The 143,020-nt window shown below is 37.4% G+C and overlaps 2 long non-coding RNA genes across 2 annotated transcripts; one reads left to right on the top strand and one right to left on the bottom strand.

The window, feature by feature from the left end:
* Window positions 1-21,837: 21,837 nt before the first annotated feature.
* Window positions 21,838-101,055, bottom strand: LOC148131388 (uncharacterized). The gene is made up of 6 exons (XR_015748769.1): window positions 100,782-101,055; window positions 55,335-55,397; window positions 27,319-27,519; window positions 26,217-26,273; window positions 23,923-24,026; window positions 21,838-21,905 (listed from the first exon to the last, which is right to left on the bottom strand). It is a non-coding gene; the product is annotated as an uncharacterized LOC148131388 (long non-coding RNA).
* Window positions 93,807-132,628, top strand: LOC148131387 (uncharacterized). Its single transcript, XR_015748770.1, has 4 exons — window positions 93,807-93,996; window positions 122,755-122,883; window positions 125,155-125,290; window positions 132,564-132,628. It is a non-coding gene; the product is annotated as an uncharacterized LOC148131387 (long non-coding RNA).
* Window positions 132,629-143,020: the final 10,392 nt, after the last annotated feature.

Raw genomic sequence — 143,020 nt, 5'->3', positions numbered from 1 at the left:
CTCCTCCCCTCTGGTTTATTATGTTCTTGTGTATGCTGAGTCACCATTTCTAATTTCTGTAGTACATAATTACACATTTCAAGTTTGATTTTTATCATGTCCCTTGTATCTTGCATATCCGATCTTATATTTTGTGAGTCCAGTCTTATATCAACAAGTAGCTCCTCCATTATATCTTCATTTTTCTTTTTCTTTCCTCTTCCTTAATAGCTGAAATCCTCTTCTTTAGTAGATATATTCAATCTCAGAGTCCAGTATATTATTTCAGCCAATATCTTTTGAGTTTATTTTCAACAATTCATACTCTTGAGTCTTTATTCTGAATCCTCTAATTGGCCTCTCAAGTGTTTCCCAAGTTACTGGCAATAGTAAAGTTCCTTTTATTTTCTTTCAAGTTCCAAAATCCAAAGTCTCAAAAAGAGCAGACGCTCATTTTAAAACATACTAAAGTTTTCCTGTACCATCAGGAGGCGCTCTTGAGTCTTTTTCTTTTTAACTTTCTTTGTTGAATATAATATTTTTATTAAGTTCGCTAATTTCAATCATTAGCTATTCTTTTCAACACATTCAATTCCAGCATTTAGTTATGCCCTTTGAATGCCCACAGTTCAATATCTGTCCAGTTTAATTTTTAAACCTTTGTTGTGTTTATGTATTTTCCTTTAATTTCTCCTCCAGATTAGTCCAACAGAATAATCAAATCCAAATTTAAAAACCCATTTTTTTCTCACTTTCTCTGGTAGCTGCTTCCACACACTTTCCTCCAAAATAGCCCTTTAATACTGGGGTACCTCAAAAGCCATGTCCTTTGCCTGGTTTACACTCTGCTTGCTACTTCTCTCTCCAGCACAAAACTTAGTTTCCCGGAGTGTTCTTCATCTTTGTGGTGGCCATTTTAAGACCACCGCTGCAGCTTGCCTTTGGGAGTGGCTCCCCTCGACCCTCCAGGTGATTTCCCCCTTCTTCAACACCCACCAGGATGGCTCCGGTCCCAATCGGAACCCTCCAGCAAGTGAACTCGGGTGAAACCGTACATGATCGCGGATTCCACACTGACTCCGATGAGGAACAAGCCAGAAGCCCCCAAGATAAAATGTCTTAAATATTCTCCCATAGCCTGGTACAAATTTTTCTTTTCTGTATTGCATCTGAATTCATATTTTTATCCAGCAAAAGTTATAAATTTGCCTTGAGTACACAGCAGAAAACTCTTAGAATGTGATTTCATCAATGGTATCAAAGAATGAATGTCATTGCTGGTTATTATAAAAAACAATATTTGGAGCATGTGTATAAGGAGGGATTCATGTGAAATAATTGTAATATTGTTGGAGATGAAGATGCCGCCCCCAAAATCTAGTCTGTTTCTAAGGCAACTCCCAACAATGATGTTTTAAAATAACCAATTCATTAATGTAATAGAAAATAATTCTGAGTCAACTGTTAGTGAGATGAGTGGCGAACAAGTCTAATAAATAAAATAAAATATTCTCCCTCAAAGGCACCTATCACACTAGCCAAGTAGCAACATATAATAAACTCTGGCATTTCAAATACCCTGTTTTAGACCATGGGGATTTCTATGACTTAGGTACTTAGGAACTAAGAATTTGGCAGCATAAGAAACAACAACTTAATAGCCAACCATCAACACCCCAATAAAAAGCCACACTGAACTAGGCACCACATATATACTATGCGTAGAATATCCCACAGCACACTTTCCTGTAGAGAGAAGTTTCCTGAAGATGGGCTCCAACATGAGTTTGAAAGCTTGGAAGACTAAACTTCTGGTCCTGGCGATCAACCCAGTTTGGTTCCTGCAAACTGGAAGTTGATAATTTAATTTTTTTTATGTGTTTAGTTTTTTGTTAAGAACCCAAAATAAGCATATAGATATTTTTGTGGAAGACATTACACACTTTTGGTACTGCAACTCAGAACAGAGGTCTCCAACCTTGGGAACTTTAAGACTTGTGGACTTCAACTCCCAGAATTCTCCAGCCAGCTGGCTGGAGAATTCTGGGAGTTGAAGTCCACAAATCTTAAAGTTCCCAAGTTGGAGACCTCTGACCCAGAAGACCAAGCAAAGGGTATGGTCCAAGTTAATACGAAGCAACCGGTTTCTGAAGTAAAAAACACAACATTAGTGAACCTGAGGGAATCCTATAAATGCCAGTTGGTGCTGCATTATGGAACAAAATGGAAATACAAAAGGGAATATTGACTATTACTGCTACTACTACTACTACTATTACTACTACTACTACTACTATTACTACTACTACTATAATAAACTGTGTAATATACTTGAGCATTCTATTTCAGGTAGTAGAAAGAAATGTAGTAGGAAGAGTCATTGAAAAGAAGTGGCAAGTGGGTTTGCATGGGATTAGATAGTGCTTAAGATACAGTATCCTAGTCATCAGTGTTCTGAATGGGACCTGGCATAAGTTTACAGCTTGGACTTTTCTCCTGCCCATATTTGTTGAATGTTAGAGAGATATGAAGGGCAATTATGCTGGCTTATGGATCTCTATTTCAATGTTAGACTAACTTTTAGGAAATTATGTGGTGTATTTGCCCATGAAATACTTGATACTTACAGGTAATTTTAGATATGAATGTATAAACTAGCCTAATGCAATCGCATTGATTAGGAGCCCATGTCAGGCCAGGTATCGGCATCAGTCTCCCAAATTTGCCCTATACACCCTTTAAAAAAAAACCAAACCTTGGCTTAGATTTTTGTGTTAAAACCCTAAACCTCAAAACACAATTGGCACAACTAGGACATTCAACTCCTCAGTGGTATAAATAATCAAAAGAGTATATCTAAAAATGTTTAGTGGAAAAAAAAAACAAATGAATGTCTTTAGTGTTCTGAAGTTTGGATGCCACAATTAAGAAAGATACGTCTGAACACAGTTTCAAAGATGAGTAAAATCAGAGAAAGTCCTTGAAGCAACATAAGGATTCAAGTTTTCTGAAACATTCCCATGAAAAAATTTACAATGTTGGAGATGCTATAAATAACAACAATTAGACTGATACTTTCATTGTCAGGTTAGTCACAAGGTCAACACTTGAAAACCTGCAAGGCATTGCCTGCATTTTGTATGTTAGACATACCACATTGATTCCTTCCTCTTGCATAATTAATCCACCAGCAACATAAAAAAAACCTACAGGGGCAGGTTTAAAGAAAAATCTCATAATTTTTTTTTTAGCACTTTTCCATTTCTTTGAGGAACCTTTGATTTTGATTAGTGGGTAGGTAGAAGAAAATATCTTGAACTGGCCTAAATGACATTCTAAATGAAAACTTTCTATATAAGTTGAACTACTGAGGGATCTCTGTGTTAGAGAAGTTTTACATGCATTCAGAGCATATTTGCATTTCATTATTAGAAAGTTCCCTGGTTGAAGAAAATTCATAAACATTTAATATCTATATATGCTAGATATAACTGCTAATGCAACGCTAAATGGTTGAAATGTCCTTTACTATAAAAAATGTTTATGATTTGATCATGAAGTAACTTGGCTGCATCATTGCCCTGTAAGAACTGAAGGTTAATCCTGGCTTGGTCAATCCGAGACATTTTGCTCAACAAATTGTTCTGCTACCACTACTCTCCCCAACAAGGAGAACAGCATTCAAGTCTATATTATTTTCAAATTCCAAAGAATAATGATAATGATTAATAATATCCTTGGCAATTTGTTATGCTTTCATTATACCTTTAATCTGTTGTTTGAGCTACTGTATCATTCTACTTAAATTTCATCCTTATGTTGCTCCAAAGAGCAAGACAGAAATCAATAGATTCAGTCCAAAAGTAAAAAAAAAAATGATTTAGATATAGACTAGAATCAACTTGGTGAAATAAGGAACATGGGGCATTAAAACAGACTGTCCTCCAAAGTGACAGTCTCTCTTGCACTGGATTTTTTATAAAGCAAAGACAGGCAGGAAGTTGGTTTAGTTTATTTCTAATTCTGTGAAGTCCCTGGTTATGGAAAAACCAGAATAGCATAATGGTTGAAGACCTGATTTTTGGAGTAAAAGCAAGGATACTCATTTTTAAATACTTCCCCAGCCCTGAAAAACCACCAAATTCTTCCTAACTAATTCACAGGGTTGCTGAAGACAGAACTATGTCTTGAGGGGGAATAAAAATATAAGTAAGGATACAAGAGAGCAGCTTTCTCTTTTCCATAATTAGGATGATTTTGGAGATCTGCAATAAGTTTTGAAATAAAGTTAGGCTGCTAGTAAACTGATGAACAAAGAGATATCAATACAATTGGACACAAATATATTTTAATATTATCGGGTATATGAATGAAACACTCATTATAAAGCAAAGAAGGCTAACATTAAAATCATAAGCTGAAAAAGGCAAATGTTATTCTGTGTGAAAAACTCAGCAAAGCCAAGAGATTATTTAATGTGGAAAAACCATTATTATTATATCACAGGAAGAAAAGAAAGTAGAGAGAGAAAGAGAGAGAGAGGAGAACAAGGAGATTTTTTTAAAAAGAGCATTCATCATCCACATAACCTCCAGCTTTTTGCCTCACCTGAAAGGCTTTCCTTACCCACAATGCCCGGAGTGGATGATTAAAAAGAAATGGGGGGCTTAAGTGTGGGGTAAGTGCAGGATCTCTGGGGCTTTGCAAAGCACTGAACCGTGTGGCTACAGCTGTCTTCCAAACAAGCCCAACATTCTTTATTTATTTGTTATGAAATATTTATGGATGTTATGAAAGGTTTAAAATAATGTGTCCATCTCCCTCCTGCCTATTTCTTTCCTCTTCCCCTCCCCTGTTCTCTTTTGCCCTGGCACACTCTTTTCTAATGCATCAGTAATTCTGGCCTGTGGACAGTAGGACAGCACATTAGGTGGGATGTTTTTGCTGTATCACATTCTTTCTGCCTGAGAGAAAATATCATTCCTAGTAATTTTCTACACTTATACAATCTGCGTTGACAGTAAATAATTGATGTATGAATTTAGGACTAAACTCCAACACAATATGACTTTATGTCAAAGGGTTACTCCCAGCAGATTTTGAGCTAAATCATCTTGCAAAATGGGTTCTTTCAGTGGGAAAAAAAAGGCTTTTTAAATTATTTTAATGGAAATATGGGACCTCTGTGTAGCTTTCCTTTTGATGAGGTCTTGTTTTGCATGACTGGTAATAAAACCAAGCAATCTACCCATTATGAGATTGGAAATGTTTCATTTGTGATCACAAATGGATTTTTTTTAGACTGACACATGCTGTTTTTGTTCCTTTCATTCTATTTTCCCCTCCCTCTCTTTTCTTTTCTTTTTTATTGTAGTAGGAGAGACTACTGTGATAGGGTGCCCTCTGCTTTTCATCCCTGTATCTTCTGAACAAAGTACAATTATATTTTAAATTACAAGCTAGATATATTTGCAATTTATAAAGATACATAACAGGGAAGAAAGGCTTCAAATAAAAAGAATACAAATTTCCTCCGATTGCCTCAATTAAAATCTCTTTCATCCCTAAGGGAAAGTGGTAACCATCCAGCAGAGGCTAGAAAGAACAGAGGACACGATATCGTTGGAAGTAAAGAATATTATATCTATTATAGACAAGTCAGGAAGATCAAAGCAAAGAAATTACTTGAATGCCTCATAGTCAAATCACCTCTCTTCGGTGTTTTTGTTTTAATGGACAATAGATAGAAGTAAGGAATGTTCTGGTTTCCTTTTTAACATTCTACTTTTGCATCACTGCTGATGTGGCAGGAATGTATAAAGAGCAGAGTTTCTTTTTGCATTAAAATATAATTACAGTTCTGTGAATAAATGTCAGGATTATTATCTTGATTGTGATTTCTTTGCTGCTTAAAAATTGTAATGATCCTTGTTCACTTAAGTTAAGCTTCCACTTACAGGAAAATAATTGAATTTGTTGTGGTGAGTCACCTGAATGCCGGCAAAAGTGCTTCTTGTGAAACTGGACAAAATTGCCTCTTGGGACAATAAAAGAAACCATGCTTTCCTTTATTGGCATAGAATTGCTATTGAGCAGAGAACATGTGCTGTAGGTGGCAGTCCTGTCTCTGAGGGGAAAAAGCAAAACAAAACCACAGTTTCAGTTTTCATCAGGGATAAACAGAGAGGGGGAGAGAGAGAGAGAGAAACAGAGAGAGACAGAGAGCACCAGAAAGAAAGGCACAATCGTACACTGTTTTCCTGCATTCCAACTTTCACATTACAGTGATTCTGTTTTGTAGCTATCATTTCATAGCTTGTTCTTCTGCACAGAGAATTTTTTTACCAGTGTGACTAGGGATGTATTTACTTTCTCCCATTTCCAAATGCTTTAAATTCTTTACTTCGAAGAAAGGGAAGGAGGGAGGGAGGGAGGAAAGAAGGAAGGAGGAAAGAATAATAATTTCCATTTGCAGGAAGCAAAATTCATTGTGCATATTCCTGACATGTATCAGTAAATCTGAGGAATTTCTTCAAAAAGACGGGAAGGGTTTCGCAGCCCTAAGTCAGCACATAAATGAATGAGCACAACTTCAAAATTACATGTTTAAGACAGATGGATAACTTGTACAGTTTTGCTTTCCCCAACTTTCTAAAAATTTCAAGTTCTTGAAAAAAGTATAAATGTTGCCTATTTCTATGTAACATTTATCATTTACCAAGGGTAAAAACTGAAATAATCTACGTGCCAAAAGACTCTGTGTGCTATAACTGTTACATAAAAATGTTTCAAACTGCTCTTAGGTGCATTACATCTTTATTTAATCACTATTAAAATGTATATTCTACCTTTCAATCTAACATATTCAGCTGAATGTTGTGTATTATGCATGAATGTTTGACATTCTTTCAGTTAGTTTAGTTTATTCAGTAGTAATAAGAAGTGTATCACAGTGGTTTTGTGTCTGAAAATTAAAAAAGAGATTTACTTTCCTCCTATCTGATCCTATAACATTTCATAATAGCAGCTGTCTTAAACCAAAACAAAATAAATGCTTGTGACTGAGCAATGAAAATTTTTACCATTGGATGAAATGGATTTGGACAATTATCTGACTCAGAATCATAAAAGAGGAAGTGCATTTTAAGAGAGGGAGAGAAAAATGAATGAAGTTAAAGAAGCTGTATGGTATTTTACAGGAACAGAAATAAAAATCCAATGTAGAATTCAGAAACAAAAATATAATGCAAGTAGATATAGATAGAGTATTATGGTGGGGAAGAAAGGTGGCCTCTGGTTGCTAACTGATAATGGACAATGTTAAAACACCTATGCTTCCTTTCTATGATCTTTGACTTTGGACTTAAACTAAACAGTCCATTACAGAGAAACGGTCCACTATAAATAGCACAGAATGACAATCTTAACATGGATTTCTTTTGTATTTTTAAAAAGCTGTTCTGTGTCTTTTCAAAACAAAAAGCATGAGACAATCTACAGCTCATTGATGGAACCCTTTAATAGATTTATAGTTCTCCCATTCCCAACATAGTAACCAGCAAAAACCATGTTGTCTCAGTTAAATTGAAAATGGTCAATTCCTTATCCGGAAATCCTATCATAAAGATGACAGAACAATTTCAACAGCAGCCAAGTAGAAAACTGTCTTTTGCAAACCTAACTCCTCTAACTGAAATATTTTAAAGTGATGTCTTGATAATACAAATGTATATAAACTGAAATTTCAATCATGTAGAAAAGTATTCACCTCTTCATTTGCCCTTGCAAAAATAGGTGATGGAAACATGACAGGTTAAAAGTCTTGCTATCTGCCTGAAGGCTTAACTAGTCTGGCCTTTTGCTTCTCCAAGAGTGTCAAACCAGAATGTCCTAGAACTTATATGAAGGATATTCAGGCAGCAGTTTTTCCTGTTTTCTGTATTCCCAACATTCAGCATTCATAGGTAAAGTCTCTTTCAAATCAAACTCTAAACATCCGAGTGTAGCCAATGACCCTGGTATTCCCCAGAAGAATCTCATCCAGATACTAATCAGGCTTGATTCAACTTAGCTTTAAGGCCCAAGCAACATTGGCCCACCAGGCATTATGTTTGGAGACATTCAGTGATATTTGGAAATTCTATCTTGAAATCATGGCTGTCCACTGCAGAAAGAGCCTGTTGGTAATAAATCACTATGTTTGTTAAAAAGTTAATGATAATCAATAATATCTATAGTTTCTTATTATGTAGGTATATACTACATTTATGGAAAATGAAATGAACTCCAAAGTAGAAACATTTTAGTCCCATGGCAGAAACCACTGTGTATTCTGACAGACACTTAATTCCACATTATAAAATTACCCATGTTTATAACAGAGTACACGGATTTGGTCCAAAACAGTTGTTGTTTTTCTGGGGGAAGAGATTCTTTCCAATAGAAGTGGCATCAATATCTGCCTTTTTTTCTCCAAATTTTGCTATTTTGTTTTGTTCTTACTGCAGTTGTTTTAAATACTATACAACACTTTGACCTAAGCTGTCATCCAAATATTCTGAAAATATCCAGAAGAATACACACATACACTCACACACACACACACAATTTCAGATTTTTTTTCTCAGACTCTCTTATCTCATTACTCGTGAACTGACGACCCTCTTTAATTTTCCCATCCAGAGAGAAATTTTAATTGACAGGTGGGCATTTGGTTTACTGAATCTCAAGTTGCACTCTGTAAAAAAAACAAAACTCAATGCATGATAAATAAAGTTTTGCATTAGTTAATTTCTTATAAGATCAGAAGAGGGGGCTGGAGACAGAGAATTCAAAGCTTGGTGGAATGAGACTAGAATATAACAACTCACTTAAGAGCTTGCATGATTGGTTATGTTTTTTCCCCCTTAAAACAGGGATGGTTACCCAAGGGACCAACTAGAGCAAGTACTCTCTGGGAAAATGGCACACCAAGGAAAGGCTGCAGCTGTTTAAAAAAAAAACCCCAACAACAACTCAGCCCTAGAGAGTTTTAGGCTTAGATAGTAGTTGAGCTAGGAATAGCCTGCAGTGTGCAACTAAGATCGGAATGTGTTAATGTGGTGCCAAACCCTGCCTTGTGATTTTTCAGATTTTTTTTCCTCTATGAAACAAACTTTGTTTACCTTATTTTCAGGTTGCTGGGAAATTTCTTCAGAATTGTTCTTTTGGGTGTTTTTGAGCTTGCTTTATTGTTAGAGGCAGTGAAAGATCTTAACTGCTGTTATTGTTTCCTAGTCATCTTTTCATTACTATGGAATGTATCTGAATGCTCACTGTTTCTTATCTCTAACTATCCAATCCAAAGAATTCCTTCCTAGTTTTATTCCCTTGGGATTTAACTGAAACATGGGAAGACAGGAAGTGTGCAGGCAATTGCTGAGAGGACTAAATGATTACACACAGTCTTTGATCATTTCATAACTAAGTGCAAGAATAAAACATCCTGTTCAGGAGTTTGCCACAATTCTCTTCTCCTTTGCAAAAATATAGAAAACAAATTATGCTTCATTGAACTAAATGAAAATCAGTTTTAAAAAAAACCAGAGCAGGTAGAAGGAAGAGATTTTTACTTTATTTTTGTGCAGAACTGGATTCTATTGACAACAGTTGTTTTCTGTAGAGTCTCTGGCCTGTGAACAGCTTGACTTCCTCCCCAAAGGATATCTATTTCTATCATAAAATCAAGAGCTGGTGGCATGTATTTCAAGACTGCAGAAGATGAGATTAAGCAGCATCAGGCTGTTTTAGTCGCATGCTGCCAAAAAAAAAAAAAAAAAGCTGAACTGGGTAATATAGGCCTGCACAACTGATTATGCTCCCCCTTTTAAGCTGTGCTCACACAGCCCTTCAGCTATGCATGGGAACCTGATTGCAGAACTTCACAAACCACATGTGGTATTGGCATTGCTTTGAGCCATTTGCTTTTTGCAAATTGTGGTGTATATTGACCAGATGCAGGGCTCTGGATAAGTGTGCCTAGTAAGCCTTTGAATACCAGGCCTCCCTTCAACTTTAAAAGGCAGCCCTTGGCTTCCAAGGCAGAGCAAATACATTTTTAAGGCTAAATGCAATTCAGAAACACGTATATTTAGATAAGGCATATGCTTTGTGTGCTCTTTGCAGGAAAATGTGTACAGAAACATTTATTAATTTATTAAGTTTTTAAGGCCCCTAGATTAAAAAAAAATGACACTGGGTGTTTATCTACAAGATTGCTGTGACTATGACTTGGGACCTATAACCCTCTTGATCTCTGCAGAAAGACAGAAGTAACATTGACTTCAGTAAGATCTAAGAATCCCCCGGCAAATAACAACAATAACAAAATTACATCAATGTTTCTTTTCTCATTGAGCAGCCACTAAAGAGGGCAGTGATGAGCAACCTCTTGTTGGGAAAGTCATGGTTAACATTTTCAGGTGTGAATTGGAACATGTGGGGCATATGCAAAATGGGCAGGGCTATTTTCCCTAGATGGGAATTCTGAGTCCTTTCCTGGGTTTTGAAGGAGAAACATTTTTTTCCCCCTCTACCTCTTTAAAAATAGTGTTAAATTTTTGTTTCTATACATTTTCTTCCTCTAAATAACAAGAAAGCTTACAGATGATATTGAGGATATAGAGGCCACAAAAATCAGTTGGTGAACCCAAATGCAGTTGGGAGTAAACAAAAATGCTACCCAATGGCATTCTTTATTGTTCTGCTATGTTCTCAGCCCAATGGAAACAATCAGATGCATTTGATGTTTAGTTGCTTGATCAGCACGTGAATTCTGCCATTCAAATCAACAGGCAGCCATCAAAGAAAATGAACGTTAAAAGTACGATTAATTGTACTACTATGACAGTTGAAAAAATACTAGTGAAAAAAGTATATCTATTGGGCAGGTTGACAGGGGGCGGGGTAGAATGTGTTGATTACAGATAATATCTGTGATGGAAATGGACAGTGTTATGTAAACCAGTCAGCTGGTATTCTCTCCCCCCCTCCGAACCTATCAAAGGAGCTTCAGTGCATTCCTTAGCAAGCAGAAATGGGTGGGTGTTAGCATCCCTCACTAAGGTGTTGGATCAATGACCCTTTTCAGCATCCCTTTCTCTGTGTGTCAGATTTCCCTTTGAATGCTGGAGCATCTTCAAACCTTTCTGAAAATGCTAGAGGGCAAACACACATCTTCCCTTCGCTGTGGAATGTTGCTGATACACCAAGTTCTTTCCAATCTCCAGTAACAGGCCCCCTACAATATAACTGGCAGAGTCTGACTGCCAATCTATAATGTTCCTGGCCATGATTAATCTGATAAATAATAAATATATCAATCTAGTCTTTTAGACAAGGACAAATTCTTACCAGCGGGGAGGCGCAAAACCTCTTTTACAGCTGCCTGTAGTGCTGGAATTAATTATTTAATGCTTAATTCTTTGGGAAATGAGAAAGTTTTGATTAATGTTGTCCAGTGTCATTTCTTGCTTGTTTGATATGTGTCAGATAATTTTTTCCTTGGCAGTTGCTCTGAAGAACCCAGAGGCAACTGTCACTGGGATCAGACACTGAATTTCAAGAAATTAATTGAAGTGAAAATTTGAAAGTTGAATGTTCCATTAAGTGTTGGCCTAAACTAACCTTTCCAAAGGCTAAGTTTAGCCTTTTTCAGGGTTTATGTGTTAACATTAGCCTCCCATTGCCCTCAGTGTAAAACATTTGTATTCAGTGCTTCTAGAAATTGTATTTTTCTTATGTTTCGGAAATGGATTTGTGTCAGCATGATTAATATATTCAGGCTAGATTGTAAGCTTTTTATTCCAAGAACTCAGATCCATTGACTAGGATCAGCAGTCAACCCATAGCAAGGAAAGCCTAAGCAGAATCAAATGAATCATAGAAAAAATCTTTTGCATACCTATTAGAATCTGCTGATCAGAAGGGATGCTTTCCAGAATTTTGAAACAGACAGCATATAAATACCATAGAGAATCTAAATGACATAGTTGCTAATCCATATCTTACAGTCACTTAAATATAAGCGGAACCTTCACACCTTAACAATTCTACTCGTATTCAAGCCTTCCTTCATACTTTGCTACTCATCTTAGCGAAGTCTGGCTTTGTGAGCATCAGATCCATCAACATGCTGGGATCAGACCCAGGAAGCACATGGCCCTATGTTTTTGATACATGACTAAACATGTTTTAGAACTAAATAATCCCTATCTTTAAATTAAAAAAAAGTATCAGTAAAATGCCAAGTGCTGTGAAGGCTCTTGACCATTCTCAGTCACGAAAGCCACCATCCCACTGCCTGGGAAAGGAATCAAGACTAGTCTCTTCAGCCAAGCCTTTTTGGTATCCTAAGTAAACTTAAGGCAGAAAAGTAGGGTATAAAATGTCAACAGAGACAAACAAATGCCTGATTAATGTTTTACTATATAAGTGAGTTGAAGATCAGTAAATAATGCAAGATCTCCTCATCCTCTTGATGCAGGTATATATATTTCAGAATGGCTTTTTTGTAGGTAGCCAAAAGACAGAAAATGGAAAGAATGGAATTTCAGGGCAATCTTCTCAATCTTCCTGGAATTTATTTTAGAAATTATTGTTACTCAGTAGAATTCAGGAATAGGTAGTGAACACAGAGCTTAGCAACTCTATGGAAGAATTGCAATTATTAGTTATGGCAAAGATGGAAATCTCTTCTTTTTAATGCATTAATAAGCAACCTGTTACTCATGATTATTTGTCCTATGCCAAGAGGTAGAAATGAAAGCTTCATTATGAAACAATGAAATATATCTTTTCAATGTTGCTACAACCTGTCTCCTGAATGTGAGGGATGTATTTTGAATAAACCTCTTACCTGCTTATTTTCTTCCATTTATACAGCTGTGAAAATATCTTGCTTTCCCCTGCTCCTTAATCAATGAAATTTTAAACACATCCAGTCAGACTGGACTGTGGGGCCTTGCTCTGTTCATAGCAGAAATCTGAAATAATCATGGTATTTTCCAACAGAAATTACTTGGTAATTGAGGCGGTAGTGAAAAATGAATATGAAAATTCCTTTACACTTAAAAGAGATCTGTATCTGTATGTTCTACTAGATTTGTAATTGAGTTCTCAAACTTTTACACAAGCAGCTTTAACAAATGGCCATAATCATGTTCCAGAGGAATCTTGTTCAAGTCAATAGGAATTATGTTTAATAGGAAACATAAAAGTGACTGCCTTACCCTGGAAATAGATAACAGATAACAGATAATCAGAGTTGGAAGGGACCTTGTAGGTCATCTAGTCCACCCCCCCGCCCAAGCGGAGACCCTAAACCATTTCTGACAAATGGCAGTCCAATCTCTTCTTGAAAGTCTCAAGTGATGGTACTCCCACAACTTCTGAGGGTAAGCTGTTCCATTGGTTGATTGTTCTCACTGTCAGAAAGTTTCTCCTTGTTTCCGGGTTAAACCTCTCCTTGTTCAGTTTCCATCCATTATTCCTTGTCTGGCCTTCGGGCACTTTAGAAAATAGCTTGACTCCTTCTTCCCTGTGGCAGCCCCTCAAATATTGGAAGACCGCTATCATGTCTCCCCTGGTCCTTCTCTTTACTAGACTAGCCAAGCCCAGTTCCTGCAACCGTTCGTTGTATATTTTAGTCTCCAGTCCCCTAATCATCCTAGTTGCTCTTATCTGTACTTTTTCTAGAGTCTCAACATCTTATTTATAACGTGGTGAACAAAACTGGATGCAGTACTCTAGATGTGGTCTTACTAAGGCTTTATAGAGTGGTATTAGTACCTCCCTTGATCTTGATTGTATTCCTCTGTTAATACAATTTAGGATAGCATTAGTTTTTTTGGCTGCTGCTGCACACTGCTGGCTCATATTTAGCTGGTTATTCACTAAGACTCCAAGATCCCTCTCACAGCTACTGCTATTGAGCCTGGTTTCACCCAGTCTATATGTGTACTTTTGGTTTTTCTTGCCTAAGTGTTGGACTTTACTTTTCTCTACATTGAATTTCATTTTGTTAGATACGGCCCATTGTTCTAGTCTGTCAAGATCCATCTGGATCTTGAGCCTATCTTCTTGGGTGTTAGCTATTCCTGCCAGCTTAGTATCATCTGCAAATTTGGTAAGTTCCCTCATCTAAGTCGTTAATGAAGATATTGAAGAGTACTGGGCCTAAGACGGAACCTTGTGGCACCCCACTGCTTACTTCCCTCCATGTAGACTTAGAGCCATTTAGGACTACTCGTTGAGTACAGTTTGTCAGCCAGTTGCGAGTCCCTAGTGGTGGTGCTATCTATTCCACTTTTTTCTAGCTTACTATGAAGTAGGTTGTGGTCTACTTTGTCGAATGCCTTGCTGAAATCTAAATATATTATGTCCACAGTATTTTGCTGGTCTATTAACTTAGTCACTTCGCTGAAGAATGAAATAAGATTGGTTTGGCATGATCTGTTCTTAACAATCCATGCTGACTACTAGTTATTATTTTACTTGTTTCTAGATGTTGGTAGATCTGTTTTTTTATTATCTTTTCCAGTATCTTCCTGGGTATTGATGTTAGGCTGATTCGTCTATAGTTTCCTGGGTCTATTTTTTTTTTCCTTTTTTGAAGATGGGAATCACATCTGCTCTTTTCCAGTCCTCTGATAGTTCCCCGGTGCTCCAGGATTTTTGAAAGATATGGTGCAGTGGTTCTGAGATGGCCTCTGCCAGCTCCTTGAAAACTCTGGGGTGTAATCCATCAGGCCCCGGTGATTTGTGTTCATCAAGATTAGACAGGTGTTCTCTTACTATTTTTTTTTACTTATTTTAACTTTTATTTCTGGTCTGTCTTTTACAGTTATGTTTTTGGTGGGTTGAACTATAGTTTCTTTTTGTGTGAAGACCGATGCAAAGAATGAGTTAAGCAGTTCTGCTTTCTCTCTGTTGCCTGTTACTTCCTTGCCATCTTCTCTCTTTAGTGGACCGACTGTTTCCTTGATATTTTTTTTCTTGTTATTTATATGTTGAAAGAAACTTTTTTTAAATTATCTTTGACTTTTGTTGCAAGTCTTTGTTCATTCTGAGACTTCGCTATCCTGACTTCATCTTTGCAGATTCTGGCTATCTGCTGATATTCTGTCTTAGTCAGGTAATAGCCTTCCATGTAAAAATCCTGAAATATCTTTCTTTTTGCTGTTAAGGTCTTCATGAAAAATGGGAGGAAGATACCTTTTCTAGAATGAGGACCTGGGAAATGGCAGACTTGTCAGTTTGATATCCATCTAGGTAAAATCCTTAATCAGGTTATTAAATAGCATATTCAAAGGAATACTATGGACATAGTGGACCTTGATCTCAGCAAATTATATGGTAAATATCTCAAATATCTGTCATGATATCCTCATTAATAAAATGGAAATGTGGACTAGATTACCTGTTAGTGAGAATCATTACAGGTAGTCTTCAATTTACAACAGTTTATTTAGTGACTGTTTGAAGTTACAATGGTATTGAAAAAAATGACTTATGACTGTTTTTCATACTTATGACATTATAGGATCCCCATAGTGATGTGATCAAAATTTGGATGCTTGGCAACTGACTCATATTTATGATGGTTGCAGTGTCCCAGGGTCATGTGATTCCGTTTTGTGACTTTCTCACAAGCAAAGTCAATGGGGAAGCCAGATTCACTTAACAACCGTGTTACTAAGTTAACAACTGCAGTGATTCACTTAAACAACTGTGGCAAGAAAGGTCATAAAATGGGACAAAACTCACTTAACAAATGCCTCATTTAGCAACAGAAATTTTGGACTCAATTGTGGCCATAAGTCAGGGGTGGGATTCTACCGGTTCGGACTGGTTTGATAGAACTGGCTATTACAATTCTGCGCAGTTCAGAGAACCAGCAAATAGTGTCCCTGGCTGGTCCCTCCCCTCCCTGCCCAGTCAGTCCTTATCATGCGCATGTGCAACATTGCTGACTGCATTCTCCCCCACCTGCCCCTACCCACTCACTCCTTACAGTATTTCTTTTTTCCCTCCCGATGATAAGCTGTGCCAGGATCCCCCTTGCTGTCTTACTGCTTCATCCAGGAGGCTTCCTGAAGCCCAAGAGGCAAAAAGGGGCACATGGGGGTTGCTGCGTGGGCCCCCCGCATTCTGTTTTTTTTTTTTTTTGCCTTCTGGGCCTCAGGGAAGCATCCTGGGAACAAAAATGACCTCCCAGGAGGATTCCCTGAGGCCCAGGAGGCAAAACAATAGAGTGCAGGGGTGCTGCTGCAAAAAAAGAAGCCACACTCACCTAGCCACTCCCACCTAGCCATACTCACAGAACCGGTAGTAAAAATATTTGCATCCCATCCCTATCGTAAGTCGAGGGCTAGCTTTATTGGAACTTGCTCATAGTCCCCAGATAGTATGACTATGACCCGAAGTTAAAATCCAAGCAGTAAAATGCAAGCCTACACTTTATTTGAGCTTGAAATATTTGGATCCCTGAAACCTTGACCAATTGTTTTGGGAAGATCCTTCTAACACTGAAAACAAAACAGAGGGAGGATTGGGTCGCAAAACATAAATCTATGTTCCCTCCTTAGCCAAGATCAAACAAAACTCTTGCTCCACTTTCTAGATCTTTTCACCTCAATTGCCATTTTCCAATCAACTAATTATTTTCCTCTTCCACACACCTGCACACAACACCCGCATACGCTCCCAAGCCAGAGAAATGCAACATAGTCCCATTTTCTTTCCCTTTCTTTTGCCAAATCATCTTTTAGCCCCCTCTTATTTCTCTACTGTTCCCCACAAACTTTCCCTGCTACCTTTCCCCACTACCCAGGTTTCTCCTCTTAGGTGATTAGGTTGTGTCCAGTCTAATGTCTCTGAATTCAAGTGACCATCAACTCTTCCCCAGGTCATCTCTGGTCCTTCTGAAATTGACCAGATGGAACACTTCAAAGTAGTCCCCTGGATTAAGCTCTTTACAATCTTTACTTCCTAAGAACTGGTCTATATGGAACCTCATTTTTTTATGGAATATACGGTATGTGATTCCTGAGTACAATTTAGCTGTTAAGCACTCCCTACCGCTTCCCAATGTTAAAAGATAAAGAAACATGCAGAATATAGCTTTCAGTATTCTTTCCAATCTTTAATAATAGCTCTGTTATGGATCATGTGATCAGGGAAAAAGTGGGAAGAGACAAAAATTGGAGGAGCTGGCCACATTCCAAGCTGCTGAACAACTGCTCTCCATAGGAATGCGCTGGGGGATTATTTTTCTACAATGTTTTTCACTGAAACCACTATTCAAATCCGGCCCATTTTCAAACTTGATCTCCCCCCCCCCCCAGCTTCTCCTGTCCTAACACACTTTAGAACTCTCTCAAGGCATATTTTGTTTTGTAGTTTAGACAAAATTAGGCAGAATAAGAAATACCCTAATATTAGCCCAAATGCTAAATATCAAGTTGAGAAAGATCTACACATACAATGTTGAGGGTATAATTTTGATGCTGAAAATATTTCTGCAGATATTTATATTGAAGCAAGGGTAAAATTAACAATTGTATACAGTGATGCACACTGGAAAGGAGTCTTTGGAAACAAAGCATAACTCTAAAACATTCTAAAATAAACTCAAGGCTCAGGATTTAAAAAAAAGAAAGAAGGAAAAAGATGTGTGATGTGTGAATGAGATTTCAGAAGTCAGATCTGTTTGGGGAATTTATATTTTCTGCTCCTATTTGCATTTTAAATAATTAAAACATTAAAACTGAAAAATTTATAAATGAGGGCTGCTAAGAGGATCCTTCCTGGCAGACAATAGAAAATAAATTATTATCCTGCTAGGTTTGCTTTAATGTCATATCTGTCATTCTCCCCAAGGTGGGTTTATTACCATACCAAGAACCCCCTGCCAATCTAGCCTCCTCCCTTTCTGCTACTGAAGTAATCCAGGTCTCGGGGGCTTTGATCTCATTGTGCAGACTAACCCAAACAAAACCTCCACTGTTCTCAATAATTTTTTTCTGTTAAAAAAATTGGGTGTGTTTACAGGGGTGTGAATTCATGTGAAGAGTGACAGCACCCTTTGTCCAGCACAGCTTTGCCTGGTTGTAACAAGCGTCAAGACATTAGACACAACAAAAGCAGGATTGACAGTATCATCAATCACAGGCCTGACAGTCGACTTCAGTTTGTTTGTTCCACTCTGCATAATAAGTGATTGGATCAGGTTTAATTAGAAATTGGGTAATCAATCATTGCCAACAAGGCAACTCAGCTTGGGATCTAGATACTGCAATGGGGGGAGGAAGGCAAGTCTCCATCGAAAGGTAGCAAATGCAGAAAACCGGGAAGCATCTTCCAATGATGCCTTAGATGGAAGTACGTCTGCTCAGTGACACCTCACAGTATCTTTCACATCTGTGCTTTTTATAATGGACATCTGCTTTGGACATTATTTTTTCAATTCATACATACTTTTCAGAAGACTATAATCTGTGAACCGATGGGAAAAAAACCAAAACAATTCAGGAATGTGTTAAAGATGCTTTCAGCTGCTTGGGAAAATGTCATTATTCTGAGGAACATTTATTATTAAATTACTGAAATTAAATTAAATTACTATGATGTGTGGTTTCTACAAATGAATACTCAGAGTGTTTCACATTACACCAAGTCCTGTAAGATGCTTGATGTTACCTCCATCTTGAAGAAAGGTGGAAAGAAGTAGAATTATTCTAAAGCTACCAGATAAACCTAGGGCAGCAAATGTGAATGACAGTTTAATATAATCAGAATTACAGAATAACAGATGTGTGGTAACAAAGACCATTTATTTTGGGCTTGGCTGTGGTACATAGGAATTGTACCAAAGGAAAAGAGGCCACTGGACTTTTTATTTATTTATTTATTTATTTATTTATTTATTTATTTTGTCAAGCGCTTACAAAATAACAGGTATAAGTATAAACATAGTTATGAATTCATGAGATGGATACATATAAGAAAAATAAAAAGAAACAATAGGACAGGGACGGTAGGCACAATTGGTGCGCCTATGCATGCACCCTACAGGCCTCTTAGGTAAGGGGTGAGATCAATAGTCTAAGTTTTTGGGGTTTGGGGAAGAAACCACAGAGTCAGGTAGAGTATTCCAGACATTGACCACTCTGTTGCTGAAGCTGTATTTTCTGCAATCAAGTTTGGTGCGGTTAACCTTGAGTTTGTATCTATTGTGTGCTCTTGTATTGTTATGGTTGAAGCTGAAGTATTCATTGACAGGTAGGACATTGCAATGTATGATTTTATATACTATATTTAGATCGGACTGAAGTTGGTGTAATTCTAGGTTTTCTAGATCTAGAGTTTCAAGTCTGGTGGCATAAGGTATTCTGCAATGAGTAGAGGAGTGGAGAGCTCTTCTTGTGAAATATTTCTGGACTTTCTCAACTGTGTCAATATCAGATACATGATATGGGTTCCAGACTGATGAGCTGTATTCAAGTAGAGGTCTAGCAAAAGTTTTGTATGCTCTAGTTAGTAGAGTGATATTACCAGAGAAAAAGCTACGTAGGATTAGGTTAACAACTCTTAATACCTTTTCGCTATGTAGTTACAGTGGGTGCTAGTACTTAGACCATTAGAGATGAGTACTCCAAGGTCCTTGACAGAGTTTGGATCCTCAACAAGGTCTTGACTATTTAGCTTGTATTTTATTTTCCGATTTTTTTTGCCAATATGTAAGACAGAGCATTTATTTGTTGAGATTTGAAGTTGCCATTTGATTGACCATTCTGATACATAGTCGAGGTCTTTATGGAGGGTATGATTATATTAATGACAGTTTAATATAATCAGAATTACAGAATAACAGATGTTTGGTAACCAAGACCATTTATTTCGGGCTTGGCTGTGGCACATTGGAATTGTACCGAAGGAAAAGAGGCCACTGGACTTTTTCTCATGACTTATCCTACTTATCCTCTATCAAATCATTGCTTCCCTCTGTGTAGAAGGTCAATTGCCATGTTTCAGAACTCGTTTAAATATCTACCATTATTGGATATAGGAGGGCAAGGCACTGATTGAATTGTTAAGTTATTTATTTATCATCCATCTCCCTTATACAAAATATTTATATCTGATAAATGTGATACATTTTTCTAATTATGATAAATTAAGAACAACCAGGCAGTTACTAAACAAGGGCTACCTGTATGTGCTAAAGTATTTTTTATTGTGTATATATGTTTAAAATATTATGATGATGATGTGCCATCATTTTTGACTCCTAGTGACCACATAATAGATTGTCTATAAGACAACCTATCTCTGTTATTTCAAACCTCCTAATAGTGCACATATTGCCACCATGACTATCTATTTTGCTGCTGGTCATCCTCTTCTTTTCTTCCCTTCCACCTTTCTAAGCTTTAAAACCTGAAAAGAGAAACGAGAGCTCAGTCTTTGCATAATGTGTCCAAAGTAGGATCATTTGATCCTGGTCATTTGTGCCTTGAATGAGAACTCTGGGTTGATTTCTTCTGATGATCCATCAGCTTGCTTTCTTGGCTGTCCACTATATTTCCAGGAGTCCTCTCCAATAGCATAGTTCAAAAGTATCAACATTCTCCTTATCCTGCTTCTTTTAAGTCCAACTTTTGTTCCCTAGGGTATCACAGGGAGTACTGTTGCTTGCATGATCCTGGTCTTTCTAGGTATAGACATTACAATATTTGAATACCTTTCCCAAGGCCTTCAAGGTTGCTCTACCAAGTGCTAATCTATAGTGTATTTCTTGTTCCTTTTCTGTTGACACTTGATCCTAAGATAGAAGATCCATTACTTTGATATCTTCAGGCTAGTTGTCTACCTGTGGACATTAATTCGATCTTCTTTATATTTAATTTTAATCCCAATTTTTTTCACACTTCTCTTTGACTTTTAGTACTAAGGCTTAAATATCCTTTGCATTTTCCACTATCAAAATAAACCCAGGTTATTGATGTTTCTTCTTCCAGTTTTAAACCACAGCCATCTTCTTTCAACCAGCTTTCCTTAATACAGTATATATTCCACATGTCGGCTGAATAAATAAGGAGACAAAATGCAGCCTTACTGCACTTCATTACCAATCTGGAGCCAGTCTATTTTGTCATGTTTTGTCCATACTATAGCATCCTGACCTGTATATACTGCATGAAGACAATGAAATTTTCAGGGATTCCGATTTTTCTGAGTACATTCTACAGCTTGATAAAATAAGTTCAGGCCTGGTCCTACCACCAGGGAAAATGACACAGCTGGTTGTCAAACTGGACTCCAGTGTCTTACAAGAAGAGCAATTTGTTAGCTACGTTTTTATTATTAGACTTTTAGTATTAAGATGAAAGAAGCCTTTGGGAGCATTTTCTTATCCGTCTTGGATAATAGGCATTTAATGTCTAAGACATAAGCAGGCATGATGGCTCAGTGGTTAAATGTAATGTTGAACTAGGTTTGAGACCTGAGCACTGCATGATGGTGTGAGCTCTTGTTCCTTGCCCTAGCTCCTGCCCACCTAGCAGTTCAAAAGCATGCAAATATGAGTAGATAAATAGATACCACTTCAGTGGGAAGGTAACAACATTCCATGCCCCTCAGCATATAGTCATGCTGGCCACATGATCATGAAAGAGTCTTCAGACAATGCTGATTCCCTTGGTTAACAGAGATGAGTACAGCCCTTAGAGCTGGACATGACTAGACAGGGGAAATCTTTATCTGTAATGTCTAAGGCACTAAAATATTTTGTATCAACCTTGGCTATATTTGTCTTACTTTTAGGTGGGTGATCAAAGCTGAGGAATGAATGACCGGAATGGAGCTAGATAAAGCTTCCTCATTTCCTAAATTGAGAAAAATATTGCTGTATAATTGGCAGAAAACAACATTGAATAAGGAGACAAAATTTCCAGGTTCAGAAGGTTAACTGGAGAAAAACCTGAGCTAGAAGCAACAGTGGTAGATGAATTTAAGAAGCTGAAAAGGAACATGAGGCAAAGGAGTAAGCCTAACAAAGGATTACTGTTGATAACTGATTACTTACAAATAGAATTTGCTTAATTTCCCCAATAAGTGTATTTTAATATGGCAATATACAACTGAAAATTATAGACTATCAAATACTAATTACCATCTCATCATGTATTACATGTGATCAGCAAGTTGTCTAGGTATTATGGGATATGAAGTACAGTATATCTGGAGTACAGTATGCTGGAAAGAATATAGTTTAATGTTAAACATAGTGAGGTGACAACTTTGAAGCTTCAGATATGAAATACTTTTATATTATGTAATTTACTCAATATCATCAAATGCTACTTATATTTGTACTACTTGTTAAATATGTATTTGTTTTATTTTTTATCCTTTAATCCAATGTTCACACAATTACATACATTAAAACAGCACAATAAGATTTAACAGTGTAAAAATGTTTAGTAACAAACAAAGAATATTGCTAAAACTTAAAATTTTCATAAAGTGTAAACTATAAGAATGTCTGCTTCATGCAAGATTGATGTAAGTGGATTCATGCTGTCTGAAGAAGACTCTGCCTGAAATAAGGGCATTCCAACTAGGAACTTTACTGTTGGTAATTAAGATGAAATATGTGGGAAAAATTATTGATTTCTATCTCCAGCCATGAAAGAGATTACAGGGTTAAACTCAGCACAGTAAATGATGCTTGAAAATAAATTGGGAATTAATAAGATATGATGTAGTCATAATGGCCAGTTTCAATCAGCTAACTAATCACCATTTCTGTAGTATTAATTTCCAAACTGCCTTCAAAGATGGCTACAGGTAAAAGCAGTACAGAAGACAAGATTATGAGATTATGAGCTACGAAACATAGCTACATGTCAGTTTGTGTCAAATACTAAAATCCCATTGTATGAATGAATGAATGAATTAATGCTGGCAAAGATTGAAATGAAATATGTTTGGATGTCAGAGATATCTGATATCTGACTAGTATTTTAAAGCATATTAAAAGAATGACAACTATATTGTTTGGCCCATTTTTGGATAGTCTGCTTGTTTCAATTGTAGTTTCTTTATCAATGTGTTGATAAAGATTAATGTGTTTCCGAGCATTGGACTCCTTTGCAGATGGGTAAGTCATGGTATTTTAGGATAATGTAACATTTCAAAAAATTCTGTGCAGGTTTAAGTAATGGTTATAAAAATAAATTCATGGATATTTTTGCCCCCGAATAGGAAACATTTTGTCAGTTTGACGACATTTGCTATTTCTTAGCTGAAGGAGTCTATTTATTTCCTGTAGGCCTGGATGGTAAAAGGTTTTTCTAGCTGTCCTCAAGGCTCATTTTCTTTAATCCTGGATTAGCCTTGTTGCCCTCTGCTACCTTTTCAAGTACTGTAACGTCTTCCCCACCCCACTTCAATGCAATTGGAGAAAAATAGCCTGTTCCCATTTTGACCAAAGCAATTCATAATCATACTATAACCTTCACGAACATTTCACAGGCTTGTGTAAGCACAATATTTCTCTGTGTTATCTTAGCATGAGTACAAAGTGGTGGACTTTTTTATTGCTCTCTGACATCTTGCCATCATTTCTATCAACTTGTTTTCCATATATATAGCATTGCTGTTTATTAAATTTACTAGAGAGAGAAGGGAAGGGTCAGTTGACAGAAGAGGAGATAGGAGTATCCTCGGTTTTCCTGTAAAACAATGAGACTCAGAAATTCAAATCAATTCTCTAAATCATGGTCTATTACAATTTTCTTTATGGCTTTGTTGTGCTCCCTAAAATCAAAGACACCCTACCCACCCCTTTTCACTGCCCAAGCCGAGTCACTTATTCTCCCACCCACTATGAGCCCTCACCTTTTTACTAGCCTAGATCACACATCATTTGTGGGATGACTTTTGTCCAACAATCATATAAATACACTGTCTCTTACCACCAGACCTTCATATCTTGGAGAAAGCTGTAGGAAAAAGACAAATTTATGTTATGAATACATATTTAAAAATGCACAAAAACTCCAACAAATCAGAAAGCTGCACTACTTACATAATGAGTATGGGGAAGGATTTTCCCATCCACAAATTCTTACTGAGTAACAGTTTTGAAAGCTATTTTGGGACAGGTGTTAATATTGGCGGTAGGGTTGATAAAAGGCAAAGTAAAAATGCTAAAAGTAATTAATGAATAAATAAAACTTTTTCAAAATCAGTCAGTAATAAAAAAAAAACTAGAAAGAAGTTACCATACTTTAACAAGAAGACTTTTTAAACAGATGTTCTGATGCAATTTACATAGCTACCATTGCAAGCATTTGTGCTTATATCGCTGTTTAGAGGAGCAAAACAGTAGTCCAAAATATTCTATTCACTAAATGTTTGGATCAAAAATCTTCCTGTGGGCGCATGTTCTGAGTGCAGGTCTGATCTCTAAAGGATGGAAAAGAAAGAAAAACAGCACCAGACCAGCATGACCTGAGTAAAGGGTCTCACCTGGCTCCCCCCATTGGAATTGCTTACTTTTATTCCAAAACTGTGTCTGACTGTTGCTGTCATATCAGGTCAGATTTAAGAGGTGACATCTTTGAATGGCAATGGATCCAAAGCTACTGCTATCTGTCTCCCAATGGTGTTCTCGTTGCCACTGTAACCGAGTCCATCCATCTGGTTAGAATGCAGTACTGCAGGAGTAACTCACTGCTCACTCCGGGAGTCTGATTCTGAGTGGCTCAAGGTTGACTCAGCCTTCCATCCTTCCGAGGTAGGTAAAAGGAGGACCCAGACTGTTGGGGGCAATAAGCTGACTCTGTAAACTGCTTAGAGAGGACTGTGAAGCACTGTGAAGCGGTATATAAGTCTAAGTGCAATTGCTATCTTTCCCAGCATTAGAGTCTTTGCCTAATGTGTTCAAAGTAGGTTCATCTGAAATGGTCATTTGTGCCTTGTGTGAGAACTTTGGGTTGATATCTTCGATGATCCATAATTTGTTTCCCTGGCTGTCCATGGTATTCTCAGGCATCTTCTCCAACATCAGAGGTCAATAGTATCAATGCTTTTCTTATCCTGCTTTTTAAGAGTCCAACTTTTATTTTCATAGTGTCACAGGGAGTACCATGGCATGCACAATTCTCCTTTGTGATCATGGCATCTGAATATCTTTTCTGAAGCCTTCGTGGCTCTTATACTGTGTACTATACTGTGGCATTGTTTTAAAAAAATTGCTCATTTCATTACTGTTGATCCAGGATTGTAAGAAACGTTAAATGAAAACCCATTGAACACCATAAGGAAGGCTATTGCATCAGAAATCTGTGGATAATAATGGATGTGGATTGAGGAAGATACTGCTACATCCATATCCCCAATGCTTTATCAATATTAACCGTCCAACTTCCTATCATACAAAAAGCAAAGAATGAATAAGCTCCTACCCTAAATATATTAGATATGACTCATGTAATAGGATAGCATGATTTAGTCTCTATGGGATTTTCAGCTAACTAAAATGAAGAGATTGATGCATTAAATATTTTTTCTCACAGCAAGGGGGATGTAGGGGGATGCAACCTGGGGAGAAAATTTAGCTCATAATAGCAAGATAGATGCCAATTGTTGTTTTTTTAAAGCAATCCTTGAAAGGAAATAGTTGTTAATATTTTGTTAAAAGAGTTAAAACTGCTGATGGCTTCCTTTAAGATGGCAAGAGAATCTTTAAATAACACAGGATGAAGAGGGGGAATCCTAGTCTGCAACATTAAATATGGTCCAGTCTCTCCTTTACCCTTTGCAAACTGATTGCAAATTAGAAAGACTTATCTATGTTATTTTTTCACTTGTAACTATGTGATTCAATTTGTGCAGCAGCTCTGTGGTTCTGTGCCTTACATCAAAGGGAATGAATGTAAATGTTCGCTTGTGGGAAAGAAAACATATCAATAGTCAGATTTAAGCCTCCTCATCTCTCTGAACAGTTGAACAGACAAAACATGTTCATTAATTAACAGATCAGAGCTAAAAAATTTGGAAACAGACATGCAGAAAACCTTAAAATATTTGCTGCCATCTAATACTTGTCTGAATGTTTGCAGCCTGAATATGGCAGCCCTAATTTAATAGTATAACTGAATAATTAGAAGCAAATGCACACAACTTACTTTTGATGAATCTTGATGATGTGCTTTCCTTCGAGTAACCTTCCTGTATACTGTTAACTAATATTCAAGGTGGGAATCCAGATGATGAGAGAATGGGTTAGGATGAGATTCACACTACAAATAAAGCAGAGTTCTTGCACTCTTGCCACCAAACCAGCAGCTGGCGATGATGAGATGGTGTTACACATTTTCCAACAGCTGCCAACTAATGTTTGATCAGGGATAAAATATGCCAAGGTGACAAGATCTTGCTGCCCTGCATTTCAGGGACCATTATTAAAAATGCAGCAAGCCTCATTCAAGCCCAGAAGGTCCCATGTTCTTTCAAGATACAAGGGAGAAAGACAAGTTCACAATATGTCAAAACCAATATCCATTTGTGTTTACTATGCAAACCCACTGAGTAACCTTTTGATGTGTGTTTGTACTGGGGGGGGGACCACTGAGACTCTTTAAAGGGCTATTTAGGATATGTATGTAAGGGCAAGGCTGAAAGATTGGCAATGAGTCAGAAGGGTCAGCCCTGGAAGTATGAAAGGAATCTAGAAATGTGTAAACTGGATGAAAGGTTCTACACTCTTTAGGAAATAATGCCAGAAGAAGAAGAAGAAGCAAACTCACTGAATGTGAATGCCAACTACAAAGACTGTGATAACATTACAGGTCTGTGTCTTTCTCCCCCTCCCCCTTTAATAATATATTGATGTGAGCAGCTTGGGCATGCCAAGCAAATTCTCGGCATAAAAAGTCAACTGTCGGAATGAAGCTCATCACTCTGGCAAAGTGCATTCAGGTAGAAGCCCTCTGGGGGCACAATCCCTGGCAGCCATAATATAAGGGAAAGGGATTGCTCCTTCTAATGAGCTCATAAATGTTTATTAAGGGAGGTTTCTGCCAGGTTGGAAGAAAAAGCAGCTGGGTTGCTACTTGGTTGGTAATTGGCTTCAAAGTGATATTGTGATAAGGTTTCCATAGGGTAATTGAACTTATCCTTGCTACTAATCTAACTCAGAAACACTTGGCAAGGAAGATATCACTGAATTCAGAGTGACAATTTGCAAAAATATCAGATAGCCTCAAGAGGGAGATTTTTGTCACTAACCTCTTCCTTGATTTGTATTTCTTCTTTCTTTTAGGTTGTTTTATGGTTCATGGAATGTAGATTATGCAGAACTGCTTGCTGTGTTACTGGTTCGTCCACTGAGGAACTCCATATTTTGATTGTCCAGAAATTTGATGGCAAGTCTTGATTTTTATTTAGTTGCTATCTGGAAAAATAATTCCTTGACGCTTGTATCTCCCACTGAAATAATGAAAGAGGTAGAAGTATCAGAAACCATGGATGCAAGTTGAACTCACAATCTGTGTTCCCTGAGGAAGACTGGGAATTTTGTGCTGATATCTGTTTCTTCCATTTTTCCAAAGTTTTCTTCCTTTATGCAAGAATTGCTTATTTTCTGCCTCATTCTCAGGTGCTTTAAAATTCCTTTAGGAACTGTTTTCATGCTATCTTGACACAAAAGTGTAGTGTGCAGTTGTCTTTTTCTTTTTCATGCTCATCTCTTTATTGCTCTGGAGAACATTCTTTGTGGTAATATGTCAAGATCTGACAAAAATGCATAGGAGGAGTTCCCACACAATGTCTTCCTCTGAGTTTGACTTGAACTACATGAATCCTGGAATGCTACACTCTTCACAGTAAAGGACAGAAAAATCATATATACTATATCCCTTATCCATTTGTAGTTAAGCTTAGTGCAAGAATATTGAACTCTACTTGTTTAAAATAGTTTCTTCTTTGGAAGAATATTTGAAAATCAATTTCCTTTTATCAGTCTGAACAAGAATGTTGGGAAATGTTCAAAATAATCTTTGAATCTTTGACATGCCTGGGGAAAAAATCCTACTTTTAGCAATGATCTGCTTGAGATTATTCAGATGTTTCAGATGATTACAGTAATCTAAGTTTTTGGGATGAAAGAACTTTTCCCAAACATTTGCCCTGTTAGGATGCTGGAAATGTTAACCAGGATCCTTTTAGTGGGATGGGAGCTAGATAGATTGTACATAGAAGAAAAAGTCAGTTTAGAACTACGTTTATGCCTAAAACGAAGAAAAGCTGAGCTCTGAACAAAATAGCTCCACTCAGAATGCTCCTTTTGAATGTTTTAAGCGGATTATACTCTGAAGGAACAAAATTTGAAATGTTTTGAATATTCTGCCATAGAAAACATTTAAAAAAGAAAAAAAAAAGATGGGGAAAAGGAAGCTTCTTGGTCCCTTGTTTTTCATCCAAGAGCCCACTAATTTAAATGGTAAAATATTCCCTATTGAGTTACCTTGCAATTAACCCTAAAAGGAAAATTTGTTCAAGGGAGTGATTTTTTAAAATGAAAAATCTCAGGGTAAACAATTGAGGGAATAATTAAGCACATTTTGCAGCCTTTATCTGTATAAATAGTCAGCCATGGAAGTGAGATCAGCAATGAAGCAATGATAATGAATTCACTTCAGCACAGCCTGTTACTAACTTAGTACCAAAAGCATGCTTCCCTGATGTGAGGATTTTTTTTAAAAATGTAAATATTTGTGCAACATACTTTTTCATTTTGCAATCTTTCATAACGTTTCAGAAAACAATTTTATATTTGGCAGGTTGGGAACTCAGCATCAAATCAACCTTAAATATCTTTTAATGTACAGGTAATTTTTGATTTATGACTACAGTTGAGCCTGGAATTTTGATCATAAGTCATTGCGGTTGTTAAACAAGGTGCCCACATGACTGTCTCACACAATGGCCCTAATCTGAGCTTTCCCTGTTCTAACCATTAAATGATTCCTCAGAATGTGGGTGAACCCCTAGAGAGACTGGTGCTCCTCTGCATGCAGTAACTGTTGTGGACTAGGAGCTGGTTGGGCCCAAATGGGGTGGACCCTCTTCCCACTCCATCATGCTTGCCTTTCCATCATTTTGCTCCATCTAATAGAAAACTGAAACTAACTCAGAAACTGACGAATTCCAGGCCCTGCTTGCTCACTTGGTACAATAAACCTGCCCAATCACTCCAACTGTTTCCATGTTAAATGTTAATACTAAGAGAAGATTGTTTCTTCTTGCTTTGCAGCTTTTAAAGGTTTCCTCAGTATCCTTTCTCAAAAACATGTGAAGAGGAAGCTTAAGTAAAGTGATTCTTTCACTGGAACCTGGGCAGAAACATGCTTTTCCTCCCTAAATTTCTTTCTGTTGACATTTTCTTTTTATGAAGAGCAACCTCAAATGTGTATCAGCTGAGGAAAAAATTAAAACTAAATTCTACCCACTAAGGAGACCAGAGGTGCTATTCAGCCGGTTCGCACCTACTCGGGTGAACCGGTAGCAAGAATTTGGCGTGGGTCGCCGAACCGGTAGCAACATCTAGCTGGCCACGCCCCCAACCCGGTTGCCCAGTTTCCGCTCACTCATTTGCCCACCCACCCAATGCTCACTGCCCCAGTTACAAGGAGGACTGCTCCCCTGCCCTAGCCATGCATTTTCAAGCAGCCACTTGAAAACACATGGCTGTGAGCGGAGCAGTGGTCCGTTAACCTGAAAAACTGTTCCAAGGCTGGATTCTTCATGGACACTAGAAGTATCACTTCCCCTTGTGAGTAAAGTGCCTGGAGTGAGAGGGAAAGAACACTGGGGGAGCAGGGTGGAAATCCAGCCATGGGGAAGTTTGCAGGAGCTTCAAATGCAAGTCCGTTTACCTGCAGAATTTATCTAATGCTGGATTCACTTCCCCTTGTGAGTAAAGTGCCTGGAGTGAGAGGGAATGAAGGCTGACAGGTGTGTGTGTGTGTGTGTGTGTGTGTGTGTGTGTGTGTGAGAGAGAGAGAGAGAGAGAGAGAGAGAGAGAGAGAGAGAGAAGAAAGAAAGAAAGAAAGAAAGAAAGAAAGAAAGAAAGAAAGAAAGAAAGAAAGAAAGAAAGAAAGAAAGAAAGAAAGAAAGAAAGAGGAAGGGAGAGAAAGAAAGAGGAAGAAAGAAAAAGAAAGAAAGAAAAAGAAATAGGGAGAGAGAGAGAGTGGTGTGTGTGAGAGAGAGAAAAAAAAAGAAAGGAAGGGAGAGAAAGACAGAAAGAGACAAAGAAAGAGAAAGAAAGAAAAAGAAATAGGAAGGGAGAGAGAGAGAGAGAGAGAAAACTCTGTGCTATTATTTTTAATTGTTCCATTATTTATCATGTGTTAATATTTTACACTGTCCCTACACCTAGAGTGATTCTACTGCCTTTCTTTTGCCCAGGGCTACCACATATTTTTCAGGGTTTACATGCATTCAATGTCTATAGTCCAGAGCATAAATACATGTGTATTTAACAGAATTGAAAGGAAGTTTGGAGGTCTTCTAGTCCAAGCCCCTGCTCAGGCAGGAAAACTGAGGATGCCAAACTCTGAGTAGAGGTTCTGGGAAAGGTGTCAGAGTAACAGAATAACACTTAGAAGGGACTTTGGGGGGGAACCCTATACCATTTCAGAGAAATGGCTGTCCAGTCTTTTTAAAATTTCCAGTGATTGATCACCCAGAACTTCTGGGGACAAGCAGGTCCACTGGTTAATTGTTCTCACTGTCAGAAAGTTTCTCCTTAGTTTTAGGTTGCTTCTCTCTTTGTTCAGTTTCCATCCATTGCTTCTTGTTTGCCTCCTGGTGCTTTGGAAAATAGATTCCCCCCCTTTCTTTGTGGCAGCCCCTTAAAAGCCTGTTGCCTATATCACACTCTTGAGTAAAGCATGTGAGCCATTTCCTCCTTTCAGTGGTCTATGAAAGTACATCTATAGTATGCAGTCAAAAAAGGTGAACAACATTTTTACAGAACTATAGATAAGTTGAGGCTGGGTGACAAGGAATGGCTGGGAGAGGAGGGGCCAGGTGAGGCACCCCTTGATGTGAGTGACATTGAGTTGGCCACGCCCACCCAGTCACATGACCACCAAGCCATGCCCACCCAGTCACATGACCACCAAGCACGTCCACCTAGTCACATGACTAAGCCACACCTACCCAGTCACATGACCACCAAGCCATGCCCACCAAATAAGCCACGCCCACAGAACCGGTAGTAAAAAAATTTGAATTCCACCACTGAAGGAGACCACAATTCAACCTTGAACTTCAATTCTTCTCTTTTGTTGATTTTGGGTAAGTTTCATACTTTACTCACCCATACAAAGAATCAGCCTGATGTAAAGGCTATTTTGCAGACAGCACTGGGCAATTATGGGGAGAAGACTACAATAAACACTTTCCAAATCAGAGACCTTCAAGATATTTTTAAGCAGAATTGACATTATTTGTGTCTAAAATCATGCAAACTGCGACTGATGGGAGTTGTGGTTTAAAACACCAGATAGAAGAAGGCTAGATTTAAAAATAGCTTATTGCACCATTATCCCTTCTAGTTTCTTCCATATTCCAGTGCATAAGACTGTAGTAATATGAGCAGCATCTGAATGACATGCCATGATAACCTACTTCAGTGATACATGTTAATTTTACTTTGACCAGTTCCCCGTGGCACATCAATTCCCTCCATTAAATTTGAGAACAATATCCTTCCTTCAGCCTTGGTTTAATTAATAGGTTTCCCGGGAACTTGCCCTTTTTGCAATTGGCAGCTGATTTTTTAATTTCTAAGAACCTGAGGTGTGCAGCCACAACCCTGCATTCTAAATCCTCGTCCAGAGATGAACTGCTGTAATTATATGTTAAATATGCTTCAAATCTGTAGGGAGCAGTAACTCAATAAAACCATGAGCAAAATTTAATGGGAAGCTTAATTATAATAATAATATCATAAAATCCTAATGAGAAGAAAAATCAGCTTCGTTTTATTTTAGCTTGGCCACCTAGTATAAAAAAAATGGAAGGGGGTAATACAATAGTAATATTGTCCTGAAATTTGGGATAAATTAGTTTTTTCTCCTCTTGGTAATATCTCTGGATTTCAATTATTTCCTTATGAATCCAATAAAATATCTGGCAAACTTTTCAAGTGCATCTAGAGCTTTGCCACACTGACTCCAATTTCACATTAAAAGCCTCCCCAAGGCAACAAAAGTGTGCAAGCCACTTTCCCTCACTATTCCGAAATATGAGACACATTCCTGATTGAGTTGAGTTCATGTTGTGTCCCAGCCTTCCTTGCCTGAACAGCATGGAATCCATCCTGCCTCTCAGCACTGTCCGGCTCTGCATCTCTCTGTGCCATCCTCTCCCCTCCTTCCCTCCAACCCTTGAATGGAAAAAAAAAAGGCTTTTAACTATCTTCTACAATGACAAGCAACCTTATGAAATAGCCCAGGACATCCAGAAAGTGGATAACTTTGCATTTGGCATTACAGTTTGAAGACATCAGGGTGGGGGAAGAGAGGTCATGGCAAGCATTGCAAGGCATTTCTGTAACACAAAGTGATTTGGGTTTGCTTTGGGAGGGTAACAGGGAGAGTGTTAAGTTTGAGGCATGGGTTTAATGAACGGAGACCAGACTGTAAACCGTGAACTTCAGCTCTTTATTCACAAGCATAACAGAGACAAAAAACCCCCGGCTAGCAGTCACTCTTTTATAGAGTAAGCTGCTATCCGGATAGCGTTATAGCGTTTGAATCTTGGCGCGGCCCGCCAACAGCCAATCAGATTGCTCGGAATGAACCAATCATGACTTGCCATTATATGGGCCAATAGGAAGTGCAGGATTACGATCCTGTATGCAAATGAATCTTTATTAACTACATTTCTTTAGTTCACAACAGAGAGCATCCATGGTTTAGGATTTTTTAAAATGTCTGTCTGTCTCTCTCTCTCTCTCTCTCTCTCTCTCTCATCATCTCTAAATATGATAGCCTAGAAATATTCATGCACGGGAAATACTTTGATTTGGAAATAATATCTACTCCCCTCCCAGGGGTGGGCTTCAAAATTTTTAGCAACAGGTTTTCTGCCTGGTTGCTGGGTGGGCATGGCCTAGTCGGCCTCCTGCACTATGGTGTGGGGAGGGGGGAGTTTTTGCCCTCCCAGGGCTCCGGAGGCTTTCTTCGAGCCTCCAGGAGGGTGAAAACAGCTTCCCGGGGCTCCAGAGGCTCTCTGGAAGCCAGAAACGGGCCTGTTTCCAGCATTTCCGAACTTCTGGGAGGCCTGTTTTTCATCCTGCACAAGCCTCTTCGTGCGCCCTGCACTTACCTGCATCCAAAATGGGCACGTGGGGACTCCTGGGAGGGGTGGGGTGGGCGGGAACGACGCCAGCCAAGAGTGGGATTTGGGAGTTCTCTGAACTGTGCAGAATCTTAGCTAGAGGATCACCCAGGGGTGGGATTCAAATTTTTTAACAACCGGTTCTGTGGGCGTGGCTTAGTTAGTGGGCATGGCTTGGTGGTCATGTTATTGGCTGAGCATGGCCAACTCAATATCACTCACATTGAGGCATGCATCTCCTTGCCTGACCTCTCATGACTGTGGGGATGCTGCAACAGTCGTAAGTGTGAAAAATGGTCATGTCGCTTTTTTCAGTGCCATTTTAACTTTGAATGGTCACTCCACACAAGCAAAGTATCAGCAAAGGAGGGGGAAAAATCTCCAGAGACGTTCCTGAGACAGGAAGTCTAATCCTGCCAAGAATGTAATAAGGGTTCACGGAGAGGCAGTTTCTGTAAGCAACACCAGAATGTTTCCTTCCTGCCTTCCTTACAGGATTAGGCCAGTAATTTCTTCTAACAACCGGTTCTCTGAACTGCTTAGAATGTTAACAACCGGTTCTAGCAAATAGGTGCGAACTGGTAGAATCCCACCCCTGGGATCACCCGAACCCCTGTGAACCCCCAGCAGCCCATCCCTATCCCCTCCCACATGTCTTATGGGTAATTGCAATTAACCAATGTCTGCAATGGGTCACTCAATCCCTTCCTTTATTAAATCCCTACTTGTGGTAGATAACAGACTCTCTCAAGCGTTGTGATTGGGAAAACCCGGATAAACCATTTGCTGGGATTAGAAAGCAGATGTGTTTGATTTTAACCTTTTCTCTTCTCCTTTCCCTATCCTGTTTGGCAGAAGAATATAAAATCTAGCCATGTTTGGTTGTTGTTTTTTAAACTTATTCAGTATTTATCTCTCCCAAGCATTTGGAAGTATAAGTGTCTATGGAGGCTCTCAGTCATCCAGGTTCTGGTTCTCTGAAAGGTGCTTTAAAAAGGCAACTGGGCTTTCTTGATAAGACAAAAGAAAACCAAGCTGCCTTTTTTGAAGCCTCTTTGGGACTTCGTAAGCAAAAAATAATCTGTGAAGCCTCCACACCTAAAGTGCCTCCTTCCACTTATTCTATGAAATGGATGTGCAGCCCTTAATTTGTACATTTAGGAACCATAGTATTTTCCTTAAAATAGAGTGCTCTAACATCAAGAAAGCAAAACTAGCATGGAAATAGAATAGTGGGTTGTGGTAATTCTGTGGTTACTTCATATGAATGAATTGGCCCATTTGTGAGGGAGAAGTAATTTCCAGTAACAGGTAAGCATTTATATTGATTAAATATAAATATACTGTAATCTGTATAGTGTAGTAGGTCAGACATTAGATTAGGAATAGCTAAACCCAAGTACAAATTCCTACTTAGCTATTTTGTTGCATATACTGTATGGCTGATGAAAGAGTAACTAGCAAAAAGGAAAGCCTTAATCCACCCTTCTTTGCTGTTCTTTATCTCTCTTTTACCACCTCTCTGGCCTCTTTTAAATGCAAAGAAAAAGAGAAATCTGAAAATAGAAACATAGTATTGAAAGTCACATCTGGATTGGCTCCAAATCAAACTGTTATCTTACAAAGATACTGGTTACAAGTGATCCTTGACTTATGACCATTTGTTTAGTGACTGTTTGAAATTACGACGGTGTGAAAAGAAATGCTTACAACTTCCTCTTGTATTTATGACCATTGTAGTATCCCCATAGTCACATGATCAAAATTTGGGCACTTTGCAAAAGTTGCAGCATCTCACGGCACATGATCATCATTTGCAACTTTCCCAGGGAGTTTCCAACGAGCAAAGTCAATGGGGGAAGCCAGATTCATGTAACAATTGTATGATTTGTTTAATGACCATGGTGATTCACTTAATGTCCCTGGCAAAAATGTTCTAAATTCTAGTGCAATTCACTTAATGACTGTTTTGCTTAATGATGCAAGTTCTGGTCCCGATTTTAGTTTATAGTCAAGAACTACCTGTATAATTATTGAAGACATTTGCAACTCAAAACAATAGGAATGCAGTCCTAGACTAGCCATTTTCTATAATATCTGGAAATGTTCTGGAAGGGAAGCCATTTTCAGCAAAACAATGAAGGGGTAAAGAAACTTACAATCTAACAGACTGATGACTCCTACATATTACTCTCTCTCTCTCTCTCTCTCTCTCTCTCTCTCTCTCTCTCTCTCTCCCTCTCCCTCTCCCTCCCTCTCCCTCTCCCTCTCCCTCTCGCCCCCTCTCTCTTTTTTTCTCTTTCTCATACACAAACAATTTTCCTCTTCCTAAGTTACTGAGAAAAAGTGAAAACTGAAAGTTGATCCCACATTTATGAAATGGAAGAAATATTTATGTGAAATCTGCCCCAATGTGTTTCTGTTTTGCAGATTATTTAGTACATTTACTTATTTTTTTTCTCTCTTTTGTAATTGCACAAGGGAAATATGCCAATGTATAAGGGATAGGGAAAATGATGTTGATCAGGAAGAATTTGCATAAAAAAATTAATTAAAATAATTGAAGGGATGGAAATATTGCTGCATTGATTCCAGAACTGAAGTCAGGGGTCACCTGAAGACTGAAGAGACTGAAGAGAGGACGGAGTTTCTTTGGAAGAAGGGGGAATGGACAATCTTATCTGATAAGCAAGTACAGAATAGTGGAGTATCCTGGTTAAGTTGGACATTGTGAGTTAGTGTGGGTTTGTGTAGATGGGAAAAAGGAATAGAGGAGATGTAATACATTGGCTTTGGAAATCCTAAGCAGACACAGCAGCAAGACAGAGGGACAGGGAATAGTACCTGAGCCCTGGGGTTTTCACAGTTGGGCATATTGGATGCTCTTGGGTGACACTGAGCCAAGTTGACTGTGCAGTGTCTGGGGTAGTGAAAATGGTCAATAGCAGATAGGAGGGTGGCATCCATGGCTGGATATATCTGCCAGAGCAGATTTTTTCCCCCAGTTGTTCTGAAAGGCTTGTGTTGGAACACTCCATTTTCCTGCTGCCTTGGATACTAATCTGTGCTTGTAAAATGCTCAACTGCAAGTTTCTGCAAGCATTTCATTGTGATGCCTGCCTTATTAAAGAACTTGGAGGTTCTAGGAAAACAAAGGTGTTCAAGATTGATTGGAACTTGGTAGGTCCATTTGCTTCAGGTTTGGTGGGTCCAGCTGTGATAGCTAAAGTCCTATCCTGTGTTATTTTCTGGGATGATAAGTCTCTAATCAAGGGGACCATATTGTCAGGGTTCATGTAAGCATGCCTTTTCAGTCTCCCCCTCTTTCCTCTGGAACAGTCCTCATCAGAGTAGCCCATAAGCATTGTAAATAAAAAACAAATAAGGAGAATTTATTCAAATTAGAAATCTACAAGATCTTGCTTTTAATCTCACATTCCTGTTTCCTGACCCTTAAATGACTTAGAATGTCTAAGCTGCATCATAAAGCAACTTTTTATTTATTGGTTTGTATATAAGTTCCCACAACTTTCTTAATTTATTTAATCATTACAGGATGAAAAATTATTATATCTAACTATCCTATTTTGATGATTGGGTGATACAGTTTGAAGTGATCATCCTCATTCCAATCCAATTCTATATTTTCATTTATATATACGCATACAGAGGCATATCATGTAAATAAGCAGTAATGCACAGAAGACTACCCACAAAAATTAGCAGGAAAAAATGCTGGAAAAATGGCCAGCCCCAATTAACAAGGACAATTATAGCATATAGAACACTTTCTAAAGTCCATCTTTATTATGTGACTACCAAAACAGAGGCATACCACTTTGTCTCACTTCTGACAGTAACATGGTGGAAGTAGAGATGCTTTCCTTTCATCTCTTAAATGACAGTTTTATGAAACTACAGCACATTTGAGTATCCATAATTACTTAAATAGAATGACAAATAGCAAAAAAAAAAAAACATTCTTGCAATAAGCGATTACTTATTTATTATCAGTTTTATCTCTCTTCCCATTGAAATCTTCAAGACCATTATAGCAATTATTTGTAAATAAGCATAATAGTCCTTAGCATTCAATTGCACTGGTGAAAAAAATATTGTTTAAGTGTGGAGTACATTAGCAAGGCATTGAGATTGTCAATAATGCATGCTCAACATAATTTAATTATTTGGAAAACATCTGTTGAAGAGAAATATGCTCCAGAGAGGAAAAACAAAGATAACTGCTTTAGTGACTATGCTAACCATTTCATACTTTGAAAAGATAGAAAGGAGGTGGAGAGAAACTCTTTAAGAAACCAACATAATCAAGAAAAATACAAATGTATTTTTTTCTCCTGCATATCTGGACAAACAGAGATTACCTATTTATTAATATAGTTACAGTATTTCTCTTAGAAAGGCTAGAATATTTTACATGAAGATTTCAGGGAGTGAACTGCTTCAGATCTCTTTATCTTCATGCATTCTAGATCGACTTCTCAACCATTTGACTTCCAGATTTTTTGGGACTGTAATTCATTTTATGGAAATGAAGATACCAAATTGAGAGACTATTATACAATATCTGTCATTCCACTAAGGTATCCATTCACTTATCAAATACAGGACAATTAGATGGTTTACAAGCAGGGAAGTGCTTTTGCTACCATTTTGCAATTAAATTGGTCCCAGTTGTTCACCAAAATCTGAGCCCAAAGACCTTGAGAAATAATATAAGATAGACTTTGGGTAAAATACTGTGATATTTGAGAGGATAGATCTGAAAAGTAGATCTAAAAAGTGCACCTAAAAACTAAATAATAAAAAATATAGTGAAACTGATCTTTTCTTTGGTTCTCCAGAGGTTGCAAGACTTTAATATATAAACAAACACAGATAGCAATTAGCTGTATTGTCAGACTTTTCTGTGTTGGAGTAAATCAGTTTTTCATATTCAAGTAGTTAAACACCAATGATCTATGCAGCTAGGGTTCATTTTAATTATAAATTAAAATTTAACCAAATCTGATAATATGAGGGATGCTGGGAATTGTAGTTTGCATCCAGTATAGATGTCTACATATTGAAATGTTGCCTCTACATGGCAATTATAAAGTAAAAAAAATATTTTCTACCTTTGTTTTGTCCCCAAACCTGACAGGACTGGTTTATATTCCCTAATGGTTAACTCCTTTGTAATGGTTGTTGGGGAAGTTAATTCAAACCAATTGCTGGAATAGGATTGGTGTGATTTTGTAAAACAGGCTAAGCATTAGATTTTCAGATACCCACTTATCATATCACTACCATGCAAAAACCAAAACCAAAACAAAACAAAATCCTACAGCGCTGAACTATACAATTGAATTAGTCATGTCTTGATTATATTTCAGATTATATTTTGAAACTTGTGTTACTGAATATATCTATATTTTTAATCTTTCATGGGAAATTAGATGTCAGGAAAAAAAGACGAGAATGATTTCCTTTGATCCATTTACTCTATTTGGGTGGAGATTATCTTTAGATGTATTTTATTGTATTGAGGAACACACCAGCATAGGAATTTACACCTGCAATATAGAGTGGCATATCCCAGAGCCTGCTTTATTACCTTAGTTAACATTTACTCTTGCTTACTTTCATCATGTAAGGAGCCTTTAGATTACATTGTGGTTAATTTTCATCTATTTTATTTACTGTAGAAAAACTACAATAATTAACATTCCTATTTTATCCAAAAGTTCATCCAAAGTCCTGGCCCAATTTCTTGGGAAGGTAGTTTTCAAGCCTTGTAAGAGACCAAGATGATCAGGGCCCACCAGAACCTGAAGATTAAATTGTTCCAAAGGGGTAAGAACCACATCAAAGAAATCACCCTACCAGGGTTGTATGAAATGACATTCTTTCATAGAAAAAAACCTCAAGCACAACAACCCTGTCAAATCTCTTGGGATGGACAGAAATAATTGGAGACAGGTAGTTTTGCAAATAGCCCCATCTTATGCCTTGATAGGTTGTTCTGTGGTACATTCTTATCTATCCATGCTGCTGCATAACCCATATAAGTAAAGTACACTGTAGTACATATCAGGTTGATCCACTCAGTTACTATTGAATCACGGATTAAGGGAGTCCTTATTATAAGCTGACCTGGCATGTGGGGACAGAAGCCCAAAGCCAAGGACACTGAAAGTCTGAAGACCAGGAACTGGGGCTGAGAATAAAGCGCTGGAATGCAGAATCTATAAATTGAGACTGGATTCCCTGTAAGTAGGCTGTCCTCTCTTTTTTCATGTGTATCCTTACCCTTTATCCTTACCTTGTTATTATCTGAGCCCAATGCCCAACATACCTGCCCCTGACTCTTACAGGTCAAAGAGCCCCATCTCATCTACCCAATGCTACAACCATCCAACTAGTGGCTAACCAGTTCTTCAGGATGCTTTTGTCTCAGCACCTGGCATCTCTAATTGTAGACTGTCACTGTACACCCCCTTAATACTCAAAAGATCTTCTATGCTCATCTGACGCTCCTTGAATTCTAATCACACCCATAATCCACATGCAGGAGATAACAGGCATCTACACCCAAGGCAGGTACAGGACCAATCCCTCAACAGAATCCACTAAGGACCTCTTTTCTCAGGGTTCACAAATCTTATTCAATTTATGCACCAACATTTCAGGAGAACGACATGGTCAATCCTAGAGCAGCTGCTAAAGAAATAAGAGGCACACACTAGAATCCTTAGATGCCACCACACCATACCCCCCAAAAAAAGGCTAACGTCAATGTGGCAGGCCTTGTGACAGCCAGATATTGCAGTTTAGTTCATCCGTTGATCCACTCATCATTGTTGCCTATAACCCATGCTCTCTGAAATACAAGGGGTAGCATTGCTGATCCATTGAACAGCCCACATTTAGATGGAGAAGACACATTATGAATCCATTTTTGGGGGACAAAAATCAGCTGCTGATGCTTTATGTTCACTGTCACATGTTCACTAGCTGAATAGTGGTGCTAAGCACTATGCACTGCTCTGGTTGGTCACAGGCAGTTCAGCTATATCATTCTGCCATGACATTACTGAAAAATCCAGATGGCCATACAACCCAGTCTCACCCTAAATCAGAGACTGACCTTCTTCATTGGTCATCCAAAAGCTGCTCAGGAAGCTCTGCTCTCCATCAACTTTCACAGCACCATGATTTCTGCTGAGTCATTTATTGTTATTTATTCAAATTTATATAATTTTTATTACTTAATAAGTAACACAAGATGGCAAACATATATCAGCATCATCCTTTGTCGTCCTATTTTTCCCACAACAATTGGGTTGAGCTGAGAGAGAGAGAAACTGACTGGCCCAAAGTCACCTGGCCAGCAGCAATAAGAAAGAGTTATATGGTTCTGATACCTGTGAATGCAATTTAAATGAGATAACTTGTAGATCACCTCTCAATGAAGGTGATAGTATGAGATCACTATGGGACAGAGGGCAGTGGTTCATTTGGAATATTTGAAGTTGAACTTTCATTAAGTTCACGAAAATCAAAGCTGTTCTTGAACAAAACAACAACACTGAATTAGAATTGGCCATTGGAAATATTTGCTCATAAGAATTCTTTTGATGAGGTTCCATCCTAATATTTACTCATAATTTGCTTTTCATGAGCATATTTGGGAAATGTGTTTAATGCAATTAACCAAAGCAAAGGGATTTCACTTCCCTAGGTGGGGGAAGATTTTGATTTCTTTGTATGTGGAATATTGCTTTATTGGCACCCAGATTTTTTTTTTTTTTTTTTGTAAATATAGTCAAAGAGGATCATACCACTTAATTCTTGCAGTTGAGAATCATGGACCCGCACATGTATACACAAAGAACCCTATTTAACTATATTGTGAGAATTTGTCTTCTCACTCCAGTTAGCATAACATTCTCTTGTCTTGTTGATAATTCAAATTCTGACATGGAGTTTGATATATTAATTATGCATGGCAGTTATATTCTCAATCTGATGAATCAGTCATATAAAAGGGAACTCCAGGATTCCTCAAAAGAGCACACATCTTCTGTACTGAGATTCTTGGAGGGGGTTTTCCCTTGTCTTCTGTCTGGAAGGCATGATATTCAATAATTCAAGAGGAGCAAGAATCAACATATCTTACAGCATATTTGATGTGCCAACAAACAGACTCAAGACTGTTTCATTTCAATTAGTCCCTTTGTTGCCAACAAAAGACTGACAAACACATTGAGAGAGAGGCCAGGTGTTGCATATTCTTGCTTTTGACTGTTGCTGTTTGTTTTGTGATAGTTTGCCTAACATTCCTGCTATTCCCCCTTTGCCATATTTTAGCAACTATTGTTCCCCTCGTATCCTCTTACCGAGGATCAAGCGATTCTATACTGCACAAAATAAAGATTGCAAGTCATTTTCAAGACCCTTCTGAACTCCTTGGCTAATTGGCTCAGGTGTAAGCCAAGCCAGCAGGCCTGCGACTTTGATGTGACATTTTAGAGCTGAGCACCTGGTAACATCCTTGTTTGTGTGTCAAATACCAGCCGGCCTTGCCTGCTGCTCAAGACTGGCTAATAAAAATGCTAGTAATCACGTTGTATTACAAGGCTCAAATTCATGCTGTTACTTTATTGCAAGGCTGTCATTAATTTTGCAGGGTGAACCTGGAATCGGATCTGACCTGTTTTTAATAAGTGTGGGTTTGTGCATGAAGTGTGTTTGCAAGTGACAGAAAGGTGACTACCAGCTGTTCCTTCTTTACATGTAGTTCTACCTTTGCCTTTGATCAATAATGCTGTTTTGCTTAAAAGAAACTTTTTCCCCCTCCTTCAGTAAGGAGGTAGAAAAAGGCCCTCCTTGTTCCTGTGGTTTATTTATAAAGAATATACAATTATGCAAAGGTCAGTCAGTGGAAAATAATTTCTCTGGTGGCTTTGCTTGACATGACTCTGGTAGTCTGCTTTGCAAACAGCTGGGCCACTCATTTCTCAGAAACCTCCCTGCCCATCCCCAGTGGTGCTATTGGGAAGGCATAGAAGACCATTAAAAAAGGCATTATGAATGCATAAGCCATTCTACAAACTGAAAACTTCTGAAATGTACTACCTAGGGGACAGTGGGACTGCAAACAAACAAACACACGTAAGTTCCACAAAAGGCCCAGATTCCATTAGAAAAATAGGTAATGGAAACCTTTCAGGGCCAGGGGGAGCCAGCAACCTGTACTTTCTTTTGACAAGGTCATTCACCCACCCACCCCCGAGCTGGGGAGTGGGGACCCTCTAGTCTCCAGACTCCATACAGTCTTCCTGATTTCCTTTCTGGTTTCTTGGAATGCCAGGGTTGACTGATGAATTTCAGAGGCATAATAGCTACAGTTTTCAAAAATAAGGGTGTGGGGTGTGTGTGGGGTGTGTGTGTGTGTGTGATGGAAATGGAAAGCTTCTGGGAGGCAAAATATTCTCCCTCCCTTCCCACCCACCTGCCAAATATCCATCCAATTGGGCCCCAGGTTAAAAAAAAGGCAATTAAAATAAACTCATGTAAGCTTATACCAATTACATCAAAGATATATCATGTTCAAGTGAAACCAAAGTAAACATGTCTACAAACAGATGGGAAGGGAAATAAGAGACACAGAAGGAAGATCAGCCATCTTGATCCCATAGCCCCCTCCTGCTTTCAAGAGTGACTTTTCTTCCTTTGTTGCCTGCATGATTGAGACAGATCTATACTTTAGAATAGAGACCTGTTTTCATCATTTTATTATTCATTCATTGCTTGTATTATTAAGATCTCCAGGGAAGTTTGTAAGAAGTTGATAAAAATACAAAAATAAAAATAAATAATATACAACATATTTAAAACTTCATTGATTGATTGACTGATTTTCTACCAGCCACATTTGTATACCACATCAACCCAATAATACACAAAATAAAATTGTAAATGTAGTCCCATCATAAATTTTGCTTTGCTTTGGAAAAATAATTAAGTTGAACAGCAGGTAAATAGTCAAATGAAAGAATGTTGTGAATTGTATGACACCATCAAGAAAACCAATATTTTAAGAATGGATAGTCTTCCAGTTCCCTAGGTTTCTGACAATATAAAATTTTAACCATAAGCATCTTTTAAAGCTGTTAGTTATACATTAAAAAAAAAACCCCTGAAATACAATAAATTAAACTGAAACAGTCTTGACGTGGGATTATCTAACTTTTCTTCAAAGAAACAGCAACACTGGAAGATAATTTTAATCTGTAGTAATTAACAAAAGACATGCATAGGCAATACCACAAGTCAAAACAATGTCCATAACCCAGATATAGATAGTGAAGAATACAGTCTGTCATCATTCCAAGGTTGTCTGTAATAAGATCAACATGAAATATTGCTGGATTAAACCACCCTCCTCAGCCAACTATCTTTTAGAAAATTCTGAAATGACAACTTCAATCCATCTAGGAACATCAGAGAGAAATAGAGAAATAGAATTAGATGTTGCAAACGAGGAAAGAGATATGTGATATTATTTGCTGTTGGATGTGTACCCATACTGTTTGTAAAGTTTAATCCAGTCTTGGCTCATTATTTTTAATTTAACTGTCAAGAATTACCACACAAATCCATGATATCATGATCAGGCTGCCCTGTTGAAGCCCGTGTCTTGCAAAGACAAGTTACTCCATCTTGACAGAGATTCTTGGTATAGTTGATCTGCCTCCATCACCACTGACAAACAAGCTGCTGTGTAAAAGCCCCTTTTTCTGAGCTAAGCAAGGCATCCATTCCACTAATTAGAAGTAAAGTGCCGCTTCATATTGCCACTACAAGTTTTGCTCAGATTTCTAACCAAATGAAGCACCTCATTCAAGATGTACTCAGCCCTATTAATTTGGCTATGTAAAATACTTACAAACGGTATTCTTAAAATACAACAATGTTTGAACTGTTTCCAATGGATTACTTTTTCTCAGCCCCTAAATATTTTCTTTTAATGGTGTTATTAATTTTATTGGTAAAGAAACATGCCAAATGTTCTAATCACTAATATGATACAAATTTAGAAAGTCACTGGAGCATCTTTCTGGGACCAAAATATTGAACCTAATTGCTCAGGTGTTCCATCTACATTTAAAGATTCCTGCTTTTGAAGGACTTCTGTTCTAGCTCCTCTTTCACTGAAGCCCCCACAATGTAAGGAAGTGAAGGAGGAGGGGGAAAACCCATAATGATAACAAATTCAATTGGACAGAGTGGAAGGGGAACTGATTGGCAGGTTGCTGAAGACACAGAGATTTCTAATGATGGTTAAGAAAACAAAAGTAATTGGATTATACAAAGAAAATAAGATAAACATTCATTAAAATTGCAGTAATAGACTATAACTAATGAACCCATATGAATGCAAACAACACATGTTCTTTAAATCCTGCAGGTCTACTTGCAGAAGTGTCAGTAGTAATTCCTAATTCTTCAGTAATTGCTATGTGTACTCCAGTTTAAAAGATGTGGACTGGTTTTCCATGCACTGATTTTTTCAGTCGTTGCTGTGGATGAATCAAATATATCATAATTGCTAATGGAATGTTGTCTATGTTCTTGCTGGATATTTTAAAATTGTAGTTTCAGATGTTAAGTGGATTTAGACGTAATAAAACAAATAGCCTGTTGATCAGTTCAGCCATGTATTTCTCACATTCACATTCAGCTTTATTATGGGAAGCTTAAGAGTGTATACAAACACAATCTTCTCCTGTATTCATAACTAAGCCAGTTACAAAAATGTGTACAGTCTTGCAGCACTGAATTATTAAATAAAACAAAAATGGCTACAAGAATTTATAGAGATGAGGGTGCTGTGAGCCACTACAACAGAATGAATAAACTACTGGAAATGAATTAGTAAGATTTATATTCAATCTTCACCTCAATCAAAAAAGTTCTTTGAATATTGCAATAAGATGAAACAACGAATAATTCAGCAAGACAGCTGCTCCACTTAGTCATCTACTGATGGCACTCAATGTTTATTATCTCACTCTGCTTAATGATATGTCAAGTCCTGTTGCATAAGTAGGAGCCCTGGATGCTATAGCCATCTAAAAATTAAAAAGGGCTTTAAAGGGTCATGAACTAAGTGGCTGAAATGCAATCCCGGCATGCCATCTCTGTTTATTGGTTGTGCAGAGACCTAAGCAAGAGGATTTTGGATGCAAGGTCAAGCCACACCAACTTCAAGTTGCCCATCATACTTAGCTTTGTATAGACTTATAGATCCATGATTAACAGTCATTCTTTCATTGAGCTCTGAAGTGATTGTCTGAAACATCCATGAATGGGAAAATATTGTTTTTTAAATGCAGACAAAAACATGCTTTTCATAAAGCAAGAGAAAATGTTTTTTTGCATAAAAAGATGCCTACTTTTGATAAACATTTATCTTCTTACAATTTTTTTTGTTTCAGTCCGTTTGTGGCTAATGTTAATTACTATTCCTTGAAGCTATACTTCACATATGCACCCCTTTCAGGTGCTGATCCTGGCAAAGGCAAAAATTATTTGTTGGAATATTTGTCAAGGGAAGATACTTTAATTGTTGTTCTTAACTGTAAAACAAATCTAGGAATTTCCCTTTGCTAATCTTTAAAGTTACATCTAATACCCTGTAGCAGAAGAGCCACTCCCTCTGCTGGGGATAGTTCTATATACAGCATTTTTTATCCTCTTCACAATGAAAAGGTAAGAAATTAAACATACTTAATGTATTTAAATGTAAACATTAAAATAAATTTAAAATTTATTCAATATTTAAATATCACCATATATGTAAAGAGTCACTTTGTGATTGAGATGAGCAGTTTCTAAATTTTATAAGTAAAATAACATTAAATGGTAGTGGAGGATACAAAATAACTATGATCTTCTGTAATAAGTTTTGCAAACAAGAGTGATTAATTGAACAGGAAGCTACTCTCAATAACCTTTACGTAATTTTAATCAAGACTATGGCAAGTTGATAACTCAGAGTGTTATTTGGAAGCAAAAGACCAACCATTTTCATATTTGCAAAGATTCAGAGACCATCATGTCCTATATCTCTTTGGGGATCTTATTCTGCCATGGTCCATGAGTACTCATTAATGGCAAAGTAATTCTTCCTAAATGACTTTCATTTTAATACCATAATAACCACATTTTGAGAAGATTGGAGTATGCCTTATTCTTCCAGCTTATACCACTCTGGCTTATAAGAAGAATAGCCTTTGATATTACAGAAATTGGCTAGGCTTGCTTTATGCTAGCGTTGGACATATTTCATTTCTTGAAGCTGCCTCAATTAGATGGAGATAGTCATGGTTTGGTAGCAGTCATTGCACCTGAGAAATACATCCCAGGAAATTCCAGGTTGGTAATTCACAAGACTTAACATTCACAAGACTGACTATTTTGCATTGTGAGAGAAGTACAGTATCATTGAAAAATTGTATGAGAAAAAATATATTACATATTTGGGGAAGTTTCAGTTTTCTGCATTAGGACAAGGAGAAAGAACCACCAAAATCCTGCTTTCTTCCTGGAATTTGTATTAGAAACTGATTCCTTTACTCAGATTCTGGTGTCAGCTGAGATTTAGAAATGAAATGAAGTGAATGGATGAAATATAGCTAGATCTAACTGGAATCAGTGTCATCTTTTATACACCTCTACACCTTTGTACCTTGCAAACTAATCTTGCTTTTTCCACATCCACACATTGCTTTATATATTACCTTTTGACTTTTCTCAACTGTTTTTTGAAAGATTTCATCAACCCCATTTAACTATGTCTTGGTTGTCCTTTCCTTCCTTGGACATATATCTTACACCCCCCACCCCTAAAAGAAAGTGGTCTTGATGCCTCTACATGAAGCTCAGATAAATTAACACCTGGTTTTAAAGTAGAAACAAATAAGAAATGTGTTTATAGCATCTATTTATATCCTTATCATTACAAAATTAGACTATTGTAATGCAGTCTAAATGGGATGATCTTTAAAGGCATTAAGTAGCTGCAGTTTCTCCTAAATTCAGTGGTTAGTTTATTGACTCGTATCATCATCACTATGATCATGGGTTTTAGGTTAAGTTCAAATGGTTAATTTTGACTTAGATAGCCCCTATGGCAGTGATAGCTAACCTTATCGGCACTGAGTGCCCAAAGCGCACGCATCACCAAAATGCAATGCATGGGCGTCCACGGCGCATCCCCATGCATGCACCCATACCCTCACATGTATGTGCATCCTGTGCATGTGCAATGCCTTCCTGCATGTGTAATGCCCCCCATGCATGCGTGGCAGAGACCCAAAGATCAGCTGGCTGGCAGGAGGCATGTGGGTATGCACAGCGGAGATGAGCCAGGGAGACAGTTCGCATTCCCAGAGAGAGTGTGCCATAGGTTCGCCATCATCGCTCTATGGCTTGGCACTTAAATATTTACAGGACCTTCAACTTGCACTAGATTTGAACTATCCAAAGATGCTACTCACATGACCCACTTTAGCAAGATGAGGGATGGTCAGAAAGCATTGCTTCTCAGTTTTGGCAGTTTTATCACAAAACATCCTCCCTCTAGGAGTGTGCTAACCTTTAAACACCACAGTCTTGTTCAAGACCTTTACAGATTGGTTATAATTTTTATCTGAATTTTACATACTGTAGTTATTATTAGCAACTATTTTATGTTTTCCTGTGCTGAACTGTTTTGTATCGTTCTTACTTCCTGTATAAAATGTTATTGTATTTTAGTGTATTATAAATCTAGAAGATTAAATAGTATCAAAAATAGATAGATGAAAAGTATTTTGTGATTTGATTCTTATTAATTCTGCCTAAACAACTTCAGCAGCCATTCATTTTTGAAGCCCTCTCTTTGTTTTACCACATATATATTTCAAATACCTCATTCCCACTGTACTTAGCTTGCTTTTATGTTTTCCCAATATGTCAAACTCTCATTTTCATATAATGAAGTGAACAGAACCATATTCTTATGCACAGCTGTATGATCTCTGATCTATGACTGTAATAAACTGAAATAAAAAAATAAAATTATATATATATATATATATATATATATATATATATATATATACACACACACACACACACACACACACATATACATACATACATACATACATACATACATACATACATACATACATACATACACATATACATATACATATACACATCTGTCTTCATTTCATCCATTCTTCATGGTGGACCACACACTACTCATTATCTTTCTGTTAGTATTTCCTTGTTTTAAAATTTCTCTATTGTTTTTCTCCTTTGTAGTCAACATTCTACCAAGCTACAAAAAATGTCTTGCCATTTTGCAATGTATGTCAAATTAGGGTTAGGGAGAGGGTTAGAAGGGTTGGAATTTGAAGCCAATCCTATTTTGACTGCTTTTGAAATAAAGTTCTAATACAGCCTTATATTTGTTGAGGTTTTTTTTTAATCTGCACATTAAAGTCTCTCTGAACTCTATATTAATCTGTATTACCAACTTTTCCCCCTCATTCAATTGTGTCTGATTCTCAAGGACTGCCTGAACAAGTTCCTTTCTTGACAAGATTTTGGAGAAGTGCTTTTTCATTTCCTCCTTCCTAGGGCTGAGGGGAAAGTGACTGGTCCAAGATTATTCAGCTGGTTTTGGCCTAAAGAGGGATTAGAACTCAAAATATCCTGGTTTCTAGCCTGAACCACTTCACCAATTCGGCGCTCATATTACCAATAGCAATACATTTTTAATCTAACTTGTGAACATTTCCCCACAGTCTTTCAATATGTTGGAGTAAAAATAATATTTAACACATGCCTGATCATGTAACGAGTTATGAAGATATGCATTCCTTACATTAAGGTAGTAGAAAACATAATAAAAAACACTCCAGGAAACAGGGAAAGCATTTTCTTTTAGGGTTAAGAGGCTTGCACCTTTCATAAATGCACAAAGATCAATTTCCATAGAATTATGGTAGCATTTGGTCTAGATCAGCAATGGCCATCCGGTTTCATAGATGTTTCAAAGATTTTAAACAAAACTGCTAGAAACCAATCATCTGTGATAGATGTACCATCTGAATATGCCAGGGCCATTCCTTGATCTGACAAATTGGGGAGAGATGTAGCTGCCACCTTTCAGAATATCTTCCAGACAAAACACTTTACAAATTGCAAACAGATGCATGTAAGGAATTATTAAATAACCCTCTCAAGACATTTTTAGAATGTTACCATATTTATCACTTTGTCACTCATAGTGAAACTGAGGCTGTTGTCCTAAAGAGGCTCAACTGAAAATTAAACTCTGGAGATATTTTACAGCTAGAAATATCTACTAATATGGGGGCTTTTGTCAATGTTCCTTCAGTGCTATAATAGCACTTATCACCATATTTTCCAAGCCATAACCAGTAGTAGAAACTATCACTCAAGTTTTTCATTTATTTCTCTATAAAGTTCAGAATTGTGGTGATTTCATAGGAAAATTTTCTTTGAATGTCTTCTCGTTGCCTTTACCAGAACTTTATTAGTATTATATAATATAGCCTTCTACTATTTTAGCCCAACTTTTACTAATTTTTTAAAAACCCCTCCATTTCTGATGGCACAGTGGTTAGAATGTAATATTGCAGGTGGACTCTGCCCACTGCCAGGAGTTCGATCCTGACAGGCTCAGCATTGACTCAGCCTTCCATCTTTCCAAGGTCAGTAAAATGAGGACCCAGATTGTTAGGGGCAATACACTAACATTGTAATCCACTCAGAGAGCGCCATAAAAGTGGAGCAGTATATAAGTCTAAGTTCTGTTGCTATTGCTATTTCTGGGCACCCTCTCTCACATCTTGATCAAACCAATATTCAGTGATTGAACTACTGCTTTTTACTGTTCCTTTTTATAATGCAAATAAGCCAATTGGATAAGAGGGGGCCTTTTCTTAGCTTGTGTTCTTCTGGGGTAATGTTTGCTAAATCTACCCAAAATGACTTTGGCAGTTGTAAATAGCATCTTGGAAAATGTTGTATCTAAACGTCTTTTCTACTGATGAATGATCACCTACTTCTCTAAGTTGCTATTTGTTGAAAACAACTCATCATCTTCAAAACATGAATGTTGCCAACAATTCTCAAGCTATTTGACATGTTGAGACATTATAGACATTAGAGATCAGATTGTGCATCACAATGTTCCAACATATATTTGATAAAAAAAATGATTTTCCAGAATTGGACAGCCCATTTATAATGCAAGAGAAAGGATGTACAAACTCCACAATTGTTCACATCATGTTTAATAACTTTAACATAGGCTGACTATGTTGAGCCTTTTTGTTGTATGACACTTTTAGAGAGTTTCAAAATATCTATGTTTCTACTGCCCACTGTTTCTAACACCACCATTATCTCTTTCTCACCCTTCTTCTCAAACAAGCAGTAAGCAGGAGAGTTTTAGACTCTGGAAGTTGATTTTGTCACAATTAACAATGTTCAATACGAGACCTAAATCTTCAGCATTGCCTTCTTGTTTGACAAAAAAATATCTTTTCATTGTGGGGTCTTCTAAGCACAAATTTGATAATTGTGAAAGATAAAGATAATCTTCAAGTTACAGCTATAATTTGGACCAAATTTTCATTGTGAGATTATAAAGTGTGATCTTATGTATATATTTTGGAAAACTTTTTAAAGGGTTCCTTTATGCTTCCTGTAAGGTACTGTTTGTATACATTTCTTGTTCCAGGCTGTGATGTAAAAAAACCCTTTATGCTCTGCATTTAAGGTACTGATTTTAAAATCTCAACAAAAATAAAACCTTGTTATTAGGGCTTTCTTTCTTTCCAAAGGAGTCAAAATAGGGTTTGGTTAAAAATATAGTTTTTCAATACAGTCATGGCCTAAGGTTACCAAAGTTCAGTGCAATCAAGTGGAGGGTGATCTTAAAGTTAGGGCCTTTATTGATGGGATTTGATATGTCATATTTGGTAAAGTTTGATAACTGGATCTGATAGTTCACTTTGATGACATCACTGATTAACACTACTGATAAGTTCCCAATATAAATTAGAGAGCATAGAACTATTGACTGAAAACCAGAAAAAGAAAAAAGGCTTGCAATTCTCCTACCTCTTACTTGGAGCAAGTAATGCCATGGATCAACCAAAGCAATTTCTGTCTCCCCCCCAACCACTCCCCAAAAAGGTATGAGATCTATTGAAATGGTCAGAGCAAATTAGTTTCATGCAATTTTAACAGAAGCTGACCAACAGCCATTTGCTCAAGCAATCTATTTTCATCAGCTAGATTTGGAAGAGTTTTCTTTGGGAGTGACCTTCTTTTAATATTCTGATATTGGTCTCTGGCTGGTAAAATAACATCTACCACCTATGCATAGGGTAGACTAAAAGGTACATTGGCGTAGGTCATATTGACTCATAGTGCCCTTCCCGTTGAGGCAAAGATTTCCATTTTTATACAGAAGGATATAGAAGGAGCTAAAGTGTTGGCAATTCCTAAGTTTTGGTGCCCTGGGTCAATGGTTATGCAACCAGAGCCTAAATTCAGACTTGCCTATGCATTTTTGAGCCCCTTTACATCAAACCAAACACATTTTTAGCTGTATGTGGCAACAATAAGCAAAGATCCATTAAAACTAAGAGCAACATGTTGCATTCTAGATATCGCCCGGTTGAGAAATATATTTTATAGCACCAATATTTTGGTTTCTTTTTTAATTTTACTCTAGAGGATCTTTGAGGCTATGATTTTTTTCTTTGCATTTTTTTTTGTTACAGGGGAATAAGATATAATAGGAATTTTCTGCTCCTATAGAACTATTGGTGACTTGAGGAAAAGTGCTGTCTTTTTCCAGATGCTACAGAGGCTGCAACACCTGGAAAAGCCACGGGGAAGAAACCAGGGTGACCTCTGCATTTACTCTAGTAGCAGCTGTACATTCAGCAGGCAGGAAACATTGCTCTAAACTACAGTTATCTATCAATCCAATGGTCTTTTAATTTATGACACTTGCTGGGAAAATGAGCTGCTGGCAAATATATGTAACTATCTCTTGTGGCACTCTATCCTGAAGCTAAACATTCCAAAAGCATAGTCTGAATATAACACATAATAAATCTATGTGGATAGACTCTGGGAATCAGTGAGCCCCCATAGATGATTCTTCCTCATACTTGGATGCACATGGCCAAATCTCAAATATTTGATTGTTTGCTAATCCAATAACCAAATTTTAAATACCTCAGTCTGGTGTCTGGTTTGTAGGCAACAAAAGTATGGGAGAATGTAGGCAAGGAATGATGGCGAGAAAGCTTCTTGGGTCCATCAAGGCAAAGAGTAACAATCTAACAAAGAATCCAGTAGGTTTGAGGAACACTACCAACTCCATAAATGTCTGTGGGTGCAGTGCTATAAAGCACATCTTCTAAACAATAACATTCTACCTCTTTTGTTATTCTAAATATGAGTGGAAAAAGAACAGAAACTTTGGTTGAAGATGTTCAAGAAAGTTCATCTATAATATTTGGTGGAAGGTCATTGCTTCGTGATACAACATATTATTTGCATTAAAAAGGGTCAGATAAGAAGTGTTGGAAAACAGAAAGCCAAGAAACAGCACTAAGATAGGATGCTTCAAGTCATACTTTCATGGGGCCACACAAAGAAAAGTTTTAAATATTTAAGAAAAAAAAAGAAAGAAATAGCCAGGCCAGGTTTCAGGTACAATACCCAGGTGTCTGTTGCTATGTGAACAATGAGAACATAGACAAATAATGTAAATAAAATCTAAGTTAACATCTAATCACCTCAGTGTCCCAAATGAACCTTCATTTTGAAGCCAGCCATTATATTTCAGTGACAACATCATTTAAAAACTTTTTGTCCCTAAAGAGGGCACCCGGTGTCAAATTAGCATGTGCGTTATCATTTGCCCATTTTCCTTTCCAAACAATTGTGAAGAGAGGCTCTCTTTCCCCATCACTGCTGATAGGGTGAATGACTATGTATATGTGTGGAACATTAAAATCAGACCTCAGAGTATGATATCTGGATGAAGAATCCTTTTTATTAAGCACCAAGACCTTGAGCAACACCGAGAGACCTCTGCAATGACAGGTGACACATTATGTTTCTTCAAATGTTAGCATAACTTAGGTTCAGTTGACATAGCCTTGCCAGCCAGTAACTATGTATTCAGGGCTATTTGAGGCACTGTAGCAGCAGCTGTCGGAACTAACAGCAACAGGCATGTACAACAGGTCACCCAACAGTAACCTGCTCAACAATGCCACTGCTACTTCATCACTCAGACTCTAGAGACACTAGACTTTATTTACAGGGCACTTAAGACATTCATCATTATTGGGTGACTTTAACTAGAGAAGTGGGAACCCTAAGGACTAATTTATACAGTATGCCATGAACCACTTGCTGAGAGGCTGCTAGTTGATTGTATGAGCTGCTGCCTTATAAGCACGGAAGGAGAATCCTTTTCCCTACTATCCCCTCATCCTTAATTATCAGCATTTGCTGCCTTCTTGGCACTTGAGCACAAAGCCAAACATGTTGCAGAGAAGGCAAGTCCCAATGACTTCCTCCTTTTCTTCTTAAGGAGAAGCCAGAGACTGAAGATAGTGAGTGAAGAAGTAGTAGACATGGTGGATAGAAACACTGTATCAATTGGAGACTTCAAAGGGGGAATCCACTGGGCAGTCTGTGATTATTAACTGTGGACAACTGCTGTCATGGTCATCCAATGATAGCCAGCTCATAAGTTGCTGGGTTGATTTAGGCTGGGTTGAAATTTGGATCTCAATGTCAGACAAGCTCCAACTGGGGTAACTTCCCTATTAACCCTTGCATTTTTTCCCCTTGCAGAAATGTCTTCTGCCAATATGTACTTGTTATACAACAGATGGCACAATTTCTATAATATATTCATTCTATAAATGCTGGCAGTCTTTCAGAAAAGCCTATTAAAAACAGAGCCTCTTTTCACTGTTTTGTTTTTATTTGGAACAGTAATAAAGTCAGTTGTTAGCTTCAAGCGGTACTAAGATTTAAAATAGGAACTGCTTTGAAGCACCATGAAACTGCACCCAGCCTCTAGGTTATTAAGCGTGTTCTTTCTGTACAGCTTCCTACACATAGCTTATTGTTTAGGAGAGTTACAACTGGATGTTTCCATAATAGACATTTCAATTTGTCTTACTTTAGAACTATGTAATTATATACACAAAACACTATGACATACAGAGGAGGTTACAAGGAGAGGCAGATTAGAGACTGTACAATAAGAGCCACAGCAGGTTTTCAGGAACAACATGTGAAGAATGCCTTCAAGGAGAAAAAGTAATGCAGCGCTGGCTAGATTGACTCCAAGTCACTAGATGGAATTTGGGGGGCTCCAAACTTCAAGGAGATTAAGGAGAGCCAGCTGGCACCCTTTATCACACAGGCAGCCCGTGGAGCAATTTTAGCTGACCCTTGGCAGTTTTACTCTTGTTGTTGTTTTTTGAAAAGTAAAATTTAAACATTCACAGCTTCTCCTACAAGGATGTGGATTTTGTTTCTGGCAGTGATGAGAGAAAGAATTATATTTATTATGTTTGGTGTCTACTGACTTTCCATCCGAGTGGTTTCACATTCTGCAGATCTTTAGACTTCTCCTAAGCATTGTAAAGGAATTCCCTTTTAGTTCTACCACTGGTAAAAGCTTGGGACAGAATTAGATGGAAGTATCAGGAGGAAATTCAGCCTTCAGAACAATTGTATTCATTACCCACAGAAATTCCTGAGATTTTGCTTGCAGGAAAATTTCAGGGCCAATTATGTTTACATGGTCCATCCTATGAAAGATATTAATCAGAGATGATGTACAGATCAGTATAAATCACTTCATTTTAATCACCCTTGTTTTGTGGCTCCTAGATTGTTGCTTAGAAAATTTATTTTGCTTGCCTTTTAAGAAATACAAGTAGTCCTTGACTTAAGACCACAATTAAACCCTAAATTTATGTTGCTAAGTGAAACATTTGTTAAGTGAGTTTTGCCTCATTTTACGACCTTTCTTGCCACAGTTATTAAGTGAATCACTGCAGTTGTTATGTTAATAACATGATTGTTAAGTGAATCTGGCTTCTCCATTGACTCAGAAGATTGCAAAAGCTGATCACATGACTCCAGGATGCTGCATAAATATGAAGCAGTTGCAAAGCATCTGAATTTTGATCAGGTGACCAAGGGGTAGTGCAATGGTTCTAAGTGTGAAAAATGGTCATCAGTCACTTTTTTCTGTGCCATTGTAACATTGAATGGTCACTAAACAAACTGTTATAAGATGAGGACTACTTGAAAAGTTACATATTTCAAATAACGGTGATAATGGGAAGGAGGACCAAGTGATTAGGTTAAGGTATTTTAGCAAACAGTTCATTTTAAGAATTCAAATCTATAGCTCTGTCCTTCTATAATAGAATGTACAAAGGCTTTTAATGCCACAGGCTAGACCTGTTTTCTTTTTTTGGCCACAGATTGACAATTAATGGAGGCTGGGAAGTTTATGGTTTTTATACATCGTTGTTTTATGTAGAAGTTTTACTGTTTTAGCAAAAAATATTTTTGAAGACCAGGAATTATGCTGGAATCTGGCAACCTCTCAGAATGATTGTTTTATTAATAACAGTAGCAGGACTTGTGTAAACTTTTGCCTAGAAGTCTGTCAGAATATGTGTGTGAAATAGTTCAATGAGCTGACTATGTAACCCATCTCAGCAGTTGATTCCATCTGACTTAGAGCATGAGTCATATTTAGGACACTTTTATGTATTTGCCAAAATGATATTTTCTTTTTCTTGCAGGAAGCAATTTTTTCCCACCACATTGGACAACCGTGGTTAAAAAAGAAATTGGGTAAAGTTTCAATAAAGCATTATTTTTTCTATCATATCCACATTGAGTTGACTTTTCATTAACCGTCCAAACTTACAGATACAGAAATAGGTTAATAGCTGTTTTAGCATTTCGTGCCTTTATGTAGGCCTAAGTTGTGGTGGTGGGGGAATACAAAATATTTAATTTTTTTTTTACTTCAATTCGGGAATTGATGGGTGCTGTTTGGGATGATGGCTTATGTTTCCTTCTCCTGCCCCCTCGCACTTGTAGAGAATAAGGAATATAGCCTTGATGGAAATGTGTAAGAAATGTTACTTGAGCAAAAGGAACCAAACATTTTTAAAGTCCAGAATAATGAGATAACATTCAAAAGCAGCTCAGGCAGCCCCTCCCCTGATTCACTGGATTACAGTAAGGGGGAGGAGGTTTAGCACAACCAGACCTGCAAGTTTCTGTTATAGTAGCCATTCTTAATAAAAGTAGTTTTGTCCCTCCTACAGTGTTGGTTTCCTGATCCGACAACCATTTTGTAAATATTTCAAGAGAGAATGAAGGTTTTTCCTTTGTTTTAGTCATAATTAGTTTCCTGGTGTGGTCTACCTAGTGGGACTGACATACCAGATAATAAAATTAAGGTCATAATTATTCTTATAGTAGTTACAAGTATACTTATAATGCTGTTTGATCATCTGTCTTCTCCTTGCTCAGCTTCACTTTTGAATTTAAGCAACAATAATATCTCCAATATTTTGAAAAGAAATGGCATGTTACCACAGGATTAAAACAACGTCAGTCTACCTTTAGAAATCATGTGATATTTTTGCTGGCAAAACTACAAAACTGCACCTGCACCCAGAAGATTATCTCCCCTTTGCTTTGTGGATTGGCAAATATCCATTGTGGAAGAAAGTGGTCATGGTGCTTCTATAAATATGGATATTTTTTTTTCTCATACAGTACCACTTGTTTACACTTTTGCTCTAGTACATTACAATGAAAACCATTTTAATACTCAAAATGACAACACTCCATTTTAACATCATAGGCATAAAATAGCTGAGTGTAAGTTAAATGTCAAGATAAGTTATATCAGGAACTTGTCTTTTGGTAGCATCTTACTAACAATCAAGGTGAATGACTGTTGTCCACAGCTAATAAGAATGACACATAGCAAGAAATCAAGTAACTCTATGTGGGGAAGAAAGGGGAAAGGGGGGAAAGAGAATGGAGAATTTAAGACTAAAAAAAACAGCCAAAGAAGGGAAAAATAATTTGAAAAGTGGATATAATGTTGGAAAGCAACAGAAAAGGGGAATACAGAAGAGGGAAATGGAGGTGGAGAGACAGGGGAGTAAAAAGGAGAGAGAGAAGAAGAGAGGGAAGAAGGAAAGGAAAAGAAGTTACAAAGGTTTGGAGCAAGATGTAAAGAAACAGGACCTATTTAGAGATAATGGGTGAAAATCTGTGAAGGTACATAAGATTGTATTGTTATATTTGTAATAGAAATAATTTTAGAAAATTGGAAACAACATGATTAAAAAGAGGGATAAAGTAGTTGGTGTGGTTTGGTGAAATGTTTGTGAATAAAATAAATGAAATGAAATAAATGAGAAAATTGAATTAGGAAGGAACGGGAACATTTTAATTAGTCAATGTTTTATAAAATACAAGTGAAGGGGGGGGATTAACTATGGAAAGTTTATAATTGTTCCCATAGAAGTATGATATTTATTTGAAAAGTAATGTGCAAAATGTTAAGATTTAAATGAATATTAATATTAATGATAGAATTGAATTGGAATGGATTGTTGTTTTAATTATATTATATATTTATGTTTTTTTCTTTCTTCAAGAATACAGTGTGTAGTTTTAGAATGTAGCAAGCAGAATCCGAATGGAAGTTATGTATTATATTAAGTGTTATAATTTTAGGGGAAAGATATAAGGCGTCATACTCCAATCAGTGATTACAGGAGAAATTTTGTTTAATGAGAAAAGATAGCAGACAGTTGAAACAGGACAGACAAAGAATATAAGTACAATTATTTGAATTGAGATGAAACAAATAAAATAAAATTAAGAAAGTTAAAAGAGGGGAGAAGCTATGTAGAAAATGTAATAAGATATGGAATGGAATATAAAAATGAGCATGAACCTGAATTTGTGTCTGTACTAAGAGATGTAACCCGGGATTATGCTGCTTTCAAAAAAGATGTTTTACTTGTATTTCTTTTCTTTTTGTGAAAACTCAAATAAAACTTACAAAAAAAAAGAATGACACATAGCAAGAAATCTAGCTAGCTAGGAACTTGATGAACTAAGGCAGGGGTCCCCAAACTTGGCAACTTTAAGACTTGTGGACTTCAACTCCCAGAATTCTCCAGCCAGCATAGCTTAAAGTCTTAAAATCTTAAAGTTGCCAAGTTTGGAGACCTCTGAACTAAGGAGTGGCTGCAGGGAAATAATTAGAGCTCAGCCCAATTTTCTCAAATAACACTTTTCAGACAAAGTGTCTGCAGCTTAGTTTTATTACACAAAAAAACTGTTCAATATTTTCAGAGAAATTGGGATTGTGTTAGGTAAAATTCCTCATCTCCAATACTCAAAGAAAATCTTGAGTACCTTTATACTCAAACCAAACTAAGAATCTAAGAAAAATATTGCTAGTGAGGAATGAATTGTAGGTCTAATTATGTTGACAAGGGCAGGAAAAATCTGCGTATTGTACGTATTGTGCTACAATATTCCCATGCTGTTCATTTGCTTCAAATTAATAATGTGTGTGTATATGTATTCACACACACTTACACACACATATACACACTGTATATATGGGTGTAAGTCCCCCCCCCCAGAGTGTGTAAGTGTATGTACATACACAGAATATACAAGAGAATATACTACGTGTTAAGAATAAAGTGGTTGGGACCAATTTCTCCTCTCCCTCTCCAATGAATAGAGGTGAGATCCAATGTCATTAAGAATAGAAAATGGCTCAGTTATGATTTTCATGCAATTCTAAATTCCTTGGGTTGAATTCCTGACTAGTGCTACTAGCACCACACAAACATTCATAGTACTGCAGGGAATGAGAAATCTGTCATATCTATCAAATCTATCTATTTGTCCTATCTATCAAAATCAGACTGACAGCTGGCCCAGCCAACCTTCCAGGATTTTAAGCAGACCTCCTTCTTCCCAACTCCCTGCTTATCCTTTTCATTTCAACCAACCCTCCTACTTTTATCTTCAAGAAGAAATGAGGGCTATCTTTCTCTTTTAGGAGGAAGGACAAGCAAAATGGAAGTCACTCCATGTACTCTCCTGTCAGGGAAGACTTATAATTCTCTGGTCTATTTATATGTTTTGCATCTTTCTTAATGTGGTAATGCACGAAGTGAATGAAGCACTGCATGCTTAGTTGCATGCAATGGCACATACGGGGCATTGGAACTGCATCTTCTCTTGAAGGAAGCAATGGACAGATAGTGACGAGGGATGAGGATTTCCATCCAGCTTTCCACAAGGGCGAGATTACATTGGATATGATCTTTGGATCAAGTCCAAATTCTGAAATGTCACAAGATTTAATGATTCCTCTAATGGTTTGACCATTTAGAGGAAGAAGTTGTCACCATGGTAGAAGATCTCATTATAGTGTCTAAACAGTTTGATCATCCTTGTGTGTAAGGGAATCTCTTAATATCTTTTGCAAGATAGAATTATATTCTGTTTTTGCTTTAACCCCTTCTTTGGAATAGCACTTAATGCCGTGATGGTGAACCTATGGTACATTGCCACAGGTGGCACGCAGAGCCATTTGTGTGGGCACGCGAGCCTCAGCCAAACTTACCTGCACATACGTGCACCTCCCAGCTGATATTTGGCCCATTTGAGGCCTTTTTCACCCTCCCGGAAGCTCAAGGGAAGCCTCTGCAGCCTCCGGAAGCCAAAATACAGGCCTTCCAGAAATACTGGAAGTGCCAAAACAGGGCCGTTTTTTTGGCCTCCAAAGGCTACAGAGGCTTCCCTCGACCCCCCAGGAGGGCAAAAACGGCCTCCCCCGGGCTCAAAAGGCCCTCCCAAGGATGAAAACGGACACTTCTGGTATTTCCAGAAGACCCATTTTTCGGCCTCCTGTGACTGCAGAGGTTTTCCTCAAGCCTCCGGGAGGGCGAAAAAGGCCTCAAATGGGCCTCAAATCATCTGGGAGGTGTGCACATACACAGTGCAGGTAAGGGGATGGGGTTGTTACGCAGGGGGGGTTCATTGCATTGTGGGTGCCGGCATGCATGTGCTTTCGGCACACCACAACAAAAAGGTTTGCTATCACGGACTTAAAGGATTTAGTGCATATTTATTAAACAGGAATATAAGCATAGCTTCAGAAAGTACAGAAGATTCTGACCCAGACTTCATGTTTTTAAGAAGATAAATATCTTGTCTGAAACTAAGGCAGGAGACATAGCATGTATGACACAATTCCTCTTACAAGAAAAACTGGTATAGTTTTTTTTCTTTGCTTAAAATATACGTATCTGCTTATGACTGGATTGTGAGTTGCCATGAGCAGGTCCGTGTTTCTTTACAGTAGAGGGCAGTGATATCCACACTCTAATTATTTCTCTGATTTTCTGAAACAAAATATATGAATTCTCTGCATTACTTCAGAACTCTTGAGGACTTCAGAATATTCACCCATGCTGCAACAATACATTACTTTAATAAAGAACAATAAGAGTGGATTCAATTGAATTAGTGTGCTATGTGCAATCCATAAGCAGCAGACTGAAAGGCAGACTAGAATAATTCAAGTCAAAATAAAAGAACAACGGTCCTTGTATTTTTTTGTGTTCATATGTTTGTGTGTGTGTGTGTGTGCTTGTGTGCGTTTAGCAAAATAGAAAGCTGATTTCCAATATGTTGGACTGGTCCATTTAAGTATCCCAGATTCTTTCACTGATATATAGGCAGACGTATAAAACAATCTTATGGTTTTACCTGTTAAAAAGTATATTGATTATGTGTTGTATTCATATTACATTATCTGAAAAAAGAGCATCTACTACATCTTTTAAGATAATATTTTTTATCAAATACCGGTATTGATTTGCTAGCAATTCAAAAATTATCACTATTTATATGCTGCCTAATCTTATCAAAATCATGATGGCTTATAACACAGAATAATTTAAATACAACCCACAGCCCAAATAATATTATAACATACTACAGGACCATAAAGAACCTAGCCCCAAAATAAAAATTACAATATAGTTACTAATGTGGAACAATATTCCAGTCAGGACTTCTTGAAAAGTTCAACTTCAAGAAAGCTGTCACTGAAGAAGCCAGGCTATTTTTAGGGGTGGGATGGAAAATTATTCCACAATATTCATGCCATGATGGAAAAGCAATACTTTCTGGCTTCAACCTCACTTACCCCATGAAATGGGGGCGCTACCAGTAAGAGGACCTTCATGGATGGGTCAGGTGTCACTGATGTCAGCATTTAACAGTTTAAGTGGATTTTGAAACTTTCTTACTGTATCATTGGAGAGAATAAAAAAAATAAAGATTAAAAAAATAATGTTAGAAAACTGATAAATCTGTTTGCACCGGATTGGCATTTTCATGGTTTAGCACAAAGGTCTTCAAACTTGGCAAGTGTAAGACTTGTGGACTTCAACTCCCAGAATTCCTGAGCTAACATGACTGGAGGAGGAATTCTGGGAGTTGAAGTCCACAAATCTTAAAGCTGTCAAGTTTGAAGACCCCTGGTTTAGCATAACATAGGCATTTAGCCATTGCCTTATCACAGTTGTAAACAGATATCTACATTAAGCAATAAAATAACTATTCTGATGTCGACTTTTAATTCTTTCTATTTGTTCAATCAAAAGCTTAAATATTGTTGCCATAAGACTTAGGGATCCTATATTTTGTCATGGGCTTTTCTGGTGTAAGGATGTCTTTTAATTATATATAGAAATATATAGTTTGTAAATATACACTGAACAGAATATATCTGGATACCCATTTGAAAATCTCCCTCTAAGAGCAGAATGAAGCTTTGTCTATACTGAGTAAAGGTTGTTGCACTACAAATGGCCACCAAGTACCTCTAATGGCATTTCCTTCAATTTGTTCTAGCTAGGTTGAATATAATGAGAGATGAATTCTATCCCCAAGAATCTTCCATGTGGCTATCCATTAGGGGCAGAATTTATGAAAGCAAAGGCTCTCTGAAAGATGAAGATCCTAAGGAAGCTGACTCCAAAGGAAAGAAAGGTGGCATAAAACCAGTGAAGAAGAGAGACTAAGACTAATGTTCTCCCATCACTCAGATACAGCTTGAGCCTAAAGCCCTATTTCAATATCCATTCTCATAGGCATCTGCCTGCTGAGCCAACATGAGTCCCCTGTTTCATTTCTCCCTTCCTTTGTTTTAGAGGCATCGGACAAATTCATTTGAAATGAAGACCTCAGGGTCTAGCTGATAATTACTAAATAGAAATGGGTGATGGAGAGAAATGCAATTTCTTTGATATCATATTTGATTTTTCAAGTATTTCCTCCTCAGCTTCATTAATGGTCTTCTAAAAATAAACAAACACACCAACCAAAGGGAGAAGAATTGCTTTTTTTGAGACAAAGCTTTAGTGGCTCCCTGACAATGATTAGTCAAGCTCAGAAAATTTTAATTGACTACTTGTAGAGCTGAGATAGCAATGGGCCTCCAAAGCCAAATTACAATGGTCCCAGCATGCATTGCTTGCTGTTTATTGGGTCACACCAAAAAAACTTCATTAGTGGTAGAACATGTCAAAATTAGTCACTTAAGAATGTAAACAGCTCCAAGAACAGGAAAGAACAGGCCTCCAGCCATCTGCTTGGTGTGTTTGTCCCACTTCTTCACACTACTGGTGCTGATTTTCATTCACTCATCCAGATGATGGTTGTCTTTGATACAGCAGAGTGTCTTGGAGTAGTAAAGAGCTGAAGATGTCAACAGATTGCTGTGCCTTCCGGCAGAGACACCAAGGCTCAGGACTCAGCGGGGACTAGCAACAGCAGCAGCTGCTGCTTCCCAGGACTTCTCTTCCATCTTCTCTTCTCATTTTCCCCCTTTTTTGTTATTGCTACAGATGCAAAAAGCAAATGATCTTGACATGATTAGCATTGGCACCCTGGTGAAACTCTTTGCATTTCTTTTTGCTCAACATGATTTTGGATTCCACACTAGAAATGGCTTGTTTTCCCAAGTCATTATTTTAATTCCCTCCCCCGAATTTCAGCTGTCAATCAACAGAAACTTGACAGTTCTTTCTCATTAAAGAAGTTCGAAGTTTGAGCCTCTGTATCTGTATTCAAAGGTTGGGATTGGTGGAATTTACTCCTTAGTAAACTTGCACAAGATTGCTGGCTTGGTATAGGATCCACTCAGTGTAATTGGTTTGTTGCTCTTTCCAACAAATGGGAGCAAAGTAAAAATAAAGAATAGAATATAAAGTAAAGTAAAGAATATATATATAATCATTTTCAGTAATTTGATGGGTCTACACATATAATTTAGGCTAGCATTTAAGAGCCAAGTGTTAGGAATGCCCCCGTTCAAATCTGCTATTTGAAATCCTGCTGTTAGCCTTAAAGAAGCCTCTCTCTGCTTTTCCTATCTATAACATGTGAATGGTAAGCAGTTATGCATCTGGTTTATAATGAATGAAACACTAACAAGAATGACATCTGTTAGCTCAGTTTTCCTACATTATGAAAGAAATGTCAAGAGTCACGAGTGGTTAATTTTCATTCACCCATCTTTATCATTGGCCATTCATTTGAGTGTGAGAAGACCTTGCTGGTTATATATAAATAAATAGTGGTTGCTGGTTGTGGTTATTAAACTGACTTGGTGTGTGTGTGTGTGTGTGTGTGTGTGTGTGTGTTAAAAATGCTCAAAATGACATCCACAATGAAATGATAGAGGTCCCACTATCTTTCCATAGGCCTTTTGTAGTCAGGGTTTCAATTTCATGGCCATATTGACTTTTATTTTTTGAGCCCATCCCCATAAATACTTCAGAGGGTTGGTATATGTTTTATTTTCTTGTAACTGGGGCTCTGGAATGAAGCATGTCTTAAACATTTGAGAAAAACAGAAGAGGGATGATCAAGCTTTATTTGTTTATAAAATTTATATGCCCAATAAGGTGACTCTCTAATTTTTATTCCTATTACTATATGTGATAGTACAAACTAGGGGTGGGATTCAAAAATTCTTATTACCTGTTCTGTGGGCGTGGCTTGGTGGGCATGGCAGGGGAAGGTTACTGCAAAATCCCATTCCCTCCCCACTCCACTAACCTGCTTTCCAGCTCCATTCTCCTGTGCAGGGCAACAAAAGAAGACCTGGCCGATCAGCTGGGACTCGGGAGGCAGAGAATAGATGAGGTGGGGCCAGACAGAGGTGGTATTCCAAACTACACAAAATTTCTGCTGCCAGTTCTCCGAACTACTCAAAATTTCCTCTACCGGTTCTCCAGAACTGGTCAGAACCTGCTGAATACCACCTCTGGTACAAAGAAAAAAGAAAAAAAATGAACAAAACAATTGAATGACCCAATAAAGTAAATGTCAGTCATGAAAATTATTGCTTGCAATAAATGACTAGCCATTCCCTACTTTTTGGATTCCATTTTGAGTTTATTTCTTGTGCTTTATCAATGCAAACAAATAAAAAAGATAGAAATGTAAAATATGTGTTTTCAGGGATACAGTTATTAGCAAACCAGATAGGAATTTTGGCTGATGGGGTTCAGAAGAAGAGCCTTTTCTACTGTGGCTCCCGCCCTTTGGCACATCTTGTCCTCCGAGGTCAGATCTGCTCCCACTCTTTTGGCCTTCTGAAAGGACTTGAAGACATGGCTGTGGCAGCTAGCTTGGGGCCTAATAGGAGTGTAGCATGTTGGAGGTGGCTAATAGAGTAGAAAACACCCCACCTCCTCTCCATGCCCACTTTGCTCCTCCCCTTTCCCTCCTTTTTATTTTATTTTATTTTTTAAAAATTAAGATCTTTATTTATTGCTTTATTCTGTATTTTTTTCAAGTCCATAAACTGCCTAGAATTGCCTTTGGCGAGGTGGACAGTATGCATGTTTGATAAACAAACAAATAAATAAAAATATAGAGTGAATAACACAGAATCATCAACATACCTGATATAAATGGAATGATTAGAAATATAAATCAATATGAGGTTATATGAAATTGGAAAAACAAAAGTTTGGCACTAAGAGGCAAAATTGTTCCAAAAAAAAAAGGAAACAGGTTGCTGGGGTGGGGTGGAGTGCTTTTGTCAATAGGCAGTACTAATAAATTATAAAGTCTTACCTATTTTGGGACATAAATATCTGCACAATTGTTTGCTCCGAGGGGAACAATATTACAATTACTGCCTCCCATTAGTGGAATTGGCTCCTGCAAAAATAAGACTAGCTTCCTTTTTGTAATCTTTGTTTGTTAAGACATCTCCTTATTTATCTGCTGGATAAATTTTGGGTAAAGAATTTGAAGTAGATTTCTATCATGCTGTTTGAATCAAAGCAGAGTAACATCTTATAAGTGTAGATGGGAGGCGTCCTACAATTTTGACTAAACTCAGGTCTTTATTCCTATTGTTTGACAATCCAACTCCCAGTGTTTTTCAAAATTCCATTGTAAGTTTATGATGGGAACATACTTTTTTTGAACATCATAGTGAAGGCCTTAACCCAGTACATGGAGGCTGTCAGACTCTTAGACTGTCTAGGTGGTGGATTATGCAGACAAATGAATCCAGAGACAGTCAATGTTTGACTTTGGATGTTTTGCAATCTCCTTGATAGCGGTCTTTATGGGCTCATAGCGCCAAGAGATACAAATGGAAGCTGTGGAGAAAATGTTGCATAATTGCATCTTGTACATTAGTTGCAGCCATTTTTGGAAGAGGACACAATCACTCATGTACATGACAATTTGTGGCTGGACTACTGCAATTTGTTCTTCTAGGCTTCTCTTGAAGATGGCTTGGAAGCTTCAGTTGTGCAGCGTGAAATTATGCGTACATTAAGATTTTTCCTGGTAATACTGCTTCTATGGAAGCTGCCTTGGCTGCAGTGAGCTTCTGTTTGCATTTTCAAAGTTACACATGTAGCAGGGCCTAGTTATCACTGAGGGTATTTTCTGATTAAATCTACCTGCCTGGTAAGATCCAGAATAAAAAACTTGCTGCAAGTCCCACATACTGAGAAAATACCATTCCCCAGGATTTTACAGTCAAGCCTTCTTGGTGACACCCTACCCCTGCCAATAGCCTCACTCTGTTTATCCTGAGCATCCCCTCCTTCTTATGTTTCTGCAAAGCAGTTACAACATCAGCAGGAGGAGTTTGAATACATATGATCATATTACCCCTGAAATGTGGCACCTCAGACTGTTGTAATTTGTTATGGGTGGACTTCATTGTAAATTTTAATCCTACTTGTCAGCGTACCATAAGCCACTCAGAGTTTTCAGAAATGGAGCAGCATATAAGCTGAAATGAATAGCAAATAAATAAATCACTGAGCCACTTTGAGGGGAATGTGTCCAATAACAGCTCCTCTCAAGCCTTCGTTCCCATCATTTCCATAATCCCAGCCATTAGACAGATGAACTCACCATAAAGCAGATGACAGAAAAACTCATCAGCACTTAATTCATTATAGAAAAAAGGAAATGTGACATGACAGTTTACAGAGCCCCACTCAATAAAGCACATTAAAATACTATACGATTTAAATGACAATATTTATGGCAACTAGTAGCTTATTATCTACTATAACATTTTTGCAAAATGAAGCTTGTATTCTTTCACCTTTGTGAAAAATACAAGCAAGCTGCTAGACGGGTTGAAAATGTAGAACCAATTGTAAAGTTTGCACAATCTCTCTCAGGGGGGTGTATTTTTTTTCAAACTGTTGAAATAATGTTAAAACTATGCTTCTTTTCTCCACTAGGATCAAGCAATGGGTGTAACATTGGTGGCGTGTGCACACCCAACACCCACAACAGAAGGATTTTTTATTTTTTTATTTTGGGATGATGTGAATCAGAACAGTTAATTATAGATTTTGGTACAAATCATAAGTTATTTAATCTAACATTCTTATGAAACACATCAAAGTTGCATTAGAAGATTGTGGTTTTCTCATTGTAAAATGTTGTATATCAGTTAGATCTTAAGTTACTGCAGTTACTAATATAAATATCTAGCTAGGTGGCAGCCTCTAACCAATCCTCGCTGATCATAAAAGGCAAAACAGGGTTGAACCTGGTTAGTTCTTGAATGAGAAACTACCACAAAATATCAAGCTACAGGTGAAGAATACAAATATCAGGCTATTGAAGAATACAAATATTCCAGAAGAAGTCAGAGATAACTCATTATAGATCATTATCAAGAAAAATACATGGAAGAATTATTGAGGACAATTCATTTATTAGGAACTTGAAGTAATATTAAAATAACATTAGGAAGAAGGGGTGGAGGATTTACCAGAAATGTTGAACCTCTCCCCTCCAAATCCATTTTTTGTTTGGGTACAGGTCCCTTTGGAATTTAGACTTGGTTTGAAACTCTTTTATCCTTTTTCTAAATTTATTGAGATAGGGTAAGGAGTAGTGTACAAACAAGCAGTAGAAGAGACTATGAATAGGTGAATGATTTAGCTTAATTGCAATCTGTAGAATAAATATCAACACACACACAACCACACATGCCCACGCATACATACATGCAATATTTGTTGAGTATATATGTCTAAGAATAGTGCATTTAATAGGCATTTAATCTGTACCTCCATAACTAAGTACTCCATGCTTCCAGTAGTCTAGTTAGTCCTGTCACCCAGAACTATACATGTCTTAGTCGGTCTCAAAGGTCCAATCCATAACCATCTGATTCTCCAAAGCTCAGCCTCAGGCCCTCAATTTGACCAAATTAAGCATTCTGAGTCTAAACTATGACATTGAACAACAGCTCTTCCATTGGTACAAAGTAATTTCTCTCTCTCTTTTTGTACCCTCCATATCTATTATAAAGAAAATCCTTGGAAAATCTAGAGATGAATGAAAAATTTAAAGTAGGATAAAATGTTATAGTTTTGAAGAAAATAAGATTGAGTTTGAAATAGAATTGTGTGCTAATGATGACCATGTTAATGCTAAAATGTATAAATCTTTGCTGAGTTTTAAAATTTCTTTTATTTATCAAATTTATCAAATCACACATCGCACTTTCAGAGAGACTCTGGATGGGGTACAAATAAAGAGGGATTCTTGGAAGAGTACAAATAAATATAAGATATCAGAGAGAAGAAGCATAAATGAAAAAAATGTATGATAAAATGGGCTAAAATGTTTGGGTGTAACATACAGATAGATCAATGAGAAAATACATGATTAAAAGGAATGAAATTATATTTTAGCTTTAAAAAGCTTTAAAAAGAATGTTTATAAGATGATGTATTGCTGGTACTTGTCACTAGACAAATTATCTATAATATATCCTGAATATTTGTTGGAAATGTGAACAACATGAAGGGACATTTTACTCATTGTAAGTTTATGATGGACTTGTGGACTTGGTGAACATGTAAAAAAGCAAAAAAAAAAAAAAAGATACAAAGAGATATACTAATAGACAAAATTCTAAAAGTTAAATTACAACTGAAACTTGATTTCAAATCTTGTAACTATACCTGGTTCTAACACGACACAAATCAAAATAAGAGCCTCTTATGTAACTGAAACTCCCTTACAAATTTTACCAAAGATTTTTCCATCTGAGCAATGTTCTTTTTCCAGCTCCACTTTCTGGAAAATTCTTTTTTTGGCTATTTTCATAGTAAAGCAGATGTGACTTACTTTCACATTTCACTTTTATTTAATGTCTTGAATCTGTATTTTGCTATTTGATTTCCCATAGATTTCAGGGTAGCTTTTTGATTATAAAATATTCAATTCCCAAAGCTGGTGTTTTTCTTAACATAATAAAGAAACTATAATGAAAATATATGAAATAAATAGATTGCTCAGGGTTGAGAAGAAAGACCAAACAGACATTCTGTTACAAATGGATTCCTTAGCAACATTTCTTGGAAAGACAAGATGTCAAGGGTTGATGAATAAGCAGCTTGAAAAATCCATGGAATTTCATTTTTATATATGACAACTGCAGGATGATTATTACATACACAAAGCAGAAATGATGGAAGAATGAATGGTGAAGATGATGGAGCTTGTTGAGATGGCCATATCAACTGCTTTAATTAGAACAATATCTACATTTGGAAAACCCTTATCTACATCTCAGAAACAGAAAAAAAGAAATTATCATATATGGTTTTGCTGACTAGAAAAAAAATGCATTACAGAAGAAATGTAAACAATGCTGTGACCAAACAGTATAAGGTTAATTTACATTTATACTTATACCTGCTGTAAAAGAAAATCAGAAGTAACTTCTTCATATTCTTTTTTCTTTTCTTTGATTTCTGTACTTTCCCCTTTCTTTTCTTTGTTCATCTTTTGCATATTAGTTTTTGTTAGTTTTTATTGTTTTACAAATTATATATATATATATATATATATATATATATATATATATATATATATATATATATATATATATATATATATATATATATATATGGTGTTCGGCTTGGTTCGGGTATTTTCCCACGTCATTGTAGTTGTTCTTTTAAAGTTGTAGCAACGTTTCAGCAGAATCTCATCTGCCATCATCAGGCTTCTGTATTGTGTCCGTCTGTGAGTCAGACTTTTACAGTAGTTTCAGATTTGAATTTGGGGCAGCCTATTGCTGTGCCAGAATGGTTTTTTTCTTCATCCTGATTGGTTGGGAGTCTTGGTCTGTGTTTATTGGTCTCGGAGTTTGCTGTGTTCTGCTTGATTGGTGTCTCTAATATCTTCTGTCTGTTTTTTGGCTCTTTTTGTATCTTGATTGGCTGGCAGCATTGTGTTGCTTTAATGGAGGCCTTTAGTGCAGCTTGGCTTCGGGTAAATGGACGCGCTATCATTAGTTAGGAAGCTGGGTTTCATCTGGGTGCCTGGTTGGGATGTGTTTGAGCTGGAGGTATCAGGGGGATCTGTTTGTGCCCAGGTGTTTGCCTGGCTTGTGGTGTGGAGATATTAGAGACACCAATCAAGCAGAACACAGCAAACTCCGAGACCAATAAACACAGACCAAGACTCCCAACCAATCAGGATGAAGAAAAACCATTCTGGCACAGCAATAGGCTGCCCCAAATTCAAATCTGAAACTACTGTAAAAGTCTGACTCACAGACGGACACAATACAGAAGCCTGATGATGGCAGATGAGATTCTGCTGAAACGTTGCTACAACTTTAAAAGAACAACTACAATGACGTGGGAAAATACCCAACCAAGCCGAACACCATACATGTAAGTACCGCGAAACTTAAGAAAACATATATATATATATATATATATATATATATATATATATATATATATATATATATATATATATATATACCTAATCCAAAAAGAAACCCCAACCAAAATCCAAGACAAAGAACAAGAGAACGGCAAAGCCCTCCTCCCATATATAAAAGGCACTACAGACAAAATCAGCAAGATCTTCCAAAAACACAACATTAAAACAGCATTCTGCACAAACAGAAAAATATCCACCATCCTAAGAAACCCTAAAGACAAAATCGAGTTAGAAAGCCAAGGAGTATACGAAATCCCTTGCACCGCCTGCCCCACCACATACATTGGACAAACTAACAGAAGAATAAGTGCACGCGTTGAAGAACATAAGAACTCAATCAAAAAGAAGAACCGACCTCTTCCCTGGTCCAACACCTCAAAGCCACAGGACATGAGATTGACTTTAAAAATACCAGAACTATCGCCAAAACTGAACACTTCAACAACAGAATAATTAGAGAAGCCATAGAGATAGAAAAACGCCCACACAGCATGAATAAAAGAGATGACACCTCCCGCTTACCAGCCATTTGGAAACCCGCCCTCATGAACAGACGAGTGCCTAACATGATGAATGACACCAGACCCACACCCACGAGGGCCACACAAGATGCCACCACCACACTTCCACGTAAAAAGCAGACTCACACCCACACAGAAGATGAGACACGACCACAGACCAGAAGCCGCACTGCAGCTGCATCACTACCCACTTCAAACCCCTCTGAGCCATACATAAAGCGAACTGACCCCTACCATGAAGATGCAGCACGACCACGAACTCGAAGCCAAACAGCAAGATCATAGCTCACCAGCTCAAATCCCCCAGTAACTAAGACCAACCTGAGCACAACCAAGCCCCCACCTGAACAGAACACACCTCCAGCTAATCAGAACATGGCCAACACCCTACCAATCAGAACACAGCCAAACCCCCAATCAATGAGAACACACCCCCCACCCAATCAGAACACAGCCAAGCCCCCAACCAATCAAGTCACACACCCACTAGCAGTTAAAAGGAAGAAGCAGCTGCAAGCTCACATCACTCTGAGAAGCACAGAGCTGAAGACAGAAGCCTGAAGATGATGAATGAGACTTCATCGAAACATTGCTTAGATACTTCCAATCTTACGCGGGAGAAAACCCGAATAACCAAAGATCCATATATATATATATATATATATATATATATATATATATATATATATATATATATATATATATATATATACACACACACACACACACACACACACACACACACACACACACACACATATATATATATGTGGCATTCAGCTTTGTTCGGGTATTTTCCCACGTCATGGTAGTTGTGCTTTTAAAGTTGTAGCAATGTTTCGGCAGAATCTCATCTGCCATCATCAGGCTTCTGTATTGTGTTCGTCTGTGAGTCAGACTTTCACAGTGGTTTCAGATTTAAATTTGGGGCAGCCCATTGCTGTGCCAGAATGGTTTTTTCTTCATCCTGATTGGTTGGGAGTCTTGGTCTGTGTTTATTGGTCTTGGAGTTTGCTGTGTTCTGCTTGATTGGTGTTTCTAATATTTTCTGTCTGTTTTGTGGCTCTTTTTGTATCTTGATTGGCTGGCAACATTGTGTTACTTTATTGGAGGCCTTTAGTGCAGCTTGGCTCCGGGTAAATGGATGGCTATCATTAGTTAGGAAGCTAGGTTTCATCTGGGTGCCTGGTCGGGGCATATATATATCTTTGGTTATTCGGGTTTTCTCCCGCGTAAGATTGGAAGTATCTAGGCAACGTTTCGATGAAGTCTCATTCATCATCTTCAGGCTTGTGTCTTCAGCTCTGTGCTTCTCAGAGTGATGTGAGCTTGCAGCTGCTTCTTCCTTTTAACTGCTAGTGGGGGTGTGACTTGATTGGGTGGGGCTTGGCTGTGTTCTGATTGGGTGGGGGTGTGTTCTCATTGGTTGGGGGCCTGGCTGTGATCTGATTAGTTGGGGGTTGGCTTACCCCCAACCAATCAGAACACAGCCAAACCCCAACCAATGAGAATACACCCCACCCAATCAGAACACAGCCAAGCCCCCACCCAATCAAGTCACACCCCACTAGCAGTTAAAAGGAAGAAGCAGCTGCAAGCTCACATTACTCCAAGAAGCACAAAGCCGAAGACACAAGCCTGAAGATGACGAATGAGATTTCGAAAATGTCGCCAAGATACTTCCAAATTTACACGGAGAAAACCTGAATAACAAAGATCCATATATATATATATATATATATATATATATATATATATATATATATATATATATATATATATATATATATATATATATATATACATACACACATACATACATACATATAGAAAAATATATCTCTAAAATCTTCCCCCTGGAAGGGCAGCATAGCAAGATGCATGATTTCTAGATAGGTACCTGAAAAAAAACCTGATGGTTCCTAGGGAGCATCATCTCTCATCATGATTCCTTTTTAGACCGAGAAAAGAACAGCTCTTTGTTATAAATCCAGAGCCGAGTCTTAAATCAGGCGCTCACCCAATATAACAAAAAAGCATAATATAAAGTTATCCTTTTCAAAGCCACCAATAAATATTATGTGACTTATTTTGGAACAGGTATTTATAGGATGGTGATTGTAGTTAGGACCACCAGATTCAGGATACAAAGCTCCAAACAATCATTCGCTGGCAACAAAATTCTTTTTTTTTTCTTTTTTGCACTTATCTTTTGTCTTTCTTGATCATCTGGGGTGCAAAACCAAATTTTGCCAAATCTAGTCACACTATTTTTTGCATATTTTTCTCCACAGTTATATTATTCATTCTTCCTTGCCTGTGAGTGAAATGCTGAATGCTGATAGCCATTTGTAATCTCCTAGGGGCAGGAGTTGTTTTATTTTTTTATTCTTTTCTTCCCTTTAAATTAAAAAAAAAAAAACGATAGAGAAAGATGACAGAATTATGGCCACCATTCCCCCAGATCTTTGTAGAGTATCTTGTATGTCAGCATTGCCAATTGAGCATCCAAAAAGGAAGAATTCAACTCTGGCCAGATGCTTTCAGCTACTGTAAAGGTTCTTTGATTAATTGAGGTGAACCACCTTGTATAAAAGGGTCAGCACACACAAGCTTTCATTATTTTCTTCATTTACATCAATTAGAATTATAGAGAGCCTGGGGCTACCCTTGATTTCTTAAAAAAACCCCACAGTCTATTCCTGGATGGTGGTTGAGTAGAGTATGGCAAAGGCTACATCATATTTTATTAACAAATAAAACTTTTATTCCTCCTATCAACAATACTAAGATTTATATACAGTGCATTACTAAAGAAAAGTATTAACATCTATCATGCAAGGTGGCTGGAGTCAGAGAGCTGGCACTGGGGGCTTTCCACCACCATCAATCTAGATTGGAAGAGAATTTCATTTTAGACAGACAACAGTGAAGAACAGAACTGCAGATATTGTTTGAGTTTATGAGGTGCCTGATAAGATTGCTATAAAAATTATACTATTCTCTTTGTATGTCAATACAAATGGGAAATAGACAAAAAGAAAGGTAATGCTATATTCTATTCTATTTTGTTCTGTTCCGTTCCGTTCCATTCCATTCCATTCCATTCCATTCCACTTCATTCCACTCCACTCCACTCCACTTTTGGTGGATCAAAACTTGACACTTTGGATTTAACAGTTGAAAAGCTGTGGATCTAAGAAATTCCATCTTAACTGATTTCAGAAAAACTACACAACATGCATTTCTGATTACGAATGGAATTTAATAACTCTTGTGCTCTCAAATTAATACTGACAATTCTGAAATAATAAATAATTGAAGTGTGTGTGTGTTTGTGTGTATTACTATTTGTAAGATACAGTGATCAGCATTAACAACAGTGTTGAAGCATATCTTCAAACATTCATGCCATTTGAAATTGGCAGCATTTTAATGAGAAAAAAAAAATCTTAGCATATTTGAGATCTCCTTTCTGTCTTCTAGACACACATAGCCACCATTCATAATCAGAAATGCATGTTGTATAGTGTTTCTGCAGTCAGTTAAGAAAGAATTCCTTAGATCTGATAGGTACCTCACCTCACAGGCTGTTCTGGGGAAAATAGAAGGAGGGAGGTATATTAGGAATGTTTGCTTGAGTTATTTATAAAAAAAATGCAGGATAAGAAAATCTGAAAAAGAGAATAATCTAATTATGCTGACAGTAAATACAGTAAGCACATCAGAGATATTCAGAAACAACTCTATCCAAGCTTTATGTAGCTTTTCAACTATTAAATCCAAAGTGTCAAGTTTTGATTCAGCAGGGCAATGAATAGCAACTTGTTTTGCATAAAAAAGACATACTTGTTTCAAAATTGCATTTTATGCCTTCTTTCCACAGAAAGTGGTTGGTATGAATTAAGATTTTTCCACTCATAAATAAATATAGTTGTGGGTGCTCCAAAACTGAAGGTTTTGAAGAAGAGATTGGACAACCATTTGGCTGAAATGGTATAGGATTTCCTGCTTGAGCAGGCAGTTGGACTAGATCAGTGGTCTCCAACCTTGGCAACTTTAAGACTTGTGGACTTCAATTCCCAGAATTCCTCAGCCAGCTTTGTTGGCTGGAGAATTCTGGGAGTTGAAGTCCACAAGTCTTAAAGTTGCCAAGATTGGAGACCACTGGACTAGAACACCTCCAAGGTCTCTTCAAACACTATTATTATGTTAAACTCTGATGGATTAATTCCAGATAAAGACACCACAGACTTCAGAGCAGTCAAGAATCAAAGTCATAGCATCCTTGTGCGCTTACATTGAGAAAAAAAAATTGGGGCTGATGAACAAGAGAGAGGGAGAGAAAGACTAATTTTGGAAGAGAAATCTGTAAGATTCACCTGAAGGGACTTTCTGCCAAGGTGAAGTATCCATTAAAATAAATATACACAGGATAGGAAAAACTACAAACAAGTATTAATATACTTGTAAGGAACCATGTGTAGGAATCTTGCCTTGGTTCCACATTATTCTAATAATTTCTTTAAACAAAAATTTTAGATTACATTTGGAATAGGAATTTAGGAGGCTTTTATTGGGGGGGATAAATAATAGCAATAGCTTTATTACTGATAATCAAGATATCAAATCTGGGCCACCCACCACAATAACTCTAACCAGTTCAGATGTGATGCAACTACACTAACAGGATTAGCTGTGTAAAGTGATTGTGATGTATGTACTTTATTGCTCTGATCCCCCCACCCAAAAAAAATCTAATGTCTGCACTTATAACAGACAAAGAGGCTTATATGCAAGTCTGAACTCTGATGATATAATGGGACTAAACTTCAAGACTCGAATATTTTCTTGAGCTACAGTATTTTTAATAACAATAACAATAAAACAACAACAACAACAATAATACCAAGACTCCATCATCTGACGATATCAGTATGCATTAGTAACAGATAGCTGAAGAAATACCGGTATCAGAAATTGTATTTTACAATTGTTTGTAACCAAAATTTCTACCTATTGATCTTGCAGTGTATGAAATAATTATAGACTCACATTTGTATCTGTATTTTGTAGCTTTAATCTCCCATTCATTTAATGTGAACACATTTATTTTTGGAGAGAAGGTTACCTTGGATTGATATTGTAATGATGCTTGTAATTTTCCACTTTTCACTATCTGATCAGATACATTAGATGTTGACTGTAACTTTGAACATGTTTTTCCCCCCTGTAGATTTTGACAGAGTACTGTTATTTCCTGTACAATAACAGTTTCAATTTCCTGTTCACCATCTTACTTTCTTTTTTCTTTCATGCAATCACAAAATAAAATCTTCAGGGAAGACTGAATGTAGTTAGAGCTACATAGATGGCTGATTAAGGAAGCGATTATCTCCATTCTTTGCCCTTAAGACATAATACCAAAATGATTACATACTCTCTTTTACTTGATTTACTGGGCATAAGGGCAGGGGGAGAGATTGGGAGAACATTCTTCCAGTCCACCTCCTCTGGGCTTTCTAATCGAACCAATCAGAGGCTTTTCTAGCATTTCCTCCATATCCATAGTCAACTGTGGTCTCATGTCAGAGAAAGTAATCAGATAGGATCAGCTGTCTTGGGATAATCATCCTTTCCTGCTCCCACAACATTATATAAATATATTGTTTTACAAAGGGCTACCAGGAGCTCTTTATTTTCTTTCAGTATGGCCGAAATGAAACTTAAAGCAGAACTACCCAGTTGGCAGCAATCTCATAAATGTTTCAGGCATCTGGTGATGCAAAATTTTCTTTCTAGTTCCCAGTAAATTCATCTGTGCAGTGGTGTCAAAATGGAAGCACAGGTGTATTTTACTATCCTCAGTAAATATAGCAGATGGACAGACAGGCTCCATTAAGTAACTAGTTAGGAGTTGAGCCAAGAAGAGGCTCATCTATTAGCAATCACCTGTTTTGCCGATAAGGAAAATCTTTGGGCTATACACAAGTCATCCAACTATCCTCAAAGGTTGGATGATTGCCCCAACTCAATCCAAGCACAGTCCATACTAATATCTTTGTCTTCCTTCTCCTTCTCCTTCTCCTTCTCCTTCTCCTCCTCCTCCTCCTCCTCCTCTTGTGTCCTGACGTAAGGACCAAGCATCTAAGTATTTATAATTGAAACAACACAATTAACCTATGAATGAGAATGGATGAGATAACTAAGTTATACTAATCAAATATATAGGCATTTTATACAGTATTTTTTATTTCTGTCTCTAGAGCCCAGCAACTATGTGCTCTGATCACTCCCACAGTTTTCCTAATAATCCGTTTGTGTTCAGTCTGAGTAAGAACATCTCCTGCCAGCCCTATGCTGCTCAATGTTAAAAACACCTTGTCCCCATGATTATATCACCCAAACACAATGCATAATTAATTTGATTGCAAAGGGGAACTAAGCTGAGTATAGAGCTCATTCTCTTTTTCTTCAACATAATACTGTATGGCAAATTAGTTGTTGTTTTTCTCAAAAATGGCACATATATCTATCTACAGCAAGCTGGTGATTCTAAACAACAAATTGGGAATGCAGCTCTGCAGAGGTTTTTGGATTTCATATTAATCCATCTCATCCAGTGGTGGGATTCAGCCGGTTTTGACCGGTTCAGCAGAATTAATACCTATTTTTTTTTACTGAGTTTGACGAACCGGTCAGGATAAATCTGTGTTTTCCAGAACATGTCTGGTTTTCATTCAACTTCCTTCCAGGAGGGGAAAAAAAACCCCAAACCCTTCCCAAAAGTCCAAAGAGGAGCAATGGAAACCAAATAGAGATGTGGTGCCTTTGCCCACATCACTTAGATGAAAACTACCGTGTTTCCTCGAAAACAAGACTGGCTCTTTTAAAAAGACCCATTAGGTCTTATTTTCGGGATGTTTAAAAAAGTTCAATCAATCAATTCCAACTTTTCACACACACACAAAAATCTTGCGAAGTTGGAATTGATTGATTGAACTTTTTCTTTCCCCACAAAATTTTGTTTCCTTGCAACATGACGGCAAGAAACGCAATGTAGAAATGTGGTGGAGCTGGAAATCAGGCTAGGAAAGAAATACTTGGGGGAAACGAGGGTGGTGATGGGTAGGGCAAGCTCCACATACGGTGCTGTACTGCAATGGAGAAATGGGAAACAGAGAGACTGGTGCAAGGGAAGGAGGAGGAGGAGGAGGAGCAGGGAGAAGAAAGAGATAAATCAGCCTCCTCCTTCCCTTGCGTCAGCTGCTCCATTTCCCATTTCTCCATTGTAGTGTCTGCAATGGAAAAATGGGCAATGGAGCAGCCAGTGCAAGGGAAAGAGGAGGAGCAGGGAACAGGGAGAACAAAGAGGGAAAGCAGCCTCCTCCTTCCCTTGCTCCATTTCCCGTTTCTCCATTGCAGTGCAGCACCCAGGATCCAGGCAGAGAAATTATTGTTAAATTATTTGAATCCCACCACTGATCTCATCATTTGAGATTTGTCCAGACAGGAAACATTTTCTCCCTAATTCAAATCCTGCAGATTTCTCTGTGGTTCAAGCAATGATAAAGGAAATGAAATGAATTTAGTGAAGGCAGCCTCTCCCAAGAGACAGCAGCCTCTCCCAAGAGACAGAAGTAGAATTATTCCTTAGAATTGACAACTAGGTTGCATATTATCAATCAATCAATTGCATGATTTTGGCATTTTTCTTTCATCATCTGCTTTATATTTGCCAATTTGAATTCAAATGGAAGAATTGGAAATGATAAAACCAAAAGAGTCATTGAACAATTCTCTCTCTCATTTCTAACATGTACTCATCTTTTCAACCCAAAGATCTATTATACATTCCCTCTTCATCTTGAACCGAACACAATCCAAATCCAAATCATATTTATTTTTTGTAAACCTAAGCTTTTAGAGATCGATTTTTCTTGTAACTGGACTTCAGGTTAAGGACTAATTGTGTGTTTGTGTGAAGCATAAAAGAATTGATTGAGAAAAAGCGGTTTGAGAATCTGTACCTTTTTTTCTATAACATGCTCCTTGTGTGATATTAGTTCATGTCATCTGTATTAAATTTCCCTCCAGACATGTTTGCCTTTACAGGTGAGAGGAAAGCAACTTTCGGACAGATGCAAACTGTTTTGAGCTTGCAATAGGCATTTTATGTATTCTGAGATTACTTAAAGAAAGAAATGGTTTCATTCCATGTTATCTTGAGTGTTTAGCACATCTTCAGAGACTATTAAGATTTTCCATTCTCATATTTAAAAATGATATTGCTTTGATTCTTTGTTCATACTGCCTTCTACACAAGCCAATTACAAAAACTATGCATTTATGTTCAAAAGAAGTGTTTAGCTAAAGTCAGAAAAGATAATTTTTGCTATTATTACTGGCTATGTTGAAAATTTACTATTATTATAGGCTATGGTAAAATTAATTCATTGATGCTGAACATTTAATAGCTAGTATTTTTTTCAAAAAATTATTGGCTAATTTTTCTTTAGGTTAGATAATAATAGTTATTAACCATGAACTACCTCCTCACATTGAACAAAAATGAAAAACCTAGCAGCTTTTTTCAAGTTCCCATTGTTTCCATTCACAGAATATTCACAATGTTGAAGACTTGCTTATTTATAAACATTTGAAATATTTTGAGGTTGAAGAAAACTTTTGTTTGTTTGTTTGTTGATTGTACACACAGCTGGAGGAGATTACATTGGAAGACATCCTCAATATTTTGAGCAAGGCTGTCTTCAAATTTGTTTCACATTCTGTGCCCTGCGTGAGAGATTTGGCAAATGCCCTTGATTTATGCCTCTTGGTGTGAACACCACTTACTGAAAGTTGCAAATAAATGTCCTGGCAGGCAGCAGGTTTAAATGATAGCTCAAGATAAGTGGAAAAATAGTACAATGGAAGGTTCAGGTACTGCACATTTAAATCACCCTTCGTGCAATGCTGCTAGATGTCTGTGTTGATCAATAGTTGGCTCAACTACAAATAACATTTGTGATATGCACAATAACAGTTTGGTTCTTCCCTCTAATTGCTTAAGGAAATGCTTGTGAATGGGAAATATGATGCACAAATAAGTCAAGTGAGGAAAAATATCCATGGAGCAAAAAGATGATTTCTTTATCTGCTGTTGTGGATTTATCCTAAAGAGTGTGTCAAAAAAAAAATCTTCAGGAATGAAAATAAACAAATCTGAACTGTTGCATTTTTCTGTGTTTTACTTCTAAGAGTACGGATTTTTAAATCTTGCAAGAAATTTTCTTTTGCCTTCATGTATCAGAAAGAATGGCTATACAGATAGTCCTCAACTTACAACAGTTCATTTAGTGACTGTTCAAAGATACAATGACACTGAAAAAATGTGACTTATGACTGTTTTCACACATATGACCATTGCAGCATCCCTGTGGTCACATGAACAAAATTTGGATGCTTGGCAACTGGCTCATATTTATGACGGTTGCAGTGTCCCTGGGGTCATGTGATCACCTTTTGTGACCTATTGACAAGCACAGTCAATGGGGAAGCCAGATTCTTATGACAACCATATTAGTAACAACTGCAATGATTCACTTAACAACTATGGCTAGAAAGGTTGTAAAATGGGGCAAAATTCACTTAACAACTGTCTCACTCAACAACATAAATTTTGGGCTCAATTGTGGTTGTAAATTGAGGATTATCTGTGTATGTTTGTCAATCAGTATTTTGTTTAGGAAATACTAAATTTATTGCATCAAGTGATGTTCTCCTTCATAGTCTCTACAACAGTGATGGGCAACTGTGGCCTCTTTATGACCTGTAGACTTCAACTCCCAGAATTCCTGAGCCTGCATAGTGACATAGCATAGTGACATAGCAGGCCTAGGAATTCTGGGAACTGAAGTCCACAGGTTGTAAAGGGGCCATAATTGCCCACCTCTGCTCTACAAGATCAACAATAGCAGCTCTTTCTTGGTTTCATATTTTCAATATTGCTACTTGTTTTGGTGCTCGATTAGAGAGATTAGCTTTTTTGGGGGGAGTTATTATCCCTGAAAAAGCACAAAAATTCAATGTTCTTCTATGACAGGGTTGTCAAACTCAAGGCCCAGGGGCCAAATCTGGCCTGTGGGGTGCTTAGATCTGGCCCATGGGGCTGCCCTGGAAACAATGAAGGACTGGCCTATGGTGCCTCTGCAGAGTTCGGGAGGGCTGCGAGTGCCCATCCTGAGCTTCGTTTTTGCTGGCAGAGGGTTGCAGGAGGTTGTTGCAGCCAAAAAATGGAGCTCAGGAGCCCGTTTTCCATGGAAGAGCACTCGGGCACCCCTGACATGAGTGATGTTGAGCTGGCCGTGCACCCTTGGCCACACCCACCCTGCCCCCATGAGGTCAAACATAACCCTGATGTGGCCCTCAATGAAATCTAGTTTGACGCTCCTGTTCTATGAAATGATCAAATAAACTGCTGGTGTCATTCTAAGACAACATAGGCTGAGAAGGGTGCCTTCTTGAACATAAAAAATAGGACTCTTTTTAAAGTAGTGATGATGCTACAGAAATGAGGAGGGATCCCATCGTATCGTTTTCTTCTCCCCATTTTATATCATAATCATTTCTTTCCTCATCCATGGCCATTTTTATTCCACCATTCTTTCACCAATGCTTTTTCATACTCCCTTTAGCATAACTCATTTCGATGGTACTCTGTGACATCATTCTTTTCACTTGGTTCCTCCATATTCTCTTTATGTTCACTTCCCATTCATTCTATTCTGAGTTTAATCTATCTGCTAATTCTTCTTAAATATACGATTCATACTTATTCTTGTCACTGCCAAAGAATAATCTGTCCCACATTCAGAACTTCTCATCACTCATGTGGAGTAATATTATTGGGTTTTAGTTTCATTTCTTTGCCCCGTTGTACCATGAATATATTTTACTCTAACATTTGCTGCTCGCTTTAAGATTCTGTTTTCGCCAACAAGCTTAGTTTGTAGATTTGAAAACTGGATTTCAAAAAGTCCCTAGGTTTCCCGTCCTGTCGTCTCTTATTACAGGGGAAAAGACCCTGCAAAAAGCAATCCCATTTTTACAGCAATATTTTGCCCATTTTATTTAAGTGACTTTCTAGGAAAGTGATGCATTTTCCCACTCTCCTAGCTAATGGTTGGCTCACTGTTTTCCAGATGGTTAATTTGAGAAACTGATGCACTGCATCTTCAGTGAAACATTTGCTTCCATTGGCCAGGTTCCCATGAGTTAGCCAGCTGATAGTACATCATAGTAAATGATTATTAGAATGACCACTTCAAGTTAACTGTTGGCTATCGCTGACAACAGGACCACTCAATAAAACACGAATTAGTTTAAGTCCTATTCAGCTCAATTTGTTGCTCTAAGTTACCTTTTGTGAGTCACAATATCCACTTTCTGGCTGGAAAGGAGAATCTTACTAAATCACAGCAGCCAATTTAAGACATGAGCTATGGGGAGGGGTGCTGTTTTCTTTGTGGCCTTCAGCTGTCACTCAAGTCATTTCTTTTCATTAAATACCATATACTCCTTTCTATAAAGTGTGATGAATGACAAAACATTACATGTTTGTGGCATTATATGATAGGGTAAATGTACTCTTCAGTTTTACATCTGTAAGTTTCTACTGATAAACACAAGAATAGATTTCCTAGCTGGCAAAAGAAAAGATTCATTCACAAACTTACAATCATTTCTACGCTGAAAGTTTAAGCTACTTCCTTTTCCTAGGGGGCAGCTCTAAAAAATGAAAGTTTAAGCAATCTTTCCATCGCATCCTTTGGCTTCCCAATTGTAGCCTCTGATGCAATGTTCTGCACGTGGAAAATATTGCCTGCACATCTGTTATGAAAGGCTCTCAGACAGAAAAAAAAAGCCATCTTTTATTTAACTGGGCCATATTGCATAACCCCTGGATCTAATAAGAAGAATAATTAAGTTTTTCTTCCAAATACATGCTGATGCTATATACACCCTAATTATTGTATTGAATTTGCCCGTTTTGTTTATGCCTTCTAAAAACTGGCAGAAACAAAGCACAGAGTTTTGCTCAGAGGCTTCATAACCTAGCTACCTGCTTTTTCTCCTGCAGAAATGTCATGTTCCATATATCCTGTTCCATATATCTGTGCCATTTACTGACATATCCAAAAGTACCTTTACAGCTAATGCTTTTAGATGGACTGGATTTGAACTCCCATCAACCCATCACCATAGTTATTCTGACAGTGTATTGTGGGACATGGACTAATTTGTTTAATATAATTCAAGGAGCTACTAAGGAGACAAGCAATCAAACAGACAAATAATCAAGGAAGTAGAACACAAGGCCTTTATCGAAGAACTACCAAGAAGAAAACCACAACTCCACCAACACTGGTAGGGAAAGCTACTGTATCTAAATAGTGAGCAAATTCTGCACTCACTAGCATTGATGATGTTACCTAGTAAGTAATAAAGCATCTGAAACAGCTGTGCTCAGACAGTATCAAGGAACCCGGAGACAGAAATGTTGGATGAAAAAAATTATTGGGTAAGAATTGTTGGGAAAGCAAAATGACTTAGTGCCTGTATAGGCAGTATGCACTGATTTAATACAGAAGACTTTTTTTAAAAAATATCTTATTCAGAGTATATACATTTATTTAGTCTTTTTGATCTGGAAACTAAGTAAATCAACAGTGTTTCTCAGTGTTATATTTTTTTCCTCATTCATTCTTAATTTGAGCAAAGGAAGGCATTGTGATGTTACCATTTATATTCTTTTTAGTCTTCAAAAATGTATCTTTGCATATTTTGCAAGCATGTATTTTTAGATTTAGAAATTATACTGATCAATGACTGATACTGTTTTGTACAAATATAAAATATACAAATATCCTTTTAAAATTAGACAATTTAAAACATTGAGTTAAATGTTATAATTTAAAATATTTCCTTAATCACTTTGACAAGTCATTTTTCCTTTCATTTTACAAATTTACAAATTTATTTATTTATTTATTTATTTATTTATTTGATTTGATTTGTCAATTGTTTTCAAGATAAGAAGTATAAGTGTATACATAGTTATGAATACATGAAATGGGTACATATAAGAAAAATAAAAGAAACAATAGGACAGGGATGGTAGGCACGTTGGTGCGCTTATGCACGCCCCCTACAGACCTCTTAGGAAAGGGGTGAGGTCAATAGTAGACAGTCTAAGGTTAAAGTTTTTGGGGTTTGGGGAGGAAACCACAGAGTCAGGTAGAGTATTCCAGACATTGACTACTCTGTTGCTGAAGTCGTATTTCCTGCAATCAAGTTTGGTGCAGTTAACCTTGAGTTTGTATCTATTGTGTGCTCTTGTGTTGTTATGGTTGAAGCTGAAGTATTCATTGACAGGTAGGACATTGCAATGTATGATTTTATATACCATACTTAGATCAGACTGAAGACGGCGTAATTCAAGGTTTTCTAGTTCTAGAATTTCAAGACTGGTGGCATAAGGTATTGGCAATTTATTGGCATAAATTGATTGAGTTCTTCTATTTCTTAAATATAAAATCTCCACACACAGCTTCTGAACACATAAATAGAGAATACCCTTGAAAGAGATGTTATCACCATAGAGTTCTTGCTAGCTGAGATCAGGTGGTAGACTCCAGTTCTTTTTACCCACCTAAATTGTACCAAAATATTCAAAAATATTGGAATTATGCAGTCATTATTCCACTTTACCAAAGCAGAAAGGAAAGCTGATCCAACCTAAAGCGGTTGCAAAAGGCTTTTCAGTAATACTGGGACTTTCTCAATTGGCTGAGCAATGACAACAGTTTAGAAAAAGAACAAACAGGTCTTCAGGATGAAGGATGAAGTGACTTTGGATGAAGTTTAATTTTGTAGCATCATACCAAAATATATTATTTTGGAAAATGAAAATTTGATACCATCCCCTGGAGAAAACCTTTAAAAGAAAACTGAACTTAATTGAATTGAATTAATTTATATTAATAGAAGCCTATTGCTCTTTACTCATCATCTCTATGAAAATTCCAAAGGGTAAGGTACAACCCTCAAAGATATCTTTTAGAGTCAAAAGTGCATTTATCATCTTTTATTTCAATTTTTGTATTCCTTCATTAATTAATTTGCTGTCTGACAATTGCCCATAGACAATTGTGTGGTTTATTCTACACTGAAGATGTACATAATCTCTCTAGGACAAAAATGAGTGTGAAAAGAGCACCATATGTATTGCCCATAGACAATTGTGTGGTTTATTCTACACTGAAGACATACATAATCTCTCTAGGACAAAAATGAATGTGAAAAGAGCACCATATGTATTGACTGCCTATTGCTTAACCACTGCCTCCTCCACATAGTATGTATGTATTTTTGCAAATAGAAATAAAGCATGACACACAGGATCTTAACTGTTCCTAACACTGCATGTTCTTGGACAAAGAGCTTTGATGTTGTTCCTGGGATCTGTTGGAGCCACTCTCCCAGCTTAGGAGTCATAGTCCAAGTGCTCCTAAAACCACTTTGTGTATGTATGTGTCTGTGTGTGCATTTTTGTGTATACATACATACACATACATTTGTATCCCGCCTTTATTACTTTTACAAATAATTCAAGGAGGCAAACATACCCAACACACTTTCCTCTGCCTATTTTCTTCAGAACAACAACCCTGTGACTTGAATTAGGCTGAGAGAGAATTATTGACCCAAAGTCACCCAGGCCAGCTGTCTTTTGTGACTTAAGACCAGACTTGTACTCAGGGTCTCATATTCCCTTGATAACCAGCTACTGTAAAGGTTTATGATACAAAGCTGCATCTGTAGCTTTTCTGTGGAGTCCAACTAAATTCTTATAAGGGACCTAGGCCCATGAAGGTGATAGAATAGAATAGAATTATTTTATTGGCCAGGTGTGATTGGACACACAAGGAATTTGTCTTGGTGCAAATGCTCTTAGTATACATAAAAGAAAAGATATATTCATCAAGAGTCAAGAATAATAAGGTACAACACTTAATAATAGTCATAGGGTACAATAAGCAATCAAATCATACTAGGAAACAGTCAATAAAAATAGTTAGGATACAAGCAACAAGATTACAGCCATACAGTCATAAGTGGGAGAAGATGGGTAAAAGGAAGGATGGGAGGATTAATGGTAATACCAATAGTAATGCAGACTTTGTAAATAGTTTGACAGTGTTGAGGGAATTATTTGTTTTAGTAGAGTGATGGCATTCAGGGAAAAACTGTCCTTGTGTCTAGTTGTTCTGGTGTGCAGTGCTCTATAGCATCGTTTTGAGGGTAGGAGTTGAAAAAGTTTATGTCCAGGATGTGAGGTGCTTTGTTTAATTCCTTTATTCTTGTGGTTTTGCTCTGTCTACCTACCTTTCCCTGAGTCAGTGCTGGAACACCATCAGGCTTTTATGCTATCTTGTTTTAATGCTCTTTCCTCTGTACCATTGACAAGTGGTATCAGAACATACATCTCAGGCACCTCAGGTGAGGTGGAGAAGATGAACCCTGATGTTCTATGCTATAATTATACCCCCTTTAAGGAAAATCTGTTTCTTCTCTCTTGCCAGACCAAACTTTGGGGCATCTCCAGCAGTATTGCAAAGCTTTGCTCCATCATTTGCCTCCCATTTTACCAGCTGGTTAGTTTAATGCAAAGCTCCCATTTCTTGGTTTATGATTTATTTTAGCTTTTCTTTACATTTGTGTTCTAGGATATATTCAGCTTGTTTTTATTCTGTGCATGCATCTGACTCACTTGTTGGTCTTTCTACCACAACAATAAATGATTCTTCCAAGCCAACATGTGCAGTACATATATAACAAAATGAAACAACTTCTATTAGCTTTTACCTTCTTATCATGGATTTTACAGTATGTCTGTTGTCTGTCAATGAAGAAAATAGCACTTCCATTCCTTATTAGGGTGACCAGGTGGTCTGGGAACCTCTCCACCCCGCTGAGAGAGAATATATCCTGTGAGGAAGAGCAAAAGTCCTTTGCTGTGGCGGTGATGATGTTATCTGGGCCTTTCTTATGCATATTTCTATTGTAACCAGGCACTGAAGGAAAGATAAAGCATTAAGAACTGGTGTCTAACTTAGTTTGTTTTTCTTTTCCCTCCCCATCTCCTTTTTTTCCTGTGTTGTACTGGTTGTAAGCTAGATGGCAAGCATCCTGTGGTTTTGTTATGTCAATTGTTCTAGGATATTTTCAGGCTGGAGAAAAAGAGACTCAAAGGGCCACAGGTGGTGATCTTGCAATCCTTTTCTAAAATGTCTGACCTTTGCTAAGAAAATCAATAGTGCACAATCTGTGCATTAATGTCCTCAGTGCCTCCAAGATTTTCCTTGTATTTCATGTGACACATTGTTCAGATGGTGTTAACCACTATAACTGAGGACTCTTGACAGAAAAGTTTGAACCACAGAGTCAACTGTATGATATTTACCAGTATTTCTACCATGAATAGAACAGGGAAGATTAAAACCTCTCAGCTGTATTTTCCCCCTCCTCTCTCTTTTCATAAGATGACTAATAACAACTGTGAGCTTGTGGTAATAAATGAATGTAACATTAGAAAAGGTTATTAAAACAACATTAATAAAAACCTTCAAAGCCAGTGGAAAGTACCTTTTAAGCATTCCATAATCTTTGGGTAGACTTATCAGAGTTTAAATGGGAAGGAAACCACATCCATAGGATTGTTCTATTTATAGGGAGGGGTGTACATATTTGTGTGCTTACTTTTTGCCATATTTGTTACCACAATAGGGACTGCTTAGATAATGGTGTAAGCACTCTCCAAATTTGAACTAACTATATAATATACTGAGGTACTCTAGATAATAGAAGGATAAGAAGCTATGTAAGAAATCAGAAAGCAATGGAACTTATTTATTCCAATTAAAATTAATATGAATTACTAGAGTGAATAACAACCTCTCACAGATTTGTTGGACAGAAAATAGGAAGCCAATTAAAATGAATGGCAATTGTCAGAAGCAACAATTGTCTTTTTCATCGTTGAATTACCCTTGCTAAACTTTTCCTCTTTTTCACTTTCTCTCCCTCTTCTGACTAAGCTGGAATGACAGGAACTTCAAAATAGGGATGGTGGTAACATCACTTTTTGGGAAGGGGAGCTAGATCTCCAATCCCTGGTGCAGTATCACAGAATAAGCAGTCTAAGACACCACCCCCATGAAAGTGATTTAAAAGACTGATAATATCACTTGATGATGGTGAATACAGGTAGTCATAAGGCACAAGGTCATGTGGTCACATTGAATTATGACTTGTATTCCAGCAGTCCCAATTGCTGTTATTAGGTCTAATGGAATGTGTGAATGACTTTGGGGGTGGGGGAAGAGGGGAAGAGTTGCTCCCTAGGAAACAATCAAGCAGGAGCCCCCAACTATCAATCTGATCAGTTTCTATTCATGGAATCAGTAGAGAAAGGGGAAGCATCTCATCCTTCACTTCAGACATACAATATTTGGACAGTAAAATCTCTTATGTGTAGAAACTCCTAGGCAAGTCAATATCATGTACTATGGGCACATTGGGTAGATACATAGCACAATGAATGGTTAAGTCTATTTTCTTACCAGTGATTTATAATGTTACCCAACCATGCCAATATATCAGTAATGAAGACAGAGTTTAGATTGCCAGCCTAGTGGGTGGGTAATTCTGTAATAATTATACATCAATAGTGAGGAAACAGCTTCTATCCACTCATTGTTTTGGGGGCAGAGGTTATGATGATAACGTTCATTTAATGTTTGCTTTGGAATGATGGCTTCAATATAGCCATTTGAATTCCAGCTGTTCCTCAGGTTCAATCTGGTGTCTGAAAAACAAAATATGATCAACTTGAAATAGAATCTTTTCATGAATTGGTGTTAATCTTAAGTCTGATGAGTCTCATGTAAGATTCTTTAAGACTCAGACATCCCAAAGAATGTATCTGAAAGGATGGATGTCAAATTGAAGGATCAACAACTCATAGGTGATGGTCTCATAAGCTATTGAAATTCTTTTAGAACAATATTTTAAGATATATAAATAGACTTACAGGGAAATCTCTTAAAGATGTGCATATCGTGTTGAATTACATTCAGAAAACGAGGAATTCAACTGTTCTTGAGAAGCTTTAGCTATATTGGGAGTGGGAAATTGCCAAAAGAATTATTATTCAGAAATTGGAATTTTTTTCCCCTGATAATAAAAATTGGATTCAGGGTATGTATTATTTATACATTTTCAAAAAGGCGATCTTTCTGCTAATCATAAAATAATGCAATATGCTTCCCTCATATAATTTCATGATATTTTACTTCAACAGAACCCTTTTCTCTTTTAGATCTGAAATTTTCACATATTGTTTTATATATGATATATATATATATGTGTGTGTGTGTGTGTGTGATATGCTTATATTGTTTATAATTTTCTTTTTCTCTCCCCTTTTTTTCTTTGTTATTCATCTTATATTAAATTTTCTTTTCTACTTTTGTTTATAGTTTTGTTCCCTTTTTTTGTAGCTAGTTGGTGGGTTTTTTCTTTTTCTTTTTGTACTCAGTCATTCCAAAGACATTTACATGCAACCTCTCAGGGTAACTTCTTGATCCCTTAAGTCTATAGCTATGGTTATACATGTCATACTAGGCATCGTGTAATTATACTAGTATAATTAGATAAATAAATATTTAAAATTTGTGAACCAAGCTGTCTCTTTCTTTTCTTCTAGTGTAACTGTGTTATGAACTTGATCTGAACTCAGTTCGTATTTCTTACACAATAATACATCCATAAGGTTAATGGATTTTAACTGGACAGGATTTCCACTCTTACCTGGTCTGCCCTTGGAAGCTTTATTAGTTTTATATTATTACCCACTCTTCTTCATTATATAGTCATCATATCTAAGGTTAGCATGCATGATTATCCACAAAACTATATAAGAATTCATAGATTTCAGTCCAAACCTATTTGCTTTAAGTCTATAGTTCTACTTATTGTATCATACTAATTCTGTATCTATCAATTTTTCTTTACAATGGACACAGGATACTTAGAGGATGGGCTATTGTAATGCAAAGCTTACAAAAAAAATGTGCTCTGCAAATTGATCTAACTCATACATTTTACAATGGGAACTCTCTCAAGATGCTCAAATCACTGTTTTTCCTGTATAGTAACAGCTGCAAAGAAATTTTGCCTCTTGAATGAGAATAGAAACACATTCTTCTACCTTACACAAAATGTAGTATCAGAACATGGTGAAGAACCTCAGTTCAAATCCTGAGAAAGAATCTTACCATCAAACCTACTCCCAACCTGGCAAGGCAATAATGAAATAATAGGATCCAAAGTCAAACTCTGTAGGTTCCATTTTAATTTCCTTAGAATGGAAACAAGAGGATGGAAAAATGATTCTTATATCTGAAAACTCTCTAAATGTTACTCTTTATATATTGCCGATAGTAGAATGCTTGGATTGCAAACATCTTGATTCGAAACTTCTCTTAGCTATATATTCTACAGTGTGAAACTCAGCCTGGTGCTCCCTTCACCCAACTCTATCTCACAAGAAAAGAATGGGGGTTAGAGGCAGGAGTATCCCTAAGATGTGGTAAAAATAGATCAAGAATGGTGGTTGCAATTGTGCAACCAAAATTCCATCCATTTTTCAGATGTGTTATGATTTTGCCTTTTTAAATCATATCTTATGGGTACTCCTGGGTTGAGAGAAAAATATATTGCTCTGAAGTCCTTGAAAGCAGGATAAACATGCCACAAAAATTAGTTTTTGCATATATACATAATAAAAATGCTAAGGTTCCCTTTTCTTAAGAGTACGTATTCCTGACTTTTTTATGAGTAAGCATAGATAGGATTGGATTGAATGTTAATTAAACCTTTTCATTAGTATACTATACTTAGTGATGACATTTTCCCTCAGAGAAATGAAAATCAGAATTGGATTTGGCAGCTGCAGGTCCCAGATGCTGAGGTAAGAAGTGCATTTGTTACCCCCCACCTGGGAAGTCATCTATTCATGTGAATCCACTGAGTAGCTGGCTTTTTCTTCAGCGTCCTTTGTGGGTGTGTCTGTATATACCCACAAGCAAAACACCTGCAGGGTCAAGTTGCTTGCAGAGGGTCTCAGCCTTTTAGTATTGTTCTATCAGCTGCAACACTTTTCAAGGTGACTTTGGCTAGAAAGCACAATTCTTGATATTTGTCATCTGGAAAGAAATTGCATGTCTTTTGCTGGCTAGAAAAAAAAGTTCCTTTGGAAATAATGCTCCATTGGAAACAAAATGAATTTTGCTGCTGATGTTAATGAAATTGAGGTTACTCGGAATGGATTTTAAACATAGCAATTGTAACCCATGTTAATGGTTTAACTGAACATCGTTTAAAAATCCACGCTTCTAATAAACAATCTACCGTGGTATTGTAGCTTAGTCCAATGCTTAAATGAAAACCACTCTTTCACTGGATAAGTTTCCACATCTCTCCCAAAATAAATACCCTCATGTTTATGCCCAGACAGCAATAGCACTTAACAATAGCACTTAGACTTACATACCACTTTACAGTGCTTTACAGCCCTCTCTAAGCGGTTTACAGAGTCAGCCTATTGCCCCCAACAATCTGGGTCCTAATTTTACCCACTTCGGAAGGATGGAAGGCTGAGTCAATCCTGAGTGTGATGGGATTTGAATTGATAAGTTGCAGCAGCTGGCAGTCAGCAGAAGTAGCCTGCAATACTGCAATCTAACAGATGGCGCCACTGCAGCTCACTGCAGATAACTAGATATAAATTTGCATCCTTATCTTCCTGAAATGCAAAAAATTACTAGTAGGGATGAATGGAATTTTCCTGAGAAAACCTGAGAAGAACTTCCAAATTCGCTGACTTACTTTATTTGTTTCAGCAAAAATCTGCTTAGAATCTATGGATATGAATAGCCCCTTCCAAGCAATGTCATTCATATACAAACTTCTTTCAGTTTATGGAAGTCTTGTTGTACATCCATAAACATACCTGTAATATCACTGTAATTTACTGTATATTTTTATGGCTAGCTTACCTAATGTTGTATAATTTTAAAAGTAATTTATTTTGCAACTATCACCAAAGATTTTAAGTGCCAACCTGAGAATTAGTCTGTGCTTTTAGGCTTCTTCATTCTTAATTAAACATGTTAACAAAATCTAGAAAAAAAATAAATGAAACTACTCACAAGGAAATTATACTAAGAAGCTAAGCTCATTTATAATTATTGTATTTCAATTAGGCTGCACTGAGGCTGAAAAAAGAGATAGTTAAAATAGAACAACTTTTATTAGTTACTTCCATAAATATTTCCAAGGTTCCTGTATATAAACTTCAAGTATGAATGATAATATTGTAAAATGAGTACTGTTCTTTATTGCAATTACAGTAGTTCATATGTAACTCTATGGGGCTAATTATATTATACGCAAATTCTAACTAATTTATTTTTAAAAAATGAAGAAGCTACAACAGGGGGAAAAACATGGTGGGCAAAATATTCAGTAAAACAGCCCACTTTATTCTGATTTTATTTTCTCTAAGTGGCTCTTATAAAAACTGAGGTCCCTAAAATACAAAAAGAAGTATATGCTATACATATTAAGTATATAGGAAGAAACAGCCATGTTAAGATATATTTGTACCTATTCATGTAAATTATATTATTCTTAAATAGGGATGGATGGAGGATATAAAGTCAATCCATTTTACTTTCTGTTTCAGACTTTTACTTCGATTGATTTTTGCTCCAAATTTTAATAAACAATCCTAATGTAAATTGCAGTCCATTTAGGGCTGATGATGGAGGGGGTATTTATTTTTTTAAATGCTTGTGATAGACAGAATTTTTGGTTTAACATTCTTAGCCCAGAAGCATGTTCCAGCTTAAATCCTTTCCTCTTCAGCCCCTCTGCCTCTTTGTTAGATTCACACACTTTGCCTTTGCAGTTGCTGTAGCCTGAAGCTGTTGACCTTTAGCCCCACCAGATAATCGAGGAATAACATTTGTGTTACAGTTTAACATGACCTCTGCCTTTACAGCTCTTTTTAGATTACCTTCCAAAAATGGCTGCTGACACCCATGGTGAGTCAGGAGGTAGAAGGGAGGGGTAGGGGCAGTGAGCAAACGGGGAGCAAAAAAAGAAGACGAAGAAGCTTATTATTGTAGCCATGCAGTCAATGTCACAAGGAGCTGTTCTGCCCTTTTCAGCTGTGGGTGTGTGAGTCTTAAGGAAGAGGTATTAAAAAGAGGACTACAACTATGATGTGAACGGCACACAGGTTATGTGGGAAGCAAAGGTTAATGGATTGACTGTTACCTGGGTATGAAGCTTAATGCTGGTCTATACACAAGAGGATTGCTTCTGTGCTGCATTCTTTTCAAGGAAACTAAATTAAAGAGCTAATTTATTCTAGTATATCACCCTGTGTGAGTTCATGTGTGTATGTGTGAGAGAGAGGGGGGGATGGGACGGAGGTGGGTGGGTGAGAAGAAAATGTGAATGAGTTGGTCATTTTCGTTCAAAATAAGTGGGATTATTTTTCAATTCCTTTTAGAGTCACAACAGATCTTCTCTGGGAGGTGGGTGTAGTGAGATTAATTTAAATATTCAGAATGAGATTGTGTTCCGTTTATTGCAGCAAATCTAGCTAGTTTTAGTAGGTCAGTAATATCCAAATGAGTAATAGCTGAGGCACGTGGTTTTCTGAAGCCTGCTTAGAATTTTTCAGCATTTTAGGGTGCATTACAATAGGAATGAAAGGTGACATCAGCACTTCAAATATTTCTGTACCACCAGGAAGGAAGGAAGGAAGGAAGGAAGGAAGGAAGGAAGGAAGGAAGGAAGGAAGGAAGGAAGGAAAAGAGGAAGGAAAGAAGTGAAACATGCAGAAATGTGGTCTTCTCCACATAGTGGAATATTTTAATTTCCTCTGAATTTTTTTTTATTATTTCATCTATTTATGTCTCAAGGCACATCGGTATGATTACTGCAAATAGTTTGGAATTAGTGTAATGGTCTTCAGCTATTGTGATGATAATAAGTGAAATGCCTAGATTTAATGCTTTGTAAATTTCTATTCCCCACACATGAATTATTTAAGCATATGCTTTAATTCCATGGACGGAGACAAGAAATGAAGAAGATGTAAAATATTGTACTCTGAAAGGGAAAGGTGAGAAGGAAGAAGTAACATGCCAAAAGGAAAATTCCGTATATACAAGTTCATGTATCAGTATGACATGTTCTTCAGCATCCTTTCTTGCTGGGGAGGATAAGATATCTAATTTTAATGGTTCCTAAAGCAAAATGGTAGGCAGAGAAAAATCCAAATCTTATTCAAGGCCAATAATTTCCTTCTGGGAAAACATGTTGTAGCACTCAATATCTTTCAGTTTAGTTTGGGCAGTAGAGAAAATTAAACTGTATTCTCCTTCTTCATGAACAAGTATTTCTTTTGATGATGTCAGAGACGGCTTTAAATGGCATAGCAGGGCTAACAAAGTTAAAGGAAATTTCAGAGCTCAAAGCATAATTTGGTAGGAAGTGATCTAGACTTGCAATTTAACTTCTTCCTCATATGCTCCAAGATTATCTCCTCCATAAATCTTCCTGGTTTTTATTTATGTATATTATTTATGTATATGAAGGCATGAATATCTCAGCCCTGCAAATCCTTCTGTTGTTTACTGTTTTCCATTGTCCATGGGATCAGTTGTACTATTTTGTTCCTCCCATATGTTTTTACCTCTCAGACACAAGAAGAGGGTTTCTGGAAGTTCCAGAGAAAGCATTTCACATAGCAAAACACTGAACGCTTTGTCTGAAACTTGAGATCCTACTTTCAAGTCACAAGTTGTACATCTCACTGTTCTAAAGAAAGACTTGGCATCAAAATGTTGCTTTTTTTGTTTTGCATCTAATTGGCTCCAGCAAATTGGATAAGATTACACACGCGATATATAGACAATCCCCTGGGAAAAGCTTCACTTTAGCCTTTTTCTCCCCCGTCTCTTATACACTCACTTGAAATGGTAAAAGGGTCCCCCCACCCGCCCAATCAGTGAGATTCCAATGTGAAGTTTATCTCCATATTTTTCTGAAATCTGAAACCAACACTTCCTTTTGAGATTCTCTGGCTGGCTTCCATGTGTCCAGCATTGGCTGGCAAAGTATCTTGGATTGTGTTTATGTAGCAATGCTAAAGGAAAATTCTCTGTATCTTCCTGACAGCTTTCATTTATTGCAGAATAAAAAAGAAATAGGAATGTCCTCTTATCCATGATCCCGTAAAATTGGGTTTGAAGCAGTTATCTTTGAAGAAAAGCAAATACTTTTGTCCTGATAGGAAGTCATTATTTATCTTTTCAGGATCTTTTTCTTTAGATCTTTGAGGTTGTTCATATACACGAGCTATGATATTTACACACAATGCATGAGTTGACCTCAAATCCTGAGGGTCATATGTGGCCCCAAAACCTGGAAATGTAATGACCAACATTCCAGTATTGATAGAACTAAAAATGCAGATGAATTTGTCCTTATGGGGTAAGATTCAGGGGAAAGATTTTTTCCTCCCACAGCAGAAGTAAGAAAAAGATGCTCCTGTTAGCACAAGCCATTATACAATCCTTGACAGAACATTTTAAGATATGTGGTAATACTCTGACTCTGCTGAAGAAAGTCTTCTATTATCTCCTGAACAGATGTTTACTTGACATTAGTACCCCAGCATTTCTTTTGCATGTGTATTCCTGAATCCAACCTCAAGCTCACCCAACCTCTTGTCCTACATTTGTTTTCTTTACCCCTTGCAAATGCTATTCTCTAAGAAAGGACATTTGGGAAGGCATGCTTTTGTTTAGAATTCAAACTGGAAATTTATTATGTATACTTTATCACGCTAATGTCCCTTGCAGCTTTTTAGTCTCTTCACATCCCAATCTTGAAGAAAGAAAATGTAAATAACGATGGTTTCCTTTGGCCTGAGAAAGAATATTAGAATAGTTACTTTTTTCCTCTTCTTTTTTGACTTCAATAAACATATCAAAGCCTTCTCTTTCAGTTGCATATATTTATTTGAAGGCACTTAGAAGCTGACTTTTATGAGATTGTTTAGCCAGTGATTATTTTTGTTGAGAAATGCCTCCACCATCCCTCTCATTCATCCAACTGGTAAGATATTTCCGTTTGTCAGAAAGCCTCCGTTTCTGATAAATGACAGAAGACTGACTGCTACACTTTATTAAAAAGTAATAACAATTTTTGTACGTACCCTTCACATTGTAAGGGGGAACTATGAATCAAAGGACACCGCCTGTCTGGGCCAGATAAATGGATCGTTTACCAGCTGAGGAGTTATTTAGGACTAGCTATTAATTTAAATCACATTTATCTTCCCTGAATAGGGGAGGTTGCTGTGATAGGGCTCTGAATGACCAATGGTGCGACTAAGTGCACATTATTTATTACTACCGCCTGCAAAGCACAGCACAGTGCTCTTTTAAAAAAAAACACCACTGTGTCAATTACCATGGTTAATCTAGTCAGGCTAGTAACAACTTTCTCCATAACACAAGCAATTGTTACCCTCGTATTTCTCTCCTTTGAGAAATTTAGAATTTTTTTCAGATGCAAGAGGGCAATGGCTGTGTTTCAAGCATGATGTGCATTCTTTCTAGAATCATGAGAAAGAAATCACTCAGCAAATTTTATTTCTAATCCATACCACTATCTTTCTAGGCAATATATTCCTTAATTGATATTAAAATGAGGACTTTAACGGATGAGTCCATGAAGCCACATGTGTTAAAGATAGATTTAATAAATAGCAAATTTTTAACTAGTTCCAAAAGAAGTAAATGCCACTGATTTAAAGGAACATACTACTAAAGTCAATATGATTATGAATGAACTCTTGAGTTCAAGTCTAGTGAACCTCATTGATTTGGGGAACTTTCTTCCAAAAATAAGAGGATTGGCCTGCAAAATTGAAATCCACAGAAACTAATCGTATAAGCTTGCATGTTGGGATTTTTCATAAATCCAAGAAGATAAAGCTATTTTAAGTAGTAGATTTTGTTAAAATTCACTATTTTAAGAGATATGATCTATGATCATGTTATAGATAATGGGCATATTTGAATAGCTTGCTTCTAGATCAGAATAGGAATGCAAATGGGATGCTATCAATGGTGCCTTGAATTCCTGAATAGACATTGATGAATAATAATTAATCCCAACATGATTAAAGCAAACCAGCTGGAAATGACTATCTTTAGAGAATTTAAAGGCATTATGACCACTTCATAAAAATAATGAAACAATAAGTTATTTACACAAGTTCATACTTAAAAGTTTCCTATCGTCTTGTATCATTAATCTCTAGAGGCTTCCTATTAAATAAGCGTTGGTGATTCTAAGGTTCATACTCTGCTTTCTCCCTTTCTTCTCTGCTGTGGCTATGTAAAAAAGACTGGAATTTTCCATTTCTATTGTAATGCACTTTAATATGTTTTCAGAACCCCAGATTTGTGCTAATCATAAACATGGTTGATGGACCAATCATGATCATGCAGAACATAGGGATTCTTAGAACAAATAAGCTTCCTCTTGGAGTATACCTCAGGTCAAAGATTTATGTATGTATGTATGTATGTATGTATGTATGTATGTATGTATGTATATATGTATGTTATGTATGTAATCATCTCTTTGATTACCTGCACTAGCTGTTTTTTTCATCTGCACTGATTCTCTTGCCACACTCCAAAGCAGTTCCCACAACCTACCAGTCCTCCACAGAAATTTCTTCATTATTTATTACAAAGGCAATCAAGTCATGGTATCTCCACAGATGAAGTCAAATGCTTCAAAGGTCACCAAAACATTAAACCAGAAAGAAGGGGTGAATGTGGGGGGTGGGAATTGGATAGCAACAAATAAAAATACATCTTTTTAATTTTGACTGAATTGATTAAATAAGAGTTGAATGGTGTCACAGGTCACTGGGCTTTGAGGCAGAAGGTCAGCTTAATAGAAAAGAGCCTGAGGCCACGGTCAGAGGGTCTGTTCTGAGGCTTGGAACTGAGGCCACCTCATTGTTTCCTTTCCTGTCCTTAACCCATGCAGTCTAAAATGAAGAGATGCTGAAATGAAAGAGAAAATAATCTAAAAGGCTAGAGGGTTTTTGAAAGGCTTCTACTTTTAATTCACGTAACGCAATTGTTTTCAGTTTATAAAAAGTAAGTCATTCTTTTACATGAGTGAGAAATAAGGCAGCTGTAACATTAATCTTAGCTACTGTATATTACTGTTAATTAATATTAATCTTAGCTATAGAATGACACCTTTATCCATATTGGGATATATTAAATAATATATAGATTCTAGAAAAAATAAAATAAAATGTAGTATGTATCTACAAAACTCAAAATTGTGCTGGTAAATTTTTCCCAGCAACACTTTATGGAAGTGAAAGTTGGATTTTGAAAAATCAGATAGAAATAGTATTGACGCTTTTGAACATTTGTGTTGGAAAAGACTCATCAAAATACTATGGATAACTAGGAAAACAATCCAACTGATGAGAACAGATCAATGTAAAGACCCACACAACAAGCTCAAATTGTTATATATTGGGTACTTTATGCAAAAGTAACTTTTCTGTCTATAATCCACTGCATAATGCTACAAAAGATAAAGAGAAAGAGGACAGCCAACAGCAAAAGGAACTGACTGAATTGCAGTAACAATAGCTTCACTGTTGGAAAACCTGAAGTGCCAGGTTGTGAACAGGTTAACCAGGAAAAAGTCTCTTTATTACATCATTAAAAATTAACATTGACTTGATGACATATAATCAATCAATCAAATAAATATATATTCAAGTATTTATCTAGAATATTTTTGATATAAAAAAAGAAGGGAGGAAGGGAGGGAAGCAGGGAGGGAGGAAGGAAGGAAGGAAAGGAAGGAAGGAATGAGTTATAAAACTTGGCCATGTTTCAGTTTTACTGATTTTAAGATAGTTTCACAATTAAGTAGGACTACTTTTAAAAAAATTCTGATCTGAAATCATATGTTTTAGGAACAAAGGCTGTGAGTGACACACACTGGAGGATTCAGTACCTCCTTTTCTTTCAGTAGACAATTTTCTATGATAGGTATAAAATCTTTAAAATAAGTTAACTGATCTGAACAATATAATGTAGGTTGACTGCATTTGAAGAGTTTATTACAAACAAATGTATTAGAGTGTTATGCAGGTTAGGGAACACTTTGAGAAAGCAATTCTAATATTTTATGCTCAGGTTATCTATGATAGATTATTTTAAACATTTCATTTTAGTGAGAAATGCTTTAAAGAGGGGGTGTTTTTTAAAAAAGAGTTTCTGTTTCTGCCACAATTCAACCTACATGCTCCAGGTCATTTTTTCTTATAACTGAAACAATACATCCTAGCAAGAAATTGAAAATCTACAAAATATCACCCCATACTTATTCTTTGCTTTAGTGTAAACCAGGTAGTTAGAACAAGGATATTTAGCATTTGAATAATTTCAAAAGAAAGAGGAGGGAGAGAAGAAGGAGATTAAGACTGTAGGGAGTGGAACTGATGCGTGTAAGAATGCAGCTAAAGAATAGGGACTAAGAGTGAATAAAACCCAATAAAAAATTTTTATAGACCCTTGAGTGGCTCTAGTGATGCAAAAACAGGCACTCAACCCTAAGTTCCAACTCTTAGTCCAAGTATCTGCCAAGAGAACAAACAAAATACCTGCAATGAAAGCTCAAGGAATGAGATTTAAGTGCAGGGAAAATGCAGCTATGTTTACAAAGAACTGCAAAGCTAAAAGATGGTCATGGATTAATAGTATCTAGTTGCCCAAAATGTTTACACATTTGCCTAAACAGGCTTTTGGTACTTGAAGTATTGCTTGTATACCTGACACCTGAGGCTTCTCCTTAATCAGTGGTTAGTTGATAGAAAGTAAGATTTGAAGATATATTATTTCTGGCAATGAACTCTTGGTTAATATCAGCAGGAATTTTCAAGATATTTTATTTTATTTGTTACCTTTGGGATACTTTGAATTCTAGTCCTACCTTAAGCACAAAGCCAGCTGGGTGTCCTTGGACATCACTCTCTCTCAGCCCTAGGAAGAAGGTAATGGCAAACCACTTCTGAAAAACCTTGCCAAAAAAATTGCAGGGACTTGTCCAGACAGCAACTGAGAATCATACACAATTGAGAAGGAGAAGGAGAAGCCCATAATTAAGGTGACCAACCGTCCTTCGTTAGGGAGGATAGTCCTCCTTTTGTAAATTCTGTCCTCAAAAAGTATCCTACATGTCCTCCTTTTTGATATTTGAAGACTAATCTGTAAATCTCCATATTTGATCGATGCCGATCCGATCTGTTGTGTGTGATGTGACGTATTTGTACTTGACATGACGATTCGTCAAATATAGTGCAGCAAGACGCGATTATGAGACACATGCACTCCACACAGGAGAATTGTTTTGAGAGAGTGTGCCGCGCGCAAGAGTGCACCGTGCATAAGAGTGCACCTGCTCAAGTGGCTTTGGTTTTTTTCTTCAATTTATTTGTGTCTTCCCTTTCATTGTAAAAAAGTTGATCACCTTACCATAATGGCCATGTAAATCTGCATTTTGAATCATATGATGATTTTTCACTTCTGGCCTTGCATTACTCCAAATAGCTGGCTCTCAAACAGCCAAATCAAGCCTTCTATTTCTTTTTTTTAATGTTCTAAGCCATTGTCAGGTTTTATCTTTATCCACTTTCTTCGCAATCTTCTGTAGAAATTGAGTATATAATACTTTTCCTTGCCAGCCTTCTGTTTGTTTTTCTTGGCTGTCTGTTACATAATCAGCCAATGTATGCTTTTCTTCTTCAACAATTTGTTTGACTTCTGCCTCCATTTCTGTGGGACAGGTGTAATCTATCAATATCACTACAGGGATAGAATGCATAGTGAGTGGTCATCTGTTTATTTGTTTTTTGGTCCAAACAGTCCAGGTTAGCTTCTGTCCAGTTAAGAATTCCAGAAGTGCATTGTATGGTCCACATATTGATGTCTTTGATGATATTTCCACTACTGAAATGTATAGTTAGCAATTTTCTCACTCTTTGATTTCTCACCCAGATATTCATAGGCTTCATCCTAATGGTTTAGACATTCAGCGTTTCAACTCCATTATTGTTTGTGATTTTAGCCCAATTCATGGCCAAATTCCATCTGTGCTAAAAAAAATGTGTATATCAATGACTGGATTTGGATTTCTGATTTTCCATAAAACTTCAATTCATTATTCCTATTATTATTGGTTGTATTGGGTTTCTAAAAAAAGTTAAGACAGGTCATAAACCTATAAATGCTTATCTGGAAATTACCTTCCCTGGAGAGTTGTACTGTCAGTATTCCTTCTTTCCCCAGAGTTTCATCTTGTGTCTTTCAAAATATTATCAAATGTTCTTTCCCTAGATAAGAAATATTGTAGTCCTGCCTTGATAAGGAATCTTGAACATTCAGCAGGACAATTCCCATGTAAGCATGTAATCTCTAATTCAAAGTCTTTGTCAGTTCACTAAGGGACATGATAAAGCTATGGCTAATATTGCAGATACATCCAACATAAAAAAAACTAAAATAAACAAACATTTTAAGAAAAATATCTGACAGCTTGAATGGAATCCAAAACCTCTCCATTTACATTTATGCTGAGATTTTTTGTTAGTGAAAAATCTGAGGCTTTTGAAGGATGCCAGAAGACTGAAGACAGAAATCAGTGCTGCTATCCAAGAAAAATATTTCTCTCTTCTGAAATGAGTAAGGGTAATCCAATGAAAACAAGCTTCTAATTTATAAGTCACACATCACTTTTCTATTATTCAGAGCATTTGTTTAGTAATTAGCCACATTTCAGCCAAATTTAATTTATTTGACTCAGTGTTTAATTCAGAATGAAATAAATTGATGTCTGCTCCTTTCTTCCACTTTTACAGTGCTCTGTTGTTTGGGCAAAATGATATTGCAAAAATCACATTTTAAAACAAGGTGATTTTATGGGAGTATGTGTGTGGTTTTTTTTTTAGACAAGTAGCATTCTTTAAGAAAAATAAGGCACTTCCTAATGACTATGACTCTGTCTTTAGAAAACAATTTGTGTAGGATAAGCTTGCACAACTTGCTAGCTTCCAAACAGTTGGCAGTCCAACCAGCAACCACATGTAGCCAGGCAGATGTTTGAGTGACTTTGTGTTCTTGCAATACTCGACAGATTGCAACAAGTTTATCAAGTCCTTGGTGGGCTGCTGTACTTAAATGGTATATTGTTTTCTACTTGGTGGTCAAAAGTTGCACAGGCCTGTCTTAGTACATATCTCAAAATAACGGATGGCTGTCTGGTGCCAATTGCATATCTCTTAAAAATTGTTTATGTGTACAAAATGAACATTAGGAAAAAGTTATTAGTGCATTTGTGATTTGTTTGGACTCTGAGTGCATAAAACCTTTTTAAAAACCACCAAACCACCCATTTCATTTCATTTCAATCTCTTATTGGGTTTGTTTTCCTTTCTTGTGTGGTTGACTTTATGAAATATCCAAGACTTTTTGAAATAATGTTTAAAATAAACCTATGTAAACAATGGGGCCTACATATGGAGTTGGGAACTAGGATTTAAATTCAGACTTATTTTGCTTTAGAAATACTTCTAGCCATCAAACAATAATGAGTTTGGTTGGTGCATTTAAGAAAAGAACTTTAGCAAATACTAGAATCTTACCAAAGAAACCTTAAAAAGGAATTATTTGAATGTAGAAATAGAAAAGTCTATTGCTGTTTTACTCGTTGTCATTTGAATCAGATGCTTTAGTTCATACTGCTTTAAATCAATGCCTTTTGGCTATGTTAGACTTCAATTCCCATAATCCCTAGCAGGCAAGGTTAAAGTTGATCTTTTTACTCAATCAGCTCTGACCAGGGTGGGATTCTACCAGTTCACACCTATTCGCTAGAACTGGTTGTTAACATTCTAAGCCAGGGGTGGGCAAACTTTTTGGCTTGGGGGCCACATTGACTTTTAAAATTTGACAGACGGGCCGGGTCAGCACAAGATTTTTGGGAATCGCCCCTCACCCTTTCCCCCCTTCTTCTCCTCCTTCCCCTCCCCTCAGAGGCCCCTGAGTCAGGAGTTGCTACCGCCGGTGCAGCTCCGCGCGGCTCCAGTCCTGCGTTGCCTCGGGAAGGGAAAGGCAAAAAGGAAGAGCCGTGGCGGTGCTTTGCAATGGCAGCAGCGGCACCGGAGGCTCAGGCTCAGTGGCTCCTGGTTTTGCCTTTCCCTTCCCAAGGCAACGTGGGACTGGAGCGCCGAGCTGCGCCGGGCGGTAGCAACTCCTGACAGCCCCAGCCAGACACCTGGGCGGAGCCCGGCAGAACTGCCTGTTGCTGCTGCGGGCGCTGCTGCGGGCGTCTGGCTGCCCAAGTAAAGAACCGCACCAGCTCAGGGCAACTGTGAGGAGCAAGAGGGGAAGCCAAGGTGCTCATTTCATAGCAGTCAACTTCGCTCTCTTTGCTCCAGTTAGGTGCTCCCGGCATGTACAAGGAGCATGAAGGGAGGCAAACACTGCACGGATGCATTTTAAAAGTCAGAGAACTTTGCCCAAGACTTCTCGTGTATTCAGGGGCTACACCTCTCCCAACGATGAGTTGGTGGCGATCTAACAAAACGTCTTCCAGCTCTTAAAGATTGACTTTAAGAGCGCCCGATGGAAGAAGCCAAGAACGAGAACAAAAGTAGAGGCGGCGGGGGCAACAAGGGCATGTGATGGGTCCCTCCACGGTCCCCTCCCAGGTGACAGTCAGGGCTTTGGCACCTACTTTTTCCTGAGAGGTGCGGTGTCTGCCTCCCTTCATACTCCTTGTGGAGGGACACACATGCCCCGTCACTCCTGCCACCACTACGTTTGCTCGGCTTCTTCCATGGGGGCACTCTTAAAGTCGACCTTTAAGTGGTCCCGGAACATCCGCCCACCTGCCCGGCACCCGCTTTCTTCCTTCTCCTGGAGAACGTGCCTCTTCCAGCCCGGCCTGGCCCGGCCGGCCAGCAGGTGACCACATGTCCTGGGGCTTGTTGCAAGATGCCTGCAGCATGCTCTGTTCTATGTGTCAGGCCCAGCAAGTCCGAGCAGCCGGCGCATAGAACAGGGTGGTGCCGGACCATTGGAGAAGCGGAGCAAAGCCGGAGATTAGTAGCTGCCTCTTTCGGCGCAGAAAGCTTCCCCAACCAGCCGGCTGGTCTCCTCCTCCTCGGCCATACAAAACAAACAGGCAGAGAAGGAGGAGAGCAGCTGGCCAGTTGGGGAGGCTTTTGTGCTGCGAAAGAGGCGACTATGATCTCTGGCTCCGCTCTGCTTCTCCAACATCCGCACCGCCCTGTTCTATGTGTCAGGCCCAGCAAGTCCGAGCAGCCAGCACATAGAACAGGGTGGTGCCGGACCATTGGAGAAGCGGAGCAAAGCCGAGATTAGTAGCTGCCTCTTTCGGCGCAGAAAGCTTCCCCAACCAGCTGGCTGGTCTCCTCCTTCTCTGCCTGTTTGTTCTGTATGGCCGAGGAGGAGGAGACCAGCCGAGAAGCTGCCAGGCGGGGGGCCACGTGGCACAGGGCAACACGCCACCGCCCGGCCCTGGCGAGGTAAAGCAGTGGGCGTTCCCCGGGCGGTGACCTCGGCCCCGCCACCAGGGAAGCAGCTGCCCAGCTCCATGTTGTGTGTGCGATTTTTTGGTGCACGGCACGGGGTCTCTTTTGGCCGGCCCGATTTTTTTTTCAGAGGGGGATTTTTTTTTCCAGAGCAGAATTTTTTTTTTCAGAGTAGCATTTTTTTTTTTCAGAGGCGGGCCGTATTAAAATGACCAACGGGCCGGATGTGGCCCGCGGGCCGTAGGTTGCCCACCCCTATTCTAAGCAGTTCGGAGAACCGGTTGTTAGAAGAAATTAATGGCTTAATCCTGTAAGGAAGGCAGGAAGGAAACATTCTGGTGTTGCTTACAGAAACTGCCTCTGCATTAACCCTTATTACATTTTGGCAGGACTAGACTTTCTGGCTCAGGAACTTCTCTGGAGTTTTTTTTCCTCCTTTGCTGGTACTTTGCTTGTGACCATTCAAAGTTACAATGGCACTGAAAAAAGTGACTTATGACCATTTTTCACACTTATGACTGTTGCAGCATCCCCACAGTCATGAGAGACCAAGTGAGGAGATGCATGCCTCAATGTGAGTGATATTGAGTTGGCCACGCCCAGCCAATAACATGACCACCAAGCCACACCCACCACCTAAGCCACACCCACAGAACCAGAAATTTGAATCCCACCCCTGGCTCTGACCATAGTTTTTTTAAAAAAAGTTCTAGATTTATTTAATTAGAATTGCAAGAAAGGAAAAGAAAACATGAAACTCTCAAAACCTGTGATTGTATTTTCTAAATATGTGTATTTATGTGTATAGTTATTATTGTGAATTTCCCTTTGAACTGTTTTGGTGTAAAAATGCTAGAAAATATATTGAAAAGAAAAGCAAGTAAGTCATATACTTTAATCTATGCCTATACTCACTGATTTTATTGGTAATTGAGTATAAAAATTCCTCAGATATAGTATATGATTTAAAAGACCATGCTAATATAATGCAATGTGATAAATTTGTGTATAGATCTGTGTGATTTTTCCAGAGTCATGAACAGAGCAGTCAGTCAGTCAGTCAGTCAGTAAGTTGTGTGTGTGTGTGTGTGTGTGTGTGTGTGTGTGTATGTGAATATATTTTGTTCTCTATATTAACATCTTATCCTGCAATTTAACAGAGCTGGTTTGTTATCTGGTCAATGTAACAAATTCTAGTCCTGTCAATTGGAACTATTACTTCGATAGAATTTAACAGAACTACATATGCACTGCAGATTAAGTATGGAATTTTAAATCATTTGCCAATGAATTTCATCTAAAGTGAATGCCTCAGTTAAGGATCTGATTAAATTACAGAAGATATAAAAAACATAGAGCTGGCCAAAGATTTTTTCCCTTTTAAGATAGAACTATGGAGTTCCCCTTGCCTTGCTCTTAGACAAAAGGCATAATACCCTAGGCTTGCTCTAGTACAGAAAATCTCAGAATATAATTGGCTAATAATTTTATAGCCTTTCCAAAAAAAAAAGCCATAGACTTCTTTTTAATATGATTGACTCAATTCTGCTCTATGCTGTTCAGCACTATATTAATAATTTCCTATCCCCTGTTTACTCTCCATTCCATTGTCACTTCCCCAATCCTTTTGCATGTTTAGTGTTTAAATTTAGGCCGACAACATTTGTGGCTGATATAAAATCAACACATCTGTATGAAATGGGTTTTTATGTTTTGCCTTTGAATCAATCATGATTCCTGACAACTGCCTGAACAAGTTCCTAAAGTCTTCTTGACAACATTTTTGGAAGTGGCTTGTCCTTGCCTTCTTCCTAGAGCTGAGAAAGTGACTCATTCATGGTCACCCATTTGACTTTGAACGTAAAGTGGGACTAGAACTCATTGTCAGCCTTCAAGATTTTCTCCCTTTGCTTTGCATCTTTCGGCTGTCATAAGTAATGGGGGGAGGAGGGGGGAATGGTTATGGGAAGTGAGCTGGAGGTGTTACAAAACAGAACTGTATAAGCCGGGGGCAGTAGATTCTTGCTTAGGTTTCTATCCTATGCTATGCACAGCTGCAACTCTTTATCAAAATATGTCAAGGTCAACAGACAGAGGTCTCATCACCACCTGGAGATGCCCACATGATGATATAGACAACTTTTAATTGGATGAGCCAATTGAACTATTGGGGGTAGGAACGTTGCCATTACTTTGTATATGTGATTTACGCACCCATTTTCTCAGATTCAGAATTATTTTGTTGCTTCCACTTGATTTCCAGTAAAAGATATCTTTTCTCTGATTAAAGGAGTCTAAGTATTTCTTTCTTGGATTTTGAATGGAGCACCAGCTGACATTATTCTGAATCTCCACATTACCTCAATATAATAGTGCTCACCAAGAAGTGGTATGGCCTATTGTCCCAACCAAACAGTTGGCAGCTCCAGTGGTTACCAGAGCCCAGAAAAAGAAGGAGGTTGATTTATCAAATGATTTGACTGCACAATTAAGAGACGCTCTAAAACTTGATGATTGGTTCCTTGCTCACTCAAATAACTGTATGGTTAGAGATGGATTGGCATGGGTGGGGGCCAAATTATATGTGCCAGCGAAGCTGAGAAACCAAATATTACAGCAAGCTCATGACTCTAAAGCCGCTGGACATTTTGGATTCGTGAAAACCTTACACTTGGTTAAAAGGCAATTTTGGTGGCCTACCTTGAAAAAGGACATTGAGACTTATGTGGCTAGCTGTCCTATCTGTGCCTCAGCCAAACAGCCTCCTGGTAAACCAGCAGGCTTACTACAAAATGTGGCTAGATCAACAGCTCCATGGAAGGAAATTTCTATGGATTTTATAGTGGAATTACCTGAAAATGGGGGGAATACAGTTATTTGGGTAGTAACCGATTTGTTTTCCAAACAGGTACATTTCATACCTTGTCTGAAAATCCCATCTGCAAAAACATTGGCTAAACTGTTTATTTTACATATCTACAGGTTACATGGGGTTCCTGAATGTATAATCTCAGACAGGGGTGTCCAGTTTACTTCAAACTTTTGGAAGGAGTTCCTGAAGTTATTGAGCTCTGCCCAGAGCTTAAGCTCCACCCACCACCCACAAACCAATGGGGCTTGTGAGAGAACTAACTCGGTTTTGGAACAATATCTTCGATGTTATATAAATTATCAGCAAGATAATTGGGCTGACCTATTGCCATTCGCTGAGGTGGCATATAATAATTTGGTACATAGTAGTACTGGGTTTACTCCATTTAAAGTGGCTTCAGGACAAGACTTTGTACCCATACCCGAGCTTTCACAGGAGAAACCTAACATTCAGTCATTAGATGAATGGATAACTTCAGCTTACCTGGCCAGTTACCCATAAAGCATTAGATGATGCTCATCAAGCTCATAAAAAAATTGCAGATAAAAAGAGAACTCCACAAAAACCATATCAAGTGGGTGACAAGGTCTTTTTATCCACCAGATATTTGCAGACCACACAAAAGTCAAAAAAGCTTGGACCTAAGTATGTTGGACCTTTTTCAATTGAACGAATTGTGAACCCTGTGGCAGTCCAACTGAAATTACCTAAAACTCTTCAACGGATCCACCCTGTTTTCCATGTTAGTTTATTAAAACCTGAACATACCTCCTACTTGAGACCAACTCAGGTTGATCCCCCTGTACCATTGGTAAATGAAGGTGAACAACATTTTGAAGTTAAAGAAATTTTGGATTCTCGAAAACGAAGGGGTTGACTCCAATATTTGATTGTTTGGAAACATTTTCCTCCTTCTCAGGCTGAATGGGTGAATGAGAAGGATGTTAGAGCTCCTACACTCATCAAGGCATTTCGTACTAAATATCCTGATAAACCCTAAAAATTAGTTTGATGGTGTTACATGTATATTTTCTATTTCCTTCTATTTTTATCTTTTTTAGGACTAACGTCTCTTTTGTAGGAGGCCGAATGTTAGCCTTCAAGATTTTCTCCCTTTGCTTTGCATCTTTCGGCTGTCATAAGTAATGGGGGGAGGAGGGGGGAATGGTTATGGGAAGTGAGCTGGAGGTGTTACAAAACAGAACTGTATAAGCTGGGGGAGGGGTAGATTCTTGCTTAGGTTTCTATCCTATGCTATGTGCAGCTGCAACTCTTTATCAAAATATGTCAAGGTCAACGGACAGAGGTCTCATCACCACCTGGAGATGCCCACTTGATGATGTACACAACTTTTAATTGGATGAGCCAATTGAACTATTGGCGGTGGGAACGTTGCCATTACTTTGTATATGTGATCTACGCGCCCATTTTCTCAGATTCAGAATTCTTTTGTTGCTACCACTTGATTTCCAGTAAAAGATATCTTTGATTAAAGAAGTCTAAGTATTTTTTTCTTGGATTTTGAATGGAGCACCAGCTGACACTCATAGTCTCCCAGATTCTAGACTGGTGGTTTTAATCACTACACCAAACTAGCACTCATGGAATACAGCCATATTTCCCCTCTTTGTCTCCTGTAATGGAGGTGGCATGCTTTATCTCAAGGCTTAATTTTGTATAGCTCATCTCTTGAAACATTGAGGCAAGAATGATCTGTCTCAGATGGTGGGCACTGTGCTGTATGAAAATAGATATTTGTTTTAGTTCATAATTTTGCTTCAGCTTATATGAAGTAAACTACCCTTTGAATTTCAAACACCCTAAAAACAGTTTCTACTGAAGCCAGATGTATTAATAAACCATCTTTCAATGAATAATTCATAATACTAAATGTGTATTTTGTTAATGTATGTATAATTCATTTATACTTCTGTTCTACTTTTTGTCTAGTGAGGATGTTCAAGGTAACTTATAAGGCAGTTAAGAATACAAAATGTGGCTAATGTAGCAAATAATATAATAATTAAAACATACAATGCTTAAACAAATAAATAAGCAGAATAAATAAAAGAACCAACTACCAGGGCTGAAAAGGTCTTTCCTCAATTAATCATTTAAAGTCGTTGAGAGAGATTGTGTATAGTTTTGTAGCAGGTAATAATGTTGAGAATCAGTTTGGTCTAGTGATTAAAGTGATGACTTAAGAACTGGGAGACCATGTCTGGTGTGCAGTGCTCTATAGCATCGTTTTGAGGGAAGGAGTTGCAACAGTTTATCTCTGGAATGTAAGGGGTCTGTAAATACTGTATTTTCATATTTATTCATAAATATATTTATAGCCCTCTTTTTGACTTGTGCAACATACAGGTCCTTGATTGAAGGCAGGTTGGTAGTAATTATTTTTTCTGTAGCCCTAATTATCCTCTGAAGTCTGTGTCTGTCCTGTTGGGTTGCAGAACCAAACCAGACAGTTATAGAGGTGCAGATGATAGACTCAATAATTCCTCTGTAGAACTGTATCAGCAGCTCCTTCATCAGTTTGAGCTTTCTGAGTTGGTGCAGAAAGAACATTCTTTGTTGTGCTTTTTTGATGACGGTTTTGATGTTAGGTGTCCATTTTAGGTCATGTGATATAATTATAAAAATTAAAATAAATTGATTGTGGTTGAAGGCACTAGTTTAAACTGGGAGATCATGACTTAATTACAAAACCACCTGGGTAACCTTGGGCCAGTCATTTTCTCTCAATCCCAGAAAGAAGGTAATCAAAATTCATTTCCAAAAAATGTTGTCAAGAAGACTTTAGGGATTTATCCATGTGGTTGACAAGAATCAAAACTCAGTTGAAGGCACAAACAGAACAAAATCTGTCTATTGATCAAGAGATGCAATTCTCTTTGCCCTTTAGAGTTTAGCAGAAACAGAACAGTACACTGTTTTATACTGAGTCTGATCATTTAACTCAGCCAAGGGGTCTTTCCTTTCATCTAATCCTTTAACTAATATCTGTCTGCCTGCCTGCCCGCCCGCCTATTTTTCTACAGTATCTATCTATCTATCTATCTATCTATCTATCTATCTATCTATCTATCTATCTATCTATCTATCTATCTATCTATCTATCTATCTATCTATCTACCTACCTACCTACCTACCTACCTACCTACCTACCTACCTATCTATCTATCCATCCATCCATCCATCCATCCATCCATCCATCCATCCATCTATCTACCTATCTATCATCTATTGTGTTTCCCCCAAAATAAGACCCTGTCTTATATTTTTTCCCACCAAAAAAAGGCACCAGGTCTTATTTTTGAGGGAAGTCATCCATGGACTAACCTCACTTGTGCGCGTCTCCCCTGGCCTCATTTTCACTGTCAGAGGCCTTCAGGAACTTCTTCTTCTGTGGCCAGCAAGGCTTTCCTGAAGACCTTTGCAGTTGTTAACAGAGCTCTGGATCAATTCAAAGCTTTGTTATCAGCTACAGAGGCCTTGCCAGCCTTGCTACTGCAGAAGAAATGGGCCAGCAAGATAGGTGTTGGGGTGTGCGAGGCCTGGCTACAACTGTCCAAATGTAAGTAGTAGGGCAGCTCCAACCCCCATCCCCACCCTAGCTTAATTTTTACCCATGCACTCTGGAGTGGGTGGGATCTTAATTAGGGCTTATTTTGGGCGGTTATATTGGGCTCACTTGTAAAAATCAAGCTAGGATTTACTTTCAGGGTAGGTCGTATTTTTGGGGAAACAGGGTACCTATCTATCTATCTATCTATCTATCTATCTATCTATCTATCTATCTATCTATCTATCTATCTATTGTCTATCCTCCTCCTCCTTCATCCCTCTCCTCCTCCTCCTTCCACCACCTCCTCCTTCCTTCTCCTCCTCCTCCTTCCTCCTCCTCCTTCTCCTTCCTCCTGCTTCTCCTCCTCCTTCTCATTAGATCAATATTTCCTTGAGATTGTCTGCTGACACAGCCATGTTTTGAGAGACTTCTGGAAGGTTATTAAGGATGGGGCCAGTCTTATCTGGAGGGCGGGGGAATGATGTTTCACAAAGCATCAATATGCAAATCTTCAAGCTTCTACATGCCAATAAGATACTGTATTACTATGATAACATCCATTATGTTTGCAACTGTATTCAATATTCAGTAATACATAGATTTCTGTAAAAACCATCAATGATATAATTTTGGAGCCCCTAGTGTCTGCAATTAGTATGTGACATTAAGTATCTTTCATAAACAAATTTAGTTTACTTAATACATCTTTGGTAGAATCACAATTGTTACTGCAACTGCTAAAATCATCGTCCAGCATGTTCCAGAAAATTCTAGAATTTCTTCCAGTCTCACACTAGTTTATGTAGAAATGGATAAGTATTTTTTGAAGAACAGAAAATATGTTGGTGTGCTGCAGAATGCTGTTGAATGTATTTTATATATTTCGAACATCCTGCACTGGAATATGAGGCGTAAGTAATATTTAAAGTTTGGTAAATAAGATAATTTAAAAGAAAAAAAGAAAGGGAGAAGGAGAGAAAGAATCAATGTAGGATGGATTAGGAGAATAACTACAAGCCTTTTATTTTTAAAAAACAATTCCCAGATCATAATATCCTTTCAGAGTTCAAATGTCAGATGGCCTTTGGATAGCAATCCTGGTGGCATTGGTGAAAGAGAGACAAAGACAGAGTGTCTTTAATGGTGACAAGCCTGGTTAATTCTATGAGATCCATTGCCCTTTGTCTCTTTTTTTCCCTATGGTAGCACCTGCTGACTTATATTGGGGTACATAGTGGGGAGCCAACTAGCGTGGCAGTTGGTCATGCATAGTCTAGGGAAAGTGTTTTCTTCACCCTTGTGTGTAGAGTGCAAAAGGCCCTTCAATTTCCTTTACAGAATTTATTTCCATTTCCCCTGATTGACTAGCTTTCTATTGACTGAAAAGTCATTTTCTTTGCCTAGTCTACTGAGAAGTAAAATAAAATGTTTTCCCAGGGAGTCTAACATCTTTTTTTCTTCCTTCACAGCATTAAAAGGGGTGGGGTGGAGTTTGCAGCCTATTATAACAAGGTAAAAATGATATTGTTGTTCTGTTGCACTTCTCTCCACTCCTACTCACCCTCTTGGCCTTCCCTACATGTCAAAATGGAGCAAATGATGCATTAAAAGTTTGAAAGCTGAAATAAAGATTAGGTGTAAACTGCTATTGATCCCTTTATGTAAGGAAAACAAGACATATTCCACTTGACTGTCAGGTTCCATTTTCAGCAAGTTACCCAGATGGAAGGCTGGAAACTTCTACAGACAAATCTTTAAAGTGTGGTTGAAAGTATCAAATAGGATTAGGAAAACTAGCAAAAACAGTAGTTAAAATGGCATTGTGGCCTGACTGAACTATGTTGAGACCTCTTTGCCTGAACAAATTTAATACTCAAGGTGCTCACACAATGAGTGGTTTAAGTTGACATATGTTGATGTTTAATACATGGGGCTCATAATGCCCCTTTTTCAAAATTTTCTCCTGGATAGCAAACAGCTTCAAGATCAAGTCTGAATCTGGGATGTACCATGAAAGGCAGAAACAAGTTGATTCTCAGTTTGGCCATCAAGTACCTTATATATTAAAATGGCTGGAAGCTTATCCATCTTAGGACTTTTTAGTATAGATGAACAAAAATCAGATGGCATAGAGGTGGTACACATATATGCTTAGAGCTAATCGTCACATTTTTCCAAAATGAAAAACTAGGAAAGGAAGGAAGGAAGGAAGGAAGGAAGGAAGGAAGGAAGGAAGGAAGGAAGGAAGGAAGGAAGGAAGGAAGGAGGAAGTTTTGAAATAACTCTGGAGTCATCACATTCATACTTGGGATTAACAGAAAACATTAGGCATAGTTTTGCAGGTAGGGAAATTCATGGATAGCTACATAATATCACAAAAGCTACATGATGGGCAATTATTCCTCATTACGATCTTACCACAATGCAGCTACTTCCAGCCTTGGGTGGGAAATTTTATATATTCATTTTCTTGCTGAATGAATCGTTCAGTTTTTATTTAACTTATGTTTTATATCTATCCTGGCTGTAGATTTGTTTCACAACATTTTAATTAACTAGTTGGGAGAAAGAAAACGTATAACAATGTATTTGTTTTCAAAAAATAACAACAACAAATAATAATGCAACTGGTACTATAATAAACATACCACTTCAAATGCAATGCTCCGGAACTACATTTGGACTGTCTAGAAGCAAATAATTGAGAGTGTTTTATATCTTAACCTCATCTGAGAAGGTTTTATATATTCTGTTTGAACATATGTTGATTTTATTAATAACTTGAGTTGATTTGAGTCTTTATCTATGTCTGTCTGTCTATCTATCATCTGTCTGTCTATCTGTCTGTCTGTCTGTCTGTCTGTCTGTCTGTCTGTCTATCATCTGATTACCATTTCATTTGGTCAGGCAGATTTTATTTTGCTTTAGAAGATATACGGTATAATTTTGGCATTTCATCAGTTCGTTTACTTTTACTTCATCCCTCTTCCATTTTTTTCTGGATATTGAAATACATATACACAGAAAATCAGTGTTGGTATCTGTTTATATTTTTACTAACATTGGTCCCAGCATCTTTTTCTTTATACAAACATTCTGTAGAGTTTCATCCTTTGTAAATTATCTCTCTCTAATATAATGTTTTCTTTATCCTTATTTTTTTTCTATTTGTACATATTGGAATATTTTATCATTATTATTACTTTATCCAAATCTCCCATCACCTTCTCAGCAACGTCTATTTCAGCAGTTGGGCTAAATCAAATCTTTGTTATAGAAGTTCATAGAACCATAAGTCTGGAAGAATTGTTCTATAAGTTATTGTCTAATTTGATACTTCTAATATTCTCTTGAAATTTGTAATAGCAGTTTATAATTACTTTTGTTATCCAATAAAATTAGCTTTTCATCACCAGTATCACTTTTTCCTGGAAGATCCAGTTCTAAACCGTGCAGAAAATTCATTAGGCCACAGGGAAAACTGATAACAATGGATACAAATTAGTAATCAATCAAATCAATTAGACATAAACTAGTAGCAAATAGTGTACTAGAATCCAGTGAGCCCTGAAGATGAATTCTTAAAAGAAACCAGACAAAAAACTCAGTGGTTGTTAATGCCACTGAATTAGAATTTAGCAGTGACCTATAAAAATAATAAAGTGATGCTTGATAATTTTAGCTAAAACAGGCATAATAATATTTTTGAACAAATGCTCATTTTGTCAGTTGCTGAAATAATTTTAATTAACTGGTCTCCAGGCCCAAAAGCATACTTGGGAGTATATTCTGCAGAAGTAGGTGTTACTTCTGAATAAACAATGGTAAATTAATTAAAGCCAGGATTCTATCTTGCTTATAATCTACTAAGTCATGGGGAAACTTATCCACCCCAGCCATATCTATTAAGGTAACCAAATGGCATCATTAGAAGTGTATTATGTAAAAAAGAAAGGACTTTATCTGAAATGGTGTCTAGGAATGTGCTAAAGAAATCATGCATGATCAGAATTAAGAGCAGAAGCAAAAAACAGAAGCTTGATATCTTTTCTCTATTATTTTAATCTGTTCTCTCTGCATTCTCTACTCTATAATGTAAGTATCCCCCTAAAATTGGCCTGTTAGGAACTGGGCCACAAAGATGGAGGTGAACCAAGGGCAAGTAAGCAAAACGGAAACCATCTCCTCCCCTGCCTGGTCCATGGAAAAATTGTTTTCCATGAAACCGCTCCCTGATGCAAAAAAATATTGGGGACCACTGATTTACATTCCAATCTATTTTGTTTTGATCTTAGGCCCTATATAGATGGGTTGGGAAGAGTCAAACATAACTAGTTCTACCACTTTATTATTGGGAATATGTAATAGTGTTTGTAAGACAGCATGAGTGTATATGCTAAAATCAGAAAAGCTGCAAGGAAGAAAAAGAATTATGTACACCCTCCATGTACCCATTCTGAATTGTTTTTCCAAAGGTTGCGGGGCGTGGGTGGGGGGAAATGGCCCTCTGCCAGTTGTTAAACCATTAGTGGCCTGATAGATTAGAAGGCACTGGTAGAGCTTTACAAGATTTGCAAGCATAGTATACCTCATATATAAACAGAAAAAAAAAAAGCTGTTCATTGATTGTGAGTAGTGATCTTTGTGTACCTCTGTTAACTGGTTTTGGTATAGATTTTTATGTTAAAATTACTTATCTATGGTCACACAGGTGTAGATTTTATGTTCCTACTCTCCCCTGACAGTTATTAGCTTGCTCCTGACTCTGACAGATAGACGTCTTGATTTTAGAAATGATTAAATAAATCACAGGAGCCTAAAATCTGAGTGCCCTGATTTTCACATGGAAATAAATATTCTGTTGTCTATGCAAAAGGCTACTTCACATTTGCTTTCTCCTAACTAATTATATTGTTGTCACTGATTGCTTATTAAGGGCCTTTTTATTTTTAATGGAACTGTTGATTCATTTATGTTTGGTTTGACTCAGTTGGCCATATGCATTTCTTAAATAAATACATAAAATTTCCTTCTACACAGAAAAATAAAGCCTAGCTATTGTGGTTACAAGAGATGTGGTGGCTCAGTGGCTTAAAGATGCTGGATTGGTTGGCTGAAGAAGGTTGGCTTTCTGGATTCCAGCAGTTTCACATGATGGAGTGAAGTCCTGTCACTTACCTCAGTTTCTGCCAACCTAGCAATTTTAAAACAGGCAAATGCAAGTAGATAAATAGGTATTGCTTCCGCGTGACTAATGGAAGCAAGAAATCAATCGGCACCAGACTGGCCTGAATACAAGGTGAATACTCACAGAGAAAAAAAATCCCAGAAGATGCTAACACTCCCACAGAATGCTGTTAGCTCCTTTATATGCAGAGCTAGTTTGCTCCTAGTGTACAACCTGGATAGCTCATGAGCATGAAGTAAAAAAAACTAGCAATATTAGGCAGCCAAACTACTACTCTATAATAACATTGTATTCTCCTGGCTTTCATGTCCTAATGCTAAATAAATATTATTTATTTGGTTATATCCAAACCTGCCTTTTCTTCCTGACATAGGAGAGTTTGTGGGACTTTTCTGAATGCCAGTCATCTTTTCACATTTATTCCAGAAGTTATGATGGCTGGCATTCTGCCAGGTTATTAATAAAAATCTGAGGCAGTATAATGGTCCACCCTGGGTACACATCAAAATGGAATTTATCTGTACACAGTTAAATTCCACACTTTTCCTAAGTTACCTTTGATTGCAGACTTCAAGTGGTGTTCTTTGAGTGAAGAAACATATGCTAAAGAAGAACTTCTCGTGCAGGACATCCATAATTAAAAGGGAACCTCAATGAAAAGCATTTCACAATACCTCCATTAAGCTTTGCCATATTCCAAAAGAACATGAGCTGTGGTGTAAAGAAAGTCAGCTGAAAGCAGAGGAGAGCTTTATGGAATGCACATATTACTAATGCATGACAATGTGCTCAGGCCAAGTACAGCAGAAGACACAATTGGTGCTTTTAATCATTGTGCAAATTTTATTACCAGTGAAATCCCTAGTACACAAAAAAGTACAAAAGAAAAAGACAGATGATCTTTACCGGGACAGCAATAGCTTTTATTTTGGAGAATGTGATGACCTAGGTCATCTGATGATCACTGATCCTGGCAGGAGGATGATCCTGGTGAAGAGGAAGCTAGGGTTACTTCTTTGACGACCACACTGATCGGGATATTTAAAACTCACTGGCTAGGGTCACTGCAAGGTTAAAGCCATGGATAACCTGTTCTGAACATACTTCACTTAGAGGCATTAAAGCATCAACTCTCAAGCTGCGTATTATGAACAGAATAGTATATTTCTTATAGTATGTCCCCTGAACCCTAGTAAGTTCTGAATGGTATTTCTTTAGCAGCAAAACATTGGCCAAAATAAAGCATTAAAATTTATTCATTTTTAAATCATTAAATTGAACCTTTCCCACATGGAAGGCTTGTTGTTTTTCCCAAGTCCACAGGAACCATAATATGAATAGTCAATTAAAATGGGGCAACTATAGAATGAGCCCAAATCATCTGTGTCAGAACCCCCAATTTACCTGTATAACACGAGAAGTTTGACATGTATCTCTTCTTAAAGATCTACTGAGATTCAAAAACTTTAAAAAAGAATCTTTCTGTTAGGATTAGGAATCTTTCTGTTGAATTAATCATATTTTAAAATCACAGGAAATATATTTAACTGTCTTTAAACTTCAGTGGTTGGTTTCTCTCAATAGGACATCCACTTTTTATTCCTTTTTTTTTTTTTTTTTTGCAAACTACAAATACTTGTTTTAATAACGCTCTTCAGCTTTCTGTAGAAATAAACTGTGGGTTCATCCATCTAAACCATTTTCTAATAAAAATGTAAACTGGGAGTTTCACATGGATTAGTCCATCCAGAAATGTTTCAATTTAATTTAGCATTTTTAGGCCATTCAAATTCCTCTTGCAATACATCAAATGTTTTAAAGAAATCTTTAACAATAAACTGTTCCAAAGTATTAATATCCTTTTCTGTTCAAATCCTTAAAAGGTTGTGAAGTTTAGATTGTTAATATCCCAAATTATCATTTTTTTTAAAAAAAAAATGCATGCAAGGATCAAGCTTAAACCTCTGTCCCAAATCTCCCAAATATGTTTTGTAGCTTTTCATGTTGGGAAAATATTCTGACTAAAAGAAGAATCAAAACTGTGCTGAACTCTCAAATAATTATCTAATTGCACTTATAATGGATTTCGGCATAAATCATTTTGATTCCACAAAAAACCTCAAGTTCAAGATTTCTTTTGAGCATTTTGAGCATTTTGTTGCAGGACTTTTTGTTTGGTTTTCTCCTTTTCTTTTTGCATATTATAGCAATGCAACTATTACAGCAGAAATACCAGTCTTGACCATTTTAAAGTTTAGTTTCCTATTATTTTGGCTTATTTTGGTTTTTGTGGGCATTTTTTGTTTTTAATTGTTTTATTTTTTATTTTAATATTTGCAATTAATGTTTTATACTTATTTACATCATGTAAAGCATTAGGAATTGGTTTGGATTGTGGCAAGATATATATATATGGCTTTATATCAGGAAGTTTATATAAAATATTTTTATTATTAAATTTGTGTGCTGCCTAACTCTTGACAACTCTGTCTTTTGTGTTTTTAAATATATTGAAGAAAACTTTTGTTATTGACATTCAGTTAATCTAATTAATTGCAGTTTTCTATGTAGATAATAGTCTTAGAGTTATAAAATAAGTTTTTTTCCCTTGTCTATTATTGCAAGGTGCAAAAAGCAAAGTGATTAATTGTGAGGAAAGGTTTAAATATATATTCACATAACAAAAATGTATTTACAGCTTTTCCAATGTTATTTTTTTAAAGGTGATAATTAATGTTTCATAGTCAATAGGATATTCATGAAATTGATTCAGGAAGAAAGTTAAGAATTAATTAACTTTTCTCCATTTTGTTATGAGGGGAAGAATATTAAATTCAATCCAGATAACTATGTGGGAAAGATTTTTAGCAGAATGATGTACCTGATGACATCTAAACAGACTTCAAGGTCACAGCTGAGAAGACACTCTTGCTTCTCCCTTGTGAACAGAATTGTATTGATTGTCCATTTACAACTTATCTTCTTCTTTTTTAAGTACTGAAGATCTTTAAGGACACTCAGAGCAAGAAACTAACTTTGATAGAAAACCAAGCACAAGCTTCTTGGCTTAAATGAATCATATGGAAATAGTCCAAAATCACTATGTTCCTGGCAGATGGAGCAAAGACATTTTAACTTTAAGGCAGTTAAGAAATTTTCCAATTTTTTTTTCAGAATGGCTTTTTCCAGATTTGAATTTCAGATTACACAAGGCAAAGCCTGTGTATCATTCCTTGAAATGCAGATTGCATCATCAGAACCCTGATATTTTGTTCCTGGTACCACACTTGTTTATGGCTTCAGCAGCCATTTATCTAATACATCCATATTGGCAAATACTCTGATAAATTCACTTGAGTACAATGCAAGAAATTCAAGATGGTATGCCTTTAGGATCTAGGAAAACTATCTAGATAGTCACCACTTTAAGCCGGAAGGGTATAAACAGTTCAAGATCAAGTCAAAAAGGTCATGTATGGGTAAAATATAACTTTTTACAGATAATTTTCTGGAAGAAACACGGATAGTATTGCACCCTTAGGTTCTAACTTAGCTTTGTCTTGGTTCTATCATGTTAACTATGCTACACGTAAGGCTCTCTTTTCTAGCTAATGACAAAAACCATCCTAAATAAAAAATAAATTGCTCAAAAAGTGTTATTTTGTACATACTACTAGTTTTAAACAACAAAGCCAACATTGGTTCAGAAAAAAGCAAGGAGGAACACAGTCATATCTCCTGATAATGGTTCTTTTACTGGATGTTAATATTCTGTGAAAATAAAGGGTGTGAAAATCTGTAAAAGCATTCATGAAGTTTCCTAGGTAAATATGAAAAAAAAAAAGCTCTCACTCTTCAGAGATAACCTTGAACTCATAAAACCACAGTGAGGGGTAGGGAAAAAAAGCACAACTGTTGTCTGCATTAGGAAGAAAGGACTACATAGATTTAGAAATTACAGTTGACCTCCTATAGAGGGAATGCAGCATTCCCACCACCTTCTAGAAGAGACTTTAAGACAGAAGAGTAGTGTAAAAACTTCATTACATAACTAGCCACTTCTCTATTTGGGCACATTTTTTGCCATGTAGTCACATTTGTGGCAAATGGCAAAATAATAATTTTAAAAATCAGTGTTTGGTCTACACTGCCAGTTCTTGGCTGTGAGTATGGGCTTGCTTTTTCAACCATTTTTTCCTCTCCACTTGTTTATATTTTGGGGAACCAATATGCAAAATAGGACAATCTACTGCTTTTTGATATTTCCCATACGATGTAATCCTATTTTAGACCCATCTGTTTCAGGACTAAATCTAATTCATCTTGACTGGGTCCACTGACTGAGTCAATTTACTCTTTTTTAGCTTTTCCCCGAACACCATTATCCCAGTGATCAAATGAAGTATATAGTGAGAATCAGAGGTGGCATTTACTTATTTGATTTGTCAATTGTTTACAAAATAATAGATATAAGTATAAACATGAGTAAGAATACAGAAAGTAGGTACCATTAAATGGGACAATAGGACAGGGACGGGAGGCACGATGGTGCACTTATTCACACCCCTTACATTTAAGTATTCAGCAGGTTCTGACCAGTTCTGGAGAACCAGTTCTAGAGAACCGGTAGTGGAAATTTTGAGTAGTTCAGAGAACTGGCAAATGCTACCTTTGATTGGAGATTTTACATTATCCCTCCACTGAGAATGGAGCCATACTGAAAATACTGCTCATGTTCATATCAACAATCTTGGAGCTGTATGCAACGAGGAACTACATTGATGGGTCCTAGACAGGGGTGGGATTCAAATTTTTTAACAACCGGTTCTGTGGACATGGCTTAGTTGGTGGGCATGGCTTGGTGGTCATGTGTCTGGCTGGACGTGGCCAACTCAATATCATTCACATCGAGGCACACATCTCCTCGCCTGGCCTCTCATAACTGTGGGGATGCTGCAACAGTCATAAGTGTGGAAAATGGTCATAAGTCACTTTTTTCAGTGCCATTGTAACTTTGAATGGTCATTCAACACAAGCAAAGTACCAGCAAAGGAGGAAAAAAAAATTCCAAAGAAGTTCCTGAGCCAGGAAGTCTAGTCCTGCCAAGAATGTAATAAGGGTTAACGGAGAGGCAGTTTCTGTAAGCAACACCAGAATGTTTCCTTCCTGCCTTTCTTACAGGATTAGGCCAGCAATTTCTTCTAACAACCGGTTCTCTGAACTGCTTAGAATGTTAACATCTGGTTCTAGCGAATAGGTGCAAATATGTAGAATCCCACCCCTGGTCCTAGAAGAATAAGGCTGATCATCATTCAGAATTCAACTTATCTATATTTTTCAAGATTATTCTGTAGATGGATTAGCATCCTCGTTGGAATCCATGTCCACAAAGAATAGTGTGGATTGGTGGTCTGAATATGTACATGTCAAAAATTGGCCAGAAATAGCCCATTCTACTCCATCCCATGCAGAAGAAAACACTTTATGAGGCTTTCAAGCAGCATTAAATAAACAATAAATATTCCTTAAAAATACCATTTTGTACAGCAGTTGCAAGAGGTTTAAAAGATTTTGCTTTCGGTGAGGACCTCCAGCAGATAATCAATCTTTTTTTTTCTTTCCTTGTAAAAGCCACACAAATACCTGCTTTGCATGTGAAATCGCTGAAAGGCATACCTCCTGCATCAACAATTTTAAAACAAGGTTTTTTTCTTCCCACAGATGGCAACTCAATTAATTGGAAAGATTGAAATCTGATTGCATATTTAATGCTAGCAAGAACCTGCTTGTTTAATCTGACATGAAACAGGATCTCCAGGGTCTTTTTTTTTTCTTTTGGTAAAATCAAAGGTGAGGAAAGAATGATTAATTTTAATAAGCAAAAACTAATTTGTTGAACACAAGGAATATTTTGCACAGAAGGTGGAATAATGTCATGTGAAAATCTTAAAACTTAGTCAGGCAACATATAAATATAGCCCACTGCTTTCACTTTCTTATTCATAACTAAGGGGATATTTACCTTTCAATGAATTGCTACATATGCATGTCATCATTTAATGTTCATCTCAGCTGAATGTATCCATTTGTTCATTGTAAATTATTGTGTTTGAAGCCTTAGATATATGAGCAACATGGTATCATAGAAGACAAAATTCCAAATCATAAAGAAACCAAACTACTTTAATCTACAGGTTAAGGGACACACAATTCTTGAATGTTTCTGCATGATATCATGAGAATTACAAGTATCCATCTTAAAAGGGGGAAATGCAAGCATGTAATGAAGGAAGAAAAGTGTGCCTAAGTTTACATTGTTAGGTTTTCAGGTTTTTTTTAATTAATGATACAAATGATAGAAATTTATTTATTTATTTATTTATTTTTGTCAATTGCTTACAGGATAATAGGTATAAGTAAAAACATAGTTATGAATACATGGACACATATAAGAAAAATAAAAGAAATAAAAGAAACAATAGGACAGGGACGGTAGGCACGTTGGTGCGCTTATGCACGCCCCCTACAGACCTCTTAGGAAAGGGGTGAGGTCAATAGTAGACAGTCTAACGTTAAAGTTTTTGGGGTTTGGGGAGGAAACCACAGAGTCAGGTAGAGTATTCCAGACATTGACCACTCTGTTGCTGAAATCGTATTTCCTGCAATCAAGTTTGGTGCGGTTTACCTTGAGTTTGTATCTATTGTGTGCTCTTGTATTGTTTTGGTTGAAGCTGAAGTATTCATTGAAAGGTTGGACATTGCAATATATAATTTTATGTACTATACTTAGATTGAACCGAAGGTGGCATAGTTCTAGGTTGTCTAGGTCTAGAATTTCAAGTCTGGTGGCATAAGGTATTCTGCAACGAGTAGAGGAGTGTAGAACTCTTCTTGTGAAATATTTCTGGACTTTCTCAACTGTGCTAATATCAGATACGTAATGTGGGTTCCAGACTGATGAGCTGTATTCGAATATTGGTCTGGCAAATGTTTTGTATGCTCTAGTTATTAGTGGAATATTACCAGAGAAAAAGCTACGTAAGATTAGGTTAACAACTCTTAATGCCTTTTTGGCTATGTAGTTACAGTAGGCTCTAGCACTTAGGTCATTAGAGATGAGTACTCCAAGATCCTTGACAGAGTTTGGATCATCAAGGTCTTGATTATTCAGCTTGTATTTTATTTTCTGATTTTTTTGCCAATATGTAGGACAGAGCATTTATTTGTTGAGATTTGAAGTTGCCATTTGTTTGACCATTCTGATACATAGTCAAGGTCTTTTTGAAAGGTAGCAGTATTGTCTGTGGTGTTGAATAGCTTTACATCATCAGCGAAGAGAACACAATTGCTCTTGATATGATCACAGAGGTCATTTATGTAGAGTATGAAGAGTTGGTCCTAGAACACTGCCTTGGGGGACACCACTGTTGACAGGTACATAATTTTGTAGGACGCTCCCAATTTTGACCAAAATTGAAGGCATCTATTTTTATCTCTGAAAGTGTCACTCTCATGGTGACCATAGTTTTATGGCAGGGGTCTTCAAACTTGATAGCTTTAAGACTTATGGACTTCAACACCCAGAATTCCTCCTCCAGTCATGTTAGCTCAGGAATTCTGGGAGTTGAAGTCCACAAGTCTTAAACTTGCCCAGTTTGAAGACCCTTGTTTTATAGTATATCTAGTAGTATTGTCAAAGTAGTGGTGGCCATACACCATGTGAGGTGGAAGTAGAAGAAAACAAAATATTTTTAAAAATGTGTATAGAGTATGGAGGGATAGATGATAACTAACTGGAGATATACTGTAGATAGATAGATAGATAGATAGATAGATAGATAGATAGATAGATAGATAGATAGATAGATAGACAGACAGACAGACAGACAGAGAGACAGAGAGACGGACAGACAGACAGACAGACAGACAGACAGAGACAAAAATATGGATGGATAGAATAAATACTTTTTATTTAAAAAATAAAATGACATTTGAGAAACTGAAATAATTTAGGCAAGATGACAGCTTTTGGTATTGGTTTCGTAGACAAGATGACTCTGGGCAGTAAATAGATCTCATAGGCATACTAGGAAAATAAAAAAAATGATTTTGATTTTGCAGCTATATGTTTTGTTTGGAAATATTCCCATTCACTGAAGAAAAGAAAAAGATAAAAGTAAGAAAAGTTGGTCAACAGCTTCTGGAAGGAGATGAACTACTGGAAGGAGATTGAAGAGCTTCACCAATTTGCATTCTGGTAAATGTTTTACTTCTCTGCGGCATGACTAGCCACATTCACCATGTTTTGTAAAAGTATAAGTTCTGATGGCAGCCATTTTGTGAAAGGAGCTACAATATACACAGAACAAAATATGTTTAACTGGTTGCAGAAATTCTTCTCTTATTCTGGGGCATTAATTCACTATCTATCCCAAAATTTTGCAGATTAATACTGCTAGTATGCTAGCATATTAAAGTTACAAGAAGCAAAAAATGTCTGAGAATGGCTTGATGGTACAACCACATCAACTTAATTGGAGGCTGCACTGATCATTATGCCAAAATCCTTGTTCACTGGAAATAATTTTGCAATGCCGTCACCAAATTTTACTTCGGAAATATCAAAGGCATAAATCAGAGGTGCCTTAGTAATTTGGGGAGCTGTGTAAAAATACAAGAATGAAAACAAAGTGTCAGAAAGATTATGATGGATTGCTTCATTAAAGTTATGTCCCAAATCTTGCTCTTTTTTTATAGCCCATTGTGAAACAAATAGGCTACCTATGCACTGTGTTTTAGCTTTCTTTCACATGTATGATAAAATACAAGACAACATTCCAGATGCTTTCATTTTTGTTGTTATTGTCTGTGGCATGACTTTGGTGACCAGCATTTTCTAGCATTTTTGTTACTTCTCTAAAGAATATCCTGAGCTCATTTTCTCTCCTCTGCCCGATGTGTCACAGTAAGACTTTTTAAACTGTGCCTGTAAAAAAAAAAAAGGTTCCCAGCTTTGGATTGTATGAATTATTATTATTGTTAAAACTTTCAATAACAATTATAATGTTCATTTTATAAAAAGTTATATCAAACATTTATTTTAATAAAGTATTTATTTATAAATATTTTATTTTATATAAAAACATACATAAAAGGAAACCTGAGTAATTTGCAGCTAAAGTTAGATGTTATGATACGATAGAGTAGTCCATGAAAATTATTCTCTCCCTAAATGACTCTCTTCTTTCTGTAATCTATCCTGTCTAATGATCTAAGCTATATATCATAAGTTTATTTTTTATTTTTTATATAAAAAATTGAGGAGTGGTTTCTAGCACTAATAAATATTGATATCATCTTTTTGCTAATGAAACAATTCAATTTAGTCATTTCAATTAATTCTGTCATTTTTTAAAAAAATCTGTCATTTTTTAAAAATGGGTTCCAATGCATATAGTGATTCAGAAGAATAATTCAATCAAATTATTCAGGTGTTCAACTAACAACATACTATCCACCTACAAAGCACTGTGTACATTCATGTACCCAACTAACACAAGCGTTCCTTATATATTTGTACAAAAGCATTTTAAACAACCAAAGGAGCGTTACAAATCCTTTTCTTACTCTCTACAGTTCATGAAACTATCAGTAAACATTTTATTTATCCTCAAGCATGCTTTACTTTCATCATATCTCTCTTTCTCTTATTGTGTTTAGTTAACATTCTTCAACTACATACCAATATAAACATTTTATGAACACAGCTTATTCATTTCATCATATTCTTCATCCTATTCACCAGAGATACACTCATATCCTTCTCAGTATTCAGCTTCAGAGCAAAAATCTAGGTGTCATCCCTACCATTGTACTGTTCAAAATTTGCTCATTGTCATCTCTCATACTTTTTAAAATTAAAATTCTGTCACACTGTGGTGGACAACAGTAATGCAACAGGTTCTCAGGAAGGAGGGAGCACTTTGCAAGGAGGGGGAGCCAGACAAGATATAAGCACAGTCCAAAACTGGATCATGGGAAGAGGAAGAGATCGAGAGTAGCCACTGTCTAGAATCTCCCAGAGTATATCCATTAGGTTAGGTTAGTGTAGGTTTAGACTGGCAAGATTCTGTCTATATGATATATGCAAATAAAAAAAAACTTAACTTTGGTTTGATTGTTTTACATTGTTCTTGGGCAAAGTCTGACATAAACCTTCTGCCAAATATAAAATAATTTTCTTGTAAACATTGCATTCATTTATAAAACAAACCATATAGAGATGCCATAAGCAACTCATGGCTATATTTTAATATTTTTCTAATTACAGCTTTTATATTTGCAGTCATACATTTTTTAAAATACTCACAAGAGTGGATCCTTGGTGCATATGAGCTTGGTTGTTTTCTTGCAGACGTTGCATTATCCAAATTAGGTAACTTCATCAGTGCTAGTCTGATGATGTTATCTAGTTTGGGTAAGGAAACATCATTTCATTTCAACCCTGAGCTATAAATATTCTCCTTTATTGGTACTCAACAAGAGTTTTGACTTTCTATCATTTTTCCTAGATATAAAAATGAATTCCCACTTCATCACAAGTATAAACAATTTTGGTAAATTATTGCCTTCTCTTAAAATACATCAAATGATATTTTCTTCCTATATGTCATCTCTTTATCTATAAACAAATCCATAAAACCTTGTCATTTCAAACCTGATGCCAGTAAAAGATCAGAGAACAAAATATCTACTTTAATTATGATAAAAAAAAACAAATTTATATTACTTACTGGTACAATATTTGTAAATTAAAACCTTCATTTTAAAATCCATTTTCAAATCAGTTTCAATTTTGTCAGGTAACACTTGTTTCCAGGGGTGGGATACGACAGGGTTAACTACCGGTTCGGGATTTACGAGCATCCCTGCCCACTGTAAGCCACGCACCTGTTAATCGTCATTAGCACGCTGCGTGTGGAGAAGCAGCCTTTGAAACAGCCCTCTTTTCTTGTTTTTTTAACTGTAGCTGTGCCTCGTTTGGCAGCTGAAGTTGAAAAATCAGGAAATAAAGATCAGGTAAGAGCCCAGGTGGGTGGCTGGGCAAAAACATCAGCAGACATACTGTGCTTCTCACAAAATAAGGCTGGGCCTTATTTGTTTTTGACCCCCCAAAAAACGGCTAGGCCGTCTTTTTGAGAGTGACTTAATTTCCTCCCCCACCTAGAGCGGTCCATGTGCACGTACCTCTCCACAAGGCCATTTCTATTGGCCAACAAAAGCTCCCTGAAGGCAGAGTCCCCAGCTGCTTCAGGGCAAGGCGTGGCTGCCCGCGTCCCCTCACCATTAGGCAGTCTTTTGGGCAATGGAAGCTCCCCAAGGGCAGTCACCAGCCACTTCGATCGGCCAGTAGAAGCAGCCCACACACACTCCCCTTGCCGCGAGGCCGCTTCTATCAGCCGACGAAAGCTCCCCGAAGGCAGAGTCCCTAGCCGCTTCAGGGTGAGGCGTGGAAGCCCGTGTCCCCTTGCCAGTAGGCAGTGTCTTTTAGGCGATGGAAACTCCCCAAGGCAGTCACCAGCCACTTCATTTGGCCGGTAGAAGCGGCCTTGGGGTGAGTGCCCATGCACACTCCCCTTGCCGCGAGGCCACTTCTATCAGCTGATGAAAGCTCCCCGAAGGCAGAGTCCCCAGCCGCTTCGGGGCGAGGCGTGGCTATGCATCAAGTTCCAGACTGCAAACTCAATGCAACTGCAAACTCAACGCAACTGCAAACTCAATGCAATGTACATATGCTGTTGTCAGAATAAGTATCAGACGACCCCAAGATTCCCGCTGCATTTCTGCTTCTTGAGCCAGCCGCTCTTCTTCGTCCCCTCAGATAGCCCTATCCCCCCCACATGCCCCGATTTCCCACGGCAACCATTTGGATCACAGGAGGGTCCCTAAAGAAGCTTTTGTCTTCTCCTGTCCCACTCTTTTAAACTTCTCTTTCCAGCCTTGGAAATCCTCTCCTGGGGACTCCATCCCAACTCCAACCCTGCTTAGTTTCCATCCTAGACAAGCCCCCTCCCAGGTGCACTCTGGGAATCCAAGGACTGGTTCTGCCCCCCATCTCTGACTTGAGCAGAGCAGGCACTGGGGGGGCAGAGAGAGGGCAGAGTGGAGGGGCTCCAGGGTTTTTTGGTTGAGCTGGGTGAAGATCAACCTGGTGGGCCAAAAGGGTGGTCTTTCAGATTGCTTTAATGATTAACAGGACACTTCCCTCCAGTGGGGAGGACGGCATCTTGCTGGGCCCGGGAGAGATGATGGTTGCGTTGCAGGGAAGAAACACCCCCCCCCCAAAAGCCCCTTGGGGAAACGTAAATGAATGAATAAACTCAAAGGGTCTTCGGACAACCCCCCACCCAGGTAAATTGCACGAACAAAAAAGAGGTGGCGGAAGAGCAGGGACCTTCAGGTTCAGAAACTCTCGGTTAAGCACAAGCTGCTACTACTTCTTCCCTCCCTGCCCTCACTTCATGTTGTCTTTGATCACAAAGCAGATCTTAATGATAAACAACCCTTTTGTAACTTACCAACTGCATGCCAAATACCAGCCCCAGGGGAACCACAAAGCACACCCCAATTTATTAAAAATCCACCATTTTAATAAAAATAAATAAACCAAGCCATTTATTCAAATACAGGAACAATTTATTCAAACACAGGAACAATTTATTCAAACACAGGAACAATTTATGCAAACATACGTAGGAACAATTTATTCAGAAACAGTTATGTCATCTTCTTCTGGGACATCGTCATAACACTCCAAAGCCTGAATTCCACCTGGAATCTCTTGTGATTCCGTTGCCACGCCTCGCCCTGAAGCGGCTGGGGACTCTGCCTTCGGGGAGCTTTCGTCGACCGATAGAAGCGGCCTCGCGGCGAGGGGAGTGTGTGTGGGCATTCGCCCCAAGGCCACTTCTACCGGCCGATCGAAGTGGCTGGTGACTGCCCTTGGGGAGCTTCCATCGCTCAAAAGACACTGCCTAATGGTGTGGGGACGCGGGCAGCCATGCCTCGCCCCCAAGCGGCTGGGGACTCTGTCTTCAGGGAGCTTTCGTCGGCTGATAGAAGTGGCCTCGTGGTGAGGGGAGTATGTGTGGGTGCTTGCCCCGAGGCCGCTTCTACTGGCCAATCGAAGTGGCTGGTGACTGCCCTTGGGGAGCTTCCATCGGCTGAAAGACACTGCATAATGGCGAGGGGACGTGGGCAGTCACGCCTCGCCCCGAAGCGGCTGGGGACTCTGCCTTTGGGGAGCTTTCATCGGCCGATAGAAACAGCCTTGTGGCGAGGGAATTGTGCATGGGCGCTCGCCCTGAGGCCGCTTCTACCGGTCGATCGAAGTGGCTGGTGACTCTGCCTTTGGGGAGCTTCTATCGGCTGATATTCTATTGGTAGTAGATCGGGGTATTCTAGCCTAGGCTACCTGCAGGACACTCCTAAAGGCAAGTTTTCTCCCCACCCCCCGCCCTTCCCCCCCATTTCTCTTCACCTCATGTAGTTCTAACGGATGATGTGAGAAATAGTGGGCAAACGCATGGTTTAAATAGGCCTAAATTTTGGGGGTGGGGCTTAATTTCACCTCATGTCTAGAAATCATGCTGGGCCTTCCTATTGGTAGAGGCCGTATTGTTAGAGAAACACATTAGAACCGGTTCTATGTCTGCTGCTCTTCAGAGCTACCGGTTCTACAGAGGTGGACAGAACCAGTAGAAACCCACCCCTGCTTGTTTCTCTTCCATAGTAGCTTTGAAACATAGTTTATCTATGCAAGCAGACACTTTTAAAACTAAATCCATTGTTCAAAAATACAATTCAATATGTCCAATGTTAAACTATAGAATTTGCTTCATTCTATATTAATAAGTTAGATTTGAGTTTTCTTCTTTTATTGTAATCTTTAATTCCTTCTAGTTCCCTTTAGTGTCCAATTTTAAAAGTTTTATTATATATTTTTAAAAAATTCTAAACCAAAGCATTCGCCCACTGGAAGCATTTTTTAATGAATTCCAAAATCTTATTTCAAATTTATATGAATCCTTAATCTATTTGTAAATTTTTAAAATCAAAGTTTCAATCACCCTTTTACTGATTACTTCAGGGAAAAAATTCTTAAACTGGTATTTAAAACTTCTTTTGCTAAGGATTGGAGGAAATTCACCTGGTATTTCCAGACTTGTTGAGTGAAAGGTTCCTAATACTGAAAAGCAGTTAACAAGCATTTAAAAGTGATGAGAAAAGGAGGTATACAAATTTAGTGTCCTTTTAAAGGCATTGATCGTGGTTTGAACAAGATGCCTATTTCCTGCCAGATAGTGTCTTGTGTTCTCATCGTGAGGGCAACCTCAAACCACCTCTTTATCCAGAGAAGAATTATGAAGAGCCATAATTTGAGGTGTTCTCAGGAATCCATTCTCTCCTCCCTCCTATTAACATCTGCATGAAGAGGTAATCCATCAATACTGGGTGAGGTAGATTGATGATATCCAATTATATATTTCTGCCCCAGGCTGAACAAGTGATAGCATTAAGGCACTCCCTAAAGCCTAGAGGATTTGAACCCTGTGTGGGAAAGGAAAAGCTTAAGCTTAACTCTTGCAGATATTAAGTAACTGTGGGATCTGAAGCCCCCGCAGGATCTAGAGATTTCTCTTCTTTAGTTCTGAATTGGATTGTATTCCCCCAGATAGAGCTGGTGTGAAGTTTAGGGACCTCTTGGATTCATGGCTTCCATTCAAACAGCAGGTGTCTGGGAGAGTTTTCGCATGGGTCCATCTTATGTGCTAATGGTACCTGTTTCTGGAACAGGGAATCCAGGAGATTCTGGCGGGAATGTAGCTGAACATTCATAAGCAACAACTGATTCAGAATGCATAGGTATGGGAAGGCTGGGACATTCCATAATATGCTCATCTCCGCTCTACAAGCTCCATTGGCTTCCTGTGGGCTCCTGGGTACAATTCAAGATCTGCTTATCATCTATAAGCAGACAGGAACAGATTTGTGGGACTGTTTATTTCCAATTGTTTCTACTTATCCTCCACTGCACCCCCTAAATGATCAGTAGTGACATTCTCCAGGCTCCTTCTCCTAGGCAAAGTCCCTTTGTGGGACCTAGGATATAGGCACAATCAAAGATCAGTTTACCACAAACATAGCCATGTACTGTACACACTCAGATGCAAGTTTGTTTGCAAACTTCACTTTTTATTCTCCTAATCAAAATTGCCCACTATTTCTAATTTGACTACTTTTGGAAGTAAATAATGTGAAGCCTATAGGTACTAATGTCTATGAATATTGCTTGACACCATCCAGTCATGGCTTATTTAAATTTTTTATTTTTATTTAAAAAAATGAATACAGTGGTACTTCAGTACTGAACTGCTTTAAAACTCATTGAATTTGGTACTCGACACATTACGTCATAAAAATGTTGTCCCAATATTTGTTATTGATTTGTTATTGATGTGCTGTATTAGGAAGAGAGGAACTGTTACAGAGAATGAACAGGATGCCAAGAAGATTCTGTTGTATTCTGGAGGATGGGCGTAATAACGGAGACGAGGCATCGAATAGTGAGTCCAACTCTTTATTAGTGACTTCAGAACAGAGCGAAATAAGCCTGGCAGCAGCAGCTCCTTTTATAGAGCTGGCTGCTGTCAAAGCATCCAATGACAATGGTTTAAGCTTGCCGCGCTTGGAGCGTCCAATCGCGGCAGCCCATTAGCTAGCCAATCGGATCAGCCCGGAGCGACCAATCACGACCCGCTGTTTACGGACCAATCAAGTATGCAGGATTACGACCCTGCTGTGGATGGGCCAGTCAGGTTTGCAGGCTTACGACCCTGCTAGTTCGGAACAGATACTGTAACTGCAAAAGGAAGTGGGGGATAGCTACAGAGGGCAGACAGAAAGTCGGCCATGCTGGGAAGATCGCTGATATGGGAAAAGGGAGGGACAGGATGTTCTTCCCAGATGAAACAAAGGGTAAGTCACGTGATTTGTTTGGTACTCGTTTTTAGTACTTAGTACTTGTGCCTCCTGAAATGAATTAACAAGTACCAAGTTACCACTGTACCTGAAAACTGACATAATGTAAAACAAAGCTATTTGTTTGTATTTGTATCATTTGTTAGTCATTTGCATCATCTTCCCACAGTTGGCATCCCATATGGCGCTTCCTAGAATGTGAGCATTACTGAAACTTGTAACTGTATTTTTGGATTAGTGGCATTATTGAAATTTGTAACTGTATTTTTGGATTAGTGGCATCCTTTCAAAATTCCAGATATTGATATGAAATAATTTCCTGCTCTATTTTAGAGCCCTGTAAAGAACAACACATGAGTGTAATCTGCTGACATGTCTCGAGTTGCTACTAAATTATTCTGCCTGAGGCTAGTAACTGAAGCAGATTTGGATGGTTTTCTTTAAGCCAAATATTGATAGGAAGTCCAGGGCAAGTCAACATTATTTCAGTGTAAAAAATAAAACATGCCTGTCAGGATTCTATCAAAAACTTAGCAGAAAATGTGTGAAGAAGGGAAAGGAAGAAAGGGAGAAGGAAAGTTTGTTCAATTTTTAATACACCTTTTTTTCTTCTTTCCCCCACCATCCACTACATTTAAGCAATTTCCTACTTTTCAAGGTGCCTGAAGTACCAAGGCAATATTTGGTTCTTAATTAACTCCTGGATAACTATCTTATACTGTTAGATTGCTATCTCATGTGCCAGGTTGTGGAATTGGATTATTTTATATTCCAATTAAGAGATTAATTGTATTCTTTACATATAATATGGTTATGCTTGACATAATGATTGTTTGCTGGAGTTCTGCTGTGCTTAATGAGTTGGTGCATCAAATAGGCATTACTTGAAAAAGGAATTGTGGTATTTGTCATAAATTCCTTTAAGGAATTTATATATTTTCAAGTACTGGAAGGATTCTTTGATACTAAATGTAAAGGATCACAGGAAGGTGACAGGAGAGGAAGGTTGAATTTGCCTAAACTTCTAAAACTTGCAAAGTAACCTGAGGCGGAACTCAATCTCTGAAGCAAAACTCAACAGGGAAGTGACATGATTGAAAGATCCCAGCTGGAAAAAAAGTTTATGATTCCCTTCCCTATTTGTTACAAGCTGCTTAGGATAAATTTTTATTTCCTCATAGAAGGAATGAAGTAAACAAATATCCCTGCAGATAGAATGCTAGCACATGAAAAGAAAAGATTCAGCACCATCTTCTCCCTGACATGTTATTTTCTTTCCTCAGCACCAATTTCCACATGATATAGATGTAATCTATGGTAAGCTTAGCAATATATAACTGGATAAATTAGATCACAGGTGTCTTTTTGCAGATCACTCTTCAATAAGAATGAACTTCAGAGGTAAGGAACTGACATGGGTCTCATGTCCTTTTTTTTTTGCCCGCCAGTGAATAAAAGAAGGATATCTTCAAATGCATTCTTCATTACATATCTGTGCAATATTCATGTAACTGTCAATTAATACAAGTTCTCAGAACTTGCCTGTACAAATTTATCTGCCGTCGGGCAAAAATCTTTAGAACATGAGATTTTATCACTGGGGTGCTAGTGAAATGTTCTACTTGTTAGTAAGCTCTCTAATTCATGAAGTAACAGGGATATCTTCACCAGGGAGGATTCTTCTAAGAAACATTTCCTTTGAGACTTAGAAATGAATAATCTTAAGGAAACCGATTTCATGGGAATGGTGAGAACAATGTCTCCCAGCCCCACCCAATTATAACTCTTTTAGACTGGAAATTCATGGGATGAAAACAAATCATCCTAGGATATGCTTAGCCATACCCATCTTCATAAGCCCCAGAGAAATGGGGACCAAACGAAGAAAGGAATGTGAGCCTGAAAGTGGATAGATCAAGGGAACAGTGCTTAGGTAACATGAAAGAATGAGGGTTCATGCCCACAGAATATGGTCTGAAGATAATCTAGTGAAGCCCATGTTTTACATGGCTGTTGTGAATGAAAATATATGTGATAGTAAGGGACACCAACACTATTTAGTTCCTTTGCTGCTGAAACAAATTCTTCAGGAATTTGTCAGCTAAGAGAATGACCTGAAGGGACAGATAGTTGCTTGATTCATGAAGTTAGGTGGGATCTTTCAATCTTCTTGGATAGGACACTGCCTGAGGACTAAGTCTTCCTCAGGGTAATAAATTCATAGTCCATGAGATGTAGCAATTAGGATGTCATAACTAGAATGGGGTTCAAAAGCTCCAGTCAGTGGTGGAGTTCAAACCTTGGCTTTTGATTTTTTTTTTTTTTTGCCTGCTATTAGGGTTAAAATCTCATGTCCAAAAAGTTTTTGATCACTGACATAATCAATTGGTGTGATATTCTTGTTGCAATTATAGTGATGGGTGCATAAATTTGTAAAGGTAACTGTTAACTATTTATAATCCTAACCATAATTCTAACTCATTTGGCAGTAAAAAAGAATATAGGAGAGCTGAAATATGCAACAATAATAGATTATCAGGAAGGAACCTTTTGGCAGGCCAAAAAAAAAAAAAAAAAAGACTCCAGTGGTTGATCTACAGTGTTATGATCTCTTTGCCTAACTTATCTCACTGATGGTTTATGAAGATACATGAACAAAAATCAGTTTCAAGGGAGAGAAACAACGAGAGAGAAACATTATCATTAAAAAAGAGCACACATAACTGATTTAGAATCACAGCATAAAGATTAGTTTGACAGCATAAAGATTCTCCTAGTGAATCTGGGCTTGAAATTTCCTGTTATTTCTGTTCCATGTGTAAAGAAATGTGTAAATATTGGTAAATTCTTACTGTTGTATGAGTCAAATCCACCAGCTTAGCTTTTCTTTATGTGAAGTGGTCTATATAATGTCTTTCTGCTATATCACTCTTTATAGAGGACGAAGGGGGAAAGGGTGGGACATGAATTAATCTGTTCTGATTGTTTTTCTACATTCATTTTTTAAACAATAATCATGTTCCCTCTATCTTGCTGATGAAGGAATGTGCAAATTATAGCAAATCCTTATTTTAAAAACTGACAGTCTCACTCATTGCTACCTATAACATAGAAAACACATAGAGATTTTGCTGTCTGACAAATTGGAAATGATTAAGACAGATGACTATGATAATTGAAATGAGGCGTATAAGTTAATAACTAAAATGAGATCTCAGATGGTAAAGTGGATAATGAGATAAGAATGAGGGGGTTGTATTTAAAGAAATAGAAACAGATTTATACAAGAGTAATATAAAAGATTATACATTTAGCAAAAGTAAAACAGGCATTACTTACAAGTACAATTGCAGATAAATCTTCTAGAGAGTTACTTATCAGAATGGGTCTAAGAATTGTGTGCTTCATGTACTTCTCTGCTTGAAATACTAATGGTCTTTTGACTCACAGACAAAAATCAAATTGTTCATTCCCACTAGAACGAACATTATATAAGTCTAAGTACAGTTTAGTGGGGTCCCCATAACAAGATTTGAAATGTTGTTAGTTCAATATATGGTTGGTGTAGATCTTAACATATATCTTTTACTTTTTGCTGTTTGCTACTCAGTCAGTTATAATAACTGAAGAGTTTGCATGACTGATGATAGTTCCTGGAATTTTTTTATTTTCTGAAACATCTATTTTGAGACCCTCCCAAATCTGACTCTCTAAAAATTATTTTCTGAATACTTGTTTAAACAATAATATTCTACTGATATTTCTGAAGCTAGTCAAATGAATTCTTCATAATTGGCTTTTCTTGTGTTAACCTGAAAGTACTACACCACCATCACTGTTTCTATTCCCAAATCTTTCAAATGCCCTCATTCCTACTTAAGGAAAATAAAATACATTTTATTTATATCATCTATGTCCTTCACGTTTGCCCTGTTTGGTTGTTGTTGTTATAAAGGTAAATATGTAGAGAAGCTGAATGATTAATTTTTTGGGGACCTGAAAATTCACCAAACCTTCTCCCCAATCCCCTAAAAGACCCAAAGCCTAATATTCATGAAGTATGGCATGACAAGAAGATACACAAGTAGGGAAAAGAAGGACACAGCAATTCCACAAACTCTCACACACAAACTCACAGACACACATAAACAAAATTTGTGAGCTACTCTCACTGCAATTTGCAGCTAAATTTAAAAAAAACCATAAAACATATAAAAGTTCAAGCATATCTGGTATCATAGAATCACAGAAGGCTAGAACTAAGTTCAAACCAGCACAGACACTTCACACAGAGGTACCCTGAACCTTGCTATGATTGATTTTGGATACTAGGCATTGGCAAACTTACTGAAAATTCCCTTTTCTTTATTTGATCTGTTTTTATATCCATTTAGTGGCACTTAATGGACTCCACATAGCCTATAATATTAAGAATTTTTAATTGAATTGTTTTAGGGTTTTTAAATTTATACTACCTGGTTAGCAATATTAGCTTTTAAGTCGCACTCCCACTGGCAGTTAAAAGGAAGAAGCAGCTGCAAGCTCACATTACTCCAAGAAGCACAAAGCCAAAGACACAAGCCTGAAGATGACGAATGAGATTTCATCGAAATGTTGCCAAAATAATTCCAATTTTATGCGGGACAAAACCCGAATAACCAAAGATCCACATACAAATACCTGAAAACCTCAGAAAATATATATATATATATATATATATATATATATATATATATATATATATATATATATATATATATATATATATATATATACACACACACACACACACACACACACACATTATATCTTACACACACATTATGGTATTCAGCTTTGTTTGGGTATTTTCCCACGTCATTATAGTTGTGTTTTTAAAGTTGCAGCAACATTTCAGCAGAATCTCATCTGCCATCATCAGGCTTCTGTATTGAGTTTGTCTGTGAGTCAGACTTTTACAGTTGTTTCAGTTTTAAATTTGGGGCTAGCCTACTGCTGTGCCAGAATGCTTTTTTCTTCATCCTGATTGGTTGGGAGTCTTGGTCTGTGTTTATTGCTCTTGGAGTTTGCTGTGTTCTGCTTGATTGGTGTTTCTAATATCTTCTGTGGCTTGTGGCTTTTTTTGTCTTGATTGGCTGGCAACATTGTGTTTCCTGTATTGGAGGCTTTTAGTGCAGCTTGGCTCCGAGTAAATGGATGGCTATCATTTATTAGGAAGCTAGGTTTCATCTGGGTGCCTGGTTGGGGTGTGTTTGAGCTGGAGGTATCAGGGGGGATCTATTTGTGCCCAGGTGTTTGCCTGGCTTGTGGTGTGGAGATTTTTTTGTTTGTGAGTGCAGGCTTCCAAATAATTGACAGTCTGGTGGAATCATCTCATCTATTCATGCTTTCAGGTCTTTTTTCAATCTCTATGGCTTCTCTGATAATTCTGTGGCTGTTTTTTTTTTATAGTGGCTAGGGTTTTGGTGCCATTGAAGTTGATGCTATGACCTGTGGCTTTCATGTCTTGGACTAGTGAGGAAGTGTGTTCCAGCTTTCTTACTGCATTTTTGTGTTCATCCAGGCGGGTACTTATTCTTCTATTGGTCTGTCCAATGTATGTGGCCAGGCATGATGCACAGGGGACTTCGCATATGCCTTGGTTTTCCAGGACAATTTTATCTTTGGGGTTTCTAAGGATGGCTGCTGTTTTTCTGTCTGTTTTGAAGGCAGTCTTGATGTGATGCCTGTGTAGTATCTTACTGATTGTGTCTGTAGTACCTCTTATGTAGGGCAGGACAGCTGTTCCATAGGTCTGTTCATCTTCTAGGTCTCCATTATGTCTCAGTGTGTTTTTGTGGATCAAGCCGGTGATTTTGCTTTTGTGGAAGCCGTTGGCTGTCAGTACTTTAGTCAGGGTGCATAGTTCAGTCTTTATGTGTGTCATGTCTGCCAGGCATTTGGTTCTGGCAATTAGTGTTTTGGCCACAGAGTTTATTTGTGCTGGGTGGTGGTGGGATTGGGTGTTGAGGTAGCGGTTGGTGTGTGTTTTCTTCTGGTATATGGTGTGTCCTAGTGTGCCATCTGTTTTTTTGTAGATTAGTACATCTAGGAATGGTAGTTGTTTGTTTGTTCCCGTTTCCATGGTGAACTTGATTTTGGGGTGTGTGCTGTTTAGGTGTGTTAGGAAATTGTTTAGGTTTTCTTTTCCATGGGGCCAAATCACAAATGTGTCATCGATGTATCTTAACCATAGTTTGGTTTGTGGGTGGCATTAGCCAGGGCTCTGGATTTGAATTCTTCCATGAACAGGTTTGTAATGACGGGTGACAGTGGTGATCCCATAGGGGCTCCTTCAATTTGCTTGTATCTTTGTCCTTTGTATATGAAATATGTGTTGGTTAAGCAGTGTTCTGCTAGTTCCATGAGGTGTTTAGCTGGTTGGTATTTATTTTTGATGATTTCAAGAGTTTCTTTTATCGGGACTTGAGTGAATAGTGAAACTACGTCGAAACTTACAAACAGATCTTCTTGTTCCACATGTAGATCTTTGATCATTTACAAGAAATGGTATGATTCCACCAGACTGTCAATTATTTGGAAGCCTGCACTCACAAACAAAAAAATCTCCACACCACAAGCCAGGCAAACACCTGGGCACAAACAGATCCCCTGTGATATCTCCAGCTCAAACATATCCCAACCAGGCACCCAGATGAAATCTAGCTTCCTAATAAATGATAGCCATCCATTTACTCGGAGCCAAGCTGCACTAAAAGCCTCCAATACAGGAACACAATGTTGCCAGCCAATCAAGACAAAAAAAGCCACAAAACAGACAGAAGATATTAGAAACACCAATCAAGCAGAACACAGCAAACTCCAAGACCAATAAACACAGACCAAGACTCCTAACCAATCAGGATGAAGAAAAAACCATTCTGGCACAGCAGTAGGCTAGCTCCAAATTTAAAACTGAAACAACTGTAAAAGTCTGACTCACAGACGAACTCAATACAGAAGCCTGATGATGGCAGATGAGATTCTGCTGAAACGTTGCTACAACTTTAACTATAATGATGTAGGAAAATACCACAATACCGTGAAAGCTTAAATATATATATATATATATATATATATATATATATATATATATATATATATATATATATATATATATATTGTGTGTGTGTGTGTGTGTGTGTGTGTGTGTGTGTGTGTGTGTGTATGTATGTATGTATGTATATTTACCCTCTTATATTTCAGTGGCATTTCTGAAATGGATAACTTTTCTTGCTTGTATCTTATACTGGTCTGTGAGTGAAAAAGAAAGATTTAACTTGAATGATTGACTTTTCAGAGCTTGTCATAGAAAAATGTAGGTTTGTACTGAATTAATAAACTAACCGCAGTGTGCTCTTAAAATGGCACATTTTCACCATGAGAACCTTATCCAAAGCTCAAGCATTTCATATTAGGGAACGCTGATAAATCTTAATTTCCTTTGAAATGTTTCTGACTAGGCATATTCCATCATATAAGTATGGCCTATTTGAATAAGTGAAACTGATTGTCACAGGCAGACCAGACGGACATCTTTTTAAAGTCCCATTGCACAGTAATTTGAAGTAATTTTCTTTTCCAGGTCATTATTATTAAATCTATAAGCCTGCATGGTAAGGTTTAAGAATCTCATAGATGATAGAGGCCAGAGGAAAGGGAGGGAAGACTAGACTTTAAAGATGGAAACATATCACTCTGTGAGACCATTAAAATTAATCTTTTCTTCAGACTAACTCCAGGGGTGATTTCAATTAAATTTGTTCAAAATTTATCAGTTTCTTACATGTAACCATAAAAGATTCAATACCCCATACATATTCCCTATATAAGCAAGGAATGTACTGAAGGGAACCCATTATTACAATCTTTTTGTGGTCTCTCAATATATTCATTTAATAGGGCATTCAATTATTTAAAATGTTGGTTCTTAACAATCAGTCTTCTTGTTGTTCCTCTAGAAATAAGATGTAATCATCTGGGCAAATTTTTAGAAGACCCTGAACTGGTAAAATTGCCCTTTTCCTTGCCCTGCTGATTCTACCATCATATCTGTCAGAGCAAGAAGAAATACAGTATTTAAGAAATTAATGACAAGAAACTACAGGACTTTTTTTTTTTTTGCTAATAAGAATTCATATTAGAGCACAACCCTCAACTTAAAAAGAAGCAGAGGAGTTCTTAGAGGCATCCTTGGGGTAGGGAGTAAAAAAAAAGTCAAGTTGATGTTGTATCACGTAGTCACAATCACCACTGTTTTTTCTCCATAGACACTCCCTCCCCTCATGAACACCACTCAGAGTTGACTTTAGGTCTGCAATTAGCAATCAAATATGATGGATAGAACTATAAACAATGTACTTTAACAGCTTTAAAATTTAGAGATCCAGACTAATCTGCAATCTGATTACAACCAAGGGGAAACAGGAGGCTCATAACTGTGGATAATTATGAAAAGGATGTTCAGTTAAGATGTTATTCTCCATGATTTAATAAGATTTTATAGTGATATTATCTTAGCTTTTTCAGAAACATTTACTGCTGGTCATGAACTTGGAATTTTATTAGCAGCTTAAAAATATATTTGCATATGTGAAAGTACATACATACTAGCAATGGGTTTTGAAAGGATAAGTTTTTTTTAATATATACATATTATCTGTTTTTGTTATTAAGTGGTTGACATTTAATCAGATCTCTCTCTCTCTCTCTCTCTCTCTCTCTCTCTCTCTCTCTCTCTCTCTCTCTCTCTCTCTCATCTATCTTTTCTCAACCCCACTGGAAAAGAAAAAGATTTTGAGAAAAATTTATTTATTTATTCATCACATTTATTTGCTGCTCATCTCATGGTGTAAGGCAACACTGAGGGGACAGTAAATGTACACTATATCAAATGAAGAAGGGAAAATTGCTTTTGAAAAACAGACAAAACTTAAACTTTTTTACATAAACTAAAAGATAAAGTTCTGCTTGTTAGTTTTAATCAATAATTGGATTAAATGAAAAGATTGCTATATCCCTACTATTTGATAAGGAACAGTATTTTCTTATTCTTTCATCCCTAATATTAATGAAGGACTAAGAGAAGACATCAACATGGGATTATAGCCTGGGAAATGAAGAGCTGGAGTAGGCTATGATCACAACAGGGAAACATTTACAGGATATGCATAGTAAACGAATATACCAAATGAAGGATAAGACAGAGAAGAGAAAATGTCTAAAACTAAGGAAAGTTATCTCAGATACTGAATGAAGATACAGGAGAAATCCTGAACCTTCAGAGTTACATCTCCTAGCTTCTGTTTATGCAATTACAACAAGGCAATCAGCCCATTTTCACAGAGAAAAATATGAAAATACGTTCATATTAAAGATTTTATCTTGTAGAGAAAGAATATGGGACCTTTTAAAGACTCATAGAACCTGTGTAGTATGGAATACAGTTGGAAAAAAAAAAGAATTTACCAACTGGTGAAGCCAAATAGAGAAAAATAAAATGGATGTCCTTATAAAACGTATTGCAATTGAGTCATATCTTGGTAGAAGAGGCAAATTCTCTCTTACTATGTTTATCTTGTATTTTTGTGAAGAAAAATAGATGTTCAGACAACTACTGTATTTACAATATTAACATGGCTATTATTTATCAACTCATCATTAAATTTTAATAGATTAATCATCAGTTATTGAGCAATTGATGTTGAAATCCAGCTGTGCTGCCCCACTTCAGTTCAGAAGGGTCTGCAAAGCCCTTTAGCCATCTCTCTGGAAAATACTTGGGTTGCCAGTAATTTCAGAGTCTAATTTGCCTACTTTTTAAAACAGAAATGAGTGGTATCTTAATGTTTTTAAATTGTATGTGTGTATTGGGTATATGATTCACACATGATGCACAGAAAAATGG

This window comes from Notechis scutatus, chromosome 3 (genome assembly GCF_049901735.1).
Source record: "Notechis scutatus isolate UNSWTSFEM ecotype Mainland chromosome 3, rNotScu1.2, whole genome shotgun sequence".
NCBI classification, from domain to species: domain Eukaryota; kingdom Metazoa; phylum Chordata; class Lepidosauria; order Squamata; family Elapidae; genus Notechis; species Notechis scutatus.
The sequence above is the reverse complement of the archived record's forward strand: the minus strand, read 5'-3'. Positions and strand labels throughout refer to the sequence as shown.